Below are 141,354 nucleotides of genomic sequence, written 5' to 3' on the forward strand. Positions count from 1 at the left end.
GTAGTGAGAAATAAAACATTGATATTCTTTTGGTTTGCACTTAAACTAGTTTGACCTTTTGGTTAGTTCGTTTGTTATGCTGTAAAAATGAACCCGTTTTGATCTTAAATAAAAACTGTAAGATTATACTTTGATTACTAAAAATAATTTTCGAACTGCAAAATAAATTACTTGAATATTGAAACTAGTAACATCTAGTAATAAAGTGTTTAAAATCAAGATTTTAAAACAAACTAAAACTTTTATTTGGCTTTGATATACGTGTAACACAGTTATAATCATTTTATTTCTATAAACAATTCTTTATATTGATTGTCAAGAAATAAAAACCAATATAACCTTTTTGCTACCTGAAAAAAAACATCTAAACACCAACTTAATCACATTTTTAAATACGTTGATTAGAAAGTTAGGTTCCAAACGCAATTATAACGTTCTAAAGTCTTCTTGGAATAATTTATTTATAAAAAATATCAAGGACTTCGATGGTTTGTCACAAGAAACGAATATAAACATGTATAAAGAAACAAAATGGTTAGTTTATTTTTATGAAATTTAAAATGTATCTAAAGGAAAAGACTAAATAAAACTAAATAGCTACTTTTTAGTGAGACCTAATTAATTTATCTAAATGGCTATTAATAATAAAAATATGCGTTTGTCGGAATGCTAAATACTACTTTTTCTTATTTTATTTCCTATAATTAAATGATTAAGTTATTTTATTGCTGTAATGTAATTTAAGTTTATCAAACTTTTTATTTATAATTTTTTATCTAAAATATATCTTAAATATTTTCGTAGTTTGAATTTTTATTCAACGTTTTGATTATACTAATCTCTTTTTGTCGATGAAAAAAAAACTCCCAGAACTTCACTTTAAATAAAATTAAACTTTACAATTATGACGTAGAAATCAACATGCATAAAATTTCTAAAAATTTTTGGTATCATTTTTACTTTATAAATAGACTTTTGAACTTGAATAAAATTTTGTAGGGAGTGTACTTTCTACATTTATCAAATAGTTAAAAATATAAAATACAAATTAGTCAACTTAGTATGTAGATAATTTTTAAGACTTTGAATTTATAATAACTAAGAGATATTTTACAACCACTTAGCAAACAACTAATTTTTGAACAAGTTTAATCTTAAGTATATTTTTAGTAAATATTTTAAACGCTTAAATTAACATTTGTTATTTTGATACTACGCTTAAAATGTAAACTTTTAAATAGTGATGTACCGGACTCACTATCCGGGTCCGGGTCCGGCCGGATAATTTTAAACGCTTAAATTAACATTTGTTTTTTTGATACTACGCTTAAAATGTAAACTTTTAAATAGTGATGTACCGGACTCACTATCCGGGTCCGGGTCCGGCCGGATATTGCTATTTTGTCTGATATCCGGATCCGGCCGGACTCTAATTTAAAAAAAAAGTCCGGATCCGGTTCCGGCCGGAATCTAATTTGAAAAAAAAGTCCGGATCCGGGTCCGGCCGGATCTCTGTTAGGAATACTAAAAAGTATTTTTTCAAAAACAAACCCTTGTAAATTAATAAGAGTCATTTTCGTCAGTTAAAATTATACACCTACCGTGATTGGCTCATTTTGTACATGTGAATAATTTACATTTGTTTAAATTTAAACTATGAAATAAACATTTCAGAAATGCAACTTTTTACATTTGTTGTAAAATTGAAAACTTTAAAATGAATACTTGCATTATTTATTGTTTAAAGTTGAGCTCAGAGAATATTTAGAGTTAATACGGTTGAATGTACGAGCCAATGAAAATCATATGACAAAATGTTTCAAACTAAATACTGATGCAACAAAACATCAGAACATGACAGGCAGTTTATATATAAGCAGTTAGTTAGTTTGGTGTGCAGCTTGAAGCAACAAAATATCTTGAACTTTTTTGTGAAATTTTGTGATAAGTGAATATTTCAACTGGTGTTTAATTGTTTTAATATTTAAGCCAGGTTTATAGTTTAGTAGTTTATTAAAAATTTCACAGTTTCTTGTTTACTAAAAGTTTTATTTAATTTTTAGTTTATTGTTTTAAGTCTTTTGATATAGATTTAAATAGCTTCCAGTTTTTAAAGTGTTACCAAAGTAATTAAAATTTTTGTATATGCTAGTATTTCTTGTTGTGTTTTATATAAAAGATTCATCACTCAAAACTGTCGTGTCTGATTTTAGAAAGTAGCCTCAGTTAGAATTTAGTATTTGTTAGATATTAATTAAACAAGGTAGGATTTAATTATGGTGGGTAGTACTAGTAAGTTAAGTGTACCACAATCAGTCTACAACTTTACTACCAAATTGTCAACCTTTGCTAGCTGTCTGATTATTAGATTAAAGTATTTTTTCAGTTTTTAAAAACCTCATTCTGACTCAGGCTTGTTTATACTCACTCTAGCTAGTTTTATTGACTTAAACAGTGGCAACCCTGCTAGTTTGAAAATCTTGGACTGCCTCAGGTTAGTTTAGTTTTTTATAAAAGCACAGGCTAGTTTTCTTTTAAATTTTGAATGAGTTTGAGCTGATCCAGTTTTCAATATTTGGTAATTTTCTAGTGTATTTGGTTCAAGAACTTGATTTCAGATTTTCAATTGTAAATAAAACCTAAATTTGTAAACCTTGTGGCTAGCTGTTTTACTTATTATTAGATTAAAATTCTCTTTTTTCAGTTTTTAAAAACCTCATTCTGACTCAGGCTAGTTTATACTAGTGATGTACCGAACTCACTATCCGGGTCCGGGTCCGTCCGGATATTGCCATTTTTGTCTGATATCCGGATCCGGCCGGATTCTAATTTGAAAAATAAGTCCGGATCCGGGTTCGGTACATCACTACTTTTAAAACATAATGAAATTTACTCATTGTTCATTCATTTGATAGCTTATGAAAAATGCGAGAGAATTTATTTGAGAGAAACTAAAAAAATAGAAACGAAATGAAGCATAACATAGTTTGCCTGCAGTTTTATGATTGTAGTCCACAAAGAACAATATATGTTTCAGTGTTCTCGATATCTTAAATTAAACATAATTTATTACAAAGTAAACGTTAGAAGTTAGGTTTAATCGACTAAAATATAAAACGTGTCGTTTTTTATTTTAAATTCTAAGTTTCTCTTTTTCAAGTAAAGTCTTTTTTTTCTCAACATCATAAATTAACAAAACATTGTTTTGTTAATGTTACGCCATAAGGCTTATAACTTCCAACAATCTCATAATCCTAGTACTAACACTTTAATATTTATTTATTTTTTAAACAAATGCATATTTCATCAAAGATCTAAACAAAGCCGACAACGTTCCGCATGAGTGAGTGGAGTCAAAGGGGCGCGATAATCGGTAAATTAACGGGAGAAAATCCGCATAAATCTCACGTTGCTTAGCAGATCGTGGATTGTAAATCTAAAAGCTGACTAACTTATTAAACTGTGGGTGATGTGATCGCTAAAGTTTTATTAAATTTGCGCACAAAACAAACTTACTTTATTTTTTAGGGTCAGCAGATCATAAAAAGTGCATGGTTCAAAAATGATATTTTAGATGATAGAGGACTAAAATTTTTCAATGGCTTTCAAAAGTTTGTTTAAATAACAAAATAAAATTAACGGTCCTGGAAAGAAAAATTTCACTTATTCAAGTAACTATAACTGTCAAGGGTTATAACGACAACTAACTAAAATTTCATTAAAAAAAATTTAATGCTAACTTAGTATCAGATTTTTTCCATCGTTTATTGGTTGCATGCAAGCGATCAGGTTCTTAATTAACCAATGAGGGTATTTCTTACAGCGCAGAATCAGAAGGAAGCTTAGATAAAGACACTTTGTTTTTATTGGACAAAATAAGCGAGTTAATTAGATTCGTCATTAGGTCAATTGGTCGTTTAGAGCGTAAGAGCTACGGGTTAAGGGTAAGGGCAAGAGATTCTACAGGGAAAAGCACTTAAGCCAGACTGGTTGTCAATGTGTTGCCTAGTAACCTTGGGTTGCAATATGAACAATAAACTGACCATGATAAATGTAACTAAAAACACCTCCCCTGGACAAGTGGTTGATACCATAAACGCTACTAGATCTGATGTTGTTTATGACATCATAGATTGTTCGGGAAAGGGAGTTTTTAGAGTGGATCGATATACAGGTTGGTAAAAGATTGATTAAAAGAAAATTCTAGTCCTAAAATAAGTACATACTTTAAAACTTTATAAGAAAAAGTTAACTTTTAATGTTTTAACTTTATCAATTGTATTGATGTGAATAACTTTTAATTTGAACTTTTTAAATCTAGTATTTACTTTTATAGACAAGTAATTTTCAGTTTAAAAAGTTTTAGTAGTATCATAACATGGTGTGTACTTTAAATAATAGTTAGCCTGATTTTTCTTGTTTTCATAGTTAATATATCCTCTTTATGTACTTTTAAAACTGTCTAAGGTTCAAAGAAAACATAATATAATTTTTAGCTTGTACAAAAGTTTCGCACATATTTTTAAGGTTAGGACATAAGAGATTTAGTTATTTTTACATATAAACATAAGAACCGAATTTAATTAGTTTTTTAAAGTTATTTTATTTATATCTGACAATCAAAAAGCATTCTTAAAAAGTCTTTAAATTTTAATTTTTTCAAAATCCAAGGTTTAAGTAAACAAGTTCAGTTGAATTTAATGAATTTTTGTTCAAACAAAACTTAAATAATTGTTTTGGAATTCTATATATTTCTTAAACAGTAAAATAATTGTTTTGAATTTTATATATTTCTTAAACAGTCAAATACTTGTTTGATACGTTTTGTTGAACCGTGACTTGTTTATGTTTGCATATTTCGTTTTACATACAAACAAGCTGTAATTGCATACCATGCATTTAGTCTTTAATTGTTTGTAAATGTTTATAAACTACTGTAAAAATTTCGAAGTCTCAGTATATATAAACGTTTAAACTACCATAACATTTTTATCCAATATTTATTTTAACAGTTAATTACTAACAAAACAATGTTTCAATCCTATACTTGCATATAAGAGATCCTCAGTTGTTGTAAATAGGTCTGAAATTTTTTTTTGAACTAATGAATGGAAGTTCCATACATAGCTAAACAATAAAATTACATAAAAGTTTTATAAGTTTAAAGACAGTGTAGTTATATTTCTTAAATTTACTTATAAAAGAGAAAAGTACTTTTTTGATATACAAAAGCTTTCAATGTATACATATTAATAACTTGTTTAAACGATCAAGAAATTCGGCAAAAACAACTACTGATGCCTTCTTATTGAAGATTATCGGTGTAAGTAGCAAAAAGGAAATTTATTTTTCTGAAACGGATGTGCTCTATAAAGCTTGTTTATCACTAAACCTGGTTATTACGTCACAGTAGTGCCCTTAAGCTGCACTAGTAATTTCTCCAAAAATTTCAATGAAGCTACTTGATGAAGTGAAACAGTTATGATGCTTGACTTTTCTTACTTGAATAAAAAGCTTATGCAGACATCCTTAAAAAACATATGTTGTACAAGCATTTTAAATATTATTGTTTGTCTACTGTCTAGTTTTATCTGAAAGCAGTTATTTATTTGTAAAACAAGTTTTTTAACTTACTATAACTATATTTTTATTGTGTTTCGTTTTTCTAAAAGAAATAAACAAATTAAAACACAAACTTATTTTTTTTCTATGTTTAAATTTTTGGATTTTATTCTTAAAATATCAAAAAATACTTGAAGGTTATAGTCGTTCTATTATTTTAGGAAACAAAATAGTTTGAATAAAACGATTTCATACTTATATTTAATGACAAATAAAGTGCAAAATTTCTATCTATGCTAATCTTTAAAGTTACAGTGATCTTAGATCAAGACTATCAAGAAAGCACAGCTTTTTGCTACTTTTTTCTTTATAAAATTTATCTTCGAAAAAAGGTAAAATAAGGAAATTCTTAATTGATTTATATGACAAATTTCTTTAATATATGATTTTAAACATTTATAAGAGAGTAATTTGAAGTTGAATTAGAATTTTTTTAATTAAGCCAAGTACTAAGATATTTGTATTTAAATTAGATGCTTTTGCTTCTGTTGAAGGTTTAGCTGCTTCATGAGCAATTAGCCTTGTGTAATTAAAACAAAAAGACAAAAATGCATTAGCTAAATACTAGTAAAAAGTATCAAGAAAGTGCTTTATATTTGTGAAAAATTTACATAGACGAGGTAAACACGAAAAATAACAACAAAAGAAGTAAACTTTACCCGCTGTATACACAAATAAGAAGAATGGTGAATACTTGAAGCTTGTTTAAGTTACACAAAAGGTTCTCGACAGTTTATAAGTCTTTGTGCCAACAAAAAAACTACTTTCCATTTCAAAAAGAGCAAGAAATAATGATAGGGTGGGGCATGAGTCATATCTTTTGTTTAGGAAGTTGAGTTTGTACAACGCAGATTCTTAATTTGAAAGGAATGAATAAATAATTACTTTATTTTTTCCCTATTTTGTATAGGCATGCTTAATTGGGTTATAACTCGCTTTAGTTGTTTTTGTATTGGTATAGCATGAAGAAAATTTAAAGTCTTAAGTACATTTACACAACTATTTTCAGTCTAACATATTTAACTATTTTAAAACAACAATACTCTTAAAATTTTTGGAAAAAGTAGCGAAAGTACGCTATATTATTTTAACTTTAAATGACAGCAAAACAAATTCCTTTATGTTGGTAGTCGGTCATGTACGTACATTAAGAAGCACAAAGTTAGATGTCAAACTCTAGTTTGACACAAAAACTATCATGTTAAGTTACAGCAGAGAAAATTTCCTCAAAATGACAGCGGGTTTGTATACAAAAGTCTCATTTGTCAGCTGTTTTCTTTTATGGTGTACTTGTTTTTAATTTCAGATGACAAGCAAAAACTAGAACTTTAACTTCGGGCGGTTGTATAATGTTTAAGTTTTTCTTCCATAAAGTTCAAGCCTGTGTTAAGCATTTTACCAATGTCAGATATTCGTTCTGCAAAGTATTAGTTTGAAGTAAATATATATTTTTGTATCTAATTCATCCAGTTAGTAAAAAAAATCTTAGTATTTCTTCTGTGAGGTTTACTTCACAGTTTCAGTATAAAACAAATAGTTGTAAAAACATAAAAGTTAAGAACACAACTACTTTACGGTATTAGTTTCATTCAATATATTTTTTTTTGAATGGTTTTTTAAAATAAAAAATCTACTAAAAATATACTGACTGTAAAAAATGTGTGATAATATTTCATCAATAACATATGCATGCCCTCAATTAATTTGATACAGCATATGTTTTAAATTATCCTGTTCTTTTTTAGTTTTACTTAAATTCAAGTAATTAATCATTACGCCTGTAAGACTTAATTATAAACAGAAGCATACTGGAAATATGTTTAGAGAGCTTTTTTAATTATTTTTTTTTTGTTGTATGGTTTAGGAATTAACTTCTACTTCATCATTTTGAAATTTAGTTTTCTTCAATAAACATTTTGTAGCTTTGTTTGTGTGAATTTTTGTTCAATTACAAAAACAAACTTTCTCAAGCTAAGTTATTATCTTTGTTTAAAAGCATTCAAATTTACATATATTTTAATATGTTTCTTTTAATATATTTAGCTAATAAGGTACTATGACTGTTCTCTCTTTTTTAAACATTAATCATGATCTAAATAATAGTCGAACACGTATTTTTTGTACTGAATATTATAAACAACAATTTTTTTCTGTTTTAAAATACAACTTTTGAATACTTATTAAGATGTTTTTTATAACAGTTTAAAAAACTGTAATCATTTAGAAAAAAACAACATTTAAAACTTATGATAAAATTTGTAAACAATTATAATTAAATTGTCAGAAAAAAGTATATCAATATCTGTTATTTTTGTTTACATAAAAAAAAAGTTAGAAATTATTTTCATCAAAGTGTATATTCCTAAACAAATTTTTACTTACTTAAAATAATAAAAACAAATTAACTTAATAACATGTTAAAAATAGACTTTCAATATTTTCAGGACAAGTAGTTCTTGCTCGATCACTTGACAGAGATATGGAAGAATATCATTGGCTTATAATAGCAACACGTGATAAACAGGGTCCATATTTTTCTGAAGACTACATAAAAATAGCAGTAATAGCTGTGGATGTCAATGACAACTATCCAGTTTCTGACCAGCCAAGCTACAATATCTCGTTAGTTATACAGAGCATGTTATGTTATATTTAAACTAAAATAGTATTAACTGCAAATTGTTTTAAAAGATAAAATAAGTTACATTAAAACAAAAAATTTAGTGAAACTTGTTTTTAAATAAGTTTTTCTTTAACTTTACGTTTACTACAAAATCTTAAAGTATTTTAAAATCTACAACATTTTAATTTGTATACTTGTAAAAATCTAATACTATATATTTTTTAATGTTAAAGCAAATAGTTCCTAAAATTACTTTAAATATTACATAATTACAGTGTGGATTTTGGTACACCCGTTAACACTCCTTTATTAAATATACAAGCTTCTGACAAAGATAAAGGTTGAAATGTAAAAGTTTACATAGTCTATCTTGAAAACAGAAATATTCAAAATAAACTCTGAAACAGGTTATTTTCAAAAGTATTTATGTGTTTGTTTGCTATTTTTGAAATACATAAAATAAAATAAAATTTAAAAAAAAGTTTAACTGACTAAAACTAAAGAAAATTAAAAAAAAAACATGCTTTCCTACACAATAAAAAAATAGTTAACATTTAAATACAATTAAAGGCTAAATCATTAGCGGAATATAATTAAATACATTTTCTTAATTTTTTACAGTTACTGCTGATATTTTGTTAGAAAATTTATGTAGTAAAAATTAGTTTATACTTCATGAAGTTCAACGTGACCTCTAAATTTTTATACGTGGTTATTTTTATCATTTAATTAGTTTACGCTACTTTTGTATGTACTTAGCTGAGAAATGTAGCCATGTAAAGGTCAAAACGTTTGTAAATATGATAGGTATGCTAACGATAGTAATTAGTATTTAAACTTAAGACATAGAATGCACTTGTTAAGTACACACAAATAAAACGTTCTGCTAGAGCTATAACGAATTCGGTTACATCAAAAAAAAAAAAGTTTGACTAAAATGGTACTGAGAATTACTCACTTAAATCTGTTTTAAATGTACATTTAATTAAAAATTGTTTCCTTTGTTGTACATGAAAAATTAGAATTACTAACAAAAAATAAATATGTAGATTGATTCTATAACAGATTACAATAATTAAGTTGTAAAAATTTTAACAAGATTTTAATAAAGTCTCAAAGTTGTCAACAGAAAACTTATATGACCTATAAGTCACAATAAAAGTTAAATTTACTCACAATACCCTGTAAGATTACAAAAGAAACCCAAACTAAACAATTGAAACCGCTCTTACAGAAAGTGAGCTAATCCCTATTTACTTTTACCGTTTAACTTAGCTAGTCAAAAGCTATTTTGAATGTCTTTTGTAAATCAGTAGCGCGTAAAAGTAAAAAGATGACATTTTAATTTACGTGTGATTAGACATATTAAAAAGTCGCGGTCTCTATAAGAGCTAATTCAAACCGGATATTAATAAAGTTTTTAAACTTAGTTTGTCAAATATAATTTAATATAATACTGTTAAATAGCAATAAGTATAATATAAAAGATTTTTAAGGTTTTAGTTATCTTAAACCAAGCCTATAGTTTGGTGAAACTGTTTATTTTTATTTTGAATAAGGGGTTTGTTTGATAAACTGATGTCTGGTGGATTTATTTTATTTCAAAAGCTTTAAATTAATATTTTAAAACACATTTATAGTGTAATATTTTTTTTTTGTAACTTTTAACATCGTTTTTGCTAAAAATAACTAAAAATTATCAATTACACAGGTAAAAAGTTTAAGACAAAAACAACATTGACATAATTTTGTTTATAGAAATATATACCTAAAATATGTTCATAATAGTGTAAAAAACTACTTATATATATAAAGTAAAAATAATACACATACTTGTTTCAGTAAATGCGCATAGGTTATGCTTAACACTTATAAAAATTACCTTCAAAACATTAAATTGCCATAGAAACAAAAGAACCGAAAGAAATTGTAAAATTGCTTATAATAGCCAAGAGTTTGTTTACATTTACTAGTAAGATCAAACGCAGTTAAACTGCTCATTTAGCAATTATTTGTTTTAAAGCAACAATGCTTTGCAAGTGAACTTGTTTTGATTTGAATACATCAATCTAATTAAAAAAGAAAATATAATAAAGTAGTAATTATTTCCTGTTCATTTGATCCCTACCAATTATGCATAGAAGGGGTTAATTTTATAAGCAAGTATTCTTAAATGATTTATAACTTAAGAAAAGATGTTTGCAAAAAATATATAGTTCAGCAACTCAAATATAAAAAACTCTGATAAAAAATTTATATTAATTTTATCCAAGATAAAACTTATCGAAAAATAGATATACTTTTTTTTTTCTAACAGAGACTTTTATTTAGCATATTGACATTTTTTATATTTTAGAGAAATATCTGCTTTAAACACTTGCAGTATTTTATTTTGTTTTATTAAAATGCTGAAAAAAATGATATAATTTTTTTAGTTTTTGAATAAGATAGCAATTGCTTGTGTTACTTAAGTTAAATTTAGTTTTTATATGATGTTACAAAACAATATTTGTTTAATCTTGCTTTGTGTATTGACTCAACTATTGTTACGAAATATTGAATGAAGCTTATAAATAAACATAAAACTTTATTTTAAATAATCTTGTTTGTTCAAGAAATCATTATTCTTCTGCAATTTAATAAAATCACATGTTTTTATTATATACGAGTAAGGATTGTCTATTCAATGAAACACGTCAAAATATTTGTGTAAACCACAATTACTTTAAAAATCTGAAATTCATCTGATAAAATAATAAAAATAAAATTAGAATTTTTTACTTTTTTTGTTGGTTGAATTAAAACATAAAGTGGGTAATTTATCAACTAATGTTATTGAAATGCCAGTTATGTAGATAAACAAGTATACTTAATTCCTAATTAACAAAACATGTCTTATGCACTGAATTACCCTCAAACTAAATGCAGCAAAACATATATTGATTGCTCTCAAGTCTAATACTTGCGTTTAGTTCTAATTTTACAAAGTAGATCTTATTATCATTATTTTTGTCAAAAATATTTTTAACACCTTATTAAATACAAGAATAAACTTGTTGTAATTCTAAAGGTAACAATTAAAACATTTTTATTAAAAATATTCTGTCATAAAACCCACATTTTGAAATGAACTTTTATTAAATACGTTGTCAAAAGTTTTATACAGACTTTTGCAATTGATTGTATCCTGTATTTTTTATGTTTTTAGCAATCAATAATACTAAAGTTTATTTGAAAACTCTTATGAACAAAATCTTTCGAACTATTTTACGAGTTGTTTGATGTGGTCAGACTTTGAATTTTCATTTCCTTACAACAATATGCATTTGATAGCAAAAATATACAAATTTGATGTTAGCAGCCAGGTGTTTTATTTTTTAATTTAAAAGATATTATAAAAATAATACTTTAACACTTACTTGTTTGTCTTAATTATTTAAAATATTAAGCTTACTTAACAAGGCAAAGTGTATGTGTTTAACACCAAAATAAATTTAAACTAGTCTGAATAACTTGTTTAAAATGTAAACCTAAAAAAAATTAATTATTTTGATTAATTTGTTTTTCTGTGATGTATAATTTATAAAATTGAACAGAAACGTCGTTAAAAAATCGTTTTTATTAAATTATTAAAATACTGAATATTACTGTAAAGTTCATAATACATATGTTATTCATTACATTCGTATATACAGTAAAGTAAACGACTGTTGAAAGGAAACCTTTTAAAAGTTTCAAGTACTTTATTTTTCTAAATGGAATCAAAAACAAATAATATTAAAAAATAAAAACAATCTAATGAGCAATACACTTGATGTTATAACACAGTTAAAAAAAGTTGTACGAAAACAAAAACAAATCAGTTAAGTTTTTGACAAAAATCTCTTGTGTTCAAAATAAAATTACAGTAAGGTACATAGGATAATAAAAAAAAAGAACAAATATAAACGTTCATGCAAAACTGTTACTTCTCAGCAGGAGACTAGTTTACAAAATATAATAAAATTTAGACAACTTGGGTGGTTACTTCAAAGGAAACCAAAAGTCTTAAAATATTATTTTACCTATAAACTTTATAGAAATATTTATTGTTTATTACCACAAAGATAAATAAGTTATGTAATCGTAATAAAGTAATTTATCATAATTTGTTGTCTTATAAACATTAACCAAGTGGTTCTGTTTATTAACAAAAACGCTACCCTAGCTTATATTAAGATTTAAATAAACATATAAAGTATTAGTTAATTTTTATTACGTTTTTTCCTTTATATTAGCTTATATTAAATAATTAAGTATTAAACATTTTTAAATGGAATTCTTTTTGTGCTTTTCAAACAGCTTAAAGTATTTAAAGTTATGTAAATAAAAAGCATAAAAAAATGTATTTTTATTTTCACAGCATTCCCACGCTTTGTAGTTCTGTGTGTTTTTACCGCAATTATGACGTAATTAAGAATATATAAATTGAACTTGTTTAATGCCAAGCTTTTGTACAACTAGACAAAACTAAATGTAATTATGTGTTTGTGTATTAGGATAATTTATAATTTACTTTTACTTCATTATTTAATAAACTAAAACTAATAAAAATGAACAAAATGTTTTAAGACTAGAGTATACGTTAGGTAAATAATACTTGTACTTTTTATTTATTAACTTATTTATAAATGACAAAGTTTAATTTTATTAACATTTATACGTAGTTTCTCTATAAGTTAAAAGTAGACAACGTTTAATAACTAATAGAAGAAATAAGAATGTTAATTAAGAATTAGTTTATTTTTTAAATGTTTAATTTTTAATGATGTAGTGTATAACTAAATAAGAAGTAATTCTTAAGTTTTATATAAAAAGTAAACTAAAAATTAGTTATGTTTTACTATTTTTTAACCGTTTTAAATTTATTTCTAGGTCAAATTAACACTGCAAAAGAGCTGGTACCAAATGTACTTGATGGATTAAAGCAAATTTCGTTCGTTGTAAGTTTTAATTAAAATATTCATGAAACTATTTATAAAGTTTAGTCTAAACTCAAGATTTTATAATGTAATATAACTCAACTTAAAAGCATAAGTTTTAAATTTTAATCTTCATTTAGTTTTGTGATGATTTCTGAGGTTTTAAATTTACAAAAAGCTGAAGGTAAATTTTTTTATAGCTGTGTTGATAGATATATTTATCTATCTTTAAAAGATATATGTGTGGAGTATCTGTTGTATCTTAAAGTAGTTGTTTTGTTTAAAACTTTATTCAAAGTTTTGATTGTGTTTAAAATTGTAATGATTAAACAACATAATTTTAAAAGACACTTCAAAAATAGAGAATATGTACTTAAAACTTTTCAAAAAATTTTTTCAAAGTTACGATTTTATGACGTAAAAAAACTCCCGTCGTGAAATGAACTGTAAATTTTTGACACAATTTATTTTTTGTATTTTTGCATAAATCTATATTATTGAACTTTTGTACAATTGGTAACTTCATACTGAATAATAATGAAAACTTATTAAACTTACTTTATTTACTTTAAGTTTAATTGAAGCACCTTTCTTCTTTTAATAATGTTTGTTATATAATACCTAAATATTTGTACTAAACTACTAAAAAATATTTTATTTTTTGATTTACATGTTGTATACATTTTTAAGTATAATTAATCTTAATGATAAGTTTTAACTGTACTTAAATAAAAAGCTGAAATAACTTTTATATTTTAATTACATTTCAAAACTAGAATACAGAAATTGACAAAAAGTATAAAGCTAACTCTACTTTTTCATGTTTTGTTGTAATATTAACAACTTTATCTCAAAGGTTTATGTTGCTACCAGCCAAACTTCTACTTAACAATACATAATTTTATCAAACAAATTTTAATTTGACATGATTAAAAAGTATTTTAGCAAACAATCTACACAATATTAGCAGTAAATTTAAATTCGAATTACTCATAAAATTTTCGACAAATCCTTAAAAAAAAATTCTTTCTGATGACAGTTTACAGATTTTACACTTTAAGTTCGTAATTTCTTTTTACTAGATTCTTAAGATCTGCACTTATATATTCTTTTTATATGACCTTGTTGATTAAATAAATCAATAACTACTATAAAAAGGCAGTCAATTTATTTTCTTCGCGTAATTAATTATGACAACAATAAATATTTCAAATTGACCTTGACTTACGATTGTTTAGAGAAAAGGTTTAATAGTTTAAATAAGAAAGTTTTTACTTTCCCAAGAACAAACACTTGTGTTTTTAATTGACCAAAAAGTTATAAGCAAACAACTTTATAATAAATATCATGAAGTTTAATGCTATTTTATTTACGGTTTATTTAGGAAACTATTTTGTATTTTTATCTACAATGCGTTTTCAAGCTAAGTAAGTTATCATAATTAACTGATCATAAATTAAGTCGTCTGTATTTTCACATGAAGTTAGCTTTAGTAATGAACGTCTATTGTATACTATTAATTGTTAAAATTGAAAAAAATTAAGGTAAATATGGAAGATAAAGGAGTACCAAGTTTATCATCTCAAGTCCCAGTGACTATAAACTTAAACCAGGAAAACTTTAATGAAGGTGGACTTTTTATTTGGTCAGATAATAATTTATTGTCGGATATTCGGTTATGGAGAAACGAACAAGATTCCCAAGAAATGTCAATTTTTAATTAAGTTTTGATTTTTTACACCTTTATTTAATTATTAAGCCAAAAAAAGTTTACTTATACGTTTTTGTTTACACTAAATTAGATAAATTACAATAATATAGTATATATTGTGCAAAATTTACAAACAATTAGTTCGACCAACTAAATTATTAGTTTTTTGTCTTTATTGTTTAAAACCTTACAAAAAAATTTCTAGAGTTTTTATTGATCTGTTTTATTAGAAGTTAAAAACCCTTCTATTTTAAAATATTAATTATGATAAATAGGCTTAATGACACATTTAATACCATTATGTTGCATTTAAACTACAGAATTCGAATAAAAGCATATGGTACTCACCAAGAAGAAATATTAAATACTCATTGATTGAAACGAATGATTACATAATAGATGAAAATACTGGAGTTATACACACAAGTAGCCGCAACTACAAACTAAACACAGTGCAAACCATTAGGGTAAATTTTTAGTTAAAAGATTTTCTACTGTGGTTGTTTAAAAATATTGTAAGCAGAATACTCTATAGTTTTATTAAATTTTGTGCTTACTCTAGAAGTCTATAGTTGTAACAATAGCTTTTAAAATTATATTTTTTTCTTTGTAATATCTTTTTAAGTTTAAACTTAATTTAATTGTTAGAATAATTATTTACAGGTAAAAGCAACGGACAAGTATTCTAATGAAGCTTCTGTACAATTAACCATAACCTGGGTTGAACGACCAAATTTGCCAAGAAGGTCTAAACTTGCATTTAAAAACAGAATTCATAGATACAAATATAAGAACATACGAACTTCAAACCTTACAGAAACAGATTTATTGCAAACATCGAACCTGTAAAATCAATATACAACAAAAACTTGCAGTACATGATAATTGGTTAGTAAAAAAAAAAACTATTCTGTGCAAGTATAACGTCAAAAATAAAAATATCGAAATGAAAAAAAAAAAATATTAGCTTATTTTTATATGTATGTTTTAATAAAACATCTCTATTTCTTGCATAACAATACTACTTGAATAATTACAGTCGAATTAGCTCAAATTCATAAATTTTTTTTTATGTTAAAACGAATAATTAAATATTTTTATTTAATTTTACCTATGCATAAAAATACATTTTAAGTAAACTTTGACACATTATAAGAGTCAAAATTGTTGTAATTAAGCTTAAAAATGATAAAATACTTAAAGTTGTACCTTTAATAAAAGAAACTTACTTGGTGAAGAAAAACTTTACTAGCTCTTTTGATAGCCTTAAAAGAATTTTTAACATTCTTTAAACTACTAACGTCAGACGAAAACTAATAAAAACATGTTATTCTGTATCATGATAAAAGCATATGTGTAACAAAAACTTCTAATCTGACAACACATTTACCCGATAATCAGACAGAGTAAACCGATAATCCATCTAAAGCGGTTAAATGCGGCCCACAAAATGTCTTGATGGTTCTTTAAGGTGTTTACAAACAAAAAGTTATATTTACTAAGTCAAACATAGTTTGATAATTGTTGCTTAAATCTTTCAAGTATTTATTTTTTATTTAAAAGAAACTTAAATTTATACCTTTTAAAACTGAGCGCAGCTAAACAAATTTATTAACTTTTTATTTTATGTTTTCAAAATGAATAAATATTTTTGACTCTCACTTGTTAAAATCTTGCAAATAAGTAAAACAACAATAAATGTTGTAAAGTATAATTGAAACAACCCTTAAAAATACATTCATTTTTGAGAAAGCAATTGATCAACTCAATCGATTTTTTGTCACCAGAGAATATCAATTTACTGCAGCTTATATCCGCCTCAAATATAAAATATTATACAAAAGATGTTAATTAATTGCTTTTTCATTTTAGTTTATCTCTTAATTGTATCAGTAACGGCAACGCATTGCTGTTTTATTAATTTTTATATACAGTTAATAGTTCAGCTTTTATAAAAAAAAGTTTTTTTTTTTGTTTATTTGAAGCAGAAATGGAATTAAAATTTAAGAATAGTAAAAATAACCTTTGTGGTTTGTTTAGGATTATTTTGAAAAATTATAGGTTAAATTATTGAAACCTAAACTTTTAAAGCTGAAAGTAACTGATGTGTTTGGTGAGCTTAAACCACAAAAATAAAAATAATATTTTAAACCAATATAATTTTAATTCAAATTATCCATTTACTCAGATGGAAATGAAGATTTAATGTTCTTTTTGCATCCAAATAGTGGAAACTTGTATGTATTTGGTGAACCTGATGCTGAGAAAATAAATAAGTATCAATTAACCGTGCAAATCTCAAATGGACAAGCTACTAAATCAACACAAGTAATATATTTAGTTTACATTTACTCAAATACTAAATACATATTTTTTAGTGTTTAATATAATTAGAATTAAATTTATTATTCTATAAAAGGTGTAGTATTAAATGACTTTTTGATTAAACTATGTGTTTACAAAACAAAGTATGTGAAGAAAGAGAAATTCTAACTCTTAGGTAACAATAGAAATTGAAGATAAAAATGATAATCAACCACCATTTGATTATTTTCTGATAATTAGTATGAACTTAATGGAAATCGTCCCAATAAACAGTATAGTGACAAAATTATCAGCAAATGATGCAGATAGTCAAGCTTCGAACAGAAATTTCGTTTACAAATTAGTTGGTGCTGCAGACAGAAATAGTTTGAATAAATTTACTGTCACATCAAACGGTTTGTTTTATTTTATTGCTCATATATTTCTACTCAGCAGTAGTTTTATTTGAACAATTTAAACAGGTCAAGTAAAAACATTAAGTAAATGGAATCGGGAACGTCAAAATAAACATCATTTAATTGTTAAAGTCTCTGATCAAGGATCACCTAATCCATTTAAGGTTAGATATCATCTACTAATACTCCATTATCTTTAATTGTTTCTATAATTAAATATAAATTTATTATAAGTTCTAGACTGTAGACTTTATACTTTTGTACATTTATAAAGTGTAAAACTATGTTTATTTAAGTAGAAAGTTAAAACAAATTTGTTACAGAACAACTGTTACGTCATAATTACTTTGAATGACGTGAACGAAGATACGCCTGCTTTTATCAGTCAAAATTACCGAGCCCAGTTTTTAATCGATGGTGAAAACCCTAGTTTGCCTGAAACCCAACAGGTGTATCGCATGATTGAAGGTAGCAAGTTAGGCGAAATTATTTTACTTGTAGACGCAGTAGATGACAATATCGGTCGAAATGGTAAAATCATTTACTCTATTGTTAAAGGTAAGTACTTATCACAGTAATTGTAAATATATATTTTTTAGAACTTTTTTTTAAATTATTAAAACAATTTTACATCAATAGTTTGCTAACAAAATAAAAACTCTTAGAGTAAAATCACATTTTAAAATATCATATTTACTAAACATTAACTAAAATTTTTTTAGTTAGAACAGTTAAAACTTAAATGTTTCATAATTAAAAATAATACTAGATAAACTTAATTGTATATTTTTGTTTAAAGAATGTTCTTAAGGTTTTACTAATAAACATTATTATGAGCATTTTTTCAAAGTTTTTGGTTTTGAATAACAAAAGGCAATAGCACTTTTATAATTTTGTTTTCATAGCAAATATTTCGAATAATTCGATAAAAATAGTTTTATAACAAGCCAAACCAAACAGAAGTAATAACATTATTTTGATTTTAATACCCTTTGTTTAAAGACCTCACCTCTATAATATTCTAATGTTCTAAAAATAAAGTTGGTTTTTTTAGTAAATGAAATCTTTAGTCGCTCCGCTGTAAACAATGAGAAAAATCAATCTTTTCTTTACGAACTTGCGCTATGAAGTTTATTTTCTTGTATTTTCGATTTTAAATAAAATTTTTTGCTCACTTCCAAAACACTTTCAATTTATCCTAGACCGTATTTATTTTTATAAAATATTTCTTTTTGTATTTTAAGTGTTCTAAAATTTTTTGAAAAATCTTTTTTTTCAAATGTACTAGATAATTTATTAAATTTATAAAAGTAAACAATTAGTGAAGTATTTTTTTTCAAATTTAAAAAGTATTTGATACTAAAAATCTTGACAAAAAAGTTTGGAACTAAACAAATTGGTTTCCCTAGTAGCATTATGTAAAAAAAAAAGAATAAGTGACAATTTTTTGGGTTCTAAGTTCTTTGAGGCAAAACTACTAATCTAAAAACTGACAATGAGTTGGAAACGCGTCAGGTTTTCGTATAACTGACAATTAAATGTCACACATGACTTTGCCACTTTGTAATTACTTTATACTAACAAAAATTTTCAAAAGTTATATTAAAATTGAACATTTTAGCAATGCAAAATCATTTATAGTTTCAGTTTGTTTATTAGCTTACTTTTATGAAAAATTATGAAATTTTAAGAAATTAGTTTTAAAATTAGGTTGACCTCAGTAAAGTTATACATTTTTTCAAATAGTTTCTCGTATATTTAAATGTTCTGAAAAAATTTTAACCTAGATAAAGAATAAAATATCCGTACTTACTATAAAATAGTGGTTTTTAGTCCTAAAACATCTGCAATAAAATAAATATCTTACTAGAAACATTTATGATTTGCATCAAAACAATAACAGATGTTTACAAAACTTTTAAAATCTGTGTGACACTGATCTTTTTAAAAATTGAAAGTTCTGATACATAATTCAATAATCCAATTCAACCAGTCTGCATCAAGTAACTTATACCGGTTTCAAAATAATCTAGTAATGCTAATTGTTTTTAATATTTAATTACCTGTCAGATTAATCACCAATTCGTTTCCTCTGGTTTGTTAAAGATCAAAGAACAAAAATAAAATTTTGTGAGTGTCATTTAGAAAATTGAATTAGTTATTAAATTTAGTTTATTGGAATTCATTATTAATGTTTATTTTAGACAGACACATGCTATTGAAAACTGCTGCTAACTAAACAGTTTGAGATTTTTTAGTTAATACTTTTATTGTATAGCAGATTTAGGTAGCTTTAAAACGATTCAACAATTTAAAGCAAATTTACAGAAATTAGCTTATGTTACTATCAAAAACACTATTAAAATAACAGTATGTTAGGTTTTAGCAATTTAATGAAACAGTTTATTAACGATTTGTGCAAATTTTTCTAGTAGACTTTAGCACAAAGTTTTGTAGAGCTTTCAAGTCCCATTATGACGTACGACTGTTGAAATTTGCTGAAAACAAACAAAAGCACAAACTTTTTGTCTGGCTCAAATTTGTATTATTAAACAAATATTCTGTACTTAGGCGCATTAAAAAATTTAAGAACCTAATATTTACCTCTTAATGAAGTTTTTTGAAAACCAAAGCTTTTCAAGAAATTAGTTCTTAATAATCAGTTACTTATAAATTAGTACTCGTTTGTATTAAACTAAATTATTAATAATCTTTTTATTTACGACATTGATGTATTAAATAAAAATTTTAGTTTTTAGTTTTTTGTTCAAGATGTTTGGACGTATATGCGTTTATTGTACAACACTAAAAATTATAAACATAACCTTGTTTTTTAGGCAACAACGCTGGAGTATGGAGAATTGACGAAACCACCGGTGGTTTGAGCGCTGTCAAGTGGCCAACAATTCAAAATGAAAACAGCGACATTGTGCGGACAGAAATTTTAACAGTAGAAGCTCGCGATGGCGGTAAAAATTCTCGCGCTTCAAGAATGAACGTTTCAATTGAAATAAGAAACTTTAGAGACAATTCTCCTCTATTTGATAATGACGTCATTCATGTTAGCATCGCTGAAAACACAACTGTGGGAAGGTAAGATATTAACATAAACACTATTTAGTTATCAAAAGCAAATTAATAATTGTCAATTTTAATTTCAGCTTGGTTGCCAAGGTAACAGCATCCGGTCCAGCCGGTATATTTTATGACGTCACAACAGGTGATTCTGATCACTTCCGGTTGGATTGGTTCACGGGCAGGGTGACTCTTTTGTTGCCGCTCGACTACGAAACTCGTCGCGATTACGTCTTGTGCGTCGAAGCGAGGGGCGGTGACGTAATGATGACATCATCAATGCAATTAAAAATTCATGTCACTGATGTTAATGATAACAGGTTAAAACTCTAACAATATAAATAACTTGAAGTTTTAACAGCGATTGTTTTACAAACAAAAGTTTTGTTGTAGTAGTATAAAAAGCAAAAATACATATTTCAGGCCTGTTCTTGATCAGACAAGATATTCATCCAAAATTTACGCGAATTCATCTGATCAAAGTGTAACGTCGCAATTATTTGACGAACAAGGTAACGTCTTAAAAGTGGAAGCGCATGATATAGATACTGGATGAGGGGGATCGCTTAAGTACCAAATAATTGCTCTCTCATCTGAAGATCAGGATTTCATTGATGACAGATTTTTAGTGGACGAAAGAAGCGGTGCTATTCTGAAACTTAATGGAAACCTTCTCTTTGACCATTCTTACGATAACATCTATCAATTCATGGTAAAATTAGTTTTTTTAGTGTATACGTTAAGAAAAATAGTTAAGTTAAAGAGTTACTTTGATCAGTTATAGTTTTTTTTTGATTAAAAATTTTATTAAGGTTCAAGTGACAGACAGAGGAAGTCCTCTTCTTGTAGCAACTGAAAGAGCTTACGTCACTGTACAATCAATTTCTCATTACTCTTTAAAATTTGCTAAAAATCGCTACACGTTAGAAGTACAGCCACCTTTTGTACCTGGACATTCGATTCCAGTAAATTTAGAAGTTGTTGAAAACGGCTTCAATTCAAAATCAAAGTTAGAATACTCAATAGAGCCGGAAGACCCATATTTTGAAATAAACAGACACAATGGCGAAATTAAAACAGTTTCAAATCTAATTCCACATCAAAAGAAAACAACACTAAATGTAAAAGTATCAAACAAAGAAACTAGTTCTTATACTATTGTCAAAATAGTTCTTCTTGAACCTTATAGTGGTGATCTAAAATTAAAAGAGATATATGTCGAAGAAAATTTAAAAAAAGTATGTCAATATAGTTTCATAACACATTTATTTTTATTTCAAATTAAACAAAGATCTAATTCTGATAAATTGTGTATGAGAACTTTACTACTTTTCAACATTTAATAAGGATTTTAAATTTTCAGGGAAAAGCATTGTATACATTGGCAAGTAGTATTCACAACACAGTAGATGTTGACTATGTTTACACTTTATTGAATCCAAATCCACATTTCAACGTTGTTGGATCTGCTATTCTTACCACCAATGTAACACTAAATAGAGAAACAAATTCTTATCATAAAGTACGTTACAAATGAATTAAAAAACTAATGTCAACATAATTAACATAAATCAAAAAATTTTTGATTCATCACTATACTTTAGTTTTATTTAAGTTGTTGTATATTTAAACTATTAACAAATAAAATCTAAACTTTCAGTTGTTAGTTGAAACAAATTATCCAGCTTCAAGTCAAAGTAGTCGAACTGAAATAAAGATAAATGTCGTAGATGTGAATGATAATGCACCTGAAATTTTACAACAACCGATTAGCATATTTATACCTAGAAATGGTAAAATTGGAACAGCTGTCAAACAGGTTAATATTCATTTAGGTGATAGAACGTATTTCAAATCAAATTTAATATTTGATTTAAGGCTAAATATTTATTTTACTACAATTGTTTATAGAATACTAAACAAACATATCTCCAGATCAAGGCAATTGACAGAAGTTTTGGTCCAAACTCCCAAATTAAATTCAGTTTGAACGGTCCCGGTACTAAATACCTGAGAATAAATCCTAAAAGCGGATTGGTCACCACCAGAACTTACAAGTCACGTGAAGTCAGAACGACTAATGACGTCACGATAATCGCAGAAGATCAAGGTAAACCCCAATTGCGAAAAGAAGTGAAAGCGACTTTGCACTTCACAAACGGAAACCCGCTTTCAAAAAGGGTTAAATTCCCTGTTTTTGTAAAAGCGCGGGAAAATTTACGCATAGGAAGTTTATTGACTGATAAAATTGGATCGCAGTTTACAGATTCTGTTGAGAAAGCAAATTTTGAAATTGTTGATGGAGATCCTGAAAGTAAATTCCAAATTGATTTTAAAACTGGTAAGTTATTAACTCAAATTAATTTTGAATACAATAAAATTTCTTTAAAAAAATGAAATGAACAAGCAATTATTATTAAACTAATTGTTATTTAAAGTAAACTATAAAAGTATTATAAAAAAATAGTAGTTTTCTTAAGTATAAAACACTTGTTAGGAACTTTATATACTCGAAAAAGTTTGGATAGAGAAAAACAAGATACTTACCAGTTACAAGTGAGAATATTAGAACAAAACAGAAACTCAATCGCTTCAGTAACTGTTTTTGTTAATATTCAAGACGAAAACGATAATCCACCTATTTTTCAAAATAGCTTTTATTCAGTAAAAATTAAAGAAAACTTGCCATCTAAATCGTTTGTTATCAGAGTAAGTTGATGTTAACTAGATATTTTTTTATTAAAAATAAAGTTGTTTTAAGTTTTAATTTATTTATGTTATAATAGTTTTTATTTACAGTATAATCTAAGCTATACTCAACAAACTTTTCTTAAAAGATTGATTGTGAATGTGATCATGAATTTTTTACAATTTATTTTATCCTAAAATTTTGCTGTAACTCAACCTTAAGCTTTACAAATGACATTGTTTTGCCTAAAGTTTGAAGCTTAAGTTTTAAAAGTGCGCATGAAATATGCTATTTAAAAATAATAGTTTTATATTTATTTAGGTACAAGCTACTGATGCAGACATAGAAAGCAACGCAATGATCAAATATACAATTCTATCCGGACACGAAAGTTTTGAAGTTGATGAAAATAGCGGAGTCATATCAACATCTGGTAATATTGACAGAGAAGAAGTTTCTCAGTTTATATTTACAGTAAGAGCAAGTGATTGTGGAAACCCCTTAATGTTTTCAGATGCTGAAGTTGTTGTTTTTGTTGATGATGTTAATGATAATCCTCCATTTTTCTCTAATGTAAGTGTTTTTGTTAAAGTAAACATATCAGTGGAATCTTAAAAGCTTATATTTTCGTATAAAGTAACAAAATTAACGATTTTTTTTCAATGGTTTATGTTTAAGTTTTTATTATTATTATTTTTACTAGAAAGTAATGTCTTAAGAAGAACTTAACCTTTAGTAAAATGTTATTAATGCAGACAAATGAAGTGTTATCTGTAAGCACTCTAATTGAGCCTGGATCAAGAATAGGTCAAGTAAGAGCTTACGATTTAGATGTTACTGATCAAAATAGTTTGAAATACTTCATTGAAACTGATGGTCCAATAAATATAGATAAGGAGTAAGGTTTGCTAGTTTTATGAAATATTATATTTTATAAGTGTTCATTAAAAAACGATAATGTTGAAAAAATTAGTATGCAAAGCTTATAAGTTATATAAAATACTCAAATTAAAAATTGACTTATAAAATTTAATTTCTACAACGTTTCTACTTATAGGTGAAGTATTTTTAAATGATCTAACTGAACCATATGAAAAACGTAACAATATTTATGCAATAACAATTGTTTCTGATGGAGTATATTTCACATCTACTAATCTTCAAATTATTTTTTTTACTAAATCTACACGAGTATTAGAGTTTCATAATTGCTCAATAAACAAGCCTAAAGTTTTCCGTATAAAAGAAGATGTCCCAATAAACACTTTTTTCGGAAAAGTAAGTATACGCTAGTTTTACAAATATAGTTTTAAGGTACTTAGTTTAGTATTCCTATATTTTAACTAATATTTTTCAGCTAAATTTATCATCTGATTCTGTTAATCCAGTAATATTCACCATTGAAACGACAACTTCAGATTCTTCTCGATTTAGGGTAATTCCCTCAACTGGAGAGTTGTTCACTCAAGATTCCATCAGAAGAGAGTTTCTCACATCTACAAATGACATCATAAGATTTGTTGTTACAGCTCAGTCGAGCTCAGGTTTAATAATTGTTTAAAACTAATTAAATGTATATAAAAAATTATGCAAAGTTTTGGTTTTACCTTATAGTTTTAAACAACATACCTGATTATACTAGGTTAATTTCTTACTAAAACGTCTAATTGGCTTATATATGATACTAATTTGACATAGACTTATTCAAAGATAACAACAAATTACGCTATTAATTAAAAAAAAATGTTTTGAACTATTTTGATATATTGTTAATTTAATATATTCTCCTAGTTTATGTAACTTGTTTACATATGTTACAGAAACTAAGATAACAAAACAATTATTGTATATGTTACAACTTATTGAAAAGTTATTCGTTTACAGATATAGCAAGGTGTGAGACTGTTATTGTTATTCAAGACGTCAACAATAATAAACCTGAATTTGATAGAAAAAATTATCAAGGAATTGTCGTAATTAATCAAACGATTGCCGGTGAACATTTACTGAAAGTTTGTATTTTGGTTGTTAATTTTACAATTTATTATAATAATAAGAAGGATTTGTACTTATTTAAAACTAAAAAACTAATTATGCAATAATTTAAAAGATAAAAGCTCCAGATAATGACATTGGAGTGAATGGAAAAGTATCTTACAACTGGTACGATAAAAATAACAATGCTTTTCAATATTTTGATACTATTACTGATAGTGGAATAATCTATTTGAAAAAGCCACTGACGGAAAAAGGTTTAAATTGATTTTTTTTTAATTCAAGTTTTTATTATAAATATGATTGATTAGTTATTTAGCTTATAAAAGTGGAATTGAAATAATATGTGCATATATCAGTTTATTTTATTTGTTTTTCGTAATATAAAGTTAAATATTTGTTGAATGTCTCAGTCGTGAAACGAACGGAAGTTTTAAATTGAAGCAGACATTAATAAATAAGTAAATTTAACACCTGCAACAATAAATTTATTGTCTGAAATAATTTTACACTTACTACTTATAAACAGCACAGTTGCAAACAATTGGTTATTTTGTTGCAGATGAAGAAAGTTTTAGTTTTTTTATTCAAGCAATAGACGGAGGTGGAAAATATTCTCTTGTTGGAGTGAATATTAATGTTATTTCAACAACAATTCATTTACCAGTTTTTGAAAAAAGCATAATACACGTTGTTGTACTTGAAGATATAGCTATAGGATATAAAGTAAGTTTACCATTTTTTTACAAATTATCTTTGTACAACTTATCGTTAAATAAACTATGTGTATGCATTGTGACGAAAGAAACTTTCAGAAATTGAATGAACAGTAAGTCACAAAATATTATATCTATTTCAAGTGTTATACAAACAATTAACTTTTTTTAAAAAACTTACAGTATTAGTTGAAAAAGTAGAGAATAAAAACTGATTAGATTTAATTTATATATAATTTATTGTAAATCGCTCAACCACAAGCTTATCAAAAAACCGAGAAATTTACTACAAATTTGCAAATCATCAAGGTAATTACTTTTATACATATCAATGCTATCATAATAAACCATGATAACTTGGCAATAACTTTTTGTCAAGTACAAAACTGTTAAGTAGTTTTTGAAGCTTTTGTTGAAAACTATTTTAAACCAAGTGATTATCTTTGCTAAACAATAAAGTAATAAAGTAAAAAGGTATTTAATGAAAAAATAATCGTCATAACTAAGTTACAAATATATGATAATAAAATAAACAGATGGTGATGAAACACAAGTGAGAAACTTCAAAATAAACAAACTGAATGGAGCAATTACCCTAACACAAGAGTTAGATTATGAAAATAAAAGTTATTTTGAGCTTATTGTTGTTGCATATGTAAGAGAAGAAACTGAACTTATGGCTGAATCTAAAGTAAGAAAAACTTTCTTGAAATTTAAAAACTAAGTTTTAAAAAACTGTTTAATTTGAAGTAAACCATTCAATTTTAAAGTAATTATACTGTTATGTTTAATAATATATATTTGTAAACAACACTAAATATATTGCTTATTCAGATAACAATTGAAATTGAAGACATAAACGACAATCCATCTCAGTTTGATAGTCTTTCATATAAAACTTTTGTTGTCGAAAATAAATTGCCATATGAACCGCTTGTACAAGTCAAATGTAGTGATAAAGACTCTACAAAATATTCAAATATCAAGTATAGGTAACGATTTGAACTAAAATACCAAATATTTATACTATCTTTTTTTTAAACTAAAAGAAACTAGATATTACACATAAATTAGAACTAATTTAGCTTTTTTTTGTCAGTAAAGTGTGAAGCTACTGAAGTTAACTAAAATGAATATAATAAAATTTTAGTAAATAAGTTTAGTTTAGTTGATAGTACTGCTTAACTCGAATAATATTTAACAAAACTTAGTTTTGTAAACTGAATTATTTTTTTTCAGGTTCAATGAAAGTCATGTATCTTTTAATATCAACCCAGTGTCTGGGATGGTTTTCATGAAAAAATCTCTGGACAGAGAAAACTACATTGAAACAAAAGGATCATTTAGTCTCAAAGTGTGTTGCACAGACCGAGAATATGTTGATAGTTCAAACATAATTGTCACAATTAAAGATGTTAATGACAAAAAAGCTGTATTTAAAAGCGACTCAAACCAGTTTAATATTTCTGAAGGGTAAGTGTTGTATAAAAAATATAGAAGTTTAAATATTTACGTGGTCAAGCAAAAATTATTTTTTTTGTTACTTTCAGGGCTAAAGCAGGATACAAAACAGCATCAGTAATGTCAGCGGTAGATCAAGATTCTTCAACAAATGCTTCACTTGTAACAACAAGTATTATTAAAGGAGATCCTCTTCATTACTTCGATGTGTTTTTTCAATCGAAACACTCTTTAGAAGCTTTAGGAATGTACTTAAACATTGGATTTGAAGTAAGGATTTGCTTATGTTTAAACTTAAATGCTTTGTATTACAAAATATTGTAATAATTCTTCTAATCTTAGGTTGCTAATGATATTGATTCAAACATTCCTGATGTAAATGAAGTTACTGTCTCAGTTTTTGACGTAATTCATCACTCTTATGCACAAGCTACTATAAACATTGTAAACCGAAAGTACAAACTACCAATTGGAAAACCGCTTTGCAAAAAGGTTGACTTCTTTTATTCCACTTTAGTTATTACGTTTTATACTTAAAATAGCTTCACATTTCAAAAATACATTACTACAAGATATAACAACTATATGCTACGGTCGTTTAATACATTTTATTTTTTTACAGCTTTTTTACAACGTATCTGTCAATTAAAACAATAAAGTAAACTCACAAATAGCTACAATCGACATTGCAGACAAATATAGTAAAGCTATTTACACTTTGATTGGAGAATTTAAAAATAGATTTTCATTCGATGAAAGTACTGGTTAGTAAAACTTTAAATGTAAACCAACAGTTCTATAACTGTAATACTATCTAAATATACTTTTTTTAGGAATAATTTATGTGCCTGAAAGTTTAGACAGAGAAGAAAAAGATAGCTACCACTTAAACCTTCAAGTTAAGTACTCGAACGATTTAAAGTGCCTGATACAGGTAAAAAAAAATTAAAAACAACTAGATTAATTAACCATTCAAAAAAAAAAAGAATTATGTCTTACTCAAACTTATTTTCTAGATCTTTATAAAAGTGTTAGATGTGAATGACAACTGGCCAACATTTACAAAAAGTCAATGGAGGGTTCGAGTAAAAGAAGATTCGGTTGTGGGAAGCGTTGTTTATCAATTTGCTGCGTTTGATGCTGATATTGGTTTGTTTTTTGAAATCAGTTACAAGTACCTAAATGAAAAAAAAAACTTAGTTTAAAACAAAATAAAAAACATTTTTTTAAGATTATTTTTGTTTCCAAACAATAAATAGGTTTTAAAACAAAAACACACATAGTATTTTATTTTAACTCCTTTAACTAACATTTTAGGTGAAAACTCTCAACTGAAATATGCTCTACAACGTCACAATTTAGATTCAGTTCCTTTTGAAATTGATGAAAAACATGGTTATTTGATATTACAAAGACCCGTTGATCGTGAAATTAGAGACAAATACCTTTTCAACATTACTGTTAGTTAAATTTTTTCTTGAAATTCATATAACTTTAGTTACAATTTTAATAAAGTTTTTTAAGCAGTTAAAGCTACAATAGGTGAAGTTTTATTTTGTCGACTAAGCTGAAGAAAATTAGCAAACATGCTTTGATTTTTAAACATAGAAAAATATTGTTAACTCTATACACGAGATACAACTATAGTTTTACTATAATTCTTTTTAAAGGTAAAAGACCAAGGGATTCCAGTTAAGTCAACATCAGTTCAAGTTAATTTAAGAGTAAGAGACGTGAATGACAATGCTCCTGTATTCAAACAAACAAGTGTTAGTTTTCAGTATTTAAAATGTTTTATGACTAAAAATCCGTCCACCGTTACTTATTTACCATAAATTTTACTTTACAAAGAGTGGTGTGCTTTACTCTAACAAAATACAAAATTTAATAAAGAAACCTTTTAATTGTATAATTAATATTAATCGACTCTTTTTTTTCAGTACAAAGCTGAGGTTAAGGAAAGTGCCAAAATTAGCCATCTAGTGGCAAAAGTTGAAGCATTCAGTTTAGACGATGGAGTAAATGCGGATTTGCAATACCTCATTGTTGGAGGAAACGAACTTAACAAGTTTCAAATCGACAGTAGATCAGGTATAAGAGAATGACTTAAAAAATAACTACTTAAATCATTTATATAGTGACAACATTCAAATACAACTTTCATTCAAATACAGGAGAAGTTGTTCTTCTTGATGAAGTTATTTAGCTCAAACTTATTTATATAAGCATTTCAAAAAGCCCATTTCAACTTGTTAGTTAATGTACGGTATCTCTTTTTATACATGAAACATAATTAAAAAAATTTTTTATGAAGAAAAAATTAAATTAAACTTAACCATCTTCTTTTAACAGGTGAATTTGTTTTTAATGACAAAAATGTGCTGATATCAAACAACCCGTACGAAATAGAAGACATTTCATCAGATAAAGCGGCTAAAACGTTCCATTTCACCATAACTGCTACTGACAGTGGAAATCTCGAATCTTTGCCTCTTTATTTAGAAGTTGTCATTTTGAAAGAAAGCAAGTATCCACCGGTTTTGATCTCTCAAAAGATTCAAATTATGACTACTGAAGGTTTGTTCAAATATAAACTAATTTCGAGTATTATAAAAGGATTTTATTATAACAACCAACTTGTATACACGAAAAGATATATTAATAATTTACCCAAACTTAGCTACCTTTTATAATTATTTTACTTACTTGAATATTAATTATTCGTCTTAAACTAGTTTTTATTTTTACTGTTCTGTTTCAGATTACTTCAAAGGAGGAGTGATATCTTCAAAGCTGTACGCCACCGACAAGGACCCCCACGACTTGCAGCGGCTCACCTTCAAGATCGACTCGCTCGCCGACTTCGAGTCGTTCACGGTGAACCCCCTCACCGGCAAGCTGTCGGCGACCAATGGCGTGCGAGGTCGCCACAACGTCACGGTTGGCGTCAGCGACGGCAGCAGGTACTCGACGGGCCGGGTCGCCATCGAAGTGGTGAAAATTTCAAAGGAGTCGATTCAGAGTTCGGTCCAGGTCACTTTCGAGGGGATTCCCCCAGAAGCGTACCTTTCGACGGTTCACGGCAAATTTTTAGCGGCCCTCGGTGACATTCTTCCAAGGGGTTCGAACCCCGGTGAAAATGTGGAAATTTTGTCTTTAATACGCTTGAATGATTTCAATGCGCAGCTGGTGTTCAGCGTGAGGTCGCCGAAGCGTGACGGCCAGTACCTGAAAGTCGGCCGCCAGCTGAAGGACTCGCTGCCGCTGCTCACCGAGAAGGCGGGGGTGAGGGTTACGGACGTCAGGGGGGAGGAGTGCGACCTCGAGTGCGCCCACGAGTGCCGGTACGACGTAGTTGTGACGTCATCAGGGGAAAGTCCCGTCACCACGAAAAAGTGGAGCTTGCTGACCCCTCATTGGTTCGAACGCGAGGAGAAGTGCGTGTGCAGGAAAGGTCACGCGGGTGTGAATTGCGCTTCCGTTTGCGCTGGAGTAACGGACGTGTGCGAGGAAGTAGGCGGAAAGTGCGAGCTGGACGCGAACGAGGTGCGAGGCTACCGGTGCGCGCAGAAGAACCGAAGGAACAGCGCAGTTTCTTTCGGGGGAAATTCCCTGATCGAGTACAAGCTGAACAACCCTGAAGTGTTCAGTTTGTCGCTGAGGTTCAGAACCCGGCAGCGCGACGCAAAACTGCTGGAGGCCGCGGAAGAGTCGGGAGGCAACTTGGCGCGCGTCAGCGTCGACGAAGGGAAACTGAAGCTGGAGTTCGCGTGCGGGTTGGACGGCGGAAACATGCAATCCATGGAAATGAGCGAGTCGGAAATGAGCGACGGAAACTGGCATGACGTCACAATCGAACCCATTTCCGACAAAGATTGCGCTTATAGGTATGAAGTTTTTATTAATATTTACCATTAAAATTTTTATCAAGATTTTAATTGTAAGTTCGTAAAAAACTTATGCTTGTTACTAGTAAGATATACTAAGTGATAGTTTTCTGGCTTAGAGTTTTATTTTAGCTGCTTAGTCTTATTATAACAACTTTTATTAATGCTAAAACATAACTACAAAAGATTGCGCTTAGATGTATTTAGCTTTAGTTTTCTTTACTAGTTATTTAGTTCTTTATCAGTTAGTTTTATATGCTTTTCTTTGCTAACTGTTAAAAAGCATGCATTGGATCTAATTTTACCAATCAAGTTACGACATGTTGTTGTTAGTAAACATTTGCATGTACTATATATTGCTATATATTAACTATAACTTATTTTGATTATTCTAAATAAATTTTTACAGGTTGGTAGTAGACAGTAAATACGAGGCTACAGGAGCATTGGGTGAGAACAAAAAAAGAAAGTTGAAATTTGACAAACTTACACTGGGAGGATTAGATAAAAATAATGATGGTATCATTGGATGCATTGAAGAAATTAAAATTAACCAAATTTTAATTCAAGATCTTCTTCATTACAATAAATTGAGAATTACTAAGAAACAAGAAGTTCTTGATAGGTTAGTTTCTGTTTCTATACTCTTTATACGTTAGAAGAATATATGGTTATGCTAAATAAAAACTATACGAAATTCCTACTATGTTTTAAAAAAATGTATAAATCTAACTATTTTGATGCAACATAGACATTTAGTTTTAATAAGATGTGTTTCATTGAAGTATCAATAAACAATATGTTAAAATCTACCTAATTTTTCAGATGTAGCATGGATATTGGGTCTTGCGTGAATCATTTTTGTTACAACGGCGGTAAATGCGGACTAGACATGTCTTTAGAAGGAAATTCCCCAATATGCAAGTGTAGTTCGGGTTATGCAGGGCCTGATTGTCGCAAAAGGAAGGTTTGTGAAGACTTGCCGTGCAAAAATAAAGGAATTTGCCATTCACAAGCTGTTGAAAGTTTTAGGTTGGTGAAATTTCAAATAGTTTAGTTATTTCCTCAAATATTTAATACTTATATTAATAAAAAAAGCTTAATCTGTTTTACAGATATGAATTTAATGTTTTTATGAACTAGTTCTTTGCTCACTTTTAGCAATTAGTAGTACTTTACTTATGGGATATAAAAACCATTAGTTTTATCATTATCACAGATGCGAATGTAAAGAAGGTTTTGGAGGAGAATTTTGTGACGTCATATGCAAGGAGGGGTTCACTGGAGTGAATTGTGACGTCATAATAAATAAATGTTTCAGTTACGATGAAAATTTTGCTTGCAACTGCTCTTTATCAAATGAAGGTAAGCTTTTTTACTATGGATATTTGCTTTGGATGTAGTAATATGTAACTACAAGCAACAAACTAATTTTGACTGCAAACATATTCTAAAAATTTTATTATGTAAAAAATTTGCTGCGAATAAACGTAAAATTTGAAGTTTTCATGAGAAATGCAAATTTTTTTTTCATAATATGTAAAGTTTATTGAAATAAAACACTATCTTATCTTAAAAAGACGTTATTTACTAATATTAAACATATATGCTTTTAAAAGCTTAAGACTTTAAATTTCAACAGAAGTATTAAAATCAACTACCAAAGTATAATTTGTTTAATATGGATTCTTAAAGACGACTTTATCGCTTGTTTATTAAAACTAATCCTATTGTTTAAATAGGGATGTATTTTTGTCACGCAATATTTCTTTTTTTTGTATGTCACGCAAAAACTTACAAATCTACTATTTATTGATAAGTAATAATAAGAACGTAATAAAATACTATTTATTAGCTGTATGTGTAAAAAAATTATAAAAAGTAGCATAAAAAGTACATAGTTGAACTTGTAAAATTCATAGAAAAAAAAGCTTAAACAATTGTAATTGTTTAAAATAGCTTATAAGTTCCAAGTTTAAAAGTTTTAGTTAAAAACTTCAAATCAACAAAATAATAATGATGCTAACAGGTTGCAAAACTATCCTAGAAAATCAGACCAACGCGAAGAAATCATCATTTCCTTATTTAATCCTCATAATTGTTATTTTAATCATCATAATCGTTGCCACCATAGCAACTGCAGTCGGCTGCTACGTAAGAAGAAGAAAGATGCGAACCGGAAGTACTATTTCCACTAAAGAAAAGTTTTATTTGACACAACTGAAACACAGAGAAGGTTTGAATGGTTTACATTAATTAATTTTCAAGTTTAATTTTATATAAGTCTTTGAAGTTTAATTCATTAAAATCAAAAATATTAACGATCTATAAAATGGTTTATTTCATAGATCACTCATCAGATGGAAACCAGTCGATTCCAAAGCCACCGATTCCTGCAAGACCTGTTGATTATCAGAGATGTTCAAGAGAAATTATTGACAGCATGGTTGAACAAGTAAATATAATAATTATTATATATTCAGTTCTTAGTTTACAGTTTGCATACTTCTAATTACTACAATTTAACTATTTAATTATCTTCTTTTAAAAAATTTTCAGTTGAAAACCAAAAATGAAATCAACAATTTATCATTAAAAAAATTAATTACATGTTTTAAAATAATTTTTCAGGAGCTAAAGAACAGGAAACAGTCAAGTGACGTATTCGACAAAAGTATGACGTCATTCCAGGACAATGAAAAATTGACGTCATACCAGGATAATGGAAAGCTGACGTCATTGGCTTCCGATTCAACTTCGTTTCAGAAAATTCCCATGTCTTGGACTGACTATGAGCACAATCATGTAAGTAGTATAATAAATAACACCAAAAATATTAGCTCAATTTGAAGTTGTTATTTCTGTTAATTAATTATTATAGTTCACACCTGTAAACTGACACAATGGTTATTATATTATTTTAATTATAATAAAAAATAACACAATCTTTATATTTATAAGTTTGATTAAATAAAATTTTAAGTTTGTGTAAGCTTTCACTGACTGTTCATTAAAACTATAATTTATTTTATTAAGTATATATGTAATTTCGTTTAAACAAAATGCTTCAACTAATTTTTAAACCATCACAGTTCAGCGGAAGTATATCTGGTTGTTCGTCTTACAGCAAAAGAACTCCGATCCCGTCTGCGAAATCACCGAAACTGTTCACCAGGATTCCCAGATTCCAGCAGCAGTCAGTTCACAAAGTAGCAAGCAAGCAGTCCATCGCAGAACAGCGTAAGTTTTATAACAGTAGTCGAGTGGTAGTCAGGCTTAGACTGATTCTTTATTAACTTTTTCAGTGGACTTTCTTGTTTTATATATTATTTTAATACACTTCTCTCTGTATTTTTAGCAGTGTTTTAGACTCTAATAATAATAATATGAATTTTTCGGAAAACATTTTAAAAAATCCAATAGTTTTATTTGAAGCTTTTTTTTATTTGAAAAACATATTAGTTCTCGCTTTTTAAAATTCTTATAATGTAAAATTATCTTTAAGACTTGATCTCTTATCATGTATAATTGTTAATAAATTAATTCAATCACAGTTCTAAAATATTAACAGTATGTTAGCTAGACGTAGATGTACACTGATTTTGATTTAATTTTTCAGTAAACCTTTATAATTTTTAGATTTTCAAATTTTTAACATTTATTTTACTTTATTGTATCTTTTGAAGAAATTTTTGATTCGTAACGTATTTTTATTACAAGATATACTTACAAGTTTAAAAATATTTAATATCTAATTTCAGTTCTAAACAAAGTTAAAAAAATATTAATTTTTGATTAGAACATCTTTAAAATGTAAATTTTGTAACTTTGTTTTTTTTTCTCACTGTTTTCTTAACTAAAATTTGTTTAACCACAGTTTTGTAATTCTAAACAGTTGGAAGAAAACCAAAAAAATTGAATTTAGCAGAATTCAACCGTAATACAGGTCTATAAATAAAAAGCTTGGTTATGGTGATTTTTGTACAAACTTAGCATGTACTCAAAAACGTGGTGTTAATCATTATAATAAAATAACTTCAACTGCTTTTTCTGAAAAACTGCTTGTTACTTGTTTATGTTAACTTTCAAAATCTTTAACATGAAAGACTTGTTAAAATTACATAAAACATTGAAAAATAATTTTGATTTCATATAGTTAGGTATATCCAGTTATAAGCTTTTGCTTTATGTTTCAAAATTTAAGTATAAGTATGTCAACTGTTATTATTTATCCTGTTATACTTAGTGGTTTTACATATGTTGTACTGTTGTTTGTTTCTAAGTTTTATTTTAAAACTTTCATCTAAATGAAAAATTTATAAGTTTACCATGGTTATTAAAAAAAAATGTGTTAATTTATCTGGCTTCAAAAATTATAGTTTTTATTCTAAACGTATTTTTTTAAACTCAAATGATAACACTTATTTTAACTGCCTTTCATTTTTAGCATGTAAATTATTAAGTTGTGATGAATTTTATATTTCGTTCAAAACAAAAGTTATTAATGGTTTTATTAGGTTGTTATTTTGTAATTCGAAAAATAACTTGTTACTTTTGTATCGAAACCTCAAAGCATGTTGATCAATATCATAGCATGTGGTTTTTGCATGTGTATTATCATGTAACTTGCATTTATTTCAGTATGTTATATCAGGGTTTTCTATACATGTTTATTTTTTTTACAAGAAGTTGTTTTATTAATTGCATATTTTGAAAAGAAAATTAGTTATCTAAATAATTATTAAAAAGATTCTTAAGAACCCATTAACTTTTTAAACTCAATGATAAAATGTTAACTTTTTATGCTTAACTTAAAAAGAAACTTTAAAAAAGTTGTAAAAGTTCTTAAAACTCAATTATAAAATTTGACGAATCCTTTTTAATACTTAAACAATTTTATTCACTAGATTACGCATGGGACGTTTCTGATTGGATTAAAAACAACTCGTCGGCGGCCAATCACGTTCCTGAACACGTGACGTCAGTACCAGTGAGGCTGAACAACAGATCCGACGGTGTTACGTCATCAAACAATCGCGTGACGTCACATTACAACTTGGCTGGGAGAAAACCGAAAAGGAAGGGGAGAAAATGCAGCGACGCTTCCACAACAGATTCAAAACTGGTTTGTATAAATTTATAAACTTAAAAAGTTTTATAAGTCTAAATATATATATCTAGACATAAAATAGACAATTGAAATGGGAAAAAACTTAACATTTGAAGCTTTTATATTATAAGTATATAAATATTTACGTAAGTTACAAGTCAAGATCATTAAATGACAAAGTAATTATTTCTAAGTTTTGATTCGAGTATTTATTTTTTCAAACCAGATACGTCATCCGCAAGACGACGAAAGCTCCCAGTATGACGTCAGTAGCGAGGTTACGACGGCTGCCAGGCAACCCGGGCGCTTATTACGTAGCAACTATGACGTCACCAACCCCCGATTCGAACCTTCGAACCTCCTGCCCGCCGTCGTCACCATGGCAACCAGTTCCTCGTCGTCGGTAGACAGTGACGTCACTGACCAGTTGCTTGGCAACCAGCTGCAGATGTCGTCGCTTTCCGACTTGGAAGAAGATGACGTCAACAATTCGTTGATGTTACGTCATAATGACAACGCTTGAAAAACTTTACTTTTGAGAAACATTCCCTCTTTTCTCGTTTTCAGTGTCGAAGTATTTTTGCTGCTGCTTGAAATAAATAAAAGTTTTAATGAAAGCAGCTTGACGGAAAGCCTTTTAATTTTTGCTGTGATTTGAGGCTTCATTTTTTAATTACTTTATATTTAAAGCTTACATTTTGACATACAATAAATTTACCTTTTCTAAATAATTTTTCAGTTACCTTTTATAAATAAAATAGCGTTTTTGTTACTAAGTACTTTTTTCTGTTGTTCAGTTTTTTAAATCAGTTTTTTACAGTAAAGTTACTAAGGTACTCTCTAGTTTTTTCATCATCCTGTTAATTCAAATAAAAGTGCCTGGAAAAAAATTTCAAATATTCAAGAAGTTTGAATATGTGGGTATTTGTTAATCGAACATGAGTTTATGTTTTATGTGTATTGTGACTGTTTCAAAATTGTGATGTTAAACAAATAAACATAAATCATCTAAATAGTTTTTTATTTATACTGTAAGTCTTTTGATTTTTTTTTTAGTTGTTTGTATGTTTAACATTTGATAACGAATATTAAAATACCTTACTGGTTTAAGCTTATAGGCATATTTGAAAACTGCATGATTTAGGTTGAACATTATTATAATTTTATTTCAGTGTTAAATTTTTATAAAACAACTATTAAATAAATTGTTTTAATTTACTCTCAATAAATTAAGCTATTTTATACTCTTGTTTCGATTTAAATTGAAGTTTAAAGCACTTTATGTTGCAAGTTTTCTTTTGAAAGTAATAACTGAACATAAACTTCTAAAATCTGTTCAAACTCATTAATATTAAGTTGCTAGAAGACTATAAAGAAAAGAAGAATGACTTTTGTTTTTTTAATCTAAAGCACGTTTTGAGACTAAAAAGATTTATTTTAAGTTTTCTAAACCCTTAATTCAAACACTATTGGCTAATTTTTCAGTTATACTTGGTCGACTTTGAATGGAATTTATACTGTCAAATTACGTAGTGAGAAATAAAACATCGATATTCTTTCGGTTTGCACTTAAGCTAGTTTGACCTTTTGGTTAGTTCGTTTGTTATGCTGTAAAAATGAACCCGTTTTGATCTTAAATAAAAACTGTAAGATTATACTTTGATTACTAAAAATAATTTTCGAACTGCAAAATAAATTACTTGAATATTGAAACTAGTAACATCTAGTAATAAAGTGTTTAAAATCAAGATTTGAAAACAAACTAAAACTTTTATTTGGCTTTGATATACGTGCAACACAATTATAATCGTTTTATTTCTGTAAAAAGTTCTTTATATTGATTGTCAAGAAATAAAAACCAAAATAACCTTTTTGTTACCTGAAAAAAAGACATCTAAACACCAACTTAATCACATTATTAACTTTTAAATACGTTGATTAGAAAGTTAGGTTCCATACGCAATTATAACGTTCTAAAGTCTTCTTGGAAGAATTTATTTATAAAAAATATCAAGGACTTTGATGGTTTATCACAAGAAACGAATATAAACATGTATAAAGAATCGAAATGGTTAGTTTATTTTTGTTACAGTTTGAAATGTATATAGGAAAAAACTAAATAAACATTAAATTTCTACTTTTTTGTTAAACCCAATTAATTTTTTAAATGGTTGTTAATAATAAAAATTTGTGTTTCATGATATGCTAAATATTACTTTTTTTAATTTTTAGTACTATAATTTAGTGATTAAGTTTTTTTATTGCTATTTTGTAATTAAAGTTTTTTAAACTTTTTATTCACTCTTTTTTTAAAAAGTTTACCTGAAATGTTTTCGTAGTTTGAACTTTTATTTAACTTTGCATTCAACGCTTTGATTATTATAGTTATTTTTTTCCCAGAACCAAAATTTCTGAAACTTAACTATAAACAAAATTAAACTTTACAATCATGACGTAGAACTTAACATGCTTAAAAACTTCTAAAAGTTTGTGGTTTCATTTTTACTTAGTAAATAGACATTTGAACTTGAATAAAGTTTTGTAGGAGTGTACTTTGTACAATTATTAAATAGTTAAAAAAATGAAAATGAAACTAAGTCAACTTAGTATGTAGATAATTTTAAAGACTTTGAATTTCTAGTAAATAAGAGATAATTTGCAATTATTTAGCAAACAACTTATTTTTCGACAAGTTTAATTTTTAGTAAAATTTTAGTAAACATTTTAAACGCTTAAATTAACATTTGTTTTTTTTTTTTGATACTACGCTTAAAATGTAAACTTTCAAAACAGAATGAAATTCTACTCATTCAATTGAAAGCTTATAAAAAATGCGAGAGAATTTATTTGAGAGAAATTAAAAAAACTAAACGAAGTGAAGCATAACATACTCTGCCGGGAGATTTATGATTGTAAACTACAAAGAACAAAATATGTTTCAGTATTCACGATGTCTTTAATTAAACATTATTTATTACAAAGTAAACGTTCGAAGTTTGGTTTAATCGACTTAAATATAAAACGTGTCGTTCTTTATAAAAAAATATGTTTCTATTTTACAAGCTAAAATAATTTTTTTCTCTCAACATCATAAATTAACAAAACATTGTTTTATAAATAAACATTTTAGACTTTCTCAAAATAAGCATGTTACACCATAAGGCTTAAAACTTCCAACAATCTCCTAAACCTTTTACTAGCACTTTAATATAGTTTTTTAAACAAATGTATTTTTTATCAAAGATCTAAACAAAGCAGACAACGTTCTGCATGAGTGAGTGGAGTCGAACCGGTGCAATAATCGGTAAATTAACGGGAGAAAATCCGCAGACATCCAACGTTACTTGCCAGATCGTGGATTGTAAACCTAAAAGCTTACTAACTTATTAAACTGTGGGTGGCGTGATCGCTTTAATTTTATTAAATTTGCGCACGAAACAAATTTACTTCGTTTTTTAGGATCAGCAGAACATAAAAAGTGCGTAGGTCAAACATGATATTTTAGATGATAGAGACCTGAAATTTTGAAATTGCTTACAAAAGTTTGTTTAAATACCGAAATAAAATTAACGGTCCTGGAAAGAAAATTTTCACTTATTCTAGTAACTACAACTGTCAAGGATTATAAAGACAACTAGCTAAAATTTCATTCAGAAAAGTTTAGTGCTGACGTACTTTAAAATTATTTCCATCGTTTATTGGTTGCATGCAAGCGATCAGACTCTAAATTGACCAATGGGGGTATTTCTTACAGCGCAGTATCAAAAGGAAGCTTAGATGAAGACACTCTGTTTGTGGTGGACAAAATTAGTGGGTCAATTAGATTAATGGGTTGTTTAGAGGCAAGAGTTACAGGCTAAGGATAAGAGCAAGAGATTTTACAGGGAAGAGCACTCAAGCCAGACTGGTTGTCAATGTGTTGCCTAGTAACCTTTGTTCGCGTAATGGCAATATGAAAAATAAACTGACCATGATAAATGTAATTGAAATAACTTCCCCTGGACAAGTGGTTGGTACCATAAACACTACTAGATCTGATGTTGTTTATGACATCATAGATGGTTCGGGAAAGGGAGTTTTTAGAGTTGATCGATATACAGGTCGGTAAAAGATTGATTAAAAGAAAATTCTAGTCCTAAAATAAGTACATACTTTAAAATTTTATAAGAAAAAGTTAACTTTTAGTATTTTAACTTTATCAATTGTATTTAATGTGAATAACTTTTAGTTTGAACTTTTTAAATCTAGTTTTTACTATTATGGACAAGTTATTTTCAGTTTAAAATGTTTTAGTAGTATCATAACATGGTGTGTATTTTAAATAATAACTAGCCTGATTTTTCTTGTTTTCATAGTTAATATATCCTCTTTTTATACTTTTAAAACTGTCTAAGGTTCAAAGAAAACATAATATAAATTTTTAGTTTTTATATAAATTTTGCACATAATTTTAAAGTTAGAACATAAAAGATTTAATTAATTTTACATATAAACATAAAATCCGAATTTAATTAATTTTTTAAAGTTATTTTATTTTTATCTGACAATCAAAAAACTTTCTAAAAAAGTTTTTAAATTTTAATTTTTTCAAAACCCAAGGTTTAAGTAAACAAGTTCAGTTGAATTTAATGAATTTTTGTTCAAACAAAACTTAAATAATTGTTTTGGAATTTTATATATTTCTTAAACAGTCAAACAATTGTTTGATACGTTTTGTTGAATCGTGACTTGTTCATGTTTGCATGTTTTGTTTTTCATACAAGCAAGCAGTAATTGCATACCATACATTTAATCTTTAATTGTTTGTAAATGTTTATAAACTATTGTAAAAATTTCCAATTCTCAGTATGTATAAACGTTTAAACTACCATAACATTTTTATACAATATTTATTTTAACAGTTTATTACTAACAAAACTATGTTTTACTCCTATACTTGCATATAGGAGATCCTCAGTTGTTGTAAATAGATCTGAAAAATATTTTTTGAACCAATGAATGGAAGTTCCATACATAGCTAAACAATAAAATTACATAAAAGTTTTATAAGTTTAAAGACAGTGTAGTTATATTTGTTAAATTTACTTATAAACAGGGAAAGTATTTTTTTGACATACAAAAGCTTTCAATGTATACATATTAATAACTTGTTTAAACGATCAAGAAATTCGGCAAAAACAACTACTTATGCCTTCTTATTGAAGATTATCGGTTTAAGTAGCAAAAAGGAAATTTATTTTTCTGAAAAGGATGTGCTCTATAAAGCTTGTTTATCACTAAACTTGGTTATTACGTCACAGTAGTGCCCTTAAGCTGCACTAGTAATTTCTCCTAAGAAATTTATATGAAGCTACTTGATGAAGTGAAACAGTTATGATGCTTGATTTTTCTTACTTGAATAAAAAGCTTATACAGACATCCTTAAAAAATATATGTTGTACAAGCATGTTAAATGTTATTGTTTGTCTACTGTCTAGTTTTATCTGAAAGCAGTTATGTACTTATAAAACAAGTTTTAAAACTTACTATAACTATATTTTCATCGTGTTTCGTTTTTCTAAAATAAATAAACAAATTAAAACACAAACTTATTTTTGTTCTATGTTTAAATTTTTGGATTTTATTCTTTAAATATCAAAAAACTACTTGAGGTTATAGTCGTTCTCTTATCTTAGGAAACAACATAGTTTGAAAAAAATGGTTTCTTACTTATATTTAATGACAAATAAAGTGCAAAATTTCTATCTATGTTAATCTTTAAAGTTACAGTGATCTTAAATCAAGACTATCAAGAAAGCACAGTTTTTTGCTATTTTTTCTTTATTAAGTTATATCTTCGAAAAAAGGTAAAATAAGGAAATTCTTAATCAATTTAAATGACAAATTTCTTTAATATATGATTTTAAACATTTATGAGAGAGTAATTTGAAGTTGAATTAGAATTTTTTTAGTTAAGCCAAGTACTAAGATATTTGTATTTAAATTAGATGCTTTTGCTTCTGTTGAAGTTTTAGCTGCTTCATGAGCAATTAGTCTTGTGTAATTAAAAGAAAAAAGAAAAAAAAGCATAAGCTGAATAGTAGTAAAGATTCAAGAAAGTGCTTTGTATTTGCTCAAAGTTTAAATTTCGGTTGAAAAATTTACAAAGAAGAATTAAACAAGAATAATAACAACAAAAGAAATAAACTTTACCCGCTGTATACACAAATAAGTAGAATGGTAAATACTTGAAGCTTGTTTAAGTTACACAAAAGGTTCTCGACAGTTTATAAGTCTTTGTGCCAACAAAAAAATACTTTTTATTTCAAAAAGAGCAAGAAAATAATAATAGGGTCGGGCATGAGTCATATCTTTTGTTTAGGAAGTTGAGTTTGTACAACGCAGATTCTTAATTTGAAAGTAAAGAATAAATTAACACCTTATTTTCTCCCCCTTTTTATAGTCATACTTAGTTGGGTTTTAGCTCGCTTTTGTTGTTTTTGTCTTGGTATGATTTAAATAAAATTTAAAGTCTTAACTACATATACACAATTATTTTAATTCTAAACAATTTAATTTTTGTAATACAACAAAAATCTTTAAACAATTTTTGAAAAACCAAGTAGGGAAAGTACTCTATGTTGTTTAAACTTTAAATGACAACAGAATATTAAGTCCCTTGACATTAAAAATCGGTCAAGTACATACAATAAGAAGTATAAAAATACTTGTCAAACTCTAGTTTGACACAAAAACTATCATGTTAAATTACAGCAGAGAAAATTTCCTCAAAATGACAGCGGGTTTGTATACTAAAGTCTCATTTGTCAGCTGTTTTTTTTTATGGTGCACTTGTTTTTAATTTCAGATAACAAGCAAAAACTAGAATTTTAACTTCGGGCGCTTGTCTAAAGAACAATTTCAGTCAAATTTTAAGTTTTTCTTTCATAAAGTTCTTTCCTAAGTTAATGCATATAACTTATGTCAGATATTTGTTTTCGCAAACTATCTGTTTGAAGTAATTTTATATTTTTGTATATAATCCATCCATTTTTTATTAAAAATCTTAGTATTTCTTCTGTGAGATTTACTTCACAGTTTCAGTATAAAACAAATAGCTGTAAAAACATAATAGTTAAGAACACAATAATTATACGGTATTAGTTTCATTCAATATATTTTCCTTAAAAAATGGTTTTTGAAAATAAAAAATCTACTAAAATATACTGATTGTAAAAAATGTGTGAAAACATTTTATCAGTAACATATGCATGCCCTTAATTAATTTGATATAGCATATGTTTTAAATGATCCTGTTCTTTTTTTAGTTTTACTGACATTTTAGTAATTTATCATTACGCCTGTAAGACTTAATTATGAACAGAAGCATACTGGAAATATGTTTGGACATGCTTTTTTAATTATCTTTTTGTGTTGTCTGGTTTAGGAATTACCTCCTACTAAATCATTTTGAAATTAAATTTTCTTCAATAAACATTTTTTAGCTTTATTTGTGTAACTTTTTTTTCAATTTTAAAATGAAATTTTATCAAGCTAAGTTTTTATTTTAGTTTAAAAGCATTTCAGTTTATGTATGTTTTAATATAATTATTTCGATATATTTAGCTAATATAGTACTATGACTGTTCTCTCTTTTTTAAACATTAATCATGATCTAAATATTAATCGATCACGTATTTTTTGTACTAAATATTAAAAAAAACAATTTTTTCAGTTAAAAAAAATTATATACTTTTTAATAAAATATTTTTTACTACAATTTAGAAAATTTATAGAAAATGACAAAAAAAAACTAAAACTAATGATAAAAATTGTAAACAACTAGAATTAAACTGTAAAAAATTGATTAAATACCTGTTGTTTTTGTTTATATAAAAAAAAGTTAAAAACTATTTTTTTAAAGTCGTGTTTTCCTAAACAAATTTTTACTTACTTGAAATAAAAAAAACAAACAAACTTAAAAACATGTAAAAAGTAGACTTTTAATATTTTTCAAGACAAGTAGTTATTGCTCGATCATATGACAGAGAAATGGAGAAATATTATTGGCTGACAATAGCATCACGTGATAAGCAGGGTTCATATCTATCTGAAGACTACATAAAAGTAGCAGTGACAGTTATGGATGTTAATGACAACTATCCAGTTTCTGACCAGCCAAGCTACAATATCTCGTTAGTTAAATAGTACATGTTATGTAAAAAATAAACTAAATTACTATTAAAAGCTAATTGTTACAAAAGTTTTAAAAAAAGTACAGTAAAATAAAAAAATTAGTGAAACTTGTTTGTAAATATGATGGTCATTAACTTTACGTTTATTACAAAAACTTAAAGTATTTTAAAAACTACAAAATCTTGAATGTTTATATATGAAAAGTATAATAAAATTTATTTTAAACGTTAAAGCAAATAGTTGTAAAAAGTAAATTAAATATATTTAATTACAGTGTGGATTCTGGAACACCTGTTAACACTCCTATATTAAATATACAAGCATCTGACAAAGATGAAGGTTTAAATGGAAAGTTTACATACACTATCTTGAAAGCAGAAATATTTAAAATAAACTCTGAAACAGGTTAATTTCAAAAGTATTTATGTGTTTGTTTACTATTTTGGAATTACAGAAATTTTGTAAAAAAAAAAGTTTATTGAGCTAGTGTTCAGCAACATTAAAGAATTAAAAATTAAATTTTAAACTGAAAATGTGTTATGCATTTAGTTGCTATAGGTCTATTGGAACATCTTTAAAATAACTATTTATAAAAATCTATAAGTTAAAAAATAAATAAAAACTGTTCATAGTTTTATATTTTAAGTTCAAAAAGTTGTTTTGTTTAATATTAGATAACCCCTTAGCTAATATCTGTTTTGTAACGTATGCATCTAATTTTTTGTACTACTTATAACTTTTATTGTTTATTAGTATAAGTTATTTATAGTTACCGTTTAAATAATGAGTTTGTTTGTAAAATTCTATAGATTGTAATAAGTATTAAAAACTGCAAGTTTAAGCGTATGTTAAAAAAGATCCAAGCGAAACGAATTCACTGGAATATGTAACAATATTGGAAATCGTAGAACATTCTTAAATTTAAAAAATAACTTATATCAAGTAACTTTTTTATGTAATTAAACTTCAACTTGTTGTTGTAAATCCAAATTAAAAAAAAGTTATCATTTACATTCAATTAAAGGCTAAATCATTAGCGGTATATAATTAAATACATTCTCAAATTTTTTTTTACAGTTACTGCTGATATATTGTTAGGAAATTTACGTAGTAAAATTTAGTACATACGTCATGAAGTTCAACGTGACGTCGAAATTTTTATAAGTGGTTTTTATGTCATTTTAATTGGTTTTTGTCTACTTTTGTATGTACCTAGCTGAAAAATGTAGTCATATAAAGGTCAAAACGTTTGTCAAAATGGTAGGTATGCTAACGATAGTAATTAGTATTTAAACTTAAGACATATAATGCACTTGTTAAGTACACTTACAAATAAAACGTTCTGCTAGAGCTATAACGAATTCGGTTACATCAAAAAAAAAAAGTTTGATTAAAAAGGTACTGAGTTTTACTCACTTAAATCTGTTTTAAATTTATATTTAATTAAACGTTGTTTCCTTTGTTGTACATGAAAAATTAGAATTACTAACAAAAAAAAATATATAGATTGATTCTTTAACAGAATACAATAGTCAAGTTGTAAAATTTTAACAAGATTTTAATAAAGTCTCAAAGTTGACAAAACAAAACTTATATGACCTGTAAGTCACAATAAAAATTAAATTTACTTACAATACCCTGTGGGTTTATAAAAGGAAGCCAAATTAAACAATTGAAACCGCTCTCACAGAAAGTGAGCTAATCCCTATTTACTTTTACCGTTTAACTTAGCTAGTCAAAAGCTATTTTGAATGTCTTTTGTTAATCAGTAGCGCGTAGAAGTAAAAGGATGACATTTTAATTTACGTGCGATTAGACATATAAAAAGTCGCGGTCTCTATAAGAGCTAATTCCAACCGGATATTAATAAAGTTTTTAAATTTAGTTTGTCAAATATAATTTAATATATTACTGTTAAATTGCAATAAGTAAAATTTAAAATATTTTTAATAGTTATCTTAAACCAAGCCTATAGTTTGGTGAAACTGTTTATTTTTATTTTGAATAAGGGGTTTGTTTGATAAACTGATGTATGGCTGGTTTATTTTATTTCAAAAGCTTTAAATTAATATTTTAAAACACATTTAAAGTGTATTATATTATTTTTTAACTTCAAATATCGTTTTTGCTTTAAAAATCATATACACAAATAAGAATTTTATAGTAAAACTAACTTTGATATAGTTTTGGTTATAGAAATGTTTACCTAAAATGTGTTCCACAATAGTGTAAAAAACTACTTATATATATAAAGTAAAAATAATACACATACCTGTTTCAGTAAATGCGCATAGGTTGTGCTTAACACTTATAAAAATTACCTTCAAAACATTAAATTGCCATAGAAACAAAAAAACCGAAATAAGTTGTAAAATTGCTCATAATAGCCAAGAGTTTGTTTACATTCACTAGAAAGATCAAACGCAGTTATACTGCTCATTTAGCAATTATTTGTTTTAAAGCAACAATGCTTTGTGAGTGAACTTGTTTTGATTTGAAAGCATCAATCTAATTAAAAAAGAAAATATAATAAAGTAGTAATTATTTCCTGTTCATTTGATCCCTACCAATTATGCATAGCAAAGGTTAATTTTATGAGCAAGCATTCTTAAATGATTAATAACTTAAGTAAAGATATTTGCAAAAAGTAAATAGTTCAGCAACTCAAATATAAAAAAAAATCTGATAAAAAAGTTATATTAATTTTATCCAAGATAAAACTTATCGAAAAATAGATATACTTTTGTTTCTAACAGAGACTTTTATTTAGCATATTGACATTTTTTAAATTTTAGAGAAATATCTGCTTTAAACACTTACAGTCTTTTATTTTGTTTTATTAAAATGCTAAAAAAAATGATATTTTTTTTAGTTTTTGAATAAGATAGCAATTGCTTGTGTTACTTAAGTTAAATTTAATTTTTAAATGATGTTACAAAACAATATTTGTTTAATCTTGCTTTGTGTATTGTCTCAACTATTGTTACGAAATATTGAATGAAGCTTATAAATAAACATAAAACTTTATTTTAAATAATCTTGTTTGTTCAAGAAATCATTATTCTTCTGCAATTTAATAAAACCACATGTTTTTATTATATACGAGTAAGGGTTTTTATTCAATGAAACACGTCAAAATACTTGTGTAAACCACAATTCCTTTAAAAATCTTAAATTCATCTGATAAAATAATAAAAATAAAATTAGAATCTTTTACATTTTTTGTTGGTTGAATTAAAACATAAAATGGGTAATTTATCAACTAATGTTATTGAAATGCCAGTTATGTAGATAAACAAGTATACTTAACTCCTAAATAACAAAACATGTCTTATGCACTGAATTAACCTCAAACTAAATGCAGCAAAACATATAATGATTGCTCTCAAGTCTAATACTTGCGTTTAGTTCTAATTTTACAAAGTAGATCTTATTATCATTATTTTTGTCAAAAATATTTTTTAACACCTTATTAAATACAAGAATAAACTTGTTGCAATTCTAAAGGTAAAAATTAAAACAATTTTATCAAAAATGTTCTGTCATAAAACCTACATTTTGAAATGAACTTTTATTAAATACGTTGTCAAAAGTTTTATACAGACTTTTGCAATTGATTGTATCCTGTATTTTTATGTTTTTAGTAATCAATAATACTAAAGTTTATTTGAAAACTCTTATGAACAAAATCTTTCGAACTATTTTACGAATTGTTTGATGTGGTCAGACTTTGAATTTTCATTTCCTTACAACAATATGCATTTGACAGCAAAAATATACAAATTTTGTGTTAGCAGCAAGGTGTTTTATTTTTTAATTTAAAAGATATTATAAAAATAATACTTTAACAGCTACTTGTTTGTCTTAATTATTTGAAATATTAAGCTTACTTAACAAAGCAAAGTGTATGTGTTTAACATCAAAATAAGTTTAAACTAGTCTGAATAACTTGTTTAAAATGTAAACTTAAAAAAAATTAATTATTTTGATTAATTTGTTTTTATGTGATGTATAATTTATAAAATTGAACAGAAACGTCGTTAAAAAATCGTTTTTACTAAATTGTTAAAATACTGACTATTACTGTAAAGTTCATAATATATATGTTATTCATTACATTCGTATATACAGTAAAGTAAACGACTGTTGAAAGGAAATCTTTTAAAAGCTTCAAGTACTTTATTTTTCTAAATGGAATCAAAAACAAATAATATTAAAAAATAAAAACAATCTAATGAGTAATACACTTGATGTTATAACACAGTTAAAAAAAGTTGTACGACAACAAAAACAAATCAGTTAAGTTTTTGATAAACATTTCTTGTGTTTAAAATAAAATTACAGTACGGTACATAGGATAATAAAAAAGAAGAACAAATATAAACGTTCATGCAAAACTGTTACTTCTCAGCAGGAGACTAGTTCACAAAATATAATAAAATTTAGACAACTTGGGTGGTTACTTCAAAGGAAACCAAAAGTTTTAAAAAAATATTTTACCTATAAACTTTATAGAATTTTTTATTGTTTATTACCACAAAGATAAACAAATAACGTAATCGTAGAAAAGTAATTTATCATAATTTGTTGTCTTATAAACATTAACCAAGTGGTTCTGTTTATTAACAAAAACGCTACCCTAGCTTATATTAAGATTTAAATAAACATAAGATTTTAAAGTATTAGTTAATTTTTATTACGTTTTTTCCTTTATATTACCTTATATTAAATAATTAAATAAAAAATATTTTTAAATGGAATTCTTTTTGTCCTTTTAAAACAGCTTAAAGTATTTAAAGTTATGTTATTGAAAAACATCAAAAAATGTATTTTAGTTTTCACAGCATTCCCACGCTTGGTAATTCTGTGTGTTTTTACCGCAATTATGACGTAATTAAGACTATATTAATTGAACTTGTTTAATGCCAAGCTTCTGTACAACTAGACAAAACTAAATGTAATTATGTATTTGTGTATTAGGATAATTTATAAACTACTTTTACAATAGTTTTAACTCTATTATTTAATAAACTGAAACTAATTAAAATGAACAAAATGTTTTAAGACTAGAGTATACGTTAGGTAAATAATACTTGTATTTTTTATTTATTAATTCTTTTATAATTGACAAAGTTTAATTTTATTAACATTTATACGTAGTTTCTCTATAAATTAAAAAAAGACAACGTTTAATAACTAATAGAAGAAATAAGAATGTTAATTAAGAATTAGTTTATTTTTTCAAATGTTTAATTTTTAATGATGTAGTGTAAAACTAAATAAAGAAGTAATTCTTAAGTTTTATATAAAAAGTAAACTGAAAATTAGTTATGTTTTACTATTTTTTTAACTGTTTTAAATCTATTTCTAGGTCAAATTTACACTGCAAAAGAGCTGGTACCAAATGTACTTGATGGATTAAAACAAATTTCGTTCGTTGTAAGTTTTAATTAAAATATTCATGAAACTATTTAAAAACTTTAGCCTAAACTCAAGATTTTATAATGTAATATGACTCAACTTAAAAGCATAAGTTTTAAATTTTAATCTTCATTTAGTTTTGTGATGATTTCTGAGGTTTCCAATTTACAAAAAACTGAACGTAATTTTTTTATAGCTGTGTTGATAGATATATTTATCTATCTTTAAAAGGTAAATGAGTGGAGTATATTTTATATCTTAAAGTAGCTTTTTTGTTTAAAACTTTATTTAAATTCTTGATTGTATTTAAAATTGTTAAGATTAAATAACGTAATTTCAAAAATTACTTAAAAAATAGAGAATACTTAAAACTTATCAAAATTTTGTTCAAAGTTACGATTTTATGACGTAAAAAAAACCCCGTCGTGAAATGAACTGTAAATTTTTGACACAATTTATTTTTTTGTATTTTTGCATAAATCTATATTATTGAACTCTTGTACAATTGGTAACTTCATACTGAATAATAATAAAAACTTATTAAACTTACTTTGTTTACTTTAAGTTTAATTGAAGCTCCTTTCTTCTTTTAATAATGTTTATTATATAGTACCTAAATATTTGTACTAAACTACTAAAAAAATGTTTTTTTTTTTGGTTTACTTGTTGTATACATATTTAAGTATAATTAATCTTAAATAATGATAAGTTTAAACTGTACTTAAAAAAAAAGCTAAAATAACTTTTATATTTTAATTACATTTCAAAACTAGAATACAGAAATTGACAAAAATTATAAAGCTAGCTCTACTTTTTCATGTTTTCTTATAATATTAACAACTTTATCTCAAAGGTTTATGTTGCTATCAGAAAAACTTCTACTTAACAATACATAATATTATCAAACAAATTCTAATTTGACATGATTAAAAAGTATTTTAGCAAACAATCTACACAATATTAGCAGTAAATTTAAATTCGAATTACTCATAAAATTTTCGACAAATCCTTAAAAAAAATTCTTTCTGATGACAGTTTCCAGATTTTACACTTTAAATTCATAATTTTTTTATTACTAGATTCTTAAGCTCTGCACTTATGTATTCTTTTTCTATGACCTTACTGATTAAATAAATCAAAAACCACTAAAAGAAAGCAGTCGATTTATTTTCTTCGCGTAATTAATTATGACAACAATAAATATTTCAAATTGACCTTGACTTACGATTGTTTAGAGAAAAGGTTTAATAGTTTAAATAAAAAAGTTTTTACTTTTCCAAGAAAAACACTTGTGTTTTTAATTAACCAAAAAGTTATAAGCAAACAACTTTATAATAAATATCATGAAGTTTAATGCTATTTTATTTACGGTTTATTTAGGAAACTGTTTTGTATTTTTATCTATAATGCGTTTTCAAGCTAGGTAAGTTATCATAATTAACTGATCATAAATTAAATCGTTGTATTTTCACATAAAGTTAGCTTTAGTAAAGAACATCTACTTTTTTCTGACAATTATTAATTTTTTTTAATTTGTAAGGTAAATATGGAAGATAAAGGAGTACCAAGTTTATCATCTCAAGTTTCAGTGACTATAAACTTTAACCAGAAAAACTTTAATGAAGGTGGACTTTTTAATTGGTCAGATAATAATTTATTGTCGGATATTCGGTTATGGAGAAACGAACAAGATTCACAAGAAATGTCAGTTGTTAATTTAATTTTGATTTTTTACACGTTTATTTAATTATTAAGCCAAAAAAAAGTTTCCTTTTACGTTTTTGTTTAATTTAAATAAGATGAATTACAATAAAATAGTGTATAATTACAAACAATTATTTTAACCAACTAAAGTATTAGTTTTTTATCTTATTTCTTGAAACTTTACGAAAAAATTTATAGAGTTTTTATTGATCTGTTTTATTAGAAGTTAAAAACCCTTCGATTTTTAAATATTAATGATGATAAATAGGTCTAATGAAACATTTAATACCATTATGTTGTATTTAAACTACAGAATTCGAATAAAAGCATATGGTACTCACCAAGAAGCAGTAAATATTAAATACTCATTGATTGAAACGGATGATTACATAATAGATGAAAACACTGGAGTTATACACACAAGTAGAAGCAACTACCAACTAAACACAGTGAAAACAATTAGGGTAAATTTTTAGTTAAAAGATTTTCTACTGTAAGTGTTAAAAAAAAATTTTAGCACGGTACTTTAAATTTAAAAAAAGTTTTATACTTACTCTAAGTCCTTAATTATTACTATAGTGTTAGAAAAGAAGATTTTCTGCTTTTTAATTTCTTTTTAAGTCAAAACTAAATTTAATCGTTAGAATAACTATTTACAGGTAAAAGCAACGGACAAGTATTCTAATGAAGCTTTTGTTTAATTAGCAATAACCTGGGTTGAATGACCAAGCTTGCCAAGAAAGTCTAAACTTGCATTTGAAGAGAAAATTCATAGGTACAAACATCAGGAACATACGAGTTTCAAACCTTACAGAGACAGATTTATAGCAAACATCAAACATGTAAAATCAATATACAACAAAAACTTACAGTATATGTTAATTGGTTAGTAAAAAAAAAACTATTCTGTGCAAGTATAACATCAAAAAAAAAACTTCGCGATAAAAAAAAATAAGTTTTTTTTTGATAAATGTTTCAATAAAACATCTCAATTTTTTGCACAACACAACTACATGAATAATTACAGTTGAGTTAGCTCAAATCTAAGATATTATGTTTACTATTTATGCATAAAAATGCACTCTAATTAAACTTCGACACATTATAAGAGACAAAAATGTTGTAGTTAAGTCACATAATAAAAAAATACTTAAGGTTCTAACTCGAAAAAAGATACTTACTTTGTTTAGAAAAACTTTACTAGCTTTTTTGATAGCCTTGAAAGAAATTTTAACATTATATAAACTAATAACATCAGACGAAAACTAACAAAAACATGTTATTATGTATCATAATAAAAGTTAATGTGTAACAGAAACTTCTAATCCGACAACACATTGACCCGATAATCAGACAAAATAAACCGATAATCCGTCTAATGCGGTTTAACACTGTTAACTAAAATATTTTGATAGTTCTTAAAGTTGTTTATCAAAAAAGTTATATTTACCAAGTCAAACATAGTTTGATAATTGTTGCTTAAATCTTTTAAGTATTTATTTTTTATTTAAAAGAAACTTAAATTTATACCTTTTAAAACTGAGCGCAGCTAAACAAATTAATTAACTTTTTATTTTATGTTTTCAAATTGAATAATTATTTTTGACTGTCACTCGTTAAAATCTTACACATAAGTAAAACAACAATAAATGTTGTAAAGTATAATTGACACAACCCTTAAAAACACATTCATTTTTGAGAAAGCAATTGATCAACTCAATCGATTTTTTGTCACCAGAGAATATCAATTTACTGCAGCTTATATCCGCCTCAAATGTAAAATATTTACTTTATATAAAAGATTTTGATTAATTGCTTTTTTTATTTTAGTTTATCTCTTAATTGTATCAGTATAGGCAACGCATTGCTGTTTTATTGATTTTCATACACAGTTCATAGTTCAGCTTTTATAAAAACAAGTTTGAAAAGTATTTTTCTAATTTCAGGCAGAAAAGGATTTAAAATTTAAGAATAGTAAAAATAACCTTTGTGGTTTATAACGAATTATTGTCAAAAAATTACAGGTAAAATTTTTAAAACCTAAACTTTTTAAGCTGAGAGTAACTAATGTATTTGGTGAGCTTAAACCACAAAAATAAAAATAATAACTTAAACCAATATGAATTTAATTCAAATTATCCATTTACTCAGATGGAAATAAAGATTTAATGTTCTTTTTGCATCCAAATAGTGGAAATTTGTATGTATTTGGTGAACTTAATGCTGAGAAAATAAATAAGTATCAATTAACCGTGCAAATCTCAAATGGACAAGCTACTAAATCAACACAAGTAATATACTTAGTTTAGATTTACTCAAATACTAAATGCATATTTTTTAGTGTTTAATATAATTAGAATTAAATTTATTATTCTATAAAAGGTGTAGTATTTAATTACTTTCTAATTAAACTATATGTTTACAAAACAAAGTATGTGAAGAAAGAGAAATTCTAACTCTTAGGTAACAATAGAAATTGAAGATAAAAATGATAATCAACCACGATTTGATTTTCCGATAATTCGTGTGAACTTAATGGAAAACGTCCCAATAAATAGTTTAAGAACAAAATTATCAGCAAATGATGCAGATAATCAAGCTTCGAACAGAAATTTCGTTTACAAATTAGTTGGTGCTGCAGACAAAAATAGTTTGGATAAATTTACTGTCACATCAAACGGTTCGTTTTATTCTATTGCTTATATATTTCTACTCAGTAGTAGTTTTATTTGAACAATTTAAACAGGTCAAGTAAGAACATTAAGTAAATTGAATCGGGAACGTCAAACTAAACACCATTTAATTGTTCAAGTCTCTAATCAAGGATCACCTGATCAATTTAAGGTTAAATATCTTCTACTAGTATTCCGTTATCTTTAATTATTTCTAATATTAAATAAAAATTTATTAGAAGTTCTAGTCTGTAGACTTTATACTTTTGTACATTTATATAGTATAAAACCATGTTTATTTAAGAAAAAGTTAAAACAAATTTGCTACAGAACAACTGTTACGTCATAATTACTTTGAATGACGTGAACGAACATACCCCTGCTTTTATCAGTCAAAATTACCGAGCCCAGTTTTTAATCGATGGTGAAAACCCTAGTTTGCCTGAAACCCAACAGGTGTATCGCATGATTGAAGGTAGCAAGTTAGGCGAAATTATTTTACTTGTAGACGCAGTAGATGACGATATCGGTCGAAATGGAAAAATCACTTACTCTATTGTTAAAGGTAAATACTTATTACAGTAATTGTAAATATATATTTTCTTGAACATTTTTTTAAATTATAAAGACAATTTTACATCAATAGTTTGCTAACAAAAAAAAAACTCTTATAGCAAACTCACATTTTAAAATATCATATTTACTAAACGTTAACTAAAATAGTTTAGCTAGAACAGTATATTATTGTTTCATAATAAAAAAAATACTATATAAACTTAAATGTATATTTTTGTTTAAAGAATATTCTTAAAGTTTTACTAATAATCATTATTATGAGCGTTTTTTCAAAGTTTTTGGTTTTGAATAACAAAAGGCAATAGCTCTTTTATAATTTTGTTTTCATAGCAAATATTTCGAATAATTCGAGAAATATAACTTTATAATAAGCCAAACCTAATAATAGTAATAAAAGTAAAAGTAATAACATTATTTTGACTTTAATACTATTTTTATAAAGACCTCACCTCTATAATATTTTAATTAAAAAAAAAAGTTGGTCTTTTTAGTAAATGAAATCTTAGGTCGCTCCATTGTATAAAATGAGAAAATCAATCTTTTCTTTACGAACTTGCGCTATGAAGTATATTTTATTATATTTTCGATTTTAAATATTTTTTTTTGCTCACTTCCAAAACACTTTCAATTTATCCTAGACCGTATTTATTTTTATAAACTATTTGTTTTTGTATTCTAAGTGTTCTAAAATATTAAATTTTTTTTCTAATGTACTAAATAATTTATAAAATGTATAAATGTAAACAATTAGTAAATTAAATATTTTCAAATTTAAAAAGTAAATGATATTGAAATTCTTGACAAAAAAGTTCAAAACTAAACAAATTGGTTCCCTTAGTAGCATTACGTAAAAAAAAAGAATAAATGACAATTTTTGGTTCTAAGTTCTTTGAAATAAGACTACTAATTTAAAAACAGACAATGAGTTGGAAACGCGTCAGGTTTTAGTATAACTGACAATTATATGTCACATATTACTTTGCCACTTTGTAATTACTTTATACTAACAAACACTTTCAAAAGTTAAATTAAAATTGAACATTTTAGCAATGCAAAATCATTATTAGTTTCAGTTTGTTTATTAGCTTTAGTTTTAGGCAAAATTATGAAATTTTATGAAATTAGTTTTAAAATTAGGTTGACCTTAGTAAAGTTATACATTTTATCAGATAGTTTGTTGAATTTTTAAATTTTTGCAAAAGTTTAACCTATATAAAGTACAAGATATCCGTACTTACTATAAAATAGTGGTTTTTAGTCCTAAAAAATCTGCAATAAAATAATTATCTTACTAGAAACATTTATGATTTGCATCAAAACAATAACAGATGTTTACAAAACTCTTAAAATCTACCTAAAACTGATCTTTTTAAACATTGAAAGTTCTGACACATAATTCAATAATCCAATTGATACCAGTCTGCATCAAGTAACTTATACCGGTTTCAAAATAATTAGTAATGCTAATTGTTTTTAATATTTAATTACCTGTCAGATTAATCACCAATTCGTTTCCTCTGGTTTGTTAGAGATCAATGAACAAAAATAAAATTTCGTGAGTGTCATTTAGAAAATTTAATTAGTTATTAAATTTACTTTATTGGAATTCATTATTAATGTTTATTTTAGACAGACACATGCTATTGAAAATTGTTGCTAACTAAACAGATTGAGATTTTTACTTAATACTTTTATTGTATAGCAGATTTAGGTAGCTATAAATGTATTCAACAATTTAAAGCAAATTTAAAGAAATTAGTTTATGTTACTATCAAAAACACTATTAAAATAACAGTATATTACGTTTTAGCAATTTAATGAAACAGTTTATTAACGATGTGTGCAAATTTTCCTAGTAGACTTTAGCACTAAGTTTTGTAGAGCTTTCAAGTCCCATTATGACGTACGACTGTTGAAATTTGCTGAAAACAAACAAAAGCACAAACTTTATGTCTGGCTCAAATTTATATTATTAAACAAATATTCTGTACTTAGGCGCGTTAAATTTATACCTAATATTTACCTTTTAATGAAGTTTTTTGAAAACCAAAGCTTTTCAAGAAATTAGTTCTTAAAAATCAGTTACTTATAAATTAGTACTGGTTTGTATTAACCTAAATTATTAATAATCTTTTTTTTTACGACATTGATGTATTAAATAAAACATTTAGTTTTATTTTTTTGTTCAAGATGTATGGACGTATATGCGTTTATTGTACAACACTAAAAATTATAAACATAACCTTATTTTTTTAGGCAACAACGCTAGAGTATGGAGAATTGACGAAACCACCAGTGGTTTGAGCGCTGTCAAGTGGCCAACAATTCAAAATGAAAACAGCGACATTGTGCGGACAAAAATTTTAACAGTAGAAGCTCGCAATGGCGGTCAAAATTCTCGCGCTTCAAGAATGAACGTTTCAATTGAAATAAGAAACTTTAGAGACAGTTCTCCTCAATTTAATAATGACGTCATTCATGTTAGCATCGCTGAAAACACAACTGTTGGAAGGTAAGATATTAACATTAACAGTATTTAGTTATCAAAAGCAAACTAATAATTGTCAATTTTTATTTCAGCTTGGTTGCCAAGGTAACAGCTTCCGGTCCAGCCGGTATATTTTATGACGTCACAATAGGTGATTCTGATCACTTCCGGTTGGATTGGTTCACGGGCAGGGTGACTCTTTTGTTGCCGCTCGATTACGAAACTCGTCGCGATTACGTCTTGTGCGTCAAAGTGAGGGGCGGTGACGTAATGATGACATCATTAATGCAATTAAAAATTCATGTCACTGATGTTAATGATAACAGGTTAAAACTCTAACAATATAAATAACTTAAAATTTTAACAGCGATTGTTTTACAAACAAAAGTTTTGTTGTAGTAGTATAAAACGCAAAAATACATATTTTAGGCCTGTTCTTGATCAGACAAGATATTCATCAAAAATTTACGCGAATTCATCTGATCAAAGTGTAACGTCGCAATTATTTGACGAACAAGGTAACGTCTTAAAAGTGGAAGCGCATGATATAGATACTGGATTAGGGGGATCGCTTAAGTATCAAATAATTGCTCTCTCATCTGAAGATCAGGATTTCATTGATGACAAATTTTTAGTGGACGAAAGAAGCGGTGCTATTCTGAAACTTAATGGAAACCTTCTCTTTGACCATTCTTACAATAACATCTATCAATTCATGGTAAAATTAGTTTTTTTAGTGTATACGTTAAGAAAAATAGTTAAGTTAAAGATTTACTTTGATCAGTTATAGTGTTTTTTTTAATTAAACATTTTTATTAAGGTTCAAGTGACAGACAGAGGAAGTCCTCCTCTTGTAGCAACTGAAAGAGCTTACGTCACTGTACAATCAATTTCTCATTATTCTTTAAAATTTGCTAAAAATCGCTATACGGTAGAAGTACAGCCACCTTTTGTGCCTGGATTTTTGATTCCAGTAAATTTAGAAGTCGTTGAAAACGGCTTCAATTCAAAATCAAAGTTAGAATACTCAATAGAGCCGGAAAACTCATATTTTGAAATAAACAGACACAATGGCGAAATTAAAACATTTTCAAATCTAATTCCACATCAAAAAAAAACAACACTAAATGTAAAAGTATCAACCAAAGAAACTAGTTCTTATACTATTGTCAAAATAGTTCTTCTTGAACCTTATAGTGGTGATCTAAAATTAAAAGAGATATATGTCGAAGAAAATTTAAAATAAGTATGTCAGTATAGTTTCATAACACATTTATTTTTAATTCAAATTAAACAAAGATCTAATTCTGACGAATTGTGTATAAGAACTTTACTATTTTTCAACCTTTAATAAGGATTTTAAATTTTCAGGGAAAAGCATTGTATACATTGGCAAGTATTCACAACACAGTAGATGTTGACTGTGTTTACACTTTATTGAATCCAAATCCACATTTCAACGTTGTTGGATCTGCTATTCTTACCACCAATGTAACACTAGATATCAGATACAAATTCTTATCATAAAGTACGTTACAAATGAATTAAAAAACTAATGTCAATATAATTAACATAAACCAAATAAATTTAGATTTATCACTATACTTTAGTTTTATTTAAGTTGTTGTATATTTAAACTATTAACAAACAAAATTAAAACTTTCAGCTGTTAGTTGAAACAAATTATCCAGCTTCAAGTCGAAGTAGTCGAACTGAAATAAAGGTAAATGTCGTAGATGTGAATGATAATGCACCTGAAATTTTACAACAACCGATTAACATATTTATACCTAGAAATGGTAAAATTGGAACAGCTGTCAAACAGGTTAATATTCATTTAGGTGATATAACGTATTTCAAATCAAATTTAATATTTGATTTAAGGCTAAATATTTATTTTACTACAATTGTTTATAGAATACTAAACAAACATATCTCCAGATCAAGGCAATTGACAGAAGTTTTGGTCCAAACTCCCAAATTAAATTCAGTTTGAACGGTCCTGGTACTAAATACCTGAGAATAAATCCTAAAAGCGGATTGGTCACCACCAGAACTTACAAGTCACGTGAAGTCAGAACGACTAATGACGTCACGATAATCGCGGAAGATCAAGGTAAACCCCAATTGCGAAAAGAAGTGAAAGCGACTTTGCACTTCACAAACGGAAACCCGCTTTCAAAAGAGGTGAAATCCCCTGTTTTTGTAAAAGCGCGGGAAAATTTACGCATAGGAAGTTTAGTGACTGATGAAATTGGATCGCAGTTTACAGATTCTGTTGAGAAAGCAAATTTTGAAATTGTTGATGGAGATCCTGAAAGTAAATTCCAAATTGATTTTAAAACTGGTAAGTTATTATCTCAAATTAATTTTGAATACAATATAATTTCTTTAAAAAATGAAATGAACAAGCGATTGTTACTAAACTAATTGTTATTTAAAGTAAGCTATAAAAGTATTATAAAAAACTAGTAGTTTTCTTGAATATAAACCACTTTTTAGGAGCTTTATATACTCGAAAAAGTTTGGATAGAGAAAAACAAGATACTTACCAGTTACAAGTGAGAATATTAGAACAAAACAGAAACTCAATCGCTTCAGTAACTGTTTTTGTTAATATTCAAGACGAAAACGATAATCCACCTATTTTTCAAAATAGCTTTTATTCAGTAAACATTAAAGAAAACTTGCCATCTAAATCGTTTGTTATCAGAGTAAGTTGATGTTAACTAGATATTTTTTTATTAAAAATAAAGTTGTTTTAAGTTTTAATTTATTTATGTTATAATAGTTTTTATTTACAGTATAATCTGAGCTATACTCAACAAACTTTTCTTAAAAGATTGATTGTGAATGTGATCATGAATTTTTTACAGTTTATTTTATCCTTTAATTTTGCTGTAACTCAACCTTAAGCTATACAAATGACATTGTTTTGCCTAAAGTTTGAAGCTTAAGTTTTAAAAGTGCGCATGAAATATGCGATTTAAAAATAATAGTTTTATATTTATTTAGGTACAAGCTACTGATGCAGACATAGAAAGCAACGCAATGATCAAATATACAATTCTATCCGGACACGAAAGTTTCGAAGTTGATGAAAATAGCGGAGTCATATCAACATCTGGTAATATTGACAGAGAAGAAGTTTCTCAGTTTATATTTACAGTAAGAGCAAGTGATTGTGGAAACCAGTCAATGTTTTCAGATGCTGAAGTTGTTGTTTTTGTTGATGATGTTAATGATAATCCTCCATTTTTCTCTAATGTAAGTGTTTTTGTTAAAGTAAACATATCAGTGGAACCTTAAAAGCTCATATTTTCGTATAAAGTAACTAAAATTCACGATTTTTTTTTCAATGGTTTATGTTTAAGTTTTTATTATTATTATTTTTACTAGAAAGTAATGTCTTAAGAAGAACTTAACCTTTAGTAAAATGTTATTAATGCAGAAAAATGAAGTGTTATCTGTATGCACTCTAATTGAGCCTGGATCAAAAATAGGTCAAGTAAGAGCTTACGATTTAGATGTTACTGATCAAAATAGTTTGAAATACTTCATTGAAACTGATGGTCCAATAAATATAGATAAGGAGTCAGGTTTGCTAATTTTATAAAATATTATTTTTATGAGTGTTCATTAAAAAACAATAAAGTTGAAAAAAATTAGTATGCAAAGCTTATAAGTTATATAAAATACTCAAATTTAAAATTTACTTATAAAATTTAATTTCTACAACGTTTCTACTTACAGGTGAAGTATTTTTAAATGATCTAACTGAACCATATGAAAAACGAAACAATATTTATGCAATAACAATTGTTTCTGATGGAGTATATTCCACATCTACTAATCTTCAAATTAAATTTGTTACTAAATCTGCACGAGTATTAGAGTTTCATGATTGCTCAATTATGTTGAAGCCTAAAGTTTTCCGTATAAAAGAAGATGTTCCAATAAACACTTTTGTCGGAAAAGTAAGTATACGCTAGTTTTAAGATACTTGGTTTAGTATTCCTATATTTTAACTAATATTTTTCAGCTAAATTTATCATCTGGTTCTGTTAATCCAGTAATATTCACCATTGAAACGACAACTTCTGATTCTTCTCGATTTAGGGTAATTCCCTCAACTGGAGAGTTGTTCACTCAAGATTCCATCAGAAGAGAGTTTCTCACATCTACAAATGACATCATAAGATTTGTTGTTACAGCTCAGTCGAGCTCAGGTTTGATAATTGTTTAAAACTAATTAAATGTATATAAAAAATTATGCTAAATTTTGGTTTTACCTTATAGTTTTAAACAACATACCTGATTATACTAGGTTAATTTCTTACTAAAACGTCTAATTGGTTTATATATGATACTAATTTGACATAGACTTATTCAAAGATAACAACAAATTACGCTATTAATTAAAAAAAAATGTTTTGAACTATTTTGATATATTGTTAATTTAATATATTCTCCTAGTTTATGTAACTTGTATACATATGTTACAGAAACTAAGATAACAAAACAATTATTGTATATGTTACAACTTATTGAAAAGTTATTCGTTTACAGATATAGCAAGGTGTGAGACTGTTATTGTTATTCAAGACGTCAACAATAATAAACCTGAATTTGATAGAAAAAATTATCAAGGAATTGTCGTAATTAATCAAACGATTGCCGGTGAACACTTACTGAAAGTTTGTATTTTGGTTGTTAATTTTACAATTTATTATAATAATAAGAAGGATTTGTACTTATTTGAAACTAAAAAACTAATTATGCAATAATTTAAAAGATAAAAGCATCAGATAATGACATTGGAGTGAATGGAAAAGTATCTTACAACTGGTACGATAAAAATAACAATGCTTTTCAATATTTTGATACTATTACTGATAGTGGAATAATCTATTTGAAAAAGCCACTGACGGAAAAGGGTTTAAATTGATTTTTTTTTAATTCAAGTTTTTATTATAAATATGATTGATTAGTTATTTAGCTTATAAAAGTGGAATTGAAATAATATGTGCATATATCAGTTTATTTTATTTGTTTTTCGTAATATAAAGTTAAATATTTGTTGAATGTCTCAGTCGTGAAACGAACGGAAGTTTTAAATTGAAGCAGACATTAATAAATAAGTAAATTTAACACCTGCAACAATAAATTTATTGTCTGAAATAATTTTACACTTACTACTTATAAACAGCACAGTTGCAAACAATTGGTTATTTTGTTGCAGATGAAGAAAGTTTTAGTTTTTTTATTCAAGCAATAGACGGAGATGGGAAATATTCTCTTGTTGGAGTGAATATTAATGTTATTTCAACAACAATTCAGTTACCAGTTTTTGAAAAAAGCATAATAAACGTTGTTGTACCTGAAGATATAGCTATACGATATAAAGTAAGTTTCCCATTTTTTTACAAATTGTCTTTGTATTATTAATCGTTAAATAAACTATGAGTATGCATTGTGACGAAAGAAACTTTCAGAAATAAGTTGAACAGTAAGTCACAAAATATTATATTTATTTCAAGTGTTATACAAACATTTAACTTATATTTAAAAACATACAATATAAGTTGAAATAGTAGAGAATAAAAACTGATTAGATTTAATTTATATACTATTCATTATAGATTGCTCAACCACAAGCTTTAGCAAAAAACCGAGAAATTTACTACAAATTTGCAAATCATCAAGGTAATTACTTTTATACATATCAATGCTATCATAATAAACCATGATAACTTGGCAATAATTTTTTGTCAAGTACAAAACTGTTAAGTAATTTTTGAAGTTTTTGTTGAAAACTATTTAAACCAAGTGAAAATTTTTGCTAAACAATAAAGTAATAAAGTTGAAAGGTATTCAATGAGAAAATAATCGTCATAACTAAGTTACAAATATATGATAATAAAACAAACAGATGGTGATGAAACACAAACGAGAAACTTCAAAATAAACAAACTGAATGGAGCAATTACCCTAACACAAGAGTTAGATTATGAAAATAAAAATTATTTTGAGCTTATTGTAGTTGCATATGTAAGAGAAGAAACTGAACTTATGGCTGAATCTAAAGTAAGAAAAACTTTCTTGAAGTTTTAAAAAACTGTTTAATTGAAGTAAACAATTCAATTTCAAAGAAATTATACTGTTAGGTTTAATAATATATATTTGTAAACAACACAAAATATATTGCTTATTCAGATAACAATTGAAATTGAAGACATAAACGACAATCCACCTCAGTTTGATAGTCTTTCATATAAAACTTTTGTTGTTGAAAATAAATTGCCATATGAACCGCTTGTACAAGTCAAATGTAGTGATAAAGACTCTACAAAATATTCAACTATCAAGTATAGGTAACGATTTGAACTAAAATACCAAATATTTATACTGTCTTTTTTAAAAACTAAAAGAAACTAGATACTACATATAAATTAGATTTCATTTAATTGCTTTTTGTTGGCAGTAAAGTGTAAAATTACTGAAGTTAACTCAAATGAATTTAATTAAATTTTCGTAAATAAGTTTAGTTTAGTTGATAGTACTGCTTAATTAATAAAATATAAAACAACACTGAGTTTTGTAAACTGAATTATTTTTTTTCAGGTTCAATGAAAGTCATCCATCTTTTAATATCAACCCAGTGTCTGGGATGGTTTCCCTGAAAAAATCTCTGGACAGAGAAAACTACATTGAAACAAAAGGAACAATTAGTCTCAAAGTGTCTTGCACAGACGGAAAATATGTTGATAGTTCAAACATAATTGTCACAATTAAAGATGTTAATGACAGAAAAGCTGTGTTTAAAACCGACTCAAACCAGTTTAATATTTCTGAAGGGTAAGTGTTGTATAAAAACTATAGAAGTTTAAATATTTATGTGGTCAAACAAAATTATTTTTTTTGTTTCTTTCAGGGCTAAAGCAGGATACAAAACAGCATCAGTAATGTCAGCGGTAGATCAAGATTCTTCAACAAATGCTTCACTTGTAACAACAAGTATTATTAAAGGAGATCCTCTTCATTATTTCGATGTGTTTTTTCAATCGAAACACTCTTTAGAAGCTTCAGGAATGTACTTAAACATTGGATTTGAAGTAAGGATTTGCTTATGTTTAAACTTAAATGCTTTGTATTACAAAGTGTTGTAATAATTCTTCTATTCTTAGGTTGCTAATGATATTGATTCAAACATTCCTGATGTAAATGAAGTTACTGTCTCAGTTTTTGACGGAATTCATCACTCTTATGCACAAGCTACTATAAACATTGTAAACCGAAAGTACAAACTACCAATTGGAAAACCGCTTTGCAAAAAGGTCGACTTCTTTTATTCCACTTTAGTTACTACGTTTTATACTTAAAATAGCTTTACAAATTAAAAAAATACATTATTACAAGATATAACAACTATATGCTACGGTCGTTAAATACATTTTATTTTTTTACAGCTTTTTTACAACGTATCTGTCAATGAAAACAATAAAGTAAACTCACAAATAGCTACAATCGACATTGCAGACAAATATAGTAAAGCTATTTACACTTTGATTGGAGAATTTAAAAATAGATTTTCATTCGATGAAAGTACTGGTTAGTAAAACTTTAAAAGTAAACCAACAGTTCTATAACTATAATACTATCTAAATATACTTTTTTTAGGAATAATTTATGCGACTGAAAGTTTAGACAGAGAAGAAAGAGATAGCTACCACTTAAACCTTCAAGTTAAGTACTCGAACGATTTAAAGTGCCTGATACAGGTAAAAAAAATTAAAACAACTAGATTAATTAATCATTCAAAAAAAAACGATTATGTCTTACTCAAACTTATTTTCTAGATCTTTATAAAAGTGTTAGATGTGAATGACAACTGGCCAACATTTACAAAAAGTCAATTGAGGGTTCGTGTAAAAGAAGATTCGGTTGTGGGAAGCGTTGTTTGTCAATTTGCTGCATTTGATGCTGACATTGGTTTGTTTTTTGAAATCAGCTACAACTACCTGAATAAAAAAATAAACTTAGTTTAAAACAAAATAAAAAACATTTTTTTAAGATTATTTTTTGTTTCCAAACTATAAATAAGTTTAAAAACAAAAAGACACATAGTATTTTATTTTAACTCCTTTAACTAACATTTTAGGTGAAAACTCTCAACTGAAATATGCTCTACAACGTCACAGTTTAGATTCAGTTCCTTTTGAAATTGATGAAAAACATGGTTATTTGATATTACAAAGACCCGTTGATCGTGAAATTAGAGACAAATACCTTTTCAACATTACTGTTAGTTAAATTTTTTCTTGAAATTCATATAACTTTAGTTACAATTTTAATAAAGTTTCTTAAGCAGTTAAAGCTACAATAGGTGAAGTTTTATTTTGTCGACTAAGCTGAAGAAAATTGGCAAACATGCTTTGATTTTCAAACATAGAAAAATATTGTTAACTCTATACACGAGATACAACTATAGTTTTACTATAATTCTTTTTAAAGGTAAAAGACCAAGGGATTCCAGTTAAGTCAACATCAGTTCAAGTTAATTTAAGAGTAACAGACGTGAATGACAATGCTCCTGTATTCAATCAAACAAGTGTTAGCTTTCAGTATTTAAAATGTTTTATGACTAAAAATCCGTTGACCGTTACTTATTTACCATAAATTTTACTTTACAAAGAGTGGTGTGCTTTACTCTAACAAAATACAAAATTTAATAAAGAAACCTTTTAATTGTATAATTAATATTAATCGACTCTTTTTTTTCAGTACAAAGCTGAGGTTAAGGAAAGTGCCAAAATTAGCCATCTAGTGGCAAAAGTTGAAGCATTCAGTTTAGACGATGGAGTAAATGCGGATTTGCAATACCTCATTGTTGGAGGAAATGAGCTTAACAAGTTTCAAATCGACAGTAGATCAGGTATAAGAGAATGACTTAAAAAATAACTACTTAAATCATTTATATAGTGACAACATTCAAATACAACTTTCATTCAAATACAGGAGAAGTTGTTCTTCTTGATGAAGTGGATTATGAGATGAACAAATATTTTGTGTTGACAGTCCGGGCGCAGGATCTTACAGATGACCCACTTATGAGCGACACTTCTCTCAACATACGTGTCATTGACGTCAATGACAACAAACCTACTTTTAACAACATCAATTTTCCTGTGAGTATAAACTGTTTGAATAAAAAGGTTTAAATAAAAAGCTAATGTCTTTTGTCTTTCAAATTAAAGATATTCGAAAGTCAACTATTATTTATTATTTTGTAAAAAGTTCAAATCTGGTCATAGTTCGTGCTTAAATCGTAATTTAGATTCAGTTTTCAAACAAGTTGTTATTTTCAGATATTCGTCAATGAAGATATCATTGATGACGTCGTAGCAACGATAACTGCTTTCGACAAGGACCAAGGCGCAGGGGGCGAGGTCAAGTACTCGTTGCTAAGCAACGAAGCGGACCAGCTGCCGTTTCAATTGGATGAGGACAGCGGTCGGCTGTCAGTGGTCGAACCAGGTCTGGACTTTGAAGCCCGCCGTTCGTATGCCTTTGAAGTAGTTGCCAGGGACAACGGAACTCCTTCCCTAGCAACGAGCGTCGACGTCGCTGTCAAAGTGAGAGACGTCAACGACTGTCGACCGCGGGTGGCGCTCAAGAGTTTGCATGACAACGTTGCGTTGCGTTGTCAAAGTGACGTCACGACAAAGTGCACTGCGAGCGTGTCGGAAGCAGAATGGAGAAACTTTTTTTTCGGAGGAGGGCATAGTAACGGTGGGGGCGACGGATAATGACGTTGCCAAGGGAAACGCGGCCCCTTTTAAATTTAATCTCGACTCACAAATAGCAGGTTAAATAACTTGTTTGTTTTGTGTATACATTTATTTAGCTCAAACTTACTTATATAAGCATTTTAAAAAGCCCATTTCAACTTATTAGTTAATGTACGGTATATCTTTTTATACATGAAACATAATTTTTTTTTTTTTTTATGAAGAAAAAATTAAAATAAAGTCATAGCTTAAACCAAACACTTTTCTTTTAACAGGTGAATTTGTTTTTAATGACAAAAATGTGCTGATATCAAACAACCCGTACGAAATAGAAGACATTTCATCAGATAAAGCGGCTAAAACGTTCCATTTCACCATAACTGCTACTGACAGTGGAAATCTCGAATCTTTGCCTCTTTATTTAGAAGTTGTCATTTTGAAAGAAAGCAAGTATCCACCGGTTTTGATCTCTCAAAAGATTCAAATTATGACTACTGAAGGTTTGTTCAAATATAAACTAATTTCGAGTATTATAAAAGGATTTTATTATAACAACCAACATGTATACACGAAAAGATATATTAATAATTACCCAAACTTAGCTACCTTTTATACGACGGTCTTTATTTTACTGAATTGAATATTAATTATTCGTCTTAAACTAGTTTTTAGTTTTACTGTTCTGTTTCAGATTACTTCAAAGGAGGAGTGATATCCTCAAAGCTGTACGCCACCGACAAGGACCCCAACGACTTGCAGCGGCTCACTTTCAAGATCGACTCGCTCGCCGACTTCGAGTCGTTCACGGTGAACCCCCTCACCGGCAAGCTGTCGGCGACCAATGGCGTGCGAGGTCGCCACAACGTCACGATTGGCGTCAGCGATGGCAGCAGGTACTCGACGGGCCGGGTCGCCATCGAAGTGGTGAAAATTTCAAAGGAGTCGATTCAGAGTTCGGTCCAGGTCACTTTCGAGGGGATTTCCCCAGAAGCGTACCTTTCGACGGTTCACGGCAAATTTTTAGCGGCCCTCGGTGACATTCTTCCAAGGGGTTCGAACCCCGGTGAAAATGTGGAAATTTTGTCCTTGAAACGCATGAATGATTTCAATGCCCAGCTGGTGTTCAGCGTGAGGTCGCCGAAGCGTGAAGGCCAGTACCTGAAAGTCGGCCGCCAGCTGAAAGACTCGCTGCCGCTGCTCACCGAGAAGGCGGGGGTGAGGGTTACGGACGTCAGGGGGGAGGAGTGCGACCTCGAGTGCGCCCACGAGTGCCGGCACGACGTAATTGTGACGTTATCAGGGGAAAGTCCCGTCACCACGAAAAAGTGGAGCTTGCTGACCCCTCATTGGTTCGAACGCGAGGAGAAGTGCGTGTGCAGGAAAGGTCACGCGGGTGTGAATTGCGCTTCCGTTTGCGCTGGAGTAACGGACGTGTGCGAGGAAGTTGGCGGAAAGTGCGAGCTGGACGCGAACGAGGTGCGAGGCTACCGGTGCGCGCAGAAGAACCGAAGGAACAGCGCGGTTTCTTTCGGGGGAAATTCCCTGATCGAGTACAAGCTGAACAACCCTGAAGTGTTCAGTTTGTCGCTGAGGTTCAGAAGCCGGCAGCGCGACGCAAAACTGCTGGAGGCCGCGGAAGAGTCGGGAGGCAGCTTGGCGCGCGTCAGCGTCGACGAAGGGAAACTGAAGCTGGAGTTCGCGTGCGGGTTGGACGGCGGAAACATGCAAACCATGGAAATGAGCGAGTCGGAAATGAGCGACGGAAACTGGCATGACGTCACAATCGAACCCATTTCCGACAAAGATTGCGCTTATAGGTATGAAGTTTTTATTAATATTTACCATTAAAATTTTTATCAAGATTTTAATTGTATTTTCGTAAAAAACTTATGCTTGTTACTAGTAAGATATACTAAGTGATAGTTTTCTGGCTTAGAGTTTTATATTAGCTGCTTACTCTTATTATAACGACTTTTATTAATGCTAAAACATAACTACAAAAGATTGCGCTTAGATGTATTTAGCTTTAGTTTTCTATACTAGTTATTTAGTTCTTTATCAGTTAGTTTTATATGCTTTTCTTTGCTAACTGTTAAAAAGCATGCAATGGATCTAATTTTACCAATCAAGTTACGACATGCTATTGTTAGTAAACATTTGCATGTACTATATATTGCTATATATTAACTATAACTAATTTTGATTATTCTAAATAAATTTTTACAGGTTGGTAGTAGACAGTAAATACGAGGCTACAGGAGCATTGGGTGAGAACAAAAAAAGAAAGTTGAAATTTGACAAACTTACACTGGGAGGATTAGATAAAAATAATGATGGTATGATTGGATGCATTGAAGAAATTAAAATTAACCAAATTTTAATTCAAGATCTTCTTCATTACAATAAATTGAGAATTACTAAGAAACAAGAAGTTCTTGATAGGTTAGTTTCTGTTTCTATACTCTTTATACGTTAGAAGAATATATGGTTATGCTAAATAAAAACTATACAAAATTCCTACTATGTTTTAAGAAAATGTATAAATCTAACTATTTTGATGCAACATAGACATTTAGTTTTAATAAAATGAACTTCATTGAAGTATCAATAAACAATATGTTAAAATCTACCTAATTTTTCAGATGTAGCATGGATATTGGGTCTTGCGTGAATCATTTTTGTAGCAACGGCGGTAAATGCGGACTAGACATGTCTTTAGAGGGAAATTCCCCAATATGCAAGTGTAGTTCGGGTTATGCAGGGCCTGATTGTCGCAAAAGGAAGGTTTGTGAAGACTTGCCGTGCAAAAATAAAGGAATTTGCCATTCACAAGCTGTTGAAAGTTTTAGGTTGGTGAAATTTAAAATAGTTTTAGTTATTTCCTCGAATATTCAATACTTATTTTAATAAAAAAAGCTTAATCTGTTTTACAGATATGAACTTAATGTTTTTATGAACTTGTTCTTTGCTCACTTTTAGTAATTAGTAGTACTTTACTTATAGGATATAAAACCATTAGTTTTATCATTATCACAGATGCGAATGTAAAGAAGGTTTTGGAGGAGAATTTTGTGACGTCATATGCAAGGAGGGGTTCACCGGAGTGAATTGTGACGTCATAATAAATAAATGTTTCAGTTACGATGAAAATTTTGCTTGCAACTGCTCTTTATCAAATGAAGGTAAGCTTTTTTACTATGGATATTTGCTTTGGATGTAGTAATATGTAACTACAAGCAACAAACTAATTTTGACTGCAAACATATTCTAAAATTTTTATTATGTAAAAAATTTGCTGCTAATAAACGTAAAGTTTGAAGCTTTCATGAGAAATGCTTAAACATTTTTTTTTCATAATATGTAAAGTTTATTGAAATAAAACACTATCTTATCTTAAAAAGACGTTATTTACTAATATTAAACATATATGCTTTTAAAAGCTTAAGACTTTAAATTTCAACAGCAGTATTATAATCAACTACCAAAGTATAATTTGTTTAATATGGATTCTTAAAGACGACTTTATCGCTTGTTTATTAAAACTAATCCTGTTGTTTAAATAGGGATGTATTTTTGTCACGCAATATTTCTTTTTTTTGTATGTCACGCAAAAACTTACAAATCTATTATTTATTGAAAAGTAATAATAAGAACGTAATAAAATACTATTTATTAGCTGTATGTGTAAAAAAATTATAAAAAAGTAGCATAAAAAGTACGTAGTTGAACTTGTAAAATTCATAGAAAAAAAAAGCTTAAACAATTGTAATGGTTTAAAATAGCTTATAAGTTCCAAGTTTAAAAGTTTTAGTTAAAAACTTCAAATCAACAAAATAATAATGATGCTAACAGGTTGCAAAACTATCCTAGAAAATCAGACTAACGCGAAGAAATCATCATTTCCTTATTTAATCCTCATAATTATTATTTTAATCGTCATAATCGTTGCCACCATAGCAACTGCAGTCGGCTGCTACGTAAGAAGGAGGCGAGGAAAAAGAATGCGAACCGGAAGTACTATTTCCACTAAAGAAAAGTTTTATTTGACACAACTGAAACACAGAGAAGGTTTAAACAGTTTACATTAATTAATTTTAAAGTTTATTATTATATAAGTCTTTGAAGTTTAATTCACTAAAAGCAGAAATATTAACGATCTATAAAATGGTTTATTTCATAGATCACTCGTCAGATGGAAACCAGTCGATTCCAAAGCCACCGATTCCTGCAAGACCTGTTGATTATCAGAGATGTTCAAGAGAAATTATTGACAGCATGGTTGAACAAGTAAATATAATTATTATTATATATTCAGTTCTTAGTTTACAGTTTGCATACTTCTAATTACTACAATTTAACTATTTAATTATCTGTTTTTAAAAAATTTTCAGTTGAAAACCAACAATGAAATCAACAATTTATCATTAAAAAAATTAATTACATGTTTTAAAATAATTTTTCAGGAGCTAAAGAACAGGAAACAGTCAAATGACGTATTCGACAAAAGTATGACGTCATTCCAGGACAATGAAAAATTGACGTCATACCAGGATAGTGGAAAGCTAACGTCATTGGCTTCCGATTCAACTTCGTTTCAGAAAATTCCCATGTCTTGGACTGACTATGAGCACAATCATGTAAGTAGTATAATTGTTAACACCAAAAATATTAGCTCAATTTGAAGTTGTTATTTCTGTTAATTAATTATTATAGTTCACACCTGTAAACTGACACAATGGTTATTATATTATTTTAACTATAATTAAAAAAAAATACAATCTTTATATTTATAAGTATGATTAAATAAAATTTTAAGTTATTGTAAGCTTTCACTGACTGTTCATTAAAACTATAATAACTTTTTTAAGTAGATATTTAATTTCGTTTAAACAAAATGCTTCAACTAATTTTTAAACCATCACAGTTCAGCGGAAGTATATCTGGTTGTTCGTCTTACAGCAAAAGAACTCCGATCCCGTCTGCGAAATCACCGAAACTGTTCACCAGGATTCCCAGATTTCAGCAGCAGTCAGTTCACAAAGTAGCAAGCAAGCAGTCCATTGCAGAACAGCGTAAGTTTTATAACAGTAGTCGAGTGGTAGTCAGGCGTAGATTGATTCTTTATTAACTTTTTCAGTTGACTTCCTTGTTTTATATATTATTTTAATACACTTTTCTATTTATTTTTAGCAGTGTTTTAGACTCTAATAATAATATGATTTTTTTGGAAAACATTTAAAAAATCCAATAGTTTTAAAGATTTTTTTTTATTTGAAAAACATGTTAGTTCTCACTTTTTAAAATTCTTATAATGTAAAATTTTCTTTAAGACTTGATCTCTTATCATGTATAATTGTTATTAAATTAATTCAATCACTGTTTTAAAATTTTAACAGTATGTTAGCTAGACGTAGATATACACTGATTTTGTTTTAATTTTTCAGTAAAACTTTATAATTTTTAGATTTTCAAATTTTTAACATTTATTTTACTTTATTGTATCTTTTGAAAAAATTTTTGATTCGTAACGTATTTTTATTACAAGATATACTTACAAGTTTAAAAATTTTTAATATCTAATTTCAGTTCTAAACAAAGTTAAAAAAATATTAATTTTTAATTAGAACATCTTTAAAATGTAAATTTTGTAACTTTGTTTTTTTTTCTCACTGTTTTCTTAACTAAAATTTGTTTAACCACAGTTTTGTAATTCTAAACAGTTGGAAGAAAACCAAAAAAATTGAATTTAGCAGAATTCAACCGTAATACAGGTCTATAAATAAAAAGCTTGGTTATGGTGTTTTTTGTACAAATTTAGCATGTACTCAAAAACGTGGTGTTAATCATTATAATAAATAACTTCAACTGTTTTTTTCTGAAATTATCTGAATTTTGAAAGTTACTTGTTTATGCTAACTTTCAAATAATTTAACATGAAAGACTTAAAATTACATAAAACATTGAAAAATAATTTTGATTTCATATAGCTAGGTATATCCAGTTATAAGCTTTTGCTTTATGTTTCAAAATTTAAAGATAAGTATGTCAACTATTATTATCTATCCTGTTATACTTAGTGGTTTTACATATGTTGTACTGTTGTTTGTTTTTAAGTTTCATTTTAAAACTTTCATCTAAATGAAAAATTTCTAAGTTTACCATGGTTATTAAAAAAATTTAATGTTAAACTTTATTGTTTAATGTTAAAACTTTTAATGTTAGTAAAAGTGTTAATTTATCTGGCTTCAAAAATTTTTAGTTTTTATTCTAAACGTATTTTTTTAAACTCAAATGATAACACTTATTTTAACTGCTCTTCATTTTTAGCATGTAAATTATTAAGTTGTGATGAATTTTATATTTCGTACAAAACAAAAGTTATTAATGGTTTTATTAGGCTGTTATTTTGTAATTCGAAATATAACTTGTTACTTTTATTACGAAATCTCAAAGCATGTTGATAAATCTCATAGCATGTTGTTTTTGCATGTGTATTATCATGTAACTTGCATTTATTTCAGTATGTTATATTAGGTTTTTCTATACATGTTTTTTTTTTTACAAGAAGTTGTTTTATTAATTGCATATTTTGAAAAGAAAACTAGTTATCTAAATATTTAATAAAATGATTCTTAAGAACCGATTAACTCTTTAAACTCAATGAGAAAATGTTAACTTTTTATTTTTAACTTAAAAAGAAACTTTAAATAAGTTGTAAAAGTCTCTAAAACTCAATTATAAAATTTGACGAATCCTTTTTAATACTTAAATAATTTTATTCACCAGATTACGCATGGGACGTTTCTGATTGGATTAAAAACAACTCGTCGGCGGCCAATCACGTTCCTGAACACGTGACGTCAGTACCAGTGAGGCTGAACAACAGATCCGACGGTGTGACGTCATCAAACAATCGCGTGACAGCACATTACAACTTGGCTGGTAGAAAACCGAAAAGGAAGGGGAGAAAATGCAGCGACGCTTCCACAACAGATTCAAAACTGGTTTGTATAAATTTATAAACTTAAAAAGTTTTATAAGTATAAATATATATATCTAGACACAAAATAGACAAGTGAATGTTGATAAAACTAAACATTTGAAGCTTTTATATAATAAGTATATAAATATTTACGTAAGTTACAAGTCAAGATCATTAAATGACAAAGTAATTATTTATTAGTTTTGATTCGAGTATTTATTTTTTCAAACCAGATACGTCATCCGCAAGACGACGAAAGCTCCCAGTATGACGTCAGTAGCGAGGTTACGACGGCTGCCAGGCAACCCGGGCGCCTATTACGTAGCAACTATGACGTCACCAACCCCCGATTCGAACCTTCGAACATCCTGCCATCCGTTTCCATGGAGCACGAGCGTTTCTCAATGGACGAAAAAATCTCTGAGGCCTCGGAGGATTTCTATGACGACACGGACGAGTACGAAATTTCCGCTCCGATGCCCACCGACATTATGACGTCACTTTTGGAGGGCGAGATGGAGGTGGACATGCCGACTCCGGCGAGGGCGCGCAAAAACAAGTTTCACCCCGACCAGTACCTACCCGCCGTCGTCACCATGGCAACCAGTTCCTCGTCGTCGGTCGACGGTGACGTCACTGTACAGTTGCTTGGCAACCAGCTGCAGATGTCGTCGCTTTCCGACTTGGAAGAAGATGACGTCAACAATTCGTTGATGTTACGTCATAATGACAACGCTTGAAAAACTTTACTTTTGAGAAACATTCCCTCTTTTCTCGTTTTCAGTGTCGAAGTATTTTTGCTGCTGCTTGAAATAAATAAAAGTTTTAATGAAAGCAGCTTGACGGAAAGCCTTTTAATTTTTGCTGTGATTTGAGGCTTCATTTTTTTAATTACTTTAAATATAAAGCTTACATTTTGACATACAAAAGATTTACCTTTTCTAAATAATTTTTCAGTTACCTTTTATAAATAAAATAGCGTTTTTGTTACTAAGTACTTTTTTCTGTTGTTCGTTTTTTTAAATCAGTTTTTTACAGTAAAGTTACTAAGGTACTCTCTAGTTTTTATCATCATCCTGTTAATACAAATAAAAGTGCCTGGAAAAAAATTTCAAATATTCAAGAAGTTTGAATATGTGGGTATTTGTTAATCGAACATGAGTTGATGTTATATGTGTATTGTGACTGTTTCAAAATTGTGATGTTAAACAAATAAACATAAATCATCTAAATAGTTTTTTATTTATACTGTAAGTCTTTTGATTTTTTTTTTAGTTGTTTATATGTTTAACATTTGATAACGAATATTAAAATACCTAAATGGTTTAAGCTTATAGGCATATTTGAAAACTGCATGATTTAGGTTGAACATTATTATAATTTTATTTCAGTGTTAAATTTTATAAAACAACTATTAAATAAGTTGTTTTAATTTACTCTCAATAAATTAAACCATTTTATACTCTTGTTTCAATTTAAATTGAAGTTTAAACCACTTTATGTTGCAAGTTTTCTTTTGTAAGTAATAACTGAACATAAACTTCTAAAATCTGTTCAAACTCATTAATATTAAGTCGCTAGAAGACTATAAAGAAAATAAGAATGACTTTTGTTTTTTTAATTTAAAGCACGTTTTGATACTAAAAAGATTTATTTTAAGTTTTCTGAACCCTTAATTAAAACACTATTGGCTAATTTTTCAGTTATACTTGGTCGATTTCAAAATGCATTTATACTGTCAAATTATGTAGTGAGAAATAAAACATCGATATTCTTTCGGTTTGCACTTAAGCTAGTTTGACCTTTTGGTTAGTTCGTTTGTTATGATGTAAAAATGAACCCGTTTTGATCTTAAATAAAAGCTATAAAATTATACTTTGACTACTAAAAATAATTTTCGAACTCCAAAATAAATTCCTTGAATATTGAAACTAGTAACATCTAGTACCAAAGTGTTTAAAATCAAGATTTTAAAACAAACTAAAACTTTTATTTGGCTTTGATATACGTGTAACACAGTTATAATCATTTTATTTCTGTAAACAATTTTTTATATTGATTGTCAAGAAATAAAAACCATTATAACCTTTTTGCTACCTGAAAAAAACATCTAAACACCAACTTAATCAAATTTTTAATTTTTAAATACGTTGATTAGAAAGTAAGGTTCCATACGCAATTATAACGTTCTAAAGTCTTCTTGGAAGAATTTATTTATAAAAAATATCAAGGACTTCAATGGTTTGTCACAAGAAACGAATATAAACATGTATAAAGAAACAAAATGGTTAGTATATTTTTATTGCAATTTAAAATGTATCTAAAGGAAAAAACTAAATAAAAACTAAGTAGCTACTTTTTAGTAAAACCTAATTAATTTATCTAAATGGTTATTAATAATAAAAATATGTGTTTGTCGGAATGCTAAATACTACTTTTTCTTATTTTCTTTCCTATAATTAAATGATTAAGTTATTTTATTGCTGTAATGTAATTTAAGTTTATCAAACTTTTTATTTATAATTTTTTATCTAAAATATATCTTGAATATTTTCGTAGTTTGAATTTTTATTCAACGTTTTGATTATACTAATCTCTTTTTGTCGATGAAAAAAACTCCCAGAACTTCACTTTAAATAAAATTAAACTTTACAATGATGACGTAGAAATCAACATGCATAAAATTTCTAAAAATTTTTGGTATCATTTTTACTTTATAAATAGACTTTTGAACTTGAATAAAATTTTGTAGGGAGTGTACTTTCTAATTTTTTCAAATAGTTAAAAATATAAAATACAAATTAGTCAACTTAGTATGTAGATAATTTTTAAGACTTTGAATTTATAATAACTAAGAGATATTTTACAACCACTTAGCAAACAACTAATTTTTGAACAAGTTTAATCTTAAGTATATTTTTAGTAAATATTTTAAACGCTAAAATTAACATTTGTTTTTTTTTGATACTACGCTTAAAATTTAAACTTTTTAAACAGAATGAAATTCTACTTATTCATTTGATTGCTTACCAGAAATGCGAGAGAATTAATTTGAGAGAAATTAAAAAAAAGAGAAACGAAATGAAGCATATCATAGTTTGCCGGCAGTTTTATGATTATAAACTACAAAGAACAAAATATGTTTCAGTGTTCACGGTATCTTAAATTAAACATTAATCATTACAAAATAAACGTTCGAAGTTTGGTCTAATCGACTTAAATATAAAACGTGTCGTTTTTTTAAAAAATATTCTAAGTTTCTCTTTTTCAAGTTTAAATTTTTTTTTTCTCAACATCATAAATTAACAAAACATTGTTTTAAACATTTTAGACTTTTTTAAATTGAACCTCTTACGAACACTTTAATATTTGTTTTTTTAAACAAACTCATTTTTTATCAAAAATCTAAACAAACGTTCCGCATGAGTGAGTAGAGTCGAACAGGTACAATACTCGGTGAATTAACGGGAGAAAATCCGAAAAAATCCCACGTTACTTGCCAAATTGTGGATTATAAATCTAAAAGCTGACTAACTTATTAAACTGTGGGTGGTGTGATCGCTTTAGTTTTATTAAATTTGCGCACGAGACAGGATCAGCAGATCATAAAAAGTGCGTAGGTCAAAAATGTTATTATGTATGACAGAGACCTAAAATTTTCTAATGGCTTACTTAAGTTTGTTTAAATAACGAAATAAAATTAACGGTCCTGGAAAGAAAAATTTCACTTATTTTAGTAACCAGGGGTGTGTCTAGATTTTTTCAAAGGGGGTTCACAATTTTTTTTGTTCTTAATTTCCCGCTTAAGTACGCATATCTTAGGTTTGCACTGCCAGTTAAGTATGCAATATTAAGCCGAAAAACTCTGTGTCTAAGATGCTTTTTTCTGCTTAGAAATAAGAAAAAACATATAAGTAGTATAGTAATGGTAAAATATTATATATTTTTATTTATTATACTGTATTAAATTTAGATAAATTGAAACTAAAAGAGCCGGAAAAAATATATTTATAATAAAAACATTTTTTAAGTAATCTAATCTATAAAAATTCAAATTTTACTAAAAAATGGTTAATTGCCTAGGATGATGTCGCACCAATATCAAGCTGAAATTATATTAAATTCAATGTTGTTTTTTACCATAATTATAGGCTTAAAACTTATATTTTATAAATACATAAATAAAACTTATTTATTATAAACCAAAAAAACTTAAATTTTTTATTCCTTTTTATTTCAAAACAAAGTAAATAATACAATAACTTATATACATTACTATGAATAAAATCAATTAAGTATTTTAGTTTATAACAAATGAATTTAATTCTAACTATGTATTTATATAGCTTGTTTAAAACAAAGTATAATTTAAGATCAATCATACAAGGCTCACAATATTGATTTTAAGCTAAATTCATTGTTCAAAAAGAGATTAACACAATATAATTTCAGCTTGATATTGTGCGACATCATCCTGGGTAATTACCAAAAAACGTTTAGACTTTTACAACTAAATCAAAATATATTTAAATTATAATTAAATATTTGCCTGATGATGCAGGAATTCTAATAATGATTCTGAAATCTCTCTGAGTTAAAAATTTCAGAAAATCAAGAACAAAATTTGTGGCTAACAGATATACAAAAATAAAACAACTTAAATAAAAAAATATTAAAATACCATTAACTAAAAAAATAACTAATTTGCAGGTGGTGTATTGGTGTAAAGATAGTTTTGAAAACTCTCTAAATTAAATTTTTCAAGGTTTAAACCCAGTTAGTTGACATATCAACAAAAAATATAAATTTTAAAGTACAAAAGCTTCACACAACATTATTATATACAACCAAATAAGTAAAATAAAGTTTTAGTGATTACATTGGAAATTTTTTTAAGTAAAATTGTACTTAGTAGTTCAAAAACAATACTGTATTAAAAGTTATTTACACTAATTATCAATTTATATCGGGAACTAAGAGCATCTTAGTAAAAAGTTTCCTAGAAAGAAAATGCTACTTTAAAACGTTTACCTTTTATGACGCCACAATTGAAATTCTATTTAAAATCAGTTTCAGCTGGACAAGAAAGAGCATTTTTTGTTAAGGAAACTTTTTTATCTTTCAGTGTTATAAATTCAACATTCATTATTCAAAGTTTATCAAATAACCAAAACAAAGTCAATCAACAACGTTTTTAGTCATATTTTACGAAAATTATTTCTTTTTTTTCTATTTTTTTTCATGGGGTTCACAGGAAACAGGAAACCAATCAAAACACGCCCCTGCTAGTAACTACAACTGTCAAGAATTATAACGACAACTAGCTAAAGTTTCATTCAGAAAAATTTAGTGCTGACGTACTTTAAAAATTTTTCCATCGTTTATTGGTTGCATGCAAGCGATCAGACTCTAAATTGACTAATTTGGCTTTTTCTTACAGCGCAGTATCAAAAGGAAGCTTAGATGAAGGCACTCTGTTTTTAGTGGATAAAATTAGTGGGTCAATTAGATTAATGGGTCGTTTAGAGGCAAGAGTTACAGGTCAAGGGTAAGAGCAAGAGATTTTAAAGGGAAGAGCACTCAAGCCAGTCTGGTTGTCAATGTGTTGCCTAGTAACCTTTGTTCGCGTAATGGCAATATGAACAATAAACTGACCATGATAAATGTAATTGAAATAACTTCCCCTGGACAAGTGGTTGGTACCATAAACGCTACTAGATCTGATGTTGATTATGACATCATAGGTTGTTCTGGAAAGGGAGTTTTTAGAGTGGATCGATATACAGGTTGGTAAAAGATTGATTAGAAGAAAATTCTAGTCCTAAAATAAGTACATACTTTAAAATTTTATAAAAAAAAGTTAACTTTTAGTATTTTAACTTTATCAATGGTATTTAATGTGAATAAATTTTAATTTGAACTTTTTAAATCTAGTTTTTACTTTTATAGACAAGTTATTTTCAGTTTAAAATGTTTTAGTAGTATCATAACATAGTGTGTATTTTAAATAATAATTAGCCTGATTTTTCTTGTTTTCTTGGTTAATATATCCTCTTTTTATACTTTTAAAACTGTCTAAGGTTCAAAGAAAACATAATATAAATTTCTAGTTTTTATAGAAATTTTGCACATAATTTTAAAGTTAGAAAATACAAGATTTAATTTATTTTACATATAAACATAAAAACCGAATTTAATTATTTTTTTAAAGTTATTTTATTTATATCTGACAATCAAAAAACTTTATTAAAAAGTTTTTAAATTTTAATTTTTTCAAAACCCAAGGTTTAGGTAAACAAGTTCAGTTGAATTTATGAATTTCTGTTTAAACAAAACTTAAATAATTGTTTTGGAATTTTATATATTTCTTAAACAGTCAAACAATTGTTTGATACGTTTTGTTGAATCGTGACTTGTTCATGTTTGCATGTTTTGTTTTTCATACAAACAAGCAGTAATTGCATACCATACATTTAATCTTTAATTGTTTGTAAATGTTTATAAACTATTGTAAAAATTTCCAAGTCTCAGTATGTATAAACGTTTAAACTACCATAACATTTTTATCAATATTTATTTTAACAGTTTATTACTAACAAAACTATGTTTTACTCCTATACTTGCATATAGGAGATCCTCAGTTGTTGTAAATAGATCTGAAAAATATTTTTTGAACCAATGAATGGAAGTTCCATACATAGCTAAACAATAAAATTACATAAAAGTTTAATAAGTTTAAAGACAGTGTAGTTATATTTCTTAAATTTACTTATAAACAGGGAAAGATTTTTTTTTGATATACAAAAGCTTTCAATGTATACATATTAATAACTTGTTTAAACGATCAAGAAATTCGGCAAAAACAACTACTGATGCCTTCTTATTGAAGATTATCGGTGTAAGTAGCAAGAAGGAAATTTATTTTTCTGAAAAGGATGTACTCTATAAAGCTTGTTTATCACTAAACTTGGTTATTACGTCACAGTAGTACCCTTAAGCTGCAATAGTAATTTCTCCTAAGAAATTTATATGAAGCTACTTGATGAAGTGAAACAGTTATGATGCTTGATTTTTCTTACTTGAATAAAAAGCTTATACAGACATCCTTAAAAAATATATGTTGTACAAGCATGTTAAATATTATTGTTTGTCTACTGTCTAGTTTTATCTGAAAGCAGTTATGTACTTATAAAACAAGTTTTAAAACTTACTATAACAATATTTTTATTGTGTTTCTTTTTTCTAAAAGAAATAAACAAATTAAAAAACAAACTTATTTTTGTTCTATGTTTAAATTTTTGGATTTTATTCTTTAAATATCAAAAATTTACTTGAGTTTATAGTCGTTCTCTTATCTTAGGAAACAAAATAGTTTGAATAAAACGGATTCTTACTTATATTTAATGACAAATAAAGTGCAAAATTTCTATCTATGCTAATCTTTAAAGTTACAGTGATCTTAAATCAAGACTATCAAGAAAGCACAGTTTTTTGCTATTTTTTTCTTTATTAAGTTTTGTCTTCGAAAAAAGGTAAAATAAGGAAATTCTTAATCGATTTATATGACAAATTTCTTTAATACATGATTTTAAACATTTATGAGAGAGTAATTTGAAGTTGAATTAGAATTTTTTTAGTTAAGCCAAGTACTAAGATATTTGTATTTAAATTTGATGCTTTTGCTTCTGTTAAAGTTTTAGCTGCTTCATGAGCAATCAATCTTGTGTAATTGAAACAAAAAGACAGAAATGCATTAGCTAAATACTAGTAAAAAGATTCAAGAAAGTGTTTTAAATTTGCTTAAAGTTTCAATTTTGGTTAAAAATTTACAAAGAAGAATTAAACACGAATAATAACAACAAAAGAAATAAACTTTACCCGCTGTATACACAAATGAGTAGAATGGTGAATATTTGAAGCTTGTTTAAGTTACACTATAGGTTCTCGACAGTTTATAAGTCTTTGTGCCAATAAAAAAACTTTTTTTCATTTCAAAAAGAACAAAAAAATAATGGTAGGGTTGGGCATGAGTCATATCTTTTGTTTAGGAAGTTGAGTTTGTACAACGCAGATTCTTAATTTGAAAGGAAAGAATAAATTAACACCTTATTATTCTCTCCCTTTTTGAAGTCATGCTTAGTTGGGTTTTAGCTCGCTTTTGTTGTTTTTGTATTGGTAGAGTTTAAAGAAAATTTAAAGTCTTAGGTACAAATTCAAAACTATTTTAATTCTAACAAATTTAATTTTTGTAAACCATAAACAATCTTAAAAATTTTTGGAATAACCAAGTAGCGAGAATGCTTTTTATAATAATAATTTTTAATAATAACTAATAATTTTTTGTATATAATCCATCAATTTTGTAAAAAAAATCTTAGTATTTCTTCTGTGAGATTTACTTCACAGTTTCAGTATATTTTTAATTCTAAATGACAGCAAAACATCAAGTCCCTTGACATTAAAAATCGGTCAAGTACATACAATAAGAAGCATAAAAATACTTGTCAAATTCTACTTTGACACAAAAACTATTATGTTGAATTACAGCAGAGAAAATTTCCTCAAAATGACAGCGGGTTTGTATACAAAAGTCTCATTTGTCAGCTGTTTTCTTTTATGGTGCACTTGTTTTTAATTTCAGATAACAAGCAAAAACTAGAACTTTAACTTCGGGCGCTTGTCTAAAGAACAATTTCAGTCAAATTTTAAGTCTTTCTTCCACAAAGTTCTTTCCTAAGTTAATGCATATAACTTATGTCAGATATTTGTTTTCGCAAAATATCTGTTTGAAGTAATTTTATATTTTTTTATATAATCCATCCATTTTTTATTAAAAATCTTAGTATTTCTTCTGTGAGATTTACTTCACAGTTTAAGTATAAAACAAATAGCTGTATAAACATAATAGTTAAGAACACAATAATTATACGGTATTAGTTTCATTCAATATATTTTCTTTGAAAAATGGTTTTTGAAAATAAAAAATCTAATAAAATATACTGATTGTAAAAAATGTATGAAAACATTTTATCAGTAACATATGCATGCCCTTAATTAATTTGATACAGCATATGTTTTAAATGATCCTGTTTTTTTTTTAATTTTACTGAAATTTTAGTAATTTATCATTACGCCTGTAAGACTTAATTGTGAACAGAAGCTTACTGGAAATATGTTTGGACATGCTTTTTTAATTATTTTTTTGTGTTGTCTGGTTTAGGAATTACCTCCTACTAAATCATTTTGAAATTAAGTTTTCTTCAATAAACATTTTTTAGCTTTATTTGTGTAACTTTTTCTTCAATTTTAAAATGAAATTTTATCAAGCTAAGTTTTTATTTTGTTTAAAAGCATTTCAGTTTATGTACGTTTTAATATAATTCTTTTGATATATTTAGCTAATATAGTACTATGACTGTTCTCTCTTTTTTAAACATCAATCATGATCTAAATATTAATCGATCACGTATTTTTTGTACTAAATATTAAAAAAAACAATTTTTTTCAGTTAAAAAAAAATATATATCTTTTAATAAAATATTTTTTACTACAATTTAGAGAATCTATAGAAAATGACAAAAAAAAACTAAAACTAATGATAAAAATTGTAAACAACTAGAATTAAACTGTAAAAAAAATTGATTAAATACCTGTTGTTTTTGTTTATTAAAAAAAAAGTTAAAAACTATTTTTTTAAAGTCGTGTTTTCCTAAACAAATTTTTACTTACTTGAAATAAAAGAAACAAACTAATTTAATAACATGTAAAAAATAGACTTTTAATATTTTTCAGGACAAGTAGTTCTTGCTCGATCACTTGACAGAGAAACGGAGAAATATTATTGGCTGACAATAGCATCACGTGATAAGCAGGGTTCATATTTATCTGAAGACAACATAAAAGTAGCAGTGACAGCTGTGGATGTCAGTGACAACTTTTCAGTTTCTGACCAGCCAAGCTTCAATATCTTGTTAGTTATATAGTACATGTTATGTAAAAAATAAACTAAATTACTAATAAAAGCAAATTGTTACAAAAGTTTTAAAAAAAGTACAGTAAAATAAAAGAATTAGTGAAACTTGTTTGTAAATATGATGGTCATTAACTTTACGTTTATTACAAAAACTTAAAGTATTTTAAAAACTACAAAATCTTGAATGTTTATATATGAAAAGTATAATAAAATTTATTTTAAACGTTAAAGCAAATAGTTGTAAAAAGTAAATTAAATATATTTAATTACAGTGTGGATTTGGGAACACCTGTTAACACTCCTATATTAAATATACAAGCATCTGACAAAGATGAAGGTTTAAATGGAAAGTTTACATACACTATCTTGAAAGCAGAAATATTTAAAATAAACTCTGAAACAGGTTAATTTCAAAAGTATTTATGTGTTTGTTTACTCTTTTGGAATTACAGAAAATTTGTAAAAAAAAAAAGTTTATTGAGCTAGTGTTCAGCAACATTAAAGGATTAAAACTTAAATTTTAAACTGAAAATGTGTTATGCATTTAGTTGCTATAGGTCTATTGGAACATCTTTAATATAACTATTTATAAAAATCTATAAGTTAAAAAAAAAAATAAAAACTGTTCATAGTTTTATATTTTAAGTTCAAAAAGTTGTTTTGTTTAATATTAGATAACCCCTTAGCTAATATCTGTTTAGTAACGTATGCATCTTATTTTTTGTACTACTTATAACTTTTATTGTTTATTAGTATAAGTTATTTATAGTTACCGTTTAAATAATGAGTTTGTTTGTAAAATTCTATAGATTGTAATAAGTATTAAAAACTGTAAGTTTAAGCGTATGTTAAAAAAGATCCAAGCGAAACGAATTCACTGGAATATGTAACAATATTGGAAATCGTAGAACATTCTTAAATTTAAAAAATGACTTATATCAAGTAACTTTTTTATGTAATTAAACTTCAACTTGTTGTTGTAAATCCAAATTAAAAAAAACATGCTTTCTGACATAATAAAAAAAAAGTTAACATTTACATTCAATTAAAGGCTAAATCATTAGCGGTATATAATTAAATATATTCTCAAATTTTTTTTTACAGTTACTGCTGATATATTGTTAGGAAATTTACGTAGTAAAATTTAGTACATACGTCATGAAGTTCAACGTGACGTCGAAATTTTTATAAGTGGTTTTTTTGTTATTTTAATTGGTTTTTGTCTACTTTTATATGTACCTAGCTGAAAAATGTAGTCATGTAAAGGTCAAAACGTTTGTCAAAATGATAGGTATGCTAACGATAGTAATTAGTATTTAAACTTAAGACACATAATGCACTTGTTAAGTACACTTACAAATAAAACGTTCTGCTAGAGCTATAACGAATTCGGTTACATCAAAAAAAATAAGTTTGATTAAAAAGGTACTGAGTTTTACTCACTTAAATCTGTTTTAAATTTATATTTAATTAAACGTTGTTTCCTTTGTTGTACATGAAAAATTAGAATTACTAACAAAAAATAAATATATAGATTGATTCTTTAACAGAATACAATAGTCAAGTTGTAAAATGTTAACAAGATTTTAATAAAGTCTCAAAGTTGACAAAACAAAACTTATATGACCTGTAAGTCACAATAAAAATTAAATTTACTTACAATACCCTGTGGGTTTATAAAAGGAAGCCAAATCAAACAATTGAAACCGCTCTCACAGAAAGTGAGCTAATCCCTATTTACTTTTACCGTTTAACTTAGCTAGTCAAAAGCTATTTTGAATGTCTTTTGTTAATCAGTAGCGCGTAGAAGTAAAAGGATGACATTTTAATTTACGTGCGATTAGACATATTAAAAGTCGCGGTCTCTATAAGAGCTAATTCCAACCGGATATTAATAAAGTTTTTAAATTTAGTTTGTTAAATATAATTTAATATAATACTGTTAAATTGCAATAAGTAAAATTTAAAAGATTTTTAAGGTTTTAGTTATCTTAAACCAAGCCTATAGTTTGGTGAAACTGTTTATTCTTATTTTAAATAAGGGGTTTGTTTGATAAACTGATTTCTGGTGGATTTATTTTATTTCAAAAGCTTTAAATTAATATTTTAAAACACATTTAAAGTGTAATATATTCTTTTATAACTTCAAATATCGTTTTTGCTTTAAAAAATTTAAAAATTATCATTTACACAAATAAGAATTTTATAGTAAAACTAACTTTGATATAGTTTTGGTTATAGAAATGTTTACCTAAAATGTGTTCCACAATAGTGTAAAAAACTACTTATATATATAAGTAAAAATAATACACATACCTGTTTTAGTAAAAGGTTGTGCTTAACACTTATAAAAATTACCTTTAAAACATTAAATTGCCATAGAAACAAAAAACCGAAATAAGTTGTAAAGTTGCTCATAATAGCCAAGAGTTTGTTTACATTCACTAGGAAGATCAAACGCAGTTATACTGCTCATTTAGCAATTATTTATTTTAAAGCAACAATGCTTTGTGAGTTAACTTGTTTTGATTTGAAAGCATCAATCTAATTGAAAAAGAAAATATAATAAAGTAGTAATTATTTCCTGTTCATTTGATCCCTACCAATTATGCATAGCAAAGGTTAATTTTATGAGCAAGTATTCTTAAATGATTAATAACTTAAGAAAAGATGTTTGCAAAAAATATATAGTTCAACAACTCAAATATAAAAAAAAATCTAATAAAAAATTTATATTAATTTTATCCAAGATAAAACTTATCGAAAAATAGATATACTTTTTTTTCTAACAGAGAATTTTATTTAGCATATTGACATTTTTTTATATTTTAGAGAAATATCTGCTTTAAACACTTGCAGTATTTTATTTTGTTTTATTAAAATGCTGAAAAAAATGAAATAATTTTTTTAGTTTTTGAATAAGATAGCAATTGCTTGTGTTACTTAAGTTAAATTTAATTTTTAAATGATGTTACAAAACAATATTTGTTTAATCTTGCTTTGTGTATTGTCTCAACTATTGTTACGAAATATTGAATGAAGCTTATAAATAAACATAAAACTTTATTTTAAATAATCTTGTTTGTTCAAGAAATCATTATTCTTCTGCAATTTAATAAAATCACATGTTTTTATTATATACGAGTAAGGATTGTCTATTTAGTGAAACACGTCAAAATACTTTTGTAAACCACAATTACTTTACAAATCTGAAGTTCATCTGATAAAATAATAAAAATAAAATTATAATCTTTTACATTTTTTGTTGGTTGAATTAAAACATAAAATGGGTAATTTATCAACTAATGTTATTGAAATGCCAGTTATGTAGATAAACAAGTATACTTAACTCCTAAATAACAAAACATGTCTTATGCACTGAATTAACCTCAAACTAAATGCAGCAAAACATATAATGATTGCTCTTAAGTCTAATACTTGCGTTTAGTTCTAATTTTACAAAGTAGATCTTATTATCATTATTTTTGGCAAAAATATTTTTTAACACCTTATTAAATACAAGAATAAACTTGTTGTAATTCTAAAGGTAAAAATTAAAACATTTTTATTAAAAATGTTCTGTCATAAAACCTACATTTTGAAATGAACTTTTATTAAATACGCTGTCAAAAGTTTTATGCAGACTTTTGCAATTGATTGTATCCTGTATTTTTATGTTTTTAGCAATCAATAATACTAAAGTTTATTTGAAAACTCTTATGAACAGAATCTTTCGAACTATTTTACGAGTTGTTTGATGTGGTCAGACTTTGAATTTTCATTTCCTTACAACAATATGCATTTGACAGCAAAAATATACAAATTTGATGTTAGCAGCCAGGTGTTTTATTTTTTAATTTAAAAGATATTATAAAAATAATACTTTAACACCTACTTGTTTGTCTTAATTATTTGAAACATTAAGCTTACTTAACAAAGCAAAGTGTATGTGTTTAACATCAAAATAAATTTAAACTAGTCTGAATAACTTGTTTAAAATGTAAACCTAAAAAAAATTAATTATTTTGATTAATTTGTTTTTCTGTGATGTATAATTTATAAAATTGAATAGAAACGTCGTTAAAAAATCTTTTTTACTAAATTGTTAAAATACTGACTATTACTGTAAAGTTCATAATATATATGTTATTTATTACATTCGTATATACAGTAAAGTAAACGACTGTTGAAAGGAAATCTTTTAAAAGCTTCAAGTACTTTATTTTTCTAAATGGAATCAAAAACAAATAATATTAAAAAATAAAAACAATCTAATGAGTAATACACTTGATGTTATAACACAGTTAAAAAAAGTTGTACGACAACAAAAACAAATCAGTTAAGTTTTTGATAAAAATTTCTTGTGTTTAAAATAAAATTACAGTACGGTACATAGGATAATAAAAAAAAAGAACAAATATAAACGTTCATGCAAAACTGTTACTTCTCAGCAGGAGACTAGTTCACAAAATATAATAAAATTTAGACAACTTGGGTGGTTACTTCAAAGGAAACCAAAAGTTTTAAAAAAATATTTTACCTATAAACTTTATAGAATTTTTTATTGTTTATTACCACAAAGATAAACAAATAACGTAATCGTAGAAAAGTAATTTATCATAATTTGTTGTCTTATAAACATTAACCAAGTGGTTCTGTTTATTAACAAAAACGCTACCCTAGCTTATATTAAGATTTAAATAAACATAAGATTTTAAAGTATTAGTTAATTTTTATTACGTTTTTTCCTTTATATTAACTTATATTAAATAATTAAATAAAAAATATTTTTAAATGGAATTCTTTTTGTCCTTTTAAAACAGTTTAAAGTATTTAAAGTTATGTAAATTAAAAACATCAAAAAATTTATTTTAATTTTCACAGCATTCCCACGCTTTGTAGTTCTGTGTGATTTTACCGCAATTATGACGTAATTAAGAATATATAAATTGAACTAATTTAATGCCAAGTTTCTGTACAGCTAAACAAAACTAAATGTAATTATGTATTTGTGTATTAGGATAATTTATAAACTACTTTTACAATAGTTTTAACTCTATTATTTAATAAACTAAAACTAATAAATATGAACAAAATGTTTTAAGACTAGAGTTTACGTTAGGTAAATAATACTTGTATTTTTTAATTATTAACTTATTTATAATTGACAAAGTTTAATTTTATTAACATTTATACGTAGTTTCTCTATAAGTTAAAAGTAGACAACGTTTAATAACTAATAGAAGAAATAAGAATGTTAATTAAGAATTAGTTTATTTTTTAAATGTTTTATTTTTAATGATGTAGTGTATAACTAAATAAGAAGTAATTCTTAAGTTTAATATAAAAAGTAAACTAAAAATTAGTTATGTTTTACTATTTTTTTAACCGTTTTGAATTTATTTCTAGGTCAAATTTACTTTGCAAAAGAGCTGGTACCAAATGTACTTGATGGATTAAAACAAATTTCGTTCGTTGTAAGTTTTAATTAAAATATTCATGAAACTATTTAAAAAGTTTAGTCTAAACTCAAGATTTTATAATGTAATATGACTCAACTTAAAAGCATAAGTTTTAAATTTTAATCTTCATTTAGTTTTGTGATGATTTCTGAGATTTTAAATTTACAAAAAACTGAATGTAATTTTTTTATAGCTGTGTTGATAGATAAATTTATTTATCTTTAAAAGGTAAATGAGTGGAGTATCTGTTGTGTCTTAAAGTAGCTGTTTTGTTTAAAACTTTATTCAAATTCTTGATTGTATTTAAAATTCTAAAGATTAAATAACGTAATTTCAAAAATTACTTAAAAAATAGAGAATTCCTTAAACTTATCAAAAGATTTTTTCAAACTTACGATTTTATGACGTAAAAAAACCCCGTCGTGAAATAAACTGTAAAATTTTGACACTATTTATTTTTTGTATTTTTGCATAAATCTATGTTTTTGAACTCTTGTACAATTGGTAACTTCATACTGAATAATAATGAAAACTTATTAAACTTACTTTATTTACTTTAAGTTTAATTGAAGCATCTTTCTTCTTTTAATAATGTTTGTTATATAATACCTAAATATTTGTACTAAACTACTAAAAAAAATGTTTTTTTTTTTGGTTTACTTGTTGTATACATTTTTAAGTATAATTAATCTTAAATAATGATAAGTTTAAACTGTACTTACATAAAAAGCTAAAATGACTTTTATATTTTAATTACATTTCAAAACTAGAATACAGAAATTGACAAAAAGTATAAAGCTAGCTCTACTTTTTCATGTTTTGTTATAATATTAACAACTTTATCTCAAAGGTTTATGTTGCTATCAGAAAAACTTCTACTTAACAATACATAATATTATCAAACAAATTCTAATTTGACATGATTAAAGAATATCTTATCAAACAATCTACACAATATTAGCAGTAAATTTAAATTCGAATTACTCATAAAATTTTCGACAAATCCTTAAAAAAAATTCTTTCTGATGACAGTTTCCAGATTTTACACTTTAAATTCATAATTTTTTTATTCCTAGATTCTTAAGCTCTGGACTTATGTATTCTTTTTCTATGACCTTACTGATTAAATAAATCAAAAAACCACTAAAAGAATGCAGTCGATTTATTTTCTTCGCGTAATTAATTATGACAACAATAAATATTTCAAATTGACCTTGACTTACGATTGTTTAGAGAAAAGGTTTAATAGTTTAAATAAAAAAGTTTTTACTTTCCCAAGAACAAACACTTGTGTTTTTAATTGACCAAAAAGTTATAAGCAAACAAATTTATAATAAATATCATGAAGTTTAATGCTATTTTATTTACGGTTTATTTAGGAAACTGTTTTGTATTTTTATCTATAATGCGTTTTCAAGCTAGGTAAGTTATCATAATTAACTGATCATAGATCAAGTCGTTTTATTTTCACATGAAGTTAGCTTTAGTAAAGAACATCTACTGTTTACTAACAATTATTAATTTTCTTTAATTTGTAAGGTAAATATGGAAGATAAAGGAGTACCAAGTTTATCATCTCAAGTTCCAGTGACTATAAAGTTTAACCAGAAAAATTTTAATGAAGGTGGACTTTTTATTTGGTCAGATAATAATTTATTGTCGGATATTCGGTTATGGAGAACCGAACAAGATTCACAAGAAATGTCAGTTGTTAATTTAATTTTGATTTTTTACACCTTTATTTAATCATTAAACCAAACAAAAAAGTTTCCTTTTACGTTTTTGTTTAACTTAAATAAGATGAATTACAATAAAATAGTGTATAATTACAAACAATTATTTTAACCAACTAAAGTATTAGTTTTTTATCTTATTTTTTGAAACTTTACGAAATAATTTCTAGAGTTTTTATTGATCTGTTTTATTAGAAGTTAAAAACCCTTCGATTTTAAAATATTAATTATAATAAATAGGTCTAATGACACATTTAATACCATTATGTTGCATTTAAACTACAGAATTCGAATAAAAGCATATGGTACTCACCAAGAAGCAGTAAATATTAAATACTCATTGATTGAAACGAATGATTACATAATAGATGAAAATACTGGAGTTATACACACAAGTAGAAGCAACTACCAACTAAACACAGTGCAAACCATTAGGGTAAATTTTTAGTTAAAAGATTTTCTACTGTAAGTGTTAAAAAAAAATTTTTAGCAGAGTACTTTAAATTTCCAAAAAGTTTTATACTTCCTCTAAGTCCTTAATTATTACTATAGTGTTACAAAAAAAAAAATTCTGCTTTGTAATTTCTTTTTAAGTCTAAACTAAATTTAATCGTTAGAATAATTATTTACAGGTAAAAGCAACAGACAAGTATTCTAATGAAGCTTTTGTACAATTAGCCATAACCTGGGTTGAACGACCAAATTTGCAATAAAGGTCTAAACTTGCATTTAAAAACAGAATTCATAGGTACAAATATCAGGAACATACGAATTTCAAACCTTACAGAAACAGATTTATTGCAAACATCAAACCTGTAAAATCAATATACAACAAAAACTTGCAGTACATGATAATTGGTTAGTAAAAAAAAAACTATTCTGTGCAAGTATAACGTCAAAAATAAAAATATCGAAATGAAAAAAAAAAAAATTAGCTTATTTTTATATGTATGTTATAATAAAACATCTCTATTTCTTGCATAACAATACTACTTGAATAATTACAGTCGAATTAGCTCAAATTCATAAATACTATTTTTATGTAAAAACGAATAATTAAATATTTTTCTTTAATTTTACTTATGCATAAAAATACATTTTAAGTAAACTTTGACACATTATAAGAGTCAAAATTGTTGTAATTAAGCTTTAAAATGATAAAATACTTAAAGTTGTACCTTTAATAAAAGAAACTTACTTGGTGAAAAAAAACTTTACTAGCTCTTTTGATAGCCTTAAAAGAATTTTTAACATTCTTTAAACTACTAACGTCAGACGAAAACTAATAAAAACATGTTATTCTGTATCATGATAAAAGCATATGTGTAACAAAAACTTCTAATCTGACAAGACATTTACCCGATAATCAGACAGAGTAAACCGATGATCCATCTAAAGCGGTTAAACGCGGCCCACAAAATGTCTTGATTGTTCTTTAAGGTGTTTATAAACAAAAAGTTATATTTACTAAGTCATACAAAATTTGATAGTTGTTGCTTAAATCTTTCAAGTATTTATTTTTTATTTAAAAGAAACTTAAATTTATACCTTTTAAAACTGAGCGCAGCTAAACAAATTAATTAACTTTTTATTTTATGTTTTCAAATTGAATAAATATTTTTGACTCTCACTTGTTAAAATCTTGCACATAAGTAAAACAACAATAAATGTTGTAAAGTATAATTGAAACAACCCTTAAAAATACATTCATTTTTGAGAAAGCAATTGATCAACTCAATCGATTTTTTGTCACCAGAGAATATCAATTTACTGCAGCTTATATCCGCCTCAAATATAAAATATTATACAAAAGATGTTGATTAATTGCTTTTTCATTTTAGTTTATCTCTTAATTGTATCAGTAAAGGCAACGCATTGCTGTTTTATTGATTTTTATATACAGTTAATAGTTCAGCTTCTTTAAAAAAAAGTTTTAATTTTTTTTTTCTAATTTGAAGCAGAAAAGGATTTAAAATTTAAGAATAGTAAAAATAACCTTTGTGGTTTGTTTAGGATTATTTTGAAAAAGTTATAGCCAAAATTATTGAAACCTAAACTTTTTAAGCTGAAAGTAACTGATGTGTTTGGTGAGCTTAAACCACTAAAATAAAAATTATAAGTTAAACCAATATAAATTTAATTCAAATTATCCATTTAATCAGATGGAAATGAAGATTTAATGTTCTTTTTGCATCCAAATAGTGGAAACTTGTATGTATTTGGTGAACTTGATGCTGAGAAAATAAATAAGTATCAATTAACCGTGCAAATCTCAAATGGACAAGCTACTAAAATAGAAATTTTGTTTACAAATTAGTTGGTGCTGCAGACAGAAATAGTTTGGATAAATTTACTGTCACATCAAACAGTTTGTTTTATTTTATTGCTCATATATTTCTACTCAGCAGTAGTTTTATATGAACAATTTAAACAGGTCAAGTAAAAACATTAAGTAAATAGAATCGGGAACGTCAAAATAAACATCATTTAATTGTTCAAGTCTCTGATCAAGGACCATCTCATCCATTTAAGGTTAAATGTCATCTACTAATACTCCATTATCTTAAACTATTTCTATAATTAAATATAAATTTTTTATAAGTTCTAGACTGTAGACTTTATATTTTTGTACATTTATAAAAAATAAAACCATGTTTATTTAAGTAGAAAATTAAAACAAATTTGTTACAGAACAACTGTTACGTCATGGTTACTTTGAATGACGTTAACGAACATACCCCTGCTTTTATCAGTCGAAATTACCGAGCCCAGTTTTTAATCGATGGTGAAAACCCTAGTTTGCCTGAAACCCAACAGGTGTATTGCATGATTGAAGGTAGCAAGTTGGCGAAATTATTTTACTTGTAGACACAGTAGATGACGATATCGGTCGAAATGGTAAAATCACTTACTCTATTGTTAAAGGTAAATACTTATTTTAGTACTTGTAAATATATAATTATTAGTATATACACTTACTCAATAGTTGAAGGTTATCATTCATAACGTACTCGTGTGTATTCAACTAAATCTACTTAGTTTCCATGATAGTTAAAATAAACATTTTATTTAATATTGATAAGTTATTAACATATCAAATGAGCCTATAGTTAGAAAAATATCCAAATAATTTATTTAATAGTTAAACAATGACTAGCTACTATTTAGTTAAAGCAATGTAGTTTTGTATTTATTAACATTTAATAAACAATTGTAAATAAGTTTTTTCTTTACCATAAAACTAAAGCATACCTTTACTTTTCTTCAAAATTAATGAAAAAAATTTCAGCTTTAAAATTTTTTATATATGAGAAACAATAAAGATAGTGTAATATAAAAAAGTGTTCTGAAAGAGTTTTTTTGGATATTGAAACACAAAAGGTGATAACACTTTTATAAACTTGTTTTCATAGCAAGTATTTCGAGTAGTTCGAAAAAAATAGTTTTATAACAAGCCAAACCAAACAGAAGTAATAATATTATTTTGACTTTAATACCCTTTTCTTAAGGACCTCACCTCTGTAATATTTCAATGTTGAAAAAAGATTGTTGACCTCTTTAGAAAATGAACTATTTAGTCCTATTTGTATAAAATCAATCGATCTTTTCTCTACGAACTTGCGCTATGAAGTTTATTTTATAATATTTTCAATTTTGAATGAAAGATTTTAGTTTACTTCCAAAACAGTTTTAATTTATATTAGTTCGTCTTAAGTTTTTATTAGTTTAATGATTTCACTTTTAAGATTTATTAAAACTAGGAGTACATTTTCTTTACCTATATTTCCTAAACCGTTTAAAATTTAAATACCTAATAAACTATAATTTAAGAAAATAATCTACTTTATTCTGTTACTGATACTAAAGGAAAATATTTTTTTAATGAGAATCTTTAAATTTTAAATGTCTACAATATTTTTAGTATTTCTTTTAAAACTTCGATAAAGAATAAATTTTAAAATGTTTTGTTTTTACAAAAGCTAAATCCATTCAAAACTGAAAATCTAGACTATACTAGTTTAAAAGCAAAATACATTTGTTTCCTTATTAGCCTTCAATAAAAAAGCATTGAAAAATGACAAAATAAAACAATTTAAGGTTTTTGAAGTGTAACTACTAATAATTTAAAAACTGATAAAGGGTTAGAAACGCGTCAGGTTTTAATATAACTGAAAATTAGAGGTAAAACTTGAATTTGCCAGTCAGTAATTATCTAATACCAAATTCAACTTGTCTAAACTCAACTGCACAAGAATTTAAAATGCATATTTTAGGTTGACGTAAATTTGTTAAAACTTACTGTTTATCTATTAGATATATTTCATAAAACAATTAAGCTAATTTAGGAATGCCATTTCATAACCCAAATCGGGTACAAAACACCTTTAAAAAGTATATTTGATATTTGTAAACCTTTAACATAAGTAAACAACTTCAATTAGAAATAGATTAAAATAAATAAGGACTAAGGTAAAAAAAGTGGTTGTAGAGACTTAAAACAGAAGAGATAGTATAATTACCGAATTATAAATGTTTTTATAAAAACATATTTTTTTAGAGCCTTTAAATTTTAACTTACACCGATCTTATTAAACATTGCAAGTTCTGACACATAATTCAACAATCCAATTTATCCCAGCTCGCTTCAAATAACTTATACCGGTTTTTGAATGATCTAGTAATGCTAATTCTTTTCAATATTTAATTACCTGTCAGATGAATTATTATTTCATTTCCTCTACTTTGTTTCGATTCACAGAAAAAAACAAAACTTTGAAACTGCTACTAAAACGTTTATATTTGGTAATCAATAATATTGGAAAAGTAGCAATGGAAATTTACCTGTAATAGTTTTATAAATTTACTTAAAGTTTTTATGTTGACATTCTTATTTGCTAGCAGATTTACTTAAACTTAACTGCGATAATTTATTAATATTAAAGCAAAACGTAGAAAAATTAGATATATTACTCTAACTATTAAATAATTAAACAAGACTTTAAGTAGTATGTATATAATATATCAGATCTTAGTAATTTAACGAAGCATTTTATTAGTTATTAGTTTCCATTATAAACTTTAGCACGAAATTTTTTAGAGCTTTCAAGTCCCATTATGACGTATGGCTGTTTAAATTTGCTGAAAACAAATAAAAGCACAAATTATATGTCTGGCTCGATTTCTGAACATTTGATAAACATTTTTTCTATATGCGTTGTTTGTACATAAATCAAGTAAAGTATACTTTAGTAATTATGTAAGTAATTTCGGTTGTGTTAATTTGTTATTTCTATGATTATTAACCAACATTTATTATTAAGTTTTTACAGTACTAATTCTATTTACATATGTAGATAAGATTGTTTGATAAAGTAGTTAAAGTCTTATTGTAAACAAAATATGCTACTTACAACTTTTAAACAAAAAGTATAGTTTAGTATAAATTAATTTATAGGCAACAACGCTGGAGTATGGAAAATTTAAAAAACCACCGGTGGTTTGAGCGTTGTTAAGTGGCCAACAACCCAAAATGAAAACAGTGACACTGTGCGGACAGAAACGTTAACTGTAGAAGCTCGCGATGGTGGTCAAAATTCTGGTGCTTCGATTCTATAAAACATGGTATATGCACTAAAATAACCACAAACTGAACTTAGTAAATTGTTTTTCTATTTATTGTTTTTGTTGTCAAGAAAAATAAAAGTTTCTGTTGTTGATAAAAGACATTACTTTTAGATTTTAGGCTGAGTACTTAAAAACAGTTAGTAAAAAAACATTGTTATACTTAGATATTTACTTTACTTACGATGATAAAAGTTGTTAAATAAATCAACATGGGTTTTATAGTTGATTGATTCCTAATTTTTACCATAAGTGTGTCCTTATTATGTTTTAAGCTAACATAATTACTGTACTATATTATAACGATAGTGTCATCACTTTTGTTTGAAATATTTCACGGATTGTTTGAAGTGGTCAAATTTGAATTTTTGTTTCCTTACAAAATACATATTTGACAGCTTAAATATAGAAATTTAATAAAAGCAGCCACAAGTAAAATATTTTAATTTTTTCTTTAAATTTTATCAAAAGTTCAACTTTTATATTGTAACCTTTTTACTTTAAAAACTTGTTGTTGAGATCAAAACAAGTTGAATTTAATATGTATGACATGTTTTAAGAATATAAACGTGAGAAATACATTAAATTTTTTGATTTACAGATTTTTCGTTATTTAAAGTTTATACACTCTAAATACTGACAGAGTTTTAATAAAGATGTTTAGAATATGTAAATTTTTTTTGCTATAACTTTACACCAGTTTACATTAAATTGTTTGTACCTTGCATTGAACATACACAAAAATAAACAAAGTTGTTAAAACAAAAAAAACTTTGAAAGCTCGAGTTACTTTATTTTTATACCCAAGCTACAACAAACAATGTTAGATATTTTGAAATCTATTGAGTGGTACATTTAATGGTTTAGTGCAGTTTGAAAAAATTAAAACATTAAAACAAGATAAATTAAATTTTGACATAGACTACTTGAATTCAAAACAGTAAATTGAAATAAATTGTTGAAATAGAATAAAAATAAAAATTAAATGAACAGAAAAAATTATTCTTTATTTACAGGAGACTAGTTTAAAATACTTAATAAAATTCAGACTTCTTGGGTGGTTACTTCAAAGGAAACCAAAAATCTAAAAATAATAATAAATAATAATATAAACTATTATAAGTTTTACCAAAATGTTTATTCTTAATTATCACAAAGATAAACAACAACGTATTCTTAGACAACTTAATTTATCATATGTTATCTTAAATATTAATAAAATATTTTTATCAACAAAAAATATAATCTAAGTACATTTTCGAACATAAATAGATTACTTAATTTTAGTATAAGAAAAATTAAGCATTTGATAATAAGGTTTACCATACTTCCAAACGATTTAAACAAAAAATTATTCAAGGAACAATTTTTATGCCCTAAAAAGTAGCTTGTAAACTCTAAAGTTACGTATCATAAAACGTCAAAAATTTACGTTAATTTTCACAGCATTCCCACGCTTTTTAGTTTCTTGTGTTTTTACCGCAATTATGACGTAAAAAAGGATACATTAACTGAACTTGTTTAATTTTAAGCTATGTTATCACTACGCTAAGTTAAGTGATTTTTTTACATTTGTCAATTTAAGATAATCTAAAACATTTTAAAACTATTTTAAGTTTATTTATAGTTAACTAAAAATATATCTGTACATTTTACTCAATTAAAACCAGTGTAATTTTTGTTTGTAATAAAAACTATGGACTCAGTGAAACTCATAATAGTTTTATATAAAACCTCCACTAACAGCACGATCAAGTATTTTACTAAAAAGTCTAAAAATAATTTTAGACTAGTTACACCCTGAAATATAGCATAACATAGAGTAATATAAGTGAAATCTATGTTGTGGTTTTATGTTTAATGAAGTTTAAGAAAATTATGTTCTATTGTTTTATCAACTTTTCATTATATTTCTAAGTCAAACTTGTACTGCAAACTAGCTGGTACCGAATTTGGTTGATGGATTGAACTAATACAAGTTTCGATTGTAATCAGTTTTAGATTATTAATTGTCTAACTTTTATATAGTGTAATATATGTAACTTATATAGTTTACTTTTTAACTGAAAGTTTTTTAAACAAAACTAGACTTTACTAAAAGAAACAAAATTTCAATTTTAGTTTTATATTGTTTTTTTTAGTTTATTAGTCAATAAAAAAGTCAATTTTTACGACTGAACGTAGTTTTTTAGGGATTTATTTTAATTAAAAACAATTTTTTTTAAAAATTGTTTTATTTAAACTAATTTAAATATATAACTTTGTGTTTAAAACTATCGTTTATAATTAATATTTTTAATTTTGTTTACATTAAGCTCTACATTTATTGTTTGCTCATACAAATAAAACAATGAAATCTGTCAACAAAGTGGAAACTCTTCTGAAAGTTTTAACTCTATGACGTAAATAACTCCCGTCGTGAAATTAAATTTTTAATTTCTTACACAACTGTTTTTTGCATTTTAAATAAACTTTTTTAACTGAACTCTTGGTTTGAGATTTATGTCAGTGTAGTTAAGAATCTAACTTTACTTAAAAAAGAATATCTGTTAAAATATTCTTGTTGAAAACTCAACTATATAAAAGTACTGTTTCACTTTAAATAGCATTTGACTACGTGTTTTAATTAGATTTTCTTTCTTTTTAGGTCTGATAATCTGAACACTTTGAACTGTCCTGACATGAATCAAAAACTCTAAGTTTACACAAAACGATAAAAACTTTTTAAATAAAAACATATTGTCTAATTTGATTTGAAACATTTTTAATTTACAAAATACTTACTTAACGCGTAGTTTATTTAAATTTAGACTACTTATAAAAAATTTCAAATAATTTATGATTTTTTTTTAATTTGCTACTAAAAGATTTTTTTCCAGATTTTACATCATTTAAAAAAAAAATTGTTTATTATTTTTTTCTCCTTTTTTTTACATGAAAATACTAACCAATTAACTCTAAAACTATTAAAAACCCTAAGCTTATATATTTTTTCTTTGCGTAATTAGTTTTAAAAACAATTAATATTTCAAATTGATCTTGACCTACGATTATTGAGAGAAATCTTCAAGCAATTTAAATAAAAAAGTTTTTATTTTCCCAAGAACAAACATTTGTGTTATTAATTGACCAAAAAGTTATATGCAAAAATTTTAGTAAAATAAAAATATTTATTGAACGCAAATTTACAGCGAAATGTGTATTAGTTTGTTATACATTTTAAAATTAATATAGTTATCATAATTAATTGATCGTAAATCAATTAATTAAATGTTGTATTAAGTTTCTCATTGAGTAAGTCATACTAGTATAACATATTCTTTTTTGATTTGTATTTGCAAATTCTAGTTTTAATTCTTAAAACAAAATTAGAATTCAAACGTAATTAATTTTATCATCCTAAGGTCCAGTGAGTATAAATCTTAACCAGGAAAACTTATATAAAGGTAGACTTTTTATCTAGTCACATAAAAATTTAATGTCGGATATACGGTATTGGAGAAATGAACAAAATTCACAAGAAATATCAGCTATCAATTTAATTTCATAAGTTTAAATTGATTAACAGTTTCTTAATAGACATTTCCTTTTTTTACACTATTACTCCTAAAAAATAAGTATAAAACTCCTAAGTTTCAATAAAAATTACAAAAAATGTTCAGATATTACCTGATTCACCAACAATTAGTTCAACCAACTAAAGCAAACATTTTTGTGGCAATTGGTCAAAGTGTTTGCAACTTATTTACAAGTTGTTTTTTCAGTCTTCTGTGAAAGATATCAAAAAAAATTATAAGCTTCAAAAATATAAACTATAACTAATAAATTACGGGTGTGTTTGAAACTCCAACGATACATTTAAAGCTACAGAATTCAAATAAAAGCGTATCGAACTTATCAAAAAGCAATGAATCTTAAATACTCATTGATTAAAATGAATTGCTACATAATAAATGAAAATACGGGAGTTATATACACAAGCAGAACCAATTACCGACTAAATTCAAAGCAAACAATAAGGGTAAATGTTTATTCAAAGACATTCTATTGTAAGTTTTATTATATAATTCAAAAAATACGATAACTCTCCTTGTTTGCTAAATTTAAGAAAAAAAAAACAAATCAAAACTATTTAAATTACAGGTGTTAGTAACTAAATTTTTCTAGTTCATTTTCTGTACAATTAACCATAACCTGGGTTGAACAACCAAGCTTGCCAAGAAAGTCTAAACTTGCATTTGAAGAGAGAATTCATAGATACAAATATCATGAATATATAATTTCAAACTTTACAGAGACAGATTTATAGCAAACATCAAAAATGTAAAATCAATATACAACAAAAACTTGCAATACATGATAATTGGTTAGTAAAAAAAAACTTGTCTGTGTAAAAATAACGTCAAAAATAAATATACTGTAATAAAAATTCTTTTTTTTTATATATGTTTCACAAACATCTCTATTATTTGCAAAAAACAATTACTTTAATTATTTTTTTGGAGTTAATATTAATTTGTAAATATTAGTTTTAGGTAAAAATGATACTTTTGTTCAAATTTTCTTATGCACAAAAGTACAGTTTAAAAAATTTTTGATATGTTATAGGGACAATAAATTAGTAGTAAATATATATATTTAGAAAAAGTATTTAAAGTTTTATTTTTTGAAATAGGATACTTACTTTGTATAATAAACTGTTTAGCTTATAATTTTGACAATTATTAAAGAATTTTTAACAATATTTAAAGTTCTAACATCAGACGAAAACTAATAAAAGCAAGTTATTTTGTATCATAATAAAGATTAATGTATAACAGAAACTTCTAATCTGACAACACATTGACCCGATAATCAGACAAAATAAACCGATATCCGTCTAATGCGGTTAAACGCGGCCTGCCAAAATATTTTGATGGTTTTCTGAAGGGTTTACAATATATAAAAAGTTTAAATTTACAAAATTCCAATGTAGTCTGTTAATAATTGCAAAAAATTTTAAAGAGTTTATTTGAAATATTTTAAGAAAAAATTTTATTTGAAAAGTAGCTACAGGTGAAAGACCCAATAAACGTTTTTTAGTTTTTTAATGAGGATTAAGAATCATATATTGTGTTCAAACGTTTCAAGTATTTTAGACTATCACTTGTTAGAAAAAACCCATAGTTAAAACAATTGTATTATAGAGTGTGCTCACACAACGCTTTTAAAACGCTGTAAACTTTGAGACATCAATTGATATATTCAATCGATATTTTTTGTCACCAGAGAATATTAATTTAATGCAGCTTATATCCGCCTCAAACTTTACTAAACGAATCACACATAAGATGGTGATTAATTGTAATTTTCAATTTAGTTTATTTTCTAAGTATATAAGAAAAGGCGACATATTGCTGTTTTATTAATTTATTTTTTTTATAAAACTTATTTTTTGATATCAAAAATGTATAATGTATTTTTAAACTTAAACAAGAAAAGGTAACATAAAACAATAAAAATATATAGTTATTTTTTCTGTCAAAACAGATGGTAATGAAGATTTTATGTTCTTTTTGTATCCAAACAACGGAAATTTGAATGTATTTGGTGAACCTTATTCAGAAAATATAAATAAGAATTAATTAAGTTTTCAAATTTAAAATGAACAAGCTACTAAACCAACACAAATAAACTGTTTTATTTGACCTTTATAAATGTTTAATTAAAAACTTGAAAAAAGTTATTTGTTTTTTAAGGTTTAATATCACTTAATTTTTAATCAGTAAATTATAATAGTTTTGATAACAAATTTTGACAAAAGAAAAACACTACCGTTAAGAATACAAAAAAAAAAAAATTTAAGGTATATTTAATCTTTAAGTAACTGTATTCTTTGAAGATAAAAATGATAATCAACCACAATTTGATAGTTCGATTATTCGTACAAATTAATGGAAAACGAATAAACAATTTAGTGACTAAACTATCAGCAAATGATGCAGATAATCAAGCTTCGAACAGAAATTTTGTTTACAAATTAGTTGGTGCTGCAGACAGAAATAGTTTGGATAAATTTACTGTCACATCAGACGGTTTGTAATACTTGTACAAATTAAAACTGTATACAGCAAGGGCTTTATATAAATAAACTTTCTAAGCAGGTCAAGTAAGAACATAAAGTAAATTGAATCGAGAAAGACAAAATAAACATCATTTAGTTCAAGTTCATCTGATTAACTTAAAGTTAGAAGTATTTTTTTACATTGATCGTTTTCTTGTGTCTATTAAGTAATAACAAGTTTCTTCAGTTAGAGATTGTTAATTTATTACTTTTTGTTGAGTATACAAAAGATAAAGCACAAGCTTTTGACTTATCTTGCAAAAAAAAACTGTTACGTTATAATTACTTTCAATGACGTCAACAAACATTTCGTCATCAGTCAAAATTATCGAGCCCGTTTTTCACCGATGGTGAAAACCCTAGTTTGCCCGAATACATAAAAGTGTATCGCGTGATTAAAGGTAGCAAGTTAGGGGAAACTATTTGTGGACGCAGTTGATGAAGATTTTAGTCGAAATGGAAAAATCACTCAGACAGTTGTTGACGGTAAATATTTAGTAAAGTTTTTGTAAATAGTCAATTAAATTTAATTAATTTTTGAGCTATTTTAAAGCAGCTTTTTATGTTTTGTCAACAACTTTTTAACGTACTAGATAAGGTAATATTTAAAAGAAGTTTTATTGCTGTCAGATAACTTAAGTGTATTAATTACCAGTTGTTTAATAAAACAGTTTAGCTATTTAAATACTCAACTTTAAATTTAAAAAAACTATGAAATTCTAAGCATCATAAAATAGTATATTTGTTTTAGATGCATATCAAAACAAACTTTTAACTCTTTCATTTTTCATAAAAATGCTAAAACACAAACTGTAATTTCTTTTTTTTTTTGAATATTGAAACACAAAATACAATACATTATATTTAATTTTATTTTTATATCAAATAATTAAAATCGATTAATTCGACAAAAAATATTTCATAACGAACCAAACAGAAGTTATCACACTATTTTTACTTTTAATACCCTTTCTTTAAACCTGGATTCTATAACATTTTAATCGTTAAAAATATAAAATTGGTCTTCTTAGTAAATTTAATTTAAGCTTTCCTTTTTTTAAATAATAAAAATCAATCTTTTCTTTACAAACTTGCGCTATAGAGTTTATCTTATAATATTTTCAATTTTAAATGAAAGGTTATTGCTTTCTTCCAAAAAAATTTCATTAATTTCCGTTAGATTTTCTTTTTTTTTTTTCGTTTTAAAGTTTTCAAAAGTCTTTTAACTTATTAGTTTATTTTTATCCATCTATTGAGTGTTTTTTAACTTTATAAATGTAAACAATTACTTAAGTGTTTTTCAAAGATGTACTTCGTTGTATAATGTTATTAATATTAAAATGAAAAAGATGATTTCTTCTGATAATTGAAAACTTTTTTGAGTTGTAAATCTAGACTATATACTTTTTAAAATCAAAATACATTGGTTTCCTTATTATCATAATGAAAGAAAGCATTGAAATAGTGACGAAATACAAATTAAGTTCTTTTTGAAGTGTAACTAACAATTTAAAAACAGACAATGAGTTAGAAACGCGTCAGGTTTTAGTATAGCTGGCAATTAGAGGTCACACTTGACTTTGCCACTCAGTAATTACTTTACACTGAATTACAATTTTAAAACTTGATTGCATTAGATAAAAATTGCATATTGTTGGTAGGCTAAAAGTTCTTAATATTTATAACTTATTTGAAAGTTTTTATACAAGCTCTTTGAAAAGCTTTATAAAAGTGTAAATGATATATGTATGTACATCTATATTTTTATGAAACGACTTAACATAGGTTTGTATTAAATTAAACAAAAAATAAGATCAAAACAATGGTTCTAGAAACTTCAAACATAAACATTAGTATAATCATCTAATAAAAACAATTATTATTTCTTATCTAGACAGAAACAGATGTTTACAAAACCTTTAAAATCTGCCTGACACTGATCTGTTTAAGACTTTAAAATTTCTGACGCATAATTCAATAATCCAATTGATCCCAGTCTACTTCAAATTATATCTACCGGTTTTGAAATGATATAGCAATGCTAATTGTTTTTAACATTTGATATCAGATTAGTCACCAACTCGTTTCCTCTACTTACTCTAATTTAAAGTAAAGAAAAAAAAAAGTGACTATCGCTAAATAAATTAATAGAAGTATTGAATAATATTGATTATGTTAGTTAATTTCATACACAAAACAGTTAAATTTTGTTTCTTTGCGTAACAAAAAAATCAACCAAAGTCTTATAATTGTAGATACACACTAGTTCTAAGAGAACTTTTATAGATAGCACAGTCAATTGAAAAAAAAAATAACCTGTATACTTTTACCAGCCTTTTCAAATTAAATTATGTAAGATTTTACTAAGTTAATGAAGCAGTTTGTTAACAACTTATGAACATTTTCCTAGTAGACTTTAGCACAAAGTTTTGTAGACCTTTTAAGTCCGATTATGACGTATGAATGTTGAAATTTGCTGAAAAAAAAACAAAAGCACAAATTTAATTTCTGGCTTATTTTTGTGAGTATTTAACAAACTTTAGTGCTATTTGACATTTCAGAAACTAATATTCACCTTAAATGTTAATCTTAAAGAACGAAGGTTTGTGAAAAAGTATTTATGTTTAATGACATATCTTAGTTCAAAACTGATTTTGAACTAAACTTATTTAATAATATCTGTTGACAAACGCATAGTACGTTATAAATTTGTTTATTAAATATTTTAAACCTACTTTAGATGTTACATTTAAAATGTAACTCACAATTTGAAACTACTCAAATAGAAGTAAAATCTAATTGCAAAATGAAAACATCGACCTTGTGCGGACATAAATTTTAAGGGTAGAAGCTCGAAATGCCAAATTTGAATACTATTGTTACTTTATTAAATAAATTTTTGTATATTAAATATAACTCTAGACTACATTGTATAAACTTTTATTCCTTCAAAGCTAAAGTTCTCTTTTTCAGTTTTATTTCTTTTATATAACTTTTGTTTTTACAACCAACTCTTTAATTGAAACTGAAGTTTCAAGACTTCATGACCCGTAAGCACTAGACGATCACTTCTAAGTGTAGTAACACTGCTAAACAAGACAATCATATAGATTTTTTGAACTAAACAAAAGTCGAACAAAAACTAATTGGTATTACAAAACAATTAACAAAATACCTAAAACTCACCTTTGATTTCGCCGCATAAAATTTTTTGCTTAAAAGAAAACAGCAACCGAAGAAAAAAATTAGTTTTTTTATTTGCATCAGTCTGTTTTGAAATTGTAAATTTAAACACTGAATTGCATTTAAACTGTTAGTTTTTTTTCTTCAAAACAAGACTTGTTTTAAATTTACATTAACTTTTGTAACCATTTTAGTTAACATCCGTTGTAGTTTAAAACCGTGTCTTGTTCATGTCTAATTACAGACTGCATAGCATTAAGTCGTTGTACAGGTATGTATCAGAAATCATTTAACAGAAAAAATAATTTTAAGTAAATTTCAACAAACTTGTTTACAGACATGAGTTTTTTGTCTAAAAGCTTAAATTTATTAATGCAAAAACAAAACAAAAAAAAAAGTTAAAAAATAAACAAAACAGTTCCACAATAATTGAATATTTTTTTACTCGTTTTTCTAACGTGGTTAATTTAGCTAGAATGTTTTACTTATTAGTTGGAGATAAGATACATAAAAAAACGTTTCTATCTATGGTTTTTTGGATATCATGGACGTTAATCAAGGCTAACTAAAGTTTTTAACATATTATTATCATACATTTCTTACGAAAGGGTTTTAAACATATGGTATTTTTTATAAAAACAAAGTGTTTACAAAACCACTCTTGTATTCTTTGAGTTAATAAATTATAAAAGCTTTATTTACTTTTTTAGTACTTAATTTAAAATATTCTACCTAATATGTAGCAGCTTATAAAATAAACCACCATTGTAAGCAAAATAAAAAGTGTACATTCCCATAAGTTGTTTGTATGAGTTTGATGTTTTACTTTCTAATTATTACTTTGAAACTAATATAACAAAAGCAAAATAAAAGCTAACTTTTTCGTTAAAAAATAAGTTTCAGTTTGAAAATTTACATAGACGAGGTAAACACGAAAAATAAAAACAAAATAAATAAACTTTACCCTCTGTATACACAAATAAGTAGAACGGTGAATACTTGAAGCTTGTTTAAGTTACACAAAAGGTTCTCGACAGTTTATAAGTCTTTGTGCCAACAAATTTTAAAAAACGTTAAAAACACTAAAATAATACTATAAACGTCATATATTTTGGATAAAAGTTTTATTTTCTGAAAAACAGATTTTGATTAAAAAAGACAAAATTACACATTTTTGGAGTCACGATTAGTTAGTTTTTAGACTGCTTTTGTTGAACTTAAAAATTGTTAGTACAAAACACGTTAGAATAACTGAAGACAGATGTAAATTAATATTTGTAAATTTTTAAAGTCATAAATGGATACGAACCTATAAACAAAAATAAATTGCAAACATACTATCATCTTTTTTTTAATCCTTTTCGACAAAATTACTTTTAAATAAAAGTTGGTCAATTCTATAAAATAAAAAACATAAAAATGCATTTAAATTGAAATTATCTTTGAAAACTACCATGTAAAATATAATAGATAAATACTGATGAAAAAAGAATAACACCACAAACAAAATTCTCAATTGTCATCTAATCTTATATACCTGTCTAAAATACGAATGACTAGCTAAAACAATTTAAGCTTTTGGCGCTTGTTAAATTCAAAAACAAAAATTACTAAAGTTAAGCTAAGTTATCATCAGACCTGGACATTACATTAAAAGGTATCCAAGTGGTGTAAAATCTCAATAACAGAAAGGTTTCTAGTAAAACAGGTCCAAATTTTTTGTCTTTCAATTAAAAAAACATTTATACCCCTCACTGATAGTCAAAAAGTCATTCAAATATAGAGCTTTCGAAGCTACAATAATCTGCTACAACAAATTAATCTTATGTTATAAATGCTTTTACAGATCTGTTTTGAAAACAAATGCTTGAAGATGAAATGGTATAAAAGAACGTTATCAGTAACATATGCATGTTTATAATTAACTTAATATAACATATGTTTAAAACTTTCTTGCGTTTTTAAAGCCTTTTTACATTTAATTAACCAATCATCAAGTTTGTGAGAATTGGTTCTTAACAAAAGCATACTGGAAATTTATTTGTCTTATTTAAAACATTTGTTGTAGACAAATTTTTCAAATTTAGGTATTATTAATAAAGAATATTAAATTATACTATAAGAATTTCGTTTTTTGCTATTGCTCAACATATAGAAAGAAAGATAGGATTAACTAAATTACTACGTTTGAAAATATCTAAAATAAATACTTCTTGGTCGAACACTTGATACAGGGTTTGAGAAATACTATTGGCTGACAATAGCATCACGTGATAAGCAGGGCTCGTATCTGAATACTACATAAAGGTAGCCGTGACAGTTGTGGATGTCAATGACAATTATTCAGCTCACTTTACTTGAAATCACATAATAATTTTTTTGTGGAATGAAAATTTCGAGTTTGTAGGCCGAACTCACCAGTAAACCTTTCACGGAACAAAAATTAAAAAAAAATAAGTTTTACAAAGATTTGGAACTTTAAGAAATGTTATTTCAAAACTAAAAGAAAAAACCTTAGAAAGTAAAGTTACAACAAAATAATAATCATTACTGTGTGCTAAACATAAAGTTTAACACGTTTCGTAAAATTAGTTTATAAAAACACTTTTATTGTAATCAAACTTCTCGTAAGCTTAAGAACAGATATGTATAAAATAAAGAAAGCTCGTGAAGAACTTTAATTAAAGTAAACCTGAAAAATTTAGTTCAACACCTAAATCATCGCTATTGTTATTCTTTTATTTATAGCTTAAGTGAAAAACCAGTTAAACTGTTTAGTTTTATGGAAGTCATGAAAGACAAGCAATTTTATGATGCAGCTGTTTATTTACAAAGTTTTCGACATAAAGTGTTGAAATAAAAAAAAATTACAGAATAAAATAAATCAATTTTTCTTTTTGTTTTCATCTGAACTTTTTTCAATGATTCATTATTACGAGTCACAGGATACCAGGTCAACCCACTGTAACTACCACTCAGTTATTCTTCAGGCTCGAAAACTTTTCTAGTCTGCAGGCTGAACTAACCAGAAAAATTTTTCGCGGAATTTTAAAATGAACTTTAACCGAGCTGTAAAAGTTCGAAAATTTGTTCTGTTAAATTAAAAAAAAACTTATGGGTATGATTACAATTAAATTATCATTTATTTAGCATTGCTTTGCGCCAAAAATAAAACTTAGAGCACGTTTCAAAATAGTTTATTACTCAAAAGATCAATTTCTTTTACTTTTTTTTTAATCTTAAAAACTTTCCGCGAGCCTTTAGTTTTATGAAGAAATGTTTTATTTTATGTAATTATAATGTCTTCAAATGTACATTTGTGTTTTAAACTATACCGTTTTGATTTTACTTGATTATAAAAGTTTTTAAAGATTCTTTTGATGCCTAATGGGTCAGAGAAACAGTTTTCAAGTAACATTTAGTTAAAGGCTATTCAGTATTTTTCGAATTAAAAGAAAAAAAACTTGCGGTTTCAGTTTAAGTTTGAATGATATAAGCTTTTATTTTATTTTAATTACTGTCTATTTAGTTTATTTTAACAAAAAATATACAAAGTGTACAAACTAGAGTAAGCTTGATTTGTAAATAGAACCAAAATGTTTTTATAAATTAAATATATATTTCAAATAACTTGTAGTTCGTTTTATATAACTCTCTAGGTTTACGTCCTTGTTTATAAGTATTCTTATATTCTTACTTATAATAATTAATGTTTGTAAAAGACCTGTAAAAGCTATTTTTTGTTGCCAAAAATTAAGCTTATTAAGAATAGTTTCACACAATATGTATAAGCACTTTATTACTTACCTTTTAAAAACATACAAATGGTAGCTACAACTTACATTTAAATTATTTAATCTATTTCGATGTTAAACAACTAATTAAGTACTTTATTTTAGTTTTTCTATATTTTACTTTCTCACTTTGACTTAAATAGTTTTTTAACAAAAACAAAGCTGAATAGACTAATAGATGCTTTTATTATACAAATGTTATATAAATTATCAATTTATTTTTTTTTACTTAAATCGTATTTAAGATTTTTCCTCAATGAATTTTATTCATGATTAAATAAACCTTTAACAACAACTAACAAGTGTACAGGTTGTAAAGTACGAAAAACAAAACTTATAGTTCTATTGAAGACGAAAATATTTAAATCTCAAAACAGAAAAAAAACGTTATATAGATAAATGTAGTAAAACAGTTAAAAACGGTTTTAGTAGACATCCAAATATATAAATTAATAAAGCAAGTGTCATATACTTACGATCAGGAAACTAAACGTATTATATACTGATATCATTTTGAAACTAACTCTTTGCAGTAATAATTTTTTGTAATTAATTGTCCTGCTTTAAAACAATATTTTTTAACTAAAACATTTTATATCTTTACAAATTTATCAACATTTAGAACAAAATATTGTCATTTTACGATATCAATTTTTAAAGTTTCTCAAGTTATTCCTCTTAGAAACATTTAACATCGTTTGAAAGAACTGATACAAATTTAATAATTAAAAGTATTATTAGTCTTTGGGATTAAACTTATCTTACATGCTCTTGTGTTTTTCTGTCTCAAAGTTTTAAAACCGATGTCATTGTTGAATGTTTTAAAGCATTACAAAACTTATCACTGTTGATAACATTATGACCTTTGTTACCTTTTACATGTTCCTTATATATATACACCTAAGATAAACTAGCTCTTCTTTTTTTATGATTCAAACACATTTGAAATTTTATTTTTATCATCACCGTATATTCAGATCATCTATTAGTTGCATCCTTACACTTTAAGAGGAGTTCTGATTTACCAGTGAAAAAAAATTCAAGTTTTTACCTTGCGCATTACGTATTGTGGCTTTCGTAGATTCTAGTTGACGAATTTGAATTTAAACATTTGCCGTTTGTAAGTATAAAACTGAAGTTTTGTTGATTTTGCACTTTATCTTTATTTCCAAATAAGGATGAATGAATCGCTTTAGGACAGATTGAAAAAACCTGACCAAACATGTTTTTTTAAATATCGCCAAAGACTTTTTATCAAAAGGATTCTAGAACTTATATCATAAGAACTTGCAGGTAATAGTTCAAACTTGCTTGGTTATCTATAAATAAGTCTTAAAAGTCTAGAATACAAATCGTAAGTTTCATGATTCTCATAAATAGCTCTTATATAATTTGATAACTCATCCTTTTCGACATATAATTCTCATATTTCTTCACAAAACTCATCGCCATATAAATATTTGATTCTTTTTGGTGAAAATCCAACGTACTTTTTGTTTTTCATCATTTTTCATTATGTTTAAAACTGATAGAAAAATTAAAAATATTCTACTTTTGTAAACTTTTTTTACTCGCAGTAACTCCCAGTAAGTGACCATATAAATTCTTAACTTTTTTCAAATTGTTTGTCTTGGGTAGTTTTTTTCTACATTTTTTTTTGTACTTTACCTTTTATTTGAAAATAAAAAAAATCTGATTGGTTCCTCGGTGTTTACAAGGATTTTTCTAAAAAGTTTGAGACATTATTCTTATTAAAATGATTCGCATCAAGTTCACTTGGTTTTTTATCAACGAGCCTGTTTAGGATAAAACTTAATTAATTATACTCAGGTTTGCCGGTAACAATTTGTTGCTGTTTATTGAAATCCTTGTGAGTTTATGTTTATTTTCTACACAATGTTGTTGTAGAAAACAACAAAGAGTCTTTGGAAAAACTTTCTAAATATGAACGTAAAGACGGTGATTACTGCATTAGCTTTGACGTAGTCTCACTATCTACTAATGTACCACTGAATGAAACAATACAGATGATTGCAAATGGAGTACGTGATAGTACCATACCACAATCAAACATGTTAAATCTTTTAAAGACTGTTACTGGAGGTTTATTTCAATATAATAAGAAATTATATACACAATTAGATGGCGTAAGCATGGGAAACCCACAAGCGCCTACTATAGCAAATTACTTCATGGGAACGTTAGAAAAAAATCTCTTTAACACCGAAGATGAAAATAATCCAGTTTCATACCTTCGGTATGTCGACGACATATTCTGTATCTTCCGAAAAGATGTTTCATTCGAAAAATTCCACAAAAAGTTAAATAAACTACATAAGTCTATCAACTTCACATATGAATTAGGTGGAAACGAACTCCCATTTCTGGACATTTACATCAAACTAAAGAGAGAAGAAATAATAACAAAGGTACACGAAAAAGAAATTAATACAGATGTCATTTTAAATTTTAGTGCAGTGGCACCAACTAAATGGAAAAGAGCTCTAATACTGTGGTTTGTAAACAGAGCAAGAATTATAGCTTCTACGCATAACATTTACAAACAAGAAATCACAAACTTAAAAGAAAAATTCTTTCAAAATCGTTATCCAAAGAAATTTGTTGATGACATAATCGAAGTTATATTAACATTAATAAAGACTGCACTAAGCAAAAACTAAGTAGCTCAGACTTCAAAAACATCGTAAAGGCACCTTATATCGGAAAACTTAGTATTGAGTATAAAAATAAACTAGAAAAGCTTTTAAACAATTACATCGAAGACTTCAAAGTAATTTTTACCACAACAAAAGTAAGCAATTACTTCAGTAATAAAGATAAGACACCCCAAGAATTAAAATCCAACGTGGTTTATGAGTATAAATGCTCTTATGATAAGAGTATCCAGTATATTGTATTCACTTTACGACCATTAGTAGATAAAATTAAAGATCATTTAAAAGGCAAAACAGCTGTATCTGACCACATTAGCAATTGTAATGTTTGTAAAATTTAAAAAATAACTGTTAATAATTTTGGAATTTTGAAAGACTGTAGAAATAAATTTGAGACTCTGATAAGTGAAGCTCTACTAATTAAACGTTATAATTCAATTTTAAATAAACAATTATATAAACCGGGTATTACCCATACACTAAGAACTTTTGATTAGTTTGATATATATTAGTTTAACAATTTGTAAGTATTTATGTAACATATAATTTTTTTGTAGTTTATAATCTTAATCTATAAATGTTTATATACTGTATTACTTAAAATTTTTGTATACTTAGTTGTTTATCACTACTTTTTAGTTATTTTTGCACAGTATTTTGTTGATAATGACTAATGGAAAGTCGAAACGTTGTCATGCGAATAAATTTTAAACTTAGAATGTGTTTCTTATTGAATTTGTATTTAATTGAAAAAAGAATAAAACTTTAAACTAAAAATATATACACCTTACGTTACATATTACTAATACTTTATATTTATGTTTATCTACATAAAACACAAACAGTTTTATAATGCAATTATTTATTTATAGAGTTTTTGACATAAAGTGTTAAACTGAAGTATAATAAGAGAAGAAAAAAGAAAAATCAATTTTTTCTTTTTATTTTCATCTGAACTTTTTTCAATGATTCATTAAAACCAGTCACAGGATACCAGCTCAACCCACTTTGACTACCAAACGAGCCGGGTTTTTCATATTCACCTAAAACAAAACAAAAATCAGTGAGTTTGATGAAATATTTTGTTAACTAGTTTAAAAACCATTTTATGTATTATCGTAAAAAACCAATTGTACTGAAACAAGTATTAAATTGTAGAATTTAATAATTTGTACACAAAAAATCTACCTGTCAGAGATTTGAAGGAGCAGCCACGATACCACCAACCACCACCACCCCCATGAATATGCGCGCAGTTTGTTCCTGAATGCTCATCGTTATCGGAGTCGATGGTGGTGAACTTCTGACCTTGTCGCATGTAATAACTACTGTATCCGAACCCGTCTCCTGTAAAGTTGAAAATAACTTGACTGATGTTTTAATATAAGTTTAAAATTTGTTGATACTTTAGAAAGACTTTTTAAAACGTTTAGATGAATACTAATTAGTACGAATACAAAACTAGTGATTAAGTTAATTAATTTGTTTTCCTAAGTTTCTAATAAACTTGTGTATTTTTTAAAAACGAGTATAGTTTGTTTTATTTCATACAAAGTTAAGTAATAGTTTACCTGCTGTACCAGAATATCCTCCAAAATAAATCGGAAACTTTTCATTTTCTGACCCAATATAAAACGTCCTTTCAATAAGTAATTGATTTAGTAAATTTATTGCAAAGTATGTTAATAAGCATAAAATGTAGGCAAATATAATCTTACTAAATTTTCTAACATAACTTAAACAATTATAGACTTTTCCAAATATTTGTTTCAAAGTACAATGATTTAAAGTATCTGTTATTTTAAATAATTCATGTCATCAAACAATACTCGTAACCTTTTTTGTTCTAAACTGTATTTTTTTAATTTTATAAATGTAATAAATTAGGTTGCATTCGAAGTATCACAATTAAAATTATCATTAGTTTACTCATATTAAACGTAATTACAACCAGTTCAAAAAAATTATTTTAGTTCATTTAGGCAAGCAATACTACAAAAAAAAGTTATCCTATATTTTCAATAAGATTTAATTAATTAAAAAGTTACAATATGACTTTAAGTTATTTAAGATATAAACACTTTACTCGTATTGGGCGTACGATTTGTCTCCATTGAAGCGTTCCATATCTATCCTGAGAATGAAGTTTTGGCCTTTCAGTATATTGTACAGGTCCCTAAGGCCTGTTAACAAACTTGAATTTAAAATAAATAGAAAAACTATGTTTTTAGTTCAAACTAATTAGGACTTAGATGTTCACCTAATAAATAATCTAACCTATTTTTTTAAATGATAAAAGAAAGACGTTTGCTAGTTAAAAAACTTAAACAAAATTTCTATAAAATAGAAAGTTGACCCGTAAAGTGTTTATTTTGATAGCGCTAGATGTATAAAAAAGCGTATAATTTAAACTACGGAAAACTTGAATGTTCACCGAACAAATATTTTTTCATCAATCAAATAAATGCAATAATTAATATTTTAACCCATCCAGTGTTCATTTTGAGTGTTGCCGAATCCAGATGAATATTCCTCCCATGATCTTCCGAAGCTCACTGATCCATCAAATCTTCTCATAATTACCTTTGAAATTATTAACATAAACATTATTAGCTAATATTCAAAAAACAACCATGTTATTTTTTAATTATTAGCATATAAATTATTCATTTTGTCTCGGACATCGCACAAAACTCAACAGAACAACCGTCAATTAAATTACTATTAATACATATTACTAAGTCATTTTACATAAACCTAAAATAATCATTCACATAAGTCAACTTTTTAGTATGCACCAGGGGCGTGTTTCGACTAGTTTTCCGGAGCCTGTGCCTTTTTTAGAGTTTTTGTTGAACCGTTTTCTCGTCGAAGCAAATTACAACAGCGAAAAATAATTAAGAAGCTTGCTATGTTTATTTCTTAAATTTTTTTTTATGAAGTTCTTTTTTCTTTAACTTAATTTAGTAGAATTTTAGGCTACTTTGATGAAATATATTTTAAATGATTTACAATTATTTACTTTTATGTTTAATTCAGCGCGATTTCAGCTTTTATACTGTGCAATCTTATGCAAAGAATAGGAATTAAACTAAATAATCAGATTGCTCCGAACGGAGGTAAACTTGTTATAACTATTTTTAAATTAACATATATTTTCTTCTGTTGTTGTTTACAAATATCACTTATACTAATATAACTCATTGATTTTTTTGTAAGGAATGCATCATAACTAAGTTTAAACTAAATAAATATCCATTTAAATATATTTATTGATTTGGGGCAGTTAATTTTGGTTTAGAAAAGCTTTGAGGAAAAAAAAAAGCAAAATTATTTTTTCAATGATTGTATATTGTAAATTACAAATGATATAAGGGAAAAATTAATGATGTGTGTTCTATTAAAAATCAGAGCATAATTATCACTTTACTTAGAAATGTACAACCATCAAAAAATATTGTTTTTAGTTACTAACTCTTTAAGTTATGTAAATGGCAAAATTCAAACAACTAAACAGCTTAGTAAGCTTAACAGACATATTTTTTAACCAAATTGTTTTGTATACAATCTTAATACAGTACTATTTTTCGTAAGAACACTTTTTACAAAAACGTATTCAACATTAAAACTTTTAAGTTCATTCTATAACAAACATAGTCAAAATTAAAAGTATTTAGTTTATATATTATGATTAGCCAAAGTTTTGTGAACATAATCAAATAATAATTTAAGTGGACAAAAACTTAGTAATATTTTATTTCAGATGATATAACATTAAACCATAAAAGCTCTAATTACTTTTTTAAATATAAACAAAACTCAATGAAAAATAATAATATAAATAAAACAACTAACAATCCAGCCAAACTCATCAGTGTTTAAATCACAGTAAACTTGCTTGACGATTGTTTGATCACTGAATGGATAAACTGAGTAAACTCCGTTTGAATTGGATGATTCCTTGTAGACATTACAGTCGGGAGCTTAAACAGATAGAAAAAATTTAAGTATACATGAGTTCACAGAATCTATTTTTTATATTTTGCATTAAACTGTTGATGTTTACATTTAAACATACCTAGATTATTTTTATTCGTAATAAATTAGTTATTGATTACAAAAATCTACTTAGATGCATTTTATCAATATTCATGAAAAATCTCAGCTAAATTTATAATACTTATTTCTTTTATAATCAGTATTTGTATAATCTTTCGACAACGTTTATTACAAGTTGTAAAATTATAATACACATATACTGAATTTTTTTTCTTTTTGTTTCAAAACTTATACAAACCTCTGATGCATTCTTTTGGTTCTTGTTTTGACAACGGGAAATTCCCATCATCGCAACTGAATTTACTTTTTCCTTTCACGATAAAACCATTAATACATGTTATTATGACGTCACTACCGTGAGGTACGACGCTTCCTGTTGGCTCGCTCAAACTTCCGTTAGTTGGCGCTGCGAAGTCGACGAGACACGGTTTGCCTGAGAATTTTTTAAAAACAATTTTGAAATATAAAAAATTAATAAATAAATAGTTATAAATATAAAGTGAATATTTTATTTTATTTTAGATGTTAAGATTTAGATTCAATTTTGCATATCAAATGATAATAATCACACTTTAATACAAATTTTTATGATACTTTTAGTTTTAAAAATTAATTCAAAAATATTTTTATTTTTAAAATTTTACATTTTTTGGTAGATATAACTTTTAAAGTAACAAATTTAATACCTCCCATAAACTTGTACACTAGGTTCTTCAAATTTGTATTTTCTGTCTCCAAGTTTTCGTATTTTCCTTGAAGTTCTTGAGTGAAATTTTCCAAACGACGAACTTCTTTCTTCAATTTTCTATTTTCTTTTTCAACGTGGTGAATTCTGCTTTCATTGAAACTAGTTCCTGGGTCGCCCTTATTACCTGTGGTATTAAGTATTTGTTTTAAAATTATATTCGCAAAATTTTTGTAATAAATATAATCAAATAAGTTATTAAATCATATATATTATTTACTTATTTTAATAAAAACTAAACAATGATTCATTGTTAAACCATGCAAAAGTCTAAAGCAAAAATTAAGTTACATATAATCGAAACAAATAAATTAGTTTTTAACGTGTAAAAGGAAAACGAATTAAATTAAAACAACTGTAAGTCATTAATTAACAAGTTTGCCAAACCAACAGGACTAATACTAAAACCAGAGTTTGAAATATTTTAATTTATTTTGTTCACTATTACTAAAAGTTATAAAAGTCATGCAAAATATTAATTTTCAATCTAGGTTTTGAATTTTAATTAAAGTAGTTACTTATTTTAAAGTAAAAATTTTAAAAACATATAAAAAAAAATAAAAAATGCTAAAGAATTTAATTAATTTTCAAAGTTGATACTAACATAAGATGGAAGAGTATATAAAGTTTTGTTACATAACTATAATTATCTATAAATATGAATAACTACTTTTTTGATAGCTAACCTTTTATTCTAACACTTTCTATAAAATAAAATGTCTATAAAAAAAAATATTTTAAATGTTGTAATTTAGAGCATAATATGCCATTTACTGACAACATAATTACTTTTAGTATTAAATCCAGCACTTGGGTTATTTCTTATGTTATTATCAGATAGCAACAAAAGATTTTTAGTTTTAAACCAATTTATAAGAACGAATAAAAATTATTTAACATTTTCAAGCCTCCTATTTTTTTAGTAAATAACGTTTTATTAGTACTTTAACTCATAAAGTTTTTTTAACTTGTTTTTTTAAATATTAGGCTTTTTATTTTGGAACTTTTAAAAATTATCTACAACCATAAACAAATAAAAAGAAACTTTATAAACCTTTTATTCCAACAGTTCCTTCTTTCCCTTTCTCTCCCTTCTCTCCAATATCTCCTTGTTTCCCGCGCTTTCCCGGTATTCCCCTGCTCTGAACCGCTCCTGAAGAAGGGAAGTTCTCCAAACCGCAATCGACGACCTTCCTGATCTTGCACTCCTGAGGAGATTCCTCATCAGTCGAGGGAATTACCCCATCTTGAAAGTACAAATTCGCCGAAATTGAGCAAAGAAGCTGGGCGCAGAGGAAAATGAAAATAATTTTATTTTTCATTTTTGACAAATCTGTTATAAATTGCTCATATGAACAATTATAAAATTATCTACACAACCTTTTTCTCTCAAAATATCAAACTATGATCTGTCTGGATCGGATTTTTAAATCAGGATCCGATGTATCACCAGTATAGAAACAAAGCTTAAAGATAACAAATTTATAATGCTCCAAAACAACGATAAGACTAAATTGAATCAAAACATAACAAATCTAATTAATTAAATTTTGATATAACAAATAAAATAGAACTTAAATATAAAAATTAAATATGTTTGTCTACAAATTGTAAAGTACAAAAATTTATAAAATTATCTTTCAGAATTTAGTTCTCAGAGTAATCGATTAAGACTTCTAGTTAAAATCAAACTTTATTAAAAACATTGTAAAGTTAAAAAAACTAAACATTCCTTACATTAGATTTTGAATCCGAATTTTTTTTTTGTTTTTTTTTAGTCAGAAACTTTTTTAAGTATAGTGTACAATAGTGTATATACAAATGTTTCTTAAAGTTTTTTTCATACAAACTGCCAAAAAAAAAACAGTAAATTGTCATTATTCAAAAGTTTGTTGCGCCTGAAAACTACTCAGAATAGACTTTGTAAATTAAAATGGACTTGATAAGTTACAAACATCAACAAAAACAATATACTTAACAATTGCTACAACAACGATTTTTCTCTAACATTACGAGCCATAAGAAAGTCGTACGATGTAAGTGATTGTTAAATAAACAAATTCAATTTTTTTACATTGGACAAACAAACAAAATAATGTTGCTAGGTTTTTGCATGATAGGGCGTTTTGATGTTTTCTTGTTTTTATTACAATTGAAATTTTTAAAAAGCTAAAAAATAAACTTTAGTTGGAATTCAGTAAAGATATAAACTAAAAACATTAACAATAGAGTAATAAACCCGCTGTATAGACAAATAAGAAGAATGGTGAATACTTAAAGCTTATTTAGATTACACAACTTGCTTTCGATAGTTTATAAGTTTTTGCAACAACAATTAGAAAACCACTTTTTATGACTAAGAAAACAAGAAAATAATAATATAAGAGTAAATTATTTAGAATACGAAATTGAGTTTCTACATTGTAATTCTTTTGTTGATAGGAGAAAATAAACTACTTTTTTATTCGACTTAAGGATCACACGTCATTAGGTTTTAAACTGCTTTTATTTTTCATTTCCTTATAGAAATTAAAAAAAAACTATACTACAATCAGAATTGAAGATAAATATAGAAAAATTTGTAAATACTTACATGGATGTTAATCTATAAAAATATAAAGTACAATCAGTTAGATTAATTGTTTTGAACTGATAGCCAAAGAGCAAAGACCTTCCATATAAAAGTTGGTCAATTAAAAAAAAAGAAACATAAAAATAAATTTAAAAATAAACAATCGCAAAACCTACCAAGTAAAACTACAGTATAAAAAATTTGGGTGTAAAATACAGCGGGTATGCAAACAGAATTCTCATTTTACATCTATTTTAAATATACAAATGGGTAGAAAAATGGTACAATAATTTATAAAATCATCTTTCAAAATCTAGTTATCAATGTAATCAATTAAGACTTCTAATTTAAGTAAATTGTTAAAAAAAACAATATAACATTGAAAAACTAAACATTCTTTACATTAGATTTTGATACCGATTAATTTTAGTATCTCTTTTTTTTAGTCGAAAACTTCTTAAGTATAGTGGCCAACAGTGTGTATAAAAATGTATCTTAAAATGTTTTTTATACATAATTGCCAAAAAACTAAACAGTAAACTGTCATTGTGCAAAAGTGAATTGTCCCTAAAAACTACTCTGAAAGACTTATTAATAAAAATGGACTTTATAAGTTACAAACACCAACAAAAAAATTATATACTAAACTCTTGCTACAATATCAATTTTTTTTAACACTACTAATTTATATTTTAACGAGCTCCTAACTATATTAGTCTATAATTACGTGTAAAAAATGTATCAAAAAGTTGTTTTTAATAAGTAATTAACAAAAAAACTGAACAGTAAACTGTCATTATGCAAAAGTTTGTTGCGCCTGAAAACTACTCAGAATAGACTTTGTAAATTAAAATGGACTTGATAAGTTACAAACATCAACAAAAAAAATATACTTAACAATTGCTACAACAACGATTTTTCTCTAACATTATGAGCCATAAGAAAGTCGTACGATGTAAGTGATTGTTAAATAAACAAATTCAGCTTTTTTACATTGGACAAACAAACAAAATAATGTTGCTAGGTTTTTGCATGATAGGGCGTTTTGATGTTTTCTTGTATTTATAACGATTTTTAGTGGAATAAACTACTCTAAGTTTAATAACTACATAATTAACCATTTGCAGCTAAAGTTAAAGAAAGTTGTCGATAAACAAAACCCTAAATTAATTTAAACTTTTTTCTTAAACATATTGAAGTATGTTAAACTAGTTTTGTAATAAATGTAATTTATATTTATTTTCTCTATGTTCACCTCATTACTAAAATTTCATGAAAATATAACAACATAAAAAAAATAATCATATTTTAATATATATCAACTGTTTTACTTTAAAAAACATTTATTTATGTGTTTATCGTTTGAACTTCAACTATGTCTAAAGAACTTCAACTAAAAGTTACAAAGATAGTTTTAGATTAAATATATAAAACAGCATAAGTATATGGTGTACAAAATACGAAATAAAAACTTAATTATACAAAAGTGCTACATAATTTAATGTAGTGAAGTAAATATAAATATAGTCAAATCAATAGCAAAATCAAATTTCCAATTTTCAAATTATATTTTTGACATTTTGACATTAAGTAGTTTAAAATAACTTTTAACAGTTGAAAAATTTAATATTAAAATAAAATTAAATGATAAATAATTAAGTATTTTTAAGTTTACATTATAAGTTCAGACTGTAACGAAAATGAAAAATAAAAACATAGTCTAAAGTGTAGATTGTTTTTATTAACTATAAAAACTGTCACTGTTTTTTCAACTGAAACACAGTAGTTACCGTTTATACTTTATTATAATTTTAAATATGCAAATTAAAAATTTTTAAAATGTATTTTTTATTTTCAAAATGTAGCAAAAACGAAGCAATTTTTATAAATTAGTTAATATTTTTAAATCAATTACTTATAAAAATTAACAATCGCAAACTTTTTATTTCGTATTTGTACAATAGGTTTTATTTTATAAAGTTTTTACTTTATAAAATTAGGATAAAATAAAGTATTTGTTTAAAAATTTAAATGTTTTTTAAAACAAATTTCTATCTTTATAACCAGTTGTTAACTATAAGAACTGAAAACTAAGAAGCATTTAAGAAATATAACCAAAACTTCATTTCAATATTACTATTACCAAACTATTAACTTATAATCACTGTTTGATTAGTAAAACACTTTTAAGTTATACATCAATTCAATAATTTCTGAGGTGTAAAACTTATTGAAAACTGCAATACATAAGCAATGCTTTCATTTAATAATAAATACACTTTTCTTAAACAGCAAACAAGGTCGCTTATGCGTCGTTTGTATTTGAACAGTGGTTGTGCATTCAGCATTAAAACATGTTTAAATGATATGTCATAATTAAAAATATATTGGTTAGGATAATTGCTTGTCTTTCCTTATGTTAACAAAATATACTTGACTGTTTAAAAACTTTTGGTGAATTTTTGAAAACTTTTGCCTAGTTTAAATTTATTAGTGATTAGAAAGAAAGTAATTATTATTAAAAATATTAAAGTTTGTGATTTTTGTATGAAAAATAAAACAAGACATAATAAATTGTTTATTTGTTTAGCTTTTGAGAAATTTATCTAGCGATGAAATATTTGACCAGTTAAAAAATATGCTAAATAATTAAAACTTTCATGTTTTGTGATTGAAATATAATTCTAAATATCAAAGTTTAAGTATCAGTATTAAACATAAAATTAGAAAAAAAAAGTATACTCAACTCTTTGCTAAAACTTTTACTTATAATAATTTACTTTGAAATTTATTACATTTGTATAACTAGATTAGAGTATAAACGTAAGTAAACAGTTTTACAAAATCATTTTAACAGCTTTCTTCTGCTCTTAAAAGTTTCTTTTAAAATATTAATCTTAGATATTTAGTTAACCAATGCATATGTAATACTTAAACTTTAGAGAAGAAAAAATTAAATTTGTAGATAAAAAAATTAAAACGAACATTTTGTTATATAAGATGAGTAAAGAATACGTTAAAAATTTTTAAATAAACTAATTCATGCAAAAACTATATCAAATATGTATAGTAAATATATATTAAAAATACCAACGGACAGTCATTAATAAATTTCACAAAAATAAGCTTAATATTTTAGTTATATAACGATTGTTACTTAAAAAAAGATAGTTTAAAAATAACCGTTAAAAAACATTAAAAGCGTAAAGTTTAGCTTAAGTGAGTAAGGAAAATAAAATTGTATACAAATATACCAGTTTAGCTTACCTGTATAAATTTTTATTGTACAAAATAGTAAAAGTATACTGTGTTGTTAATGGATTAAATGTAAAAAGTAATTATTAAATGTTATTATCGTCTTTTTAACCTGTCTTAAAAAATAAACAAAATACTTTAATATATAGATTAAATAAATTGACTTAGCGTTTAAATCTAAGAGATGCTGCGAACAAAATATTTACCGAACGAAATAAGTTGAATTTGTCAAATTGCATAAATAAAAGCACATTTGTACATCAATAACCAAGTACATACACTAACTGTTTTAATTGAAATGATTGCAATAAAAACAGTTCAACATGAACAAAATTGTGTACAAAACTAGCTTTGTAATAAATTTTAAAACAGTAGGTTTTATTCTTTAATCAAAGTATATACTTAGATTAAAATTTTACCTTATTACTGCAAAGTACTTTTACGTTTAAAGTTTTGTGATTGTTAGTTTAACGAGGCTATACTTTGTTTAAGAAATTGTTAAAAATTTATATTTGGCTTTACTTGTTTTATTAATTAGTAATAAACCGAACTGACCGTTTGCCTTCAAAAATGGTTATTACCAAAACAAACTAAAGTTTTTAAGTAAAAAACTGTTTTTTACATACAATGAATAGAATAAAATATTTAGGTAAGAAAATTGTGATTGAGAGAAGTTAAAATTTATATAAGTTCTGAAATTCTTAAGCATGTTTTTTTTTTGATTATATTAACAAATTAAAATGATTTTTTAGTCACAAAGCATACTAAGCATACCTTTATTAAATTTGTTTATAAAATTAAATGACAGTTATGATTTTAATCACAAAAAATACGATGTTTATGATCTAAACATAAATTCTATAACTACAACAAATTAAAAAGTACAAATTTATCTAAACAAATTTACACTTTATGGAAATTTATCTCAGCTAATTTCAGTATTTCTAAACTGAAAAAACAGATTAAATAAAATTGACTACTGATGTTTAATTTATTTTTGTTAGTTTACAATTGAAATTTTTAAAAAGCTAAAATTAAACTTTAGTTGGAATACAGTAAAAGTATACACTAAAAACAGTAACAACAGAGTAATAAACCCGCTGTATAGACAAATAAGAAGAATGGTGAATACTTAAAGCTTATTTAGGTTACACAAATTGCTTTTAATAGTTTATAAGTTTTCGCAACAACAATTAGAAAACCACTTTTTATGACTAAGAAAACAAGAAAATAATAATATAAGAGTAAATTATTTAGTATACGAAATTAAGTTTCTACATTCTGTATTCTTTTGTTGATAGGAGAAAATAAACTTTTTTTTCCAACTTTTAGGGTCACACGTCGTTAGGTTTCAAACTGCTTTTATTTTTATTATCCTTATAGAATTAAAAAAAATATATACTACAATCAGAATTGAAGATAAATATAGAAATTTTTGTAAAGACTTACACGGATGTTAATCTATAAAAAAATAAAGTACAATCAGTTAGATTAATCGTTTTGAGCTGATAGCCAAAGAGCAAAAACTCTCCATATAAAAGTTGGTCAATTATAAAAAAAAATATAAAAATAAATCTAACATTAAATAAACGCAAAACCTACCAAGTAAAACTACAGTATAAAAAATTTAGCTATAAAATAAAGGGGTTCGCATACAAAATTCTCGTTTGACTTCTATCTGAAATATACAAATGGGTAGCTACAAAAACAAACTTTAAACATGTATGTTTTTACTAAAATCGATTATTAATTTATTATGAATTGTTTAAAAAGATTAGTTTTTTAAAACAAATAACTTGACTATAAAAATTTGTAAAAAAATATTATCATAAAAATTTGCAAGTTTTCATTGTGGTTTTTTACGGTTTTTAAATTTGAAGTAGTTATAAACGGAAGCATATCGGAAATTTGTTTAAAATTTTTGAAAATTTGTTTAATATAATTTTTCTAAATTTAAGACATACTTTGAAACACAATCAATTAAAAGATAACAGTTTTGTTTTTAAGTTTTGCTAAATACATAGAAGGACGAAAAAACTCACTTAACTTTATACCTTGGAACAAATTTTAGGATAAATAGTTCAAACACTTGATGAGAAATGGACAAGTATTATTAACTGACAATAGCATCACGTGATAAGCAGAATGTAATCTGAAGTCTACACAAAACTAGCAGTGACAGTTGCAGATGTCAATGACAATTATCCAAGTCACTTTTATTAAAATCACTTATTTATTTTTTGGTGGAAAGTAAATTTTTGAGTTGGTAGGCCGAACTCACCAGTAAATCTTTCACGAAACAAAATTTTGGTGCTGAATCTAAGTTTTTGTAAACAATGTTGCTGCTTCAATTATTGCTGGGTACATGATGGTAATATTATTTTGTTTAAAACCAGATCTTAGACTTATGTAGTTTATCAATTAACTTCATTCAATAGTTTAATAATAAAACATGAAGTACTATGAATGAAGGCAACAAGCTTTAAAAAAGTATGAAATTAAGAATTTAAATAGTGAACTCAATTTTGTCAAGAAAACTTTACCATCGACAGTTTCAAAAAGTACTTGAAAACCGAAAAGTCTATATACGCTAACCTAGTATACTTTTGGCTTTTTCTTTGGTTAAGTTTTTGTTTGATGTTATAAAGAGTCTATTAGTTAAGAAATAAAATTATATCTTTTCTTAAAATTAAAAACATATATAATACTGCTTATGAAGATAAAAACTTGATACTATTTTTATCATTTCTGGTATTTCATACATTCTAAAATTCTAACTTGCTACTACAAGGAAAAAAAAGTTATTCTATGAGATATAGAACAATATTATGATTTTTGGAACAGAGTCAAAGAACCATGGGTTCTTTCATCTTTAAAAACATTTCATCTCAAACTTTAAAAGTTTTCTTGTTTATAAGTACGACAATAGACAAAAGAAAGAATGAATATTTTGTGTTTCTTTTATGACGTCACAATCAAAAATTTTTGCTGCCATTATTTCCAAAGCCAATCAATGTGGTGTTTTGCTGATTCTACAAACCAGCTAGAAGACTGAAAGTCAAAAAATTTCCTAAGAGAACAAGACGTTGTCAATGATCCAATTGTTGTTTCATAGCCTCTATTAACCACCAGAGAAAAAGAAGCCCGAGGACAAAAAGCCTGAGGACAAGAAGCCGGTAGACAACTATCATTGTTATTTTGTTCTTATGTTGTGTTTTATCTTCATTTTTGTAAATTACGTAATTTTTGAGATAATGAGTAATACAATTTCTCGGATGAGTAACAATTATTTGAAAAAGAAAAAACCGCGGAATGGATTTTTTTTGTTTACTTAGGTGGGAAAAGAGATAGGTCTGTATTCATTAAAATCCACTTAAACGCTGCGACGAAAGATTTCTCGCCTAATATCTTTTTAAGCCACGCCTAAGTCGTCATTACTAATGTGTTGTAGGGGAAAAACCAACTAGGTTTAGAGTTATTGTTTTAAAAAGCGGACAAAGATCATTAAAATGATAAAATGCAAAGGGAAATGTACCGATGGTGTGGGAACTCTTAAAAATAATCTATTTAAAATGGGAATCATAAGTAATTAATGTTTTATGATTTTAGGGCGTGGGAATATTTTGTAAAAATAAGTCATTTTGATAAGCTTTCCCACAATAAAATTATTTATTTGAGAGAACTAATGCGTTTTTTAATGCATATATAAGCAGTTTCGGCAGAGCCTTCAGCGGTTTTGCGTGTGCTTTAAGTTAAGATGCATTTCAAACATGTTAAGTTTAAGATTCTTTCTTGATTAACTTATAAGATACTTATTATAATTGTATTAATTTGTGTTTAAATGTAGTTCTAGTATAGAGTGATGTAATTGTATCTTTGTGTTGCTTAGTTTATGTAAATATAATATAAGTGTTGTTTTAATTGTTGTACTAATCTACTTTACTTATCCCTAATACCCTTTAAGACCATCTGTGTAACGGGATAATTTCATTGATTTGTGTATATCAAACTATTTTTTATAATATCTTCAGTTTGTATATTTTTACAATTTATAAATTATGTTTTTTTAACTAATAATACATCTATTATGACTAATTATTAATAAAAAGATCCAAAATATCAGCTTATTTTATGTATAAACAGTATACTATCACAAGTAACTTGGCTATTTATTTTAATCAAGTAAAACAAACATGTTATTTGATAACTTTTAAAAATAAAAACTTATCGTATCAATTGACAACTGGAAATTTACTAAAAGCCGGCCTTACATTAGCATTATCTAAAAAATCATTTAAAGTTAAAAACTCTGTAGTCTATGCGAGTATTTAAAAGTTTTAACAATGATAAGGCTTCAAATTACATAAATTAAATCTTTTTTTTTGTAAATAAATTAATTTGATACAAGAGTTATTAAATTTTAATACTTGAAAATTTTTATTTAAACTAAACAGTCATAAGTCCATAACCAGATGTTAAAATGCTAAAAAGTGGTGTGCGCCTCAATAATCTTAAGGTGTTTTTCTTCCTCCAAGTCCTAGAACCAAATATTTTGAACGCTTTTTTGTGGTTCAATGAACAGTAAAAACAATAAAAACTTACTTTCCCACATTTATTCTTAAAAATAACAATTTTTATAGAGGCTCAAAATGTTATGACATTTTAAAAACTACTAAATAAACATATTACAAATAAATGCAAAAGCTATACACTTCATTATAAATTTTAAACTAATGCACATTAAAATAATGTTTCTAAGACAAATTCTAATTTTATAAACACTTTATTTACTACTTCAGTCTGTTCTAAAGTTACATTAGTCTGTAAAATATATGTTTTAAGTTATCGATCAGTTATTATCTATAAATAAACTAAGAACTAAAAAGCTCTTTCACATATTTAAATAAATGTAATAAATGTTTAAAATAAACAGTAAGTTTGCTTTTAAGTATAGTACCTTTAAACACAGTCATTCAACTATTTAAAAGAGCATCTTAGTTATTGTTTTTCTTCCTTAAAAATCTTTTATCGTTTATTATGCAACTTGTTATTTTAATTGTCTAACATTTTGCTTTAGATTTTTTAATTTTATTGCTTTACTTAGTACCCTAATGTGTTACGTGTGTATGTAGTTTTTATACGCACATTACAAGCTAAAAACTAATCATAATGGTACCTTTTTAGTTATCTAATAAAAAACGTTAATCATAAATTTTATACATTACCTTATAGAGTAAAAAATACCTGTCCATAACTAACACGGTAATTAAATAAACTTTACAAAACTTTTTAAAAAACTTGCTTATTGTAAAACTTTTTCTTCCTTTAAATTATCCTGCTTTGTTTCAAAACTTGTTGTAAAAAATTGATGCATGAAATGTTTGGATAAGTATTAACTTGTATTTAACTTTGTAATCAATGATAGCTAAATTTTGTTAATGTTTTTTTTTTTATCACTTAAAAGCAAAATGAAATCTAAAAATAGACTGTTATGGACCTTACGTTGCATATAACTTTTCTCAAAAAGTTAATAGTATTTGTTACTTAATAAGCAACTTTTTTTTTGTTCAAAAGTTAAACTGTTTGGTTACAATAACAGTGGTTTAGCCTAGATTGCAGCATTTTCTATCTGGTTATTTTTTAAGATTACTACTTTGAAGTAAGTTCAAAAAGGTTCCTTTGTACACCAATTTTTTGAGCGCATTTTTAATGTTTAATAAACAATAAAAATATTACTAGTACTTTATATTTATATTTATCTACATGAAAGACAAACAGTTTTATAATGAATTTTTTATTTACAAAGTTTTTGACATAAAGCGTTAAACTGAAGTACAATAAGAGAAGAAAAAATTAAAATCAATTTTTTCTTTTAATTTTCATCTGAACTTTTTTCAATGATTCATTACTACTAGTCACAGGATACCAGGTCAACCCACTGAAACTACCAAAAGAGCCAGGTTTTTCATATTTACCTAAAACAAAAAAAAAACAGTAAATTTGATGACACATTTTATTAATTTGCTTTGGAAAACATATTTTGTATTATGGTTTAAATTGCAAGATGTCATCAATGAAACGGTTGAAATATACATTAATAAACAAACACAAAAATATATACCTGTCAGAGAGTTGTGGGAGCAGTTAGTATACCACCAGCCTCCATTTGAACCCTGAATATGCAACGCGCAGTTTGTTCCTGGATACTCATCGTTATCGGAGTCGATGGTGGTGAATTTAAGACCTTGTTGCATGTGGCCACCGTATCCGAACCCGTCTCCTGTTAAGTTGAAAATAACTTGACTGATGTTTTAATATAAGTTTAAAATTTGTTGATACTTTAGAAAGACTTTTTAAAACGTTTAGACACTAAAAATCATGAAAGCAAAATTAGTGATTAAGTTTTTCAATTTGTTTTGCTAAATTTCTACGCAACTTGTTTATTTTCTTGGAATGAAATCTAAAACGAATATAATTTGTTTTATTTCATACAAAGTTTAAGTAATAGTTTACCTGCTGTACCAGAATATCCTCCAAAATAAATCGGAAACTTTTCATTTTCTGACCCAATATAAAACGTCCTTTCAATAAGTAATTGATTTAGTTAATTTATTGCAAAGTATGTTAATAAGCATAAAATGTAGGCAAATATAATCTTACTAAATTTTCTAACATAACTTAAACAATTATAGACTTTTCCAAATATTTGTTTCAAAGTACAATGATTTTAAGTATCTGTTATTTTAAATAATTCATGTCATCAAACAATACTCGTAACCTTTTTTGTTCTAAACTGTTTTTTTTTAATTTTATAAATGTAATAAATTAGGTTGCATTCGAAGTATCACAATTAAAATTATCATTAGTTTACTCATATTAAACGTAATTACAACCAGTTAAAAAATTTATTTTAGTTCATTTAGGCAAGCAATACTACAAAAAAAAGTTATCCTATATTTTAAATAAGATTTAACTAATTAAAAAGTTACAAGCTGATGTAAGATTATTAAAAATGTTTAACACCTTACTCGTATTGGGCGTACGATTTGTCTCCATTGAAGCGTTCCATATCTATCCTGAGGATGAAGTTTCTACTCTTCAATATATTGTACAGGTCCCTAAGGCCTGTTAACAAATTGACATTTAAAACAAAACAACGATGTATTCCGTTACAACAATTCAACACTTAGATGTTGACCTAAGAAATAATCTATCCTATTTTTTTAAATGATAAAAAAAAACTTTTAGTACTTAAAAAACTTAAACAAAATTTCTATAAAATAGAAAGTTGACCCGTAAAGTGTTTATTTTGATAGCGCTAGATGTATAAAAAAGCGTATAGTTTAAACTACGGAAAACTTGAATGTTCAACACTTTTTTTATTAATCATATAGATATAACAATTAATATCTTAACCCATCCAGTGTTCGCTTTGAGTGGTGCCGAATCCAGATGAATAATCCTCCCATGATCTTCCGAAGCTCACTGATCCATCAAATCTTCTCATAATGACCTTTGAAAATGTTAACATAAAAATTATTAGCTAATATTCAAAAACTTACCATGTAATTTTTGATTATTAGTGTAAAAAATATTTATTTTGTCTCGGACATCGCACAAAACTCAACAGAACAACCGTCAATTAAATTTCTATTAGTACATGTTGTTAACTTATTTTCACACAAACCTAAAATAATCGTTCACATAAGTCAACTTTTTAGTATGCACCAGGGGCGTGTTTCGACAAGTTTTCCGGAGCCTGTGCCTTTTTTAGAGTTTTTGTTGAACCGTTTTCTTGTTGAAGCAAATTACAACAGCGAAAAATAAATAAAATGATTACTATGTTTATTTCTTAAAGTTTTGTTTTATGAAGTTCTTTTTTCTTTAAACTTAATTTGGTACAATTTTTGGCTACAGTGATAAAATAATTTTTTTAAAGAATTACAATTATCTACTTCCTCTGTTTAGTTCAGCGTGATTTCAGCCTATATACTGTGCAATCTCATGCAATGAACAGTAATTAAAATAAACACTCAGATTGCTCCGAATGAAGGTAAACTGGTTTAAACCATTTTTAAATTAACATATATTTCTTGTTGTTTACAAATATCACTTATACTAATATAACTCATTGATTTTTTTGTAAGGAATACATCATAACTAAGTTTAAACTAAATAGATATCAATTTAAATATATCTATTGATTTGGGGCAGTTAATTTTGATTTAGAAAAGCTTTGAGAAAAAAAAAAGCAAGCGTATTGTTTCAATGGTTGTATATTGTAAATTACAAATGATATAAGGGAAACAATAATGTTGTTTGTTCTATTAAAAATCAAAGCATAATTATCACTTTACTTAGAAATGTGCAACCATCAACAAATATTAGTTACTAACTCTTTAAATTATGTAAATGGAAAAATGTAACCAACTAAACAGCTTAGTAAGCTTAGCAGGCATATTTTTTAACCAAATGGTTATGTACACAATCTTATCGCAGTACTGTTGTTTGTAAGAACACTTTTTATAAAAACGTATCCAACATTAAAACTTTTATGTTCATTCTATAACAAACATAGTCAAAGTTGAAAGTATTTAGTTTATATATAATGATTAGCTAAAGTTTTACGAAAATAAAAAAATAAATAACTTAAATGGACTAAAACTTAGTAATATTTTGTTTCAAATAATATAAAATTAAACCGTAAAACCTCTAATTGTTATTTCAACATAAACAAAACTTAAAGAAAAATAATAATATAAATAAAACAACTAACAATCCAGCCAAACTCATCAGTGTTCAAATCACAGTAAACTTGCTTGACGATTGTTTGATCGCTGAATGGATAAACTGAGTAAACTCCGTTTGAATTGGATGATTCCTTGTAGACATTACAGTCAAGAGCTAAAATAAATAAATAAACTATTAAGAACACATAAGTTCACAGAATGTAATTTTTTATATTTTGCATTAAACTGTTGATGCTTACATATAAACATACCTGGATTATTTATATTCGTAATAAAGTAGTTGTTGATTACAAAAATCTACCTAGATGCTTTATATCAATATTCATGAAAAATCTCAGCTAAAATTATAATAGTTAATTCTTTTATAATCAATATCTGTATAATCTTTCGACAATGTTTATTACAAGTTGTAAAATTATAATACACATATACTGAATTATTATTATTTTTTTGTTTCAAAACTTATACAAACCTCTGATGCATTCTGTTGGTTCTTGTTTTGATAACGGGAAGTTCCCATCATCGCAACTGAATTTTCTTTCTCCTTTCACCACGAACCCATAATTACAAGTTATTATGACGTCACCGCCGTGTGGTACGACTCTTCCTATTGGTTCGCTCAAACTTCCATTAGATGGCGCTGCGAAGTCGACGAGACACGGTTTGCCTAAGAAAATTTTAAAAGCAATTTTGAAATATAGAAAATTAATAAATAAATAATTTTAAATATAAAGCGAATGTTTTATTTGATTTTAGACTTTAAAATAAAATCAAAGTTAGTTTTAAAATTTCAAAACTTTTCTTTTATTGGTAGTGCATCGAAATACCTGAGAAAAATAAATTTTTATTCTACATACCGTTAGTTATTAAAACATGTATAACTTTTTTTAGATCATTGATAGTTTACGTTTTGTATTCAATTGTGCATATCAAATGATAATAAATCACACTTTAACACCATTTTTTTTAGTTTTAGTTATAAAAATTAAATCCAAAATATTTTTAATTTTAAAATTTTACATTTTTTGGTAGTTATAGCATTTAAAGTAACTAATTTAATACCTCCCATAAACTTGTACACTAGGTTCTTCAAATTTGTATTTTCTGTCTCCAAGTTTTCGTATTTTCCTTCAAGTTCTTGATGCTTATGTGAAAGTTCTTGAGTTAAATTTTCCAAACGACGAACTTCTTTCTTCAATTTTCTATTTTCTTTTTCAACTTGGTGAATTCTGCTTTCATTAAAACTTGTTCCTGGGTCGCCCTTGTTACCTGTTTCATTGAATATTTGTTTTAAAATTATATTTGCAAAATTTTTGTAATGTATATAATTAAAAAAGTAAATAAATCATATTTATTTACTTATTTTAATAAAAATTAAACAATAATTCTTTGTTTAATCACGATAAAGTCTAAAGCGAAAATTAAGTTAAAATATAATCTAAACAAATAAATCAGTTTTTTAATGTGTTCAAGGAAAACAAATTAAATTAAAACAATTATAAGTCATTGATTTACAAGTTTGTCAAACCAACCGGACTAATACTAAAACCAGAGTTTGAAATATTTTAATTTATTTTGTTCACTATTACTAAGAATTAAAAAAAGTCATGCAAAATATTAATTTTAAATCTAGGTTTTAAATTTTAATTAAAGTAGTTACTTATTTTAAAGTAAAAATCTTAAAAAGATTAAAAAAATATAAAAAATGCTAAAGATTCTAAATAATTTTAAAGTTGATACTAACATACGATGGAAGAGTATATATATTTTTTTTACATAAGTATAATTATCTGTAAATATAAACAACTACTTTTTTGATAACTAACCTTTTATTCTAACACTTTCTATAAAATAAAATGTCCATAAAAAAAATTTATTATAAAAGTTGTAATTTAGAGCATAATATACCACTTACTGACAACATAATTACTTTCAGTATTAAAACCAGCACTTGGGTTATTTTTATGTTATTATCAGATAGCAACAAAAGATTTTTAGTTTTAAACCAATTTATAAGAACGAATAAAAACTATTTAAAACTTTAAGCCTCCTTTTTTTTTTAGAAAATAACGTTTTATTAGTACTTTAACTCTTAAAGTTTTTTTTTAACTTTTTTTTAATTATTAAGTTTTTTATTTTGAAACTTTTAAAAATTATCTACAACCATAAACGAAGAAAAAAAATATTATTTTTATAAACCTTTTATTCCAACACTTCCTTCTTTCCCCTTCTCTCCCTTCTCTCCAACATCTCCTTGTTTCCCGCGCTTTCCCGGAATTCCCCTGCTCTGAACCGCTCCCGAAGAAGGGAAGTTCTCTAAACTGCAATCGACGACCTTCCTGATCCTGCACTCCTGAGGAGATTCCTCATCAGTCGAAGGAATTCCCCCATCTTGAAAGTACAAATTCGCCGAAATTGAACAAAGAAGCTGGGCGCAGAGGAAAATGAAAATAATTTTGCTATTCATTTTTGAAAAATCTGTTAAAAACTGTTGTTGGAAATATAGTCATAATTATAATTTATTAGATGAAACTTACTCATAAACTTAAATGTAGAGCTGCATATTAATTTGCTGCATAGTATTTTTTTTTAGTTTTTTAACTGATTTTCAACATTATTTTAGAATAATGGAGTTTAGAACAAATGTTATTATTTTTTTTCATAATTCAATATACTAAAAAAACAGATTTAATTTAAAAAAATAATGAATCGCTTAAATAGCATGTCACCTTTTTGAACCTTTGTAACGCAGTTAACGTAAATTATAAAACTTTAACAACAGGTCATTCCAGTATTTTGCTAAATTTTATACAAACAAGATTACTTATAAAGATGCAACAAAGTTTTGTTACAATAAGCAAACAAAAATTGATTAGTTTTTTTACTCATTTCTTAGAATTTTTTTTTTTTGTTAAAATAAGATTAGTACAAAAGCTGTTGTTATACCAAGTTTATAAAGTAAAGCTTTTTTTAAACTATTTATTTGTTTTGTTTGAGTTCTAATTGTCCTTTTTATAATGTAATATTTAATAAAAGAAATTAATAAAGTAAAAACAGAATAAGTATTACAACCATGATCCAGTTTTACCACTTAAGATTACTTAATAAGAGAATTATTCTAATTGTAAAAGTCTTTTAATTCAATCTAATAAAACTTTAATTAACATGCATCAAAGAAAGTACTAATATTAACAACATCTTTTGTTTTCAAAAATCAAAACAGCACATTGCTTTTCATAAAATACTTAACATTTTGGCTAAAACTAGACATACACTTGCTAGTTAAAAAAAAAAGCTAGTTAAGAAATTCAAATATAGCAAAAAAAATTTTCAATTCCTTTAGTTGTTTCACTTTAATCCCTTAAAGCTTTAATGATTTTTCTGCATACTTTAAAAACATTAAAAAAATGGCTATTTATTTTGTCGAAACGATAAAAAAAATAAAAAAAGAAGTTCAAAACATTTATAACAGCACGTAATATATACATAATATACATATTTAGAAAATCATTATCGAACTGCAGTTTTCTCTCTAAAACTCTAAACAAATATCTTTAACTTTAAAGAATAAATTTTAACTGTGAGTAACTATTTCGAATACAAAAGGAGAAGCATACAATATATCATGTCAAATCAAAAAAAAACACTAAAAAGTTTTTAAAAAATCTGAACTAACATAGAGACTAACATCAGAAACGTATGAATAAAAAACATTAAACTTCACTGCAACTAATATATCAGTCGTTCGCATCGCGTGCAAACACCTCTAAATACTTATTTTTACCGTCAAGCTTCTCAACTGTGAAATTTCGGAAATTTTTTAACGCTTTTTTTAAATCGTTCTCCTATTGTTGACCTTCTATACCCAAACACATTAGAAACTGATCAAACTTTTATCAATAAAAATTTATAATTAGATGAAAATGAGCTTATTTTATTTTTTAAATTCAGCAGGTGTGCAAACCAAACCGAATTTTAAGCATACCAGCCCTGTGAACCAAATTGTTTTAACTTTAGTCGTGTAACTTGTGCAAACACGTAGCAGCGCGTTGTGGTCAACCATGTAGTTTTAAGTTATTCATCCGTGAAATTCCACAATTCCTTAGTGTTATACTGTTTTCGTGACGATGTATTTTTTTATTAAGAAGCTGAACATCGTTTCTGATTGAAAAAATTGTCAAAAAAAAATTTACGCAAATATTTTTTTTGTACTGTGAAAAAATTTTTTGTGCTACTTCAGAGAAAAAAAATAGTTTCGAAAGTTGCCTTTTTTAGTTTTGTAATAGTTGACTAAACAAAATATTTTTGTTTTTAAAGTAAAAGACAATTTTCATTTATATTACAATTTTTAGTATAACTTTATTATTTACCGAAAACTTTTAGATATCGCATTGTTTATTTATGTGTCTGTTACGTCACACTAAGTCAAGCTAACTGCGGCGGAACGGGTCGGTCTTTTTATGGGTACTATTTTATGGATAGAGTTGCTGCAATCAAATCTGCTCATAAATTGATGTGTCGTCATTTAGGTGTTGCTGCAATTAAGTTGCTGCAATTAAATGAAATTTTTGTACTTTTAGTTTGATAAAAAACAACATAAAGTGTCTAGGTTTAAAATGTTGAACTCAAACTTATGTTTATGCAATGTAAACAATACTGACATCAAAAAAAACATTAAAAATATTACAATTATTAATTTTAAGTGCTAAAATTTTACTTAAAATAAGGTTTATGAATGCATCATTTTTACAACAGCCAAATCACTTGAAAACTTAGTGTGTCACTTTTTTATAAGTTTAATTTTGTCATAAAATTTGATTAATATTTGTTCCAGTTTTTATCTCTAAGTATTAAATAAAAGACAATATTTTATTTCATTCTTTGTTTATATACAAGAGAATATAATATTCACAATTTATATAATTTGTATTGTACACAATATTTAGTACTTTCTTTTTACCAAATAAAATATTAAAAAGAAGTGAAAATGTAAGCAGCAAAATAGGGACTAGATAACAGAATTTGTCTTAACTCAATTGTTGTAAAATAATAGATAAATAAAAATATATAAAGTAAAAAATTTGTTAAGTTGGTCTTTTTAGGTTAACAAATTTTTAATAATGCTCATTAATTAGTCTTTTTGAAATAATAATATTATTTTGTGACAGTTATTACACAGTTTGATTATGTTATTTTTTGTTCTTGTATTGTGAACTTAGTTGCTTAATGATTTGCGTTTCTTATTTTTACCATACTTTTTGGTTCCTAACTTTGACCTATAATATATCAAAAACTAGTTTGAATTTCGTAAAACAGTAAAAAGCAACTTATACCTTAGTTCAAACCATACAAAATATGATCATTTACTAATTTGGTTTTATATATTTTTTGTAAAAGGTTTCTTTTTGAAAAGCTATGACACAGGAAGCTTTTTCATTAATTTGTAAATGGAAACGTTAATTTAGCCTTGAAATAAATAAAAAGTTTTGCGTACTTTACGCGAGTGCGTATTTAATATAGAAAACATTTAAATATAAAAGATTGGTGTGCGATAAAAATTTAGTGCGTACCTTATGCGAATACATACTTCTTAAAGTGCGTACCTTATCAACTTACTTACTTTGTTGAAAGCATATTTTAAAATTATGGTTTAGTTTAAACTAGATTGGAACCCGAATCAAATGAACATGATTTTATTTCAGTTCGAAATTGGTGCAACATCTTCCTACTTAATTATCAATTATATTAGATATATATACATATATAAAACTATTATGTTAAAACAAAAAAAAACACTAAAAAAGAATTTGAAAAAAAACCTGCACTAACATAGAGACTAACATCAGAAACGTATGAATAAAAAACATTAAACTTCACTACGACTAATATATCAGTCGTTCGCATCGCGTGCCTCTAAATCAGGGTTTCCCAAACTCATTTACTGAATCGCCCCCTTTTCAGTAACTTGAAAAAAAATCGCCCCCCACGATTTTACAAAGTAGTTTTTCTTTTGAGTACAAACGTTTGAGCTAAAAAAAGTTGTGCTCGAAATGTAATTTAGTCTTGTACTTCTTATGCATGCACTTTTGTGTTCAAAGTAGTTTACAGGGCTTGAGAAAATAATTTACAGTTATTTTCGTAGAAGCCCAGTAAAGTGTAATAAAATACTTAATTATTAAAAAGCCTTGAGTAATCTGTAATCAATTCTGTTTAAATATGATCTGTTTTGAAACTATTGAAACTTTTAGGTCAGTAGTAGACAACTTTTGTAGTCAGCAATTCATATTTACTAAAAAATATTTTCTATTTTCAACTCGTTAGAAAATGTAATTGCGGGCTGCATGATTTAGAAAAATTACAAATAAGAAAATTAAAAACTCGAGCAAAATTGTAATAAAATGATTTAGTATTATTGTGATCTAGGAAATACTTTTGTAAACTGAAAACGAAATGAAAGCGTATATCAAAATATTAAATATCAAAACACTAAATTTTATTTACTTTGCACAAGTAGTTTTCAATTTACTTAGCGGGTCGAAATTCGACTGGATCTGAGCCGTAAGTTACCCACCTGAAATCTTAACTTAAACCTGACATTATAATAATATCTAATATAACAAATTTCGGACATTTAGAAGTTAATACTAAGTAACTTGTTTAAGCCGCACAAAATAATTAAACTACTTTATAAATAGGCTTTTTTTAAATATATATACCAGAGATTAAAAAACTATAAAAGAATTAACAGTTTATTTTACACTAAATGAAATAAATATTAAAACATTATTTCTGATCTAGTTAAAGGAAGTTTGACCGACTGGTTGATTATCTCACATGAAAAGTGGTTCCATCAACAGCTTCAGTTAATGCAGTAAATTTACTAATTTCAATGCTAAGATATATTGTAAGCAAGTTAGTTGTAAAGTTAAAAAAATAATTTTTAACTTTTTAAACTATTTGTTTCGTAGTAGAATACCATGAAATAGCATTTGACTTGGAATAATCTTTAGGGAACTAAACCTTAATTCTAACATTTTTTTTCTTTATTTTTATTCAAAAAAAAAATCCAATGTTCTATAGTTAATTGTGTGAAAAGAAAGTAATCAATTTAAAAAAACTTTTAACTAGGTTTAAATTTTGTTTTGTAATTGTAGCAGTTTTTTTGATGACTTATTTAATTCAGTTTAAAAAGTTTTTTTTTCTAGCTATTAGCCTACAATAATTTTACAATGGAAAATAGTGAAAAACTAAAAGCTAGTGTTGAAGTATTAAAATAAACTAAGTATATTCTAATTGCTAATATATATTGAATTAAGATAAAACAAAAACAGTTGTATTAATAGTTTAAAACTCCTTATATTATAATAAACTTTTGAACAATAATAAATCAAGTTAGAAAATAAAATTGTGTTTAAGAAACTTTTAAATGAAAAAGCAGAAATCATTTCAAATATAAACCTCAAATTTATACTCTTTCAAAACCAAAAAAAAATCTTTTTAGAAATAAAAACTTAATGGTTGTCAAAATATTACAATCAGGTAATAGTTTTATAGTGATATAAGTTGTATACATATAAAAATGGTAATAACAAAAACCTGTCAAATAAAGGTCTTTCAAACAAATAAATTAATCACTATGCTATAAAAACTTTTAGTTTAATGTAAAACAACGAATATCAACTACAAAATTAACCAAGTCAAAATAAAATTATTAAAATCTTTAAAACATAAACCATTTAATAAATATAGTAGACTTCCGCTTGAGTTCGCACTTTTAAAAAAATCAAAAAGTGCAAACTCAAAAAATTATTACCATATTTTTTTTTACAATATAACAAATTTCAATATGTTAAATGCAATGATGTTATGAATAAATTGAAATCCACTAAAACATAAAACAAACTTTCATTAAAAAAAGATCTATATAAGCTATTAAATATTATATATATTTTGTTTTATTAATATTTAGTTAGTAATAGACTTAACTTTAGTTAAATTTAATAAAATATGAATTTGCACTTTTTTTTGGGTAAAAAGTGCGAACTCAAGAGGAAGTCTACCGTAAATAATATTTATTAGGCATTATGCAAACCTGTTGTAGAATTAATAGCTTAATAAAGTTGTTATTGTAAAAAGACTACTTAAATACAATACAAACTAGGTGAAATAAGAAATACTTCAAAAGATCAAATAAAATTAAAAACTTTCATAAAATAATGTCTGCTACTGAAGTCTAATATAATGTGGAGGATGAGGAATATGACTGCTTGCAAGTTTTTCTAATCTGATTCTTAATTAGTAAAATAGAGCCTTAAGTCACCTCCTTTATAAATATCTAGATTAGACCTTTTGCTCAAGATGTTGATAACTGAACTGAAAGCTTTCTCAACAACATAGCTAGAAGGAAAAGCTATAAACAACAGTCTAAAGTCCTCTAAAATAATTGGATACTTTTGCCTTAGTTTTTGTTGATTCCAAAAGCTTTCATATCGTTCTTAGGAAGAATTTACTTTAAGTTCAAGGTCAGTTTGTAAGTCTGAGAAGGTTTCCTGTAAGTCGTTTACTTCAAAAGTATTTGCCTCGAAGGGATCCATACTTTTATCTATATGATAGCTTTTTTGTGTCAAATGTAAATTTTACTACTTAGTATGTTAAAATTGTTAAAAATTCTAGATTTTTTTCTAGTTTTTTTTGCTTAAATTGTCAAATTCTAGGTTTTTCCAGGTTTCTAGGTAAATTGGCAACCCTGTATAGTTTTATTTCTTAGTCTAACTTAGTGACTTTTCAAAAAGCAACTGGAAATATCATGAGGTGATAGATAGTAATGAATAATATAGATTTTTACAAACCATTTATAACCCCAAATAACATATATGTCAGGTTATAAAATAGTGAGAGGGATTCCAATCGTTTATGATATATGTAATTGTTAAATATGAAAATATATAAATGAAAATATAGTATTTACTTGAAAGTAGGAGTCATAAGCACTAGATTTTTTTTCTTTTGTTTTCATAAATAAAATAAACTTTTTTGTTTAAGTTTTACC

At 26.1% G+C, this 141,354-nt stretch overlaps 7 protein-coding genes and 2 long non-coding RNA genes across 9 annotated transcripts; 7 read left to right on the forward strand and 2 right to left on the reverse strand.

Moving 5' to 3' along the window:
- The first annotated feature begins 21,381 nt into the window (after nt 1-21,381).
- LOC145828970 (uncharacterized) lies at nt 21,382-22,249 on the forward strand. Its single transcript, XM_082936715.1, has 3 exons — nt 21,382-21,424; nt 21,525-21,950; nt 22,076-22,249. The coding sequence occupies exons 1-3, from the start codon at nt 21,422-21,424 to the stop codon at nt 22,247-22,249; spliced, it is 603 nt and encodes a 200-aa protein (XP_082792841.1). The 5' UTR covers nt 21,382-21,421.
- A 543-nt stretch (nt 22,250-22,792) lies between these two features.
- On the forward strand, nt 22,793-24,303 carry LOC145828971 (protocadherin-9-like). Its single transcript, XM_082936716.1, has 5 exons — nt 22,793-22,797; nt 22,893-23,053; nt 23,210-23,421; nt 23,723-23,974; nt 24,157-24,303. Exons 1-5 carry the CDS (start codon nt 22,793-22,795, stop codon nt 24,301-24,303), a joined length of 777 nt encoding a protein of 258 aa, XP_082792842.1.
- Nucleotides 24,304-24,482: 179 nt separating this feature from the next.
- LOC145850030 (uncharacterized) lies at nt 24,483-25,413 on the forward strand. Its single transcript, XR_014372382.1, has 3 exons — nt 24,483-24,679; nt 24,759-24,945; nt 25,286-25,413. It is a non-coding gene; the product is annotated as an uncharacterized LOC145850030 (long non-coding RNA).
- A 2,395-nt stretch (nt 25,414-27,808) lies between these two features.
- On the forward strand, nt 27,809-28,280 carry LOC145850027 (uncharacterized). Its single transcript, XR_014372380.1, has 3 exons — nt 27,809-27,843; nt 27,916-28,065; nt 28,196-28,280. It is a non-coding gene; the product is annotated as an uncharacterized LOC145850027 (long non-coding RNA).
- Nucleotides 28,281-28,325: 45 nt separating this feature from the next.
- On the forward strand, nt 28,326-37,199 carry LOC145828972 (protocadherin Fat 1-like). The gene is made up of 17 exons (XM_082936717.1): nt 28,326-28,337; nt 28,590-28,722; nt 28,891-29,033; nt 29,244-29,342; nt 29,514-29,664; nt 29,926-30,150; nt 30,335-31,460; nt 31,870-32,085; nt 32,286-32,492; nt 32,680-32,825; nt 33,490-33,696; nt 33,809-33,915; nt 34,092-34,265; nt 34,553-34,700; nt 35,356-35,406; nt 36,368-36,585; nt 36,797-37,199. The coding sequence occupies exons 1-17, from the start codon at nt 28,326-28,328 to the stop codon at nt 37,091-37,093; spliced, it is 3,660 nt and encodes a 1,219-aa protein (XP_082792843.1). The 3' UTR covers nt 37,094-37,199.
- Nucleotides 37,200-40,522: 3,323 nt separating this feature from the next.
- Nucleotides 40,523-59,602, forward strand: LOC145828973 (cadherin-23-like). The gene is made up of 11 exons (XM_082936718.1): nt 40,523-40,674; nt 44,568-44,744; nt 45,020-45,150; nt 54,449-54,550; nt 54,617-54,621; nt 54,873-55,107; nt 57,375-57,630; nt 57,699-57,932; nt 58,036-58,324; nt 58,427-58,623; nt 59,548-59,602. Exons 1-11 carry the CDS (start codon nt 40,523-40,525, stop codon nt 59,600-59,602), a joined length of 1,833 nt encoding a protein of 610 aa, XP_082792844.1.
- Nucleotides 59,603-63,519: 3,917 nt separating this feature from the next.
- On the forward strand, nt 63,520-75,119 carry LOC145828975 (protocadherin Fat 1-like). The gene is made up of 25 exons (XM_082936719.1): nt 63,520-63,693; nt 63,823-63,980; nt 64,231-64,464; nt 64,541-64,721; nt 64,794-64,943; nt 65,076-65,217; nt 65,287-65,387; nt 65,466-65,598; nt 65,768-65,910; nt 66,121-66,219; nt 66,391-66,541; nt 66,625-66,794; nt 66,975-67,398; nt 67,673-67,897; nt 68,089-69,214; nt 69,624-69,839; nt 70,040-70,246; nt 70,434-70,579; nt 71,250-71,465; nt 71,578-71,684; nt 71,861-72,034; nt 72,322-72,469; nt 73,118-73,168; nt 74,184-74,401; nt 74,613-75,119. Exons 1-25 carry the CDS (start codon nt 63,520-63,522, stop codon nt 75,117-75,119), a joined length of 5,601 nt encoding a protein of 1,866 aa, XP_082792845.1.
- A 38,732-nt stretch (nt 75,120-113,851) lies between these two features.
- LOC145828976 (fibrinogen-like protein A) lies at nt 113,852-119,050 on the reverse strand. Its single transcript, XM_082936720.1, has 9 exons — nt 118,783-119,050; nt 117,670-117,855; nt 117,222-117,416; nt 116,780-116,907; nt 115,411-115,507; nt 115,011-115,107; nt 114,496-114,563; nt 114,113-114,271; nt 113,852-113,967 (listed from the first exon to the last, which is right to left on the reverse strand). The coding sequence occupies exons 1-9, from the start codon at nt 119,048-119,050 to the stop codon at nt 113,852-113,854; spliced, it is 1,314 nt and encodes a 437-aa protein (XP_082792846.1).
- Nucleotides 119,051-129,414: 10,364 nt separating this feature from the next.
- LOC145828977 (fibrinogen-like protein 1) lies at nt 129,415-134,772 on the reverse strand. The gene is made up of 9 exons (XM_082936721.1): nt 134,505-134,772; nt 133,368-133,574; nt 132,778-132,972; nt 132,332-132,459; nt 130,972-131,068; nt 130,584-130,680; nt 130,069-130,136; nt 129,677-129,835; nt 129,415-129,530 (listed from the first exon to the last, which is right to left on the reverse strand). The coding sequence occupies exons 1-9, from the start codon at nt 134,770-134,772 to the stop codon at nt 129,415-129,417; spliced, it is 1,335 nt and encodes a 444-aa protein (XP_082792847.1).
- Between the last annotated feature and the right edge of the window lie 6,582 nt (nt 134,773-141,354).

The sequence above is a fragment of the Thalia democratica genome, chromosome 2 (genome assembly GCF_965202585.1).
Source record: "Thalia democratica chromosome 2, ktThaDemo2.hap1.1, whole genome shotgun sequence".
Taxonomy (NCBI): domain Eukaryota; kingdom Metazoa; phylum Chordata; class Thaliacea; order Salpida; family Salpidae; genus Thalia; species Thalia democratica.

What these genes read in the sequence shown, in the direction of transcription:
- LOC145828970 (XM_082936715.1), top strand. An exon ending in TCGAAGAAAATTTAAAAAAA is followed by an intron (nt 21,951 to 22,075) that starts GTATGTCAATAT and finishes TTAAATTTTCAG; the next exon opens with GGAAAAGCATTGTATACATT.
- LOC145828971 (XM_082936716.1), top strand. An exon ending in CTAAATCGTTTGTTATCAGA is followed by an intron (nt 23,422 to 23,722) that starts GTAAGTTGATGT and finishes ATATTTATTTAG; the next exon opens with GTACAAGCTACTGATGCAGA. An exon ending in ATCCTCCATTTTTCTCTAAT is followed by an intron (nt 23,975 to 24,156) that starts GTAAGTGTTTTT and finishes TTATTAATGCAG; the next exon opens with ACAAATGAAGTGTTATCTGT.
- LOC145828972 (XM_082936717.1), top strand. An exon ending in GCAGTCCATCGCAGAACAGC is followed by an intron (nt 34,701 to 35,355) that starts GTAAGTTTTATA and finishes AATTCTAAACAG; the next exon opens with TTGGAAGAAAACCAAAAAAA. An exon ending in CCACAACAGATTCAAAACTG is followed by an intron (nt 36,586 to 36,796) that starts GTTTGTATAAAT and finishes TTTTCAAACCAG; the next exon opens with ATACGTCATCCGCAAGACGA.
- LOC145828973 (XM_082936718.1), top strand. Translation starts at nt 40,523, where the DNA reads ATGAAAAATAAACTGACCATGATAAATGTAATTGAAATAACTTCCCCT. An exon ending in CAGCCAAGCTACAATATCTC is followed by an intron (nt 44,745 to 45,019) that starts GTTAGTTAAATA and finishes ATTTAATTACAG; the next exon opens with TGTGGATTCTGGAACACCTG. An exon ending in TAAAATAAACTCTGAAACAG is followed by an intron (nt 45,151 to 54,448) that starts GTTAATTTCAAA and finishes CAAAATTATCAG; the next exon opens with CAAATGATGCAGATAATCAA.
- LOC145828975 (XM_082936719.1), top strand. Translation starts at nt 63,520, where the DNA reads ATGATAATAAAACAAACAGATGGTGATGAAACACAAACGAGAAACTTC. An exon ending in CAGTTTAATATTTCTGAAGG is followed by an intron (nt 64,465 to 64,540) that starts GTAAGTGTTGTA and finishes TGTTTCTTTCAG; the next exon opens with GGCTAAAGCAGGATACAAAA. An exon ending in CGGAGGAGGGCATAGTAACG is followed by an intron (nt 67,399 to 67,672) that starts GTGGGGGCGACG and finishes TTCTTTTAACAG; the next exon opens with GTGAATTTGTTTTTAATGAC.
- LOC145828976 (XM_082936720.1), bottom strand. Translation starts at nt 119,050, where the DNA reads ATGAAAAATAAAATTATTTTCATTTTCCTCTGCGCCCAGCTTCTTTGC. An exon ending in CTGATGAGTTTGGCTGGATT is followed by an intron (nt 115,508 to 116,779) that starts GTTAGTTGTTTT and finishes ATAATTTCAAAG; the next exon opens with GTAATTATGAGAAGATTTGA. An exon ending in CTCCTTCAAATCTCTGACAG is followed by an intron (nt 113,968 to 114,112) that starts GTAGATTTTTTG and finishes GTTTTGTTTTAG; the next exon opens with GTGAATATGAAAAACCCGGC.
- LOC145828977 (XM_082936721.1), bottom strand. Translation starts at nt 134,772, where the DNA reads ATGAATAGCAAAATTATTTTCATTTTCCTCTGCGCCCAGCTTCTTTGT. An exon ending in AGGAAGTGTTGGAATAAAAG is followed by an intron (nt 133,575 to 134,504) that starts GTTTATAAAAAT and finishes TCAATGAAACAG; the next exon opens with GTAACAAGGGCGACCCAGGA. An exon ending in TCAAAGCGAACACTGGATGG is followed by an intron (nt 130,681 to 130,971) that starts GTTAAGATATTA and finishes ATTTGTTAACAG; the next exon opens with GCCTTAGGGACCTGTACAAT.